The 117,525-nt window shown below is 36.7% G+C and overlaps 2 protein-coding genes across 3 annotated transcripts; one reads left to right on the forward strand and one right to left on the reverse strand.

Annotated features, from left to right (window-relative positions):
• Positions 1–32,824: 32,824 nt before the first annotated feature.
• Positions 32,825–42,608, reverse strand: mettl4 (methyltransferase 4, N6-adenosine). The gene is made up of 8 exons (XM_007238905.4): positions 42,240–42,608; positions 42,059–42,124; positions 40,323–40,680; positions 40,090–40,159; positions 38,478–38,652; positions 37,131–37,237; positions 35,765–35,847; positions 32,825–33,133 (listed from the first exon to the last, which is right to left on the reverse strand). Exons 1-8 carry the CDS (start codon positions 42,471–42,473, stop codon positions 32,925–32,927), a joined length of 1,302 nt encoding a protein of 433 aa, XP_007238967.3. The 5' UTR covers positions 42,474–42,608; the 3' UTR covers positions 32,825–32,924.
• Positions 42,609–43,867: 1,259 nt separating this feature from the next.
• On the forward strand, positions 43,868–111,302 carry smchd1 (structural maintenance of chromosomes flexible hinge domain containing 1). Of its 2 annotated transcripts, XM_022677622.2 has the most exons (50): positions 43,868–44,474; positions 47,232–47,307; positions 47,546–47,704; positions 47,825–47,907; positions 49,189–49,322; positions 53,002–53,100; positions 54,796–54,910; positions 62,226–62,345; positions 62,473–62,639; positions 62,764–62,854; positions 64,862–65,078; positions 65,963–66,077; positions 66,855–67,038; positions 68,615–68,686; positions 69,634–69,759; positions 70,321–70,434; positions 72,143–72,249; positions 73,366–73,448; positions 74,019–74,129; positions 74,246–74,323; positions 74,819–74,941; positions 77,572–77,716; positions 78,863–78,962; positions 79,085–79,157; positions 80,725–80,861; positions 81,402–81,536; positions 82,649–82,876; positions 83,661–83,806; positions 83,904–83,989; positions 85,252–85,370; positions 85,479–85,640; positions 87,531–87,659; positions 91,824–91,903; positions 92,000–92,157; positions 92,854–92,969; positions 93,059–93,108; positions 93,882–93,969; positions 95,013–95,141; positions 96,832–96,987; positions 97,264–97,396; positions 98,244–98,363; positions 98,456–98,541; positions 101,761–101,883; positions 101,980–102,161; positions 104,110–104,219; positions 105,004–105,074; positions 106,481–106,655; positions 107,725–107,883; positions 108,229–108,339; positions 110,738–111,302. In XM_022677622.2, exons 1-50 carry the CDS (start codon positions 44,199–44,201, stop codon positions 110,743–110,745), a joined length of 6,165 nt encoding a protein of 2,054 aa, XP_022533343.2. In that variant the 5' UTR covers positions 43,868–44,198; the 3' UTR covers positions 110,746–111,302. The 2 variants fall into 2 exon arrangements, with proteins under 2 accessions (XP_022533343.2, XP_022533344.2); XM_022677623.2 differs by lacking the exon at positions 53,002–53,100 and having other exon boundaries at positions 43,869–44,474.
• Positions 111,303–117,525: the final 6,223 nt, after the last annotated feature.

The following is a 117,525-nucleotide window of genomic DNA, read 5'->3' on the forward strand; positions in this document are numbered from 1 at the left end:
TTAGTAGCTAATGCTAATGCTACTCCAACCCAGTTGCTGGAGAACTAAACTGAAACTCCTTTATCACACTGCACTACAGTGGAGTGGCTTTACTGCTCCTTACAACCTGACTGGTAGAAATCTGGATTTCTCTTTGAAATAAAAAAAAACTAATGATATTTTCATATATCTTGGATGTCAGAGATCAGCAACAAAAAATAAACCCACAGAACAGTTCTAAGTGGACCTAAACAGAAAACAGCAAGACAGCAGACTTTTAACAAACAAAATAAATCTCTGTTTTAGACACAGCATCTTTCTAAATCTTTATAATGGTGTCTTCTGAAATGTTATAGTTTTAAGTTCAGCTTCTACTTGGGTTCTGGGTTTTAGCAGTTTACAAGAAGAAGAAAGCAAACACAACTATAGGATTTCTGTTCGAAACACATAAAAAGTGTTCAAACATTTTCAATACATTCATTTTTATAACAACAACAGTTGTGATGCTAGGCCATTGAGAACATGTATTTCATGGCTTATCAGGTCAAACAATTCTTTGATATTCCAGTGAAATCCGGTAATGAAGGCTAAAGTTTTGGGGGTTATTTTGCTGCAGAGAAAAAGATCTTAGAGCTCCAAAGGCAGTTGTTGATATTCCTGTAGTGTGCTATTGTTTACTTATTGATCATCTTGGCTTATTGCATCAAAGCTGGAAGCTGGACAGAAAATCGAATTTATGTGGGGGGAAAATCCAAAAATAGAAGCAGATAGGCTTTGAGTGTAGGGACTCATAGGGAATTAGCTTCAGTTACTGCTCTCTCTTTCTCTCTATCATAGCATTTGCCAATTTAATATTTTCACTGGCGTTCTCACCAAGGAAATGAAGGCCTATTTTTAATGATGAGAAATCAATAAATCAATTTCATCATATTTCTAGCGTGTCATTGGTAAACAGGATTAAACATTATTTAGAACTCTCGACTGAGGACAAAATTAACAAATCTTTTTGAAATGTGACCAACCAATTGATCGCCCATTCGGTTTAGTGGAGTAATCAAGCATTATGACGGCAAGAACACTGATTTAATGAAAACAAAAATAGGCATCAGTAATATAAACTTGAGCATATAGTGCAATTAACTGTGGGGTCATTGAACCTACTAGCACTCCAAATTCACGTGTACAAATAAATGCAATTTTTTGCTCCACTAGCTTCCTGTAGCTGCCTATAACAGGTTAAAAACCCTGACACTGGCCTACAAAGCCAAGAGTGGACCTGTCTTGCCTTTTATACTTGATAGCAACATACCATGTACTTCTCAGTTCCACTTACCATACTTCAAGGCCCATGGAAGACAGACATCCAGACTTTTTTCTGTGGGGCGAACTTCCACTGAATCTGCAAACACAGTCTAAAGACCCCATCTATTCACTAAAAGATGTTTCTATATTAGCAATATTTTTTGAGACAAATTTTTTTGGGGTCCCAAATTTTTTTTGGGTCCCAAATTTGTTTGGGTGCCAAAAAGTTTTGAGCCAAAATGTTTCCGGGTCCAAAATAAAATTTATAAATAAACATTTAATAAAATTTTTTTGGATGAGGAAGTTTTTTCGGGTCCCAAAATTTTTTGAGCCAAAATTTTTCCGGGTCCAAAATTTTTTTGGTGACAAAGTTTTTTCAGGTCCCAAAATTTTTTTGATAACGAAGATATTTCGGGTCCCAACATTTTTTTTGGGTCCAAAATTTTTTGGGTGACAAATTTTTTTCGAGTCCCAAATTTTTTTGAGCCAAAATTTTCTTCCACTATATCTGCAAACACAGTCTAAAGACCCCATCTATTCACTAAAAGATGTTTCTATATTAGCAATATTCTTCTAGGTATCCATATGTTCTTTTATCTAGCAGCAGCTACAGTAGTTTGATGTAGACCTTCCTTTGATTATAGCCTTTACAAATGAGCTAATGATATTTCCAAAGTCAATAAAAGCCCAATCTGGACGGGATTAGTTTCTCCGAGTATTTCACACTTCTACTCAGTGATAAAACTCTTGCATCCAGAATGCAATTGAAAGAACAGGAGGACCAGTGAGATTTTAGGCTTTCTCAGTCACATGACATCACGTTCAGTAGCTCCTTCATGTCCACTCGCTGTTGTGTTTACGTGGATAGCTATTTTATTAAACTCTAGGTGACATATCTCAGAGATGTGCATCCGGACGGGAATAAAATTACCGGGGGACCATAGAGTTCAGCACAAAACAGTATTTAATTCAATCTGTAATTTTCTCAGAGGACGTCTGAGAAAAACACATACATGGTCTTTCCGGACGGGAATAAAATCACAGATGACCCCCGTAAATGAGAAAATTGCCCCAGGACCCCCTGAGAAACTAATCCCATCTGGATAAGGCTATAGAAGCACTTTTTCTAAGTTGCTCTTAAGAAAGGTTTCTGCTAAGTGCATAAAATGTAAACAAAATTTTTCTTAATGTTTTTATCTTATGTCTTTGCAAAAATATAGAGCAGTTGCTACTGATTTGTATAAATCATTTAAGACTTACTACATTGTATAACTGTGGAATGACTTTAAATGTAGCCTTCCAATTAAACTTGCTGTGGATTTCTAAACCCATTTTTAATACACACTTCTTCAGAAATCTGAATGTGAGTCCTGTATGATCTCATGATGAGATGCAATTAAGAAAACGTACACTCACCAATCAATTTACAGAACACAGTATAGGACTATGGGACCGCGGCTAATGTTTGTTTTTAACATAAAATATTTGTTGAGATATTTCTTTAGTATTTTTTTTGCTGCCACAGATTAATTTTGTCAATTCTTATTTACTTATTTACTTACTTATTTACTTATCTACCAAGAAGACAAGAGGCAAGCATGCAATAATATCAGCTTTATTTTGATAGTATTAAAATTGTATTAGATAAGAACTCACGTAAAGTTAGTCTTTGGCATAGGCCCCATGGTCGGTCCAGGTATGCAGCATCTGGACCCTCGCAGATCCTGCCTTATGTAGGCGGCAGGGGCGGAGCCAACCCCCGGACAGCCAGAGGGAACAAACTTGAGGCGGTGGGGAGGAAGGAGGAAAAAGGAAACAGCACCTGCAAGCAGAGAAGGGTGTGTAAGGGGAGGTCTTATAAAGACAGGTGGAAGCTGGTGATTGTGAAACGAGTGACGAGCACAGGAGTTTCCTGCTAGAACTAGCGCTGAAACGTATAGTTCTACATAATAAATATCACCAATATGAAACACATTTGACACATAAGTAAAAATGTCACTAGCTGTTATTATTTGGAGAGTGGTTACACTGGGATTAATTATACATAGCTCTGAAAAAGAGAACATAAAGTAGTGTTTTGAAAGTATAAGTTGATGTTGATACTGGTTTTTGTGTTGTGAGAACAAAATGTGCTTTTGTGCAGAAAAAAATAGTATCTAAACTACAGGTGAACACTTTATAGCAGTTAATTGATGATTAGTGTTCAATATACCACATCTACATACAGAATGAATAAGGACAATTATTTTATAATTTAAACAGTACTGAGTATAAGTAAGCCATTAGCAAGTGTAAGATGTAATATTAAGATTAGCTCAAGCTCTTTTTTTTTCTTTCTTTTACCGAACTCATACCAAACTTTGATGTCAAAACACTTGTGTGAACCTGATCGTGACTTCTGTATACCACTACACCCCTAGTGTCAACACATTGTGGTGCAGACCAGAGAAACACAGAGAACATCGTGTGTTTTGGGGGATTGCTGCCTAAGTGACCTGTCAGAGTGTGACAAACACCCAGAGGGAAGTCATGACTGAATGAAGTGGTTTCTGCACAAAAGCTGACAACTCTTACTCATGCTGCGTGTGTGTGTGTGTGTGTGTGTGTGTGTGTGTGCGTGTGTGTTTAAAGTGATGTGTTTTAGCTGCAGGCTGTGGGCTCTTTGTCAATACACCAGAGATGTGAGTTCCTCTGTGCACAGTGCCCTCTGTAAGAATACACTCTGGCAGAGAATTTAAGGCATCCACAATCAGTGGTGAGCTGTGACTGTTAGGCCTAGGCCTTCAATTCAACTGGTTTTACTGCTGCGTTTACAGAATTAAAGTTAGCCTTGAAATCTTTGGTTCATATGCAAACAACCAGGCCCTTAACCCTTACTGCTCCCTGGGCACTGCAGTGATTGCACACACACTATATCACATACTATATTAATCCATGGATGGGTTAAAGGTGGAGGCATGTGTGCTTTTAACACAGGTTTGATTAAATTAATTGACTTCTCTGGTCTGGTCTTGATATGTTTGTCTGGTCTAGTCTGGTCTGGTCTTGTCTTCTTTTGCCTTTTCTTATCTTGTCTTAACTTGTTTGTCTTGTCTGGTCTTGTCTGGTCTGGTCTTGTCTTGCCTTGTCTAGTCTTAACTTGTTTGTCTTGTCTGGTCCTAACTTGTTTGTCTGGTCTTGTCTGGTGTTTGTTTTAGTACTTGTCTGTACTTAAGTACTTAGTACTTTGTATTGGTACTTGTCTGGTCTTGATTTGTTTGTCTGGTCTTGACTGGCTTAGTCTGATCTGGTCTTGTCTTGTCTTGTCTTGTCCGGTCTTGACTTGTTTGTCTGGTCTTGTCTGGTATTTGTTTGATCTTGTCTTGTCTAAGTACTTGTTTGGGACTGACCACAGCTCACATCGTAATCAACTTTTGCAATCCAAAAAGTCTGGGCCTAATTTTTTAACTATTTCACAGCAACTGCTCTTGATCGGTTGATAAATAATTTTCATTAATAAATAAGGGTTAAAATGGTTCAGTTTCTGGACGAAGGACACTCAATATACAATTAAAATGTACATTTCATTGAAAAGTTACTTTATTTTAGTAATTCAGTTAAAAATGTGAAACTTATATATTATATAGTTGTATTACACACAGAGTGATCTATTTTAAGTGGAACCCAAAAATCAGTGTCTCAGAAAATTGGAATATTATATAAAACTAACTGGTACATTTGGCAGTGTGCCAAGTCCTGCTGGAAAATGAAATCCGCATCACCACAAAAATTGTCAGCAGAGGGAAGCATGAATTGCTGTAGGATTTTGTGGGAAAACACTGCACTGACTTTGGACAACACCAGCAAATTACATGGCTCTCTCAACACTTTTCATACTACCAGATATGGTGTTGCTGACAGTTATTAAACCTGCTAGTTATTTGTTGAGGAATTGTGCAGAGTCTGAGGCACTCAGCGTTTCTTGAATTGTGTAATTCAGCAGTTCACACATAGTGACTAAACAGCGCTGAGCAATCATCTGACCTGAGCTTCTGAACTGTGGCTTTTGTCACCTTTGATTAAAGCCCTTGTAGAGTTCTCGTACCGTGTGTTAAATCTGTGACTAAACACCAAGTTAAATGTAGCCAATAAAATAAGAGTCGTAGTAAGATGGTTTTATATTTACAGGTGAAAACTGTAAATAAACAATAGAAACAGACATTCGTTGTCTTATTTATACATTGCATTGCACATAGTTGAAAACATTAGTGTGCACACAAAGGCATCTTGCACTCAGAGCAGCAGTTACCTTAACGGCTGATAGATCAACTTTAATGCAACTTTTTTGTCAGATGAACTTACAGCATTGCCTCAATGATGTTTCATAATTATGGAGGTGGAAGTGGTCGACAAGCTTACTAATAAATAGGACAACAGTTAATGAAATCCTTAGGAAGTGCCCCAAAAAGGAAGTGACATCACATGCTGTGACCAGATAAATAATACTTAGAAGTAAAGGTAGTGATCTAGTACACATTCTGTGCCTTTAACATAAAAAATAAACATTATTTTACATAAAAAGCCAAAGAAATTAGAAAATTAACTTGAAGCATTAAGCAAAACACAGTCTACCTAAGGCTCACTTATGCTTTTGGTAAAGATTGCCGCACACTATTGCAGTCTTTCGCCCTCACAGGCTCAACTGTGTTATAGGCAAGGGTGATGTTTACACTCACAATACACAGATCAGTCAATCAATTATATTGCCTTCCTGGTGACACCTTACCATCTGCATCTTACTGTCATCGGAGGTACATTGCTCAGCCCAATCTGCTTTCCTCTGCCCCACCCCTAAACCCATACATCACCCAGTCTCCCTCCCAAACTACCCCCCCCCCCTCCATTTTTTAGCATTTTTCAGAATTAAGCTGTCAGCTTAAATCAGGGGGTTTAGTTACCCTTTAAACCTAGCTTTTACCTCTCTGCTATGGGTCATCATAGCAAGACTGAAAGTCCACTTCTGATGTTTTTTTTTACTGCATATTGTCTCTAAATAGAATAGAACAACTAATAGCAGTCTTTACAGACTGAACACAAAAGCACTTTCACTTTTTTCTAGTTATAATGACTTAATATCCTCTAAAACAGAAAAAAACATAACACACCAATAAAGCAAAACACATTTGGATGCAGTTATTCAAAATGCAGGACATGATAAAATGATCTACGTGCACTTGGCTTCCACAAATCACCCCTTGTGTGTGTGTGTGTGTGTGTGTGCATGTGAAAGAATTGATTGATTTAAGAGAGGCAGGTCTCATCACTTAAGCCTCATCTACCATCTGTTCCATATCAGCAGTTTTGGCTTCGATATTGTCCACTTATCCTCTAAATAACCTCAACATTTTACCCTGTCTTTCTTTCTCCTTCATTCATTTTCTCAGCTTTAATACTGTGTATACAAGTATCTCTCTTCCTGAATACCTGATAAAGTCAATAAAGTCTCTCAGAGCAGGTGTAGTTCTTCCTCCTGAGCTCATAATTAGGAACCTCATCCCTCCAAGCACTGTCACTGTGAAGACGTTTTGAATTACCTTCATTTATTAAACTCAGACTTCAACTAGACATTGCAACTGATACTTTGCTCTCTCTCTCTTTCTCTCTGAGTGTTGTATGTTGTGTTGGGCCAAGAATCCATGAAGTCACTGGTCTGTTGCATGATACCGTGTGTTAATTTTTTTAGACTCTTTAAGGTTTAATGCATTAAAAACTATGTTTACATGCACAGTAATTATTTGATGCTAGTCTGAACAAGACTGCTGTGCAAACAGTATGGTCTGACTGTCACTGTCTCACTAAGGATGCATTACATCTACTTTTATTTTGGTCCATTTAGAATTTGGTCTGAACCAAAATATCAGGTGTGCAATAGTCGGTTCTTTTGCAGTGATGCAATTTCTTCTTCTGGTGAATGAAAAGTCAGCTTAACAAAAAATATTGAATTTTGCCATAACTAACATAGGTTTCTTGTTAAAAGTTGGTCTATCTAAATAAGTTGAACCCTAGTTGAGGCCAGACTAACTACTTTGCACATGCACATTTTGTTCATAGTTGTATGGGGTCTACTAAGCAATTCTGCAGGGGTTTTCACGTGATGATTGTTACATTATTTGCATATTGGGCATGTCCTCCCACCCCTCACTCACCGTCAGGGTTGTCTTCTCTTGGGATTTATATGTGTTATATAATAGTTACCTGCCTGGTCTTTGTATTGAAGGTTATACGAGCAAGTTAGATTGTAAGAGGCCAAACCAGAGAATAATGGAATCCAAGTGCAGGTTTATTAAAATACCTCCGGCAATAATAACAGGCAAACAAGGCAAAAACTGGGTATTCCAAAAATCATAGTGAAAAAAAAAACGTTCAGAAACCAAAACAGACGATAATTTAAGAAATAACGCTCGAAAAAGTTTACAAAAACAAGACCTTGCATAGATCTAACAGACCAGCCATCTTAAATACACTAGATAATTAGCAGATGAAAAACAGTTGTGTCTCATATAAACAGAAATAAAAGGAATCTGCTGGGGGGTGCATGTGTACGCGAAAGGGAGCCAGATTCTAACAGAAAGCTAAAATTCATCACAACAACTCACCGAACACATAACTAACATTCAACAAACCAATATTGGTATATTGGAGGGGAAATTAAAACCGGTATGCATTTTTTTACATACTGCCACACCACTCGAGGTGCTGTGGAGCGCTGCAGAGAACTGCACCAGCAAAGAAGCAGAAACAGCTTTCTAGCTAACGCTAGCCAGTTAGCATAACAAGCACAGGAGTTACAGTAGCTCAGCTCTGTGGAGTCAAAACGCTCTGTCCTGCCTGAAGAAAAATAAGAACAGAATTTTATTCTGTACAGTGAGGAGCTCCTGTTGCTGTATGAGTGTGTTTAAACAGTAAACAGCATTTTTTTTACTCAGAAAAAGAGGAATGGAATTACGCCATCAGTCCACAGCTCAGAGAAAAGTTCCTCTCATCTCTCAGATGAGACCAGAATCAGTCCTGAGTGCAGAATCATGTATTCAGCACAGGATATAAAATTCCCTAAAACTCTGGATACGAGGTGCAAAACAGCCCTGTTTAAATATATAAATACTGGAACTTGAAGGAAAATATTAATGCACACTGAATTGAATTTATTTATTAACTGGAGAAAGAAAGGATACTGAAGGGATACTTTTTAATACTTCTAATAGCTTCAAGTATATTATTATTTATATATAATTTTAACATGTGCAATAAAGCTTTTGAGAAATATCTCTCTTTTGAATACTTATAATTAAAGTATGTTAGGACTATTCATAGTGTTTATGGAACGATTTAAAATATATTTAGTTTCGTAAAGGAAGTCGTGTTATAGCTGTTAATGTAACTCTTTTTATGGTCTATTGTTTAAATTCTTCAGCTGTTTTTTTCTGCTAATAAAGTTTGATTTCTTTATATATTCTGTAATTTTGTTGGACAAAGTAAAAACCCAACAGTAATCAATGCCTTAAATAAAAGCCTTAGTGTTTTATAATATATGTACTCCTAAGAGTACAGTAAATCACAAACCTATATAAAAGCCCAGTCATGCAAAAAACAAACAATAATAATAAGAATAATAACAAAAATAATAATAATAAAAATAAAATTATTGTGATATACCATGAAACTGTCAGAATCAGGAAAAATACTGTGATACACATTTTTGGTCATACTACCCAGCACTAGTGTGACCCATATTATATCTACCCCATCTTGACTTTGTATTAAGTACAGCACATTTCTATTCAAAAATGATTGTACAATAGTTACTTTCAGACATTTATTTCACACTTTTATACTTTTTTATTCACATAACCTACTACTGCTGTGAAGCTAAGAGTCTGGTAAACCCATTTCTACCAGCAAAACAATTCGTCCAGATGAGTAAAGATAAATGTAGAGGATATATGAAGAATCTCTAAAATACGACTTAATAAGATTTTTCAGGTTTAGTTTCTAGACACATGAGACCTCATTATTACGAGAGCTAAGCTTGTTCTTTACATTTTCTTATAAACACATGGGTGTTATGGTATAAGCAAGTGCCTTTAAATTGGGCAAATGCCCTCGGAACCCAGAGAATTGATGCATGTGTGGTAAATAAAAGTTAATTACTGAGAAAACACATCAACAAAACTGCAATTCCCAACCATACATCCTAAACATTTACATCTCAAGCTGGGAAAAGTATGACTCTGGTTAATTAGTCTTTACCTGTCACAGTGCTGTCAGATGTTTAATAGGAATGCGGTGAAGTGAAAGGTCAGAGTGAGTGTTGGGTTTATAATATATATATATAGATATTTTTTCCTCTTTCTGGTTACGGAAGTAAGCTGTTTTCACCACATTGGTGACAGACGATTTCCAATACAGCAGTGCCTCTGAGTCATAATGCTTCCTGGCTGGACTTATTTGTGGTTTTTTTAACATTAGGTGAGGATTTCATGATGAATGGGCCGCCTGAAATAAACGTACCGTTTACCTGCTGCTCTTCTCTTCTCTTATCTAACTTTTCATTGTGATAACGAGCAGTGGCATGTGCACGAAATTATGTTTTGTGTAATTCAAGGCTCTTACTTCAGTAGAATTCCCTTCAGTGCTTTTAAATGAACTATATATTTAGAAATGAATGTTAAGAATTAAAAGCTTCCGGACCCAAACAGTTGTCCGAGACAGCCTGCCAGCGTTGATTGCTCGTTCCAGCAGCATTTTAACCTGCCAAGTTCTGTCTCAGTAGCATTAGGAAGGAAGTGAGATGGATGTTTGTGTGTGAGTCAGTAAGAGAGAAGGAGAAGAGGAGGACAGTACATTTAATCTGAATGATATTTTTTTTACAGGATGGCTATATTTATACTGAGACTACATTACACACAGCTGGACTCTATTTGCTAATTAAGTGACTTCTGAAAGTAACTGATTGCATTTGATTTTATTTAGGAGTTTCAGACTTTTGCACGTCATACTTTTCTGAGTTTTTTTATTTGATTGAAATTTTGAAAACCATCTATAACTTTTATTCCACTTCATAATTATGTGCTACTTTGTTTTGGTCATTTAAGTTTGTGGATTAAAAAATCCTTCTCAGTGTAAGAAAAATGTATTCCAAGTAAGATCATTTATACTGATCCACTAACTACTATTAACAAGAATAGCTGAGGGGTTTAATAGACAACTGGAATCCAGCTGAAAGCAGCTGGATTTCAGACTGCCTAAACCGGACATGAATTTGGCTGTCAGGATTAAATGAATGTGGTAGAAGTTTTATCACAATGTAATCCAGACACTAAGCATATGATGTGCCCATGGGTTAATGAGGTCTTAATCTCTACTTTTCTTTGTTGGCACACTCTGCCTGATACACTCATACATACACTCAAAGGAACACAAAGAAAACTGAAGAAATTGTGTTTAGCTCAGAACCAATAGCTGCAAACCCCACCATTATTAATAATGATATAATAATAATGAATAAGGAAACAACCCTGCCACCACTTCTCACCTGTCAACCTCCACTAGAGCCCGAACCACTAGATCAGTTGTAGATCTGCCATTTCAGTGTGCTGGTTTTACGAGCATCATGCTTCGTCTGAAGGAGGGATCTATACCTACTCTCCATGGCAATTCAGCAGATAAGAAAGAATTAAGTTATTTCAATTCATGATTTTTGTGTTTCTATTGCAGTTGAGCATGAACTAGCTTGTTTGCGTTTTGCCACTTGCACAAGCTAACACTAACCTGTGATAAACGCTAACGCAAACATGAGGCGTGGCCAGCAACAGCTTACAGTATTTGCATAAAAGTGACAGATCCCTTAAACTTTGTGAGAGTCTAGTGTGCGCTAGTAGTTTATTTATTTACTTTTTTTTTTTTAGAAAAACATTCAGAGAACCAAAAAAAGGTTCTCTTGGGAAAACAGCAGGGCTGCATGATATATCATTTGAGTCAGTTCTTGACACAAGAAGTAGATACACAGCGTTGTCTCTGTGTCTGTGTGAGTGACAGGCTCCTGCTGCCTGTGTGAGAAGCGCGAGGGGGAGGGGAGTGCAAGGGGGGGCAGGAGTAAACATGAGGTAGCCTCATGGCCTCCATTCACATGTTTGGGCACATGCTTGTCGAAAGCTGTGCACCTCACTCCAGTGCAGTTTTTGCGTAGATATTTCCAGTTACCGCTGAATTCACGCTTTTAATCCCAGAAAAACACTCTTATTTACCTTTTAACTAGTCATTTAAATGCCTGATTAAAGGGCCAATTACTGTTGTTTTGCTGTTTTCCTCAGGTTTTGAGTGCTCAGCGCTGACTCAGCTCTTGATCAGTCTGTACATGAGACAGCGTGCAGACTATTTTTTTTCCCAAAATCGTGCAGCCCTAGAAAACAGTGTGTTTTAGGATGCTCTGAGTGAGACACCAAAACTTGCCACCAGAGACTGACTATCGGCAAGCATGTGTGAGGTCTCGAGTGAACATTGGAATGACTGACGTGACGCGACTGTCCTAAAGTCAGTATAGCATCTGGAATTCCACACAGGAAGCTGTCGAGACTGCAGCAGCCCTGAACGAATGACCTGCAAATTAGGCCCATGGGTAACACGAGGAGGGGAGGACTAGGTGGAGATGAAATGGAATCAGTGACAGGAGACAATGGAACAGGTCTTGGTGATGAATAATGGATGTGAGAATAAAGCGCGGTGGAATTGCTGAAATACTGTGGAAGTGAGTAGGGGGTTCACAATGACTCAGGAGAACTTTTAGTTTAAAAAGATAAAGTAGAGTATTTAAAGCAGTCTGTCTGGCTAATTTAGAGGGCGAATGGTAGAGGTCATTCGTTTATAAACCCATCAACTGTGCACCTCAATCCAAGCAGCACTAAAATATTTTTTTATCTTATTATTATTTTTTATTCTGTTATCAGAGAACCAAGAAAATAAGGCAGGAACTTGGGAATAATCTGTACAAAAAAAGGTTGTGTTTATAATAAATACACTGGTGGGCTTCCGAGTGGCACTGCCATCTAACCCTGAGTACAACCCAGCAGGTGATGGAGTCAGAGTGACAAGCGGCCAGTCATTCCTATGGGAATATGTGATTAATTGTAGACCAGGGGTGTCCAAACTATGGCCCGCGGGCCATTTGCAGCCAGTTTCCTTTTTTGAAGTGGCTCCTGAGGTATTTTAGAAATAAAATGAAAGTTAACCCCCTATTAAGCAGGTTTTTATAATGTGAGATTCAAAGTTTGAACGCTAGGTGTCGCTATCACAGAATTTCAATCCAATTTAAAACTCTCCTCATCTCCTTTCTTTCCTTCATTCCACCTACATTAATTTTCCTGAGCTTTTGGGAGAACATGGCAACTCCAAAGAAACAGAAAATGAAGAAAAATTCAGGCACGTTAGGAGGGAAGTGGGAAGTGTGTATGTTTAATATGTCAGTAATCAGTATCAGCCATAATGAAGGAATATAATAAGATAGATAGATAGATAGATAGATAGATAGATAGATAGATAGATAGATAGATAGATAGATAGATAGATAGATAGATAGATAGATACTTTATTGATCCCTGAGGGGAAATTCTAGATATATTGTAGACATAATGAAACGAAACATCAATTTGAAAAATCTTTGTTTACACAACACTGTCAAAGACAGATAAAGATAATAACAATAAAATGGTGTGTAAACGATAGTATCAATAAAAGGTATTATTATAAGTTATTTTAGAATAATACCTTATCATTATTGATGTTTTGACCATTGCACACATACAGGGACAATCCAGTGAAAAATGAAGCACGGAAGAAAGTAGCAGATACTACTGGAGAGACTGTAGGGCTCTTGCTTAAAAAGGCAAAAATGTTAAAAGTATTCACAGTATTCACAATCACATTTAAGTATCAACTCAAGTAAAAGTGTAAAACTTCTGGTTTAAAGCTACTTAAAGGGCCACTAATCCCCCTAAGTTTATTTATTCCACCCTCAGCTCAAATTTTAAAAATGATAAAAAAATGGGAGGAGTAGTTTGGGAGGGGCACCGGGTGATGTATGGGTTTAGAGGCAGGACAGGAGGGAGAGCTGATTGGTTGCAGCAGCGTGCCTCTGATACGGGTGAGAGGCTGATGGTTAGACAATAGCACGGGGCTGGTATTATTGATTGATCTGCATATTGTATCGAACGGACATATCAACCACGCCTATAGCACAGCTGAACCTGTGAGGTCCTGCACAGGTGAAAATGACCACAATAAAAGTGCTTTTTAAAGGTTAGAAAAATATTTAGGGTTTAGTGGCTCTTTAAAGTATAAAAGTAAACGTAATGTAAGGGAGAGCCTATGTGCACTACAATAGGCTCCGCAGTAGCTCTGCAGTTTAAACTGCGAAGGTAGGAAGGTGTGGGCGGGAACAACAAGGCTTGGAGGACCAATCTGTCCGTGTCTTGCAACAAGTAGTTACATTCCTGGGGAGGTGCGTGTCTGGTCTATGGCATTAGTTTTAACTCAGAGGTGTAAACTCTTATGCTATTGCTGATTAATTCAGTTTTATTCAGCATATATTTGCTTAATAAGCTTATACTTTCCGTTACTGCACCCTTGTATAATGCATTTAATAATACTATAAAATAAAGTCATTAATAGTATACAAACATCTGTAAACTATTATCACAATATTTAGTTTTTCTAAATTTTTTAAAACCTTTTTGCCTTTAAAACTAATGATGTTAAAAATTTTATTTACTAACTTAAGTTATTATAAGACTTCATCATGTAAACAGTGCAGACTTAGCAAATATTCAGACACTTTGATTCAAGCTAAACACCTCTGACTAGGCTCTGCAATAGATTATAAATTGCATTGTCATTTTCAAAGGTCACAAGTGTTTGACATAGAGTAAACCCAAACTTCATATCTCCACAACAAAGGAAAACTATCATTATGTCATACCCAACTATCATTACTAAATTTTACGCACTCCTTCATTTAGTTAGACTTTTATGACAAAATGGTTATTTTTGTGTGTAAATAAGTTAAACAGAAAGCAGATCAAAAGTGAAATAGTGCTCTTCCAGCCTCCAGCTGCTAATGGCACACAGCATGAAAAAGCCTTCAAACCAGTGGTCCTCAGACCATATTCAGTGGCATCCCCTGGTCCTTTAGACCTTCTCGTTCATTATTCCTTCATCTCTGTTACAGGGTTCTTCATTAAAATCCTACACAGATTACACTGTTCAAAAACAAAGCTGCATAGAATATTTCCAGAAGTATCAACCTCTGTGTGAGACATGCGAATCCATAGAGGCTACCTTATCACATAGCTACGCCCAAGAGTAAGAGAAATTACAAGAGTTCTGGTGCCACATATTCCACTTTTTTCCAAGATAATGGAGGTCCAGATAACCTGTTTTAATAATTCTAGGAGTATCTGAAGAACGTATGAAACTTAATGTAGTTGTTACTTATTGTAATGTAATTGGGAAAAAGAACGAGGCGCCCTCCTTTAAACACTGGTTGACTAAATTGACAGTTACTCCAAGGGCATAGGAGCGGGCTTGATATTGGGGGGGACACATTTGCCAATATGAACCCAAGCCCACCCTATAGTTTCCTAGAACAACATTTGTGGAAATTACTTTAAATTAAAAGTAAATTATTATTATAAGGTGATTTTACAGGTCACGTTACAGCAGTATTTCTCAACCCTGTTCTTACATATTCTACTGCATATTAACACTGTTCTGCATGTTCTTGAGCTTCCTCTGCTTTAAAGGCATTTAATAAAGTGGTGGTATGATGTGTCTAATACACTGCTGGATATACATGATTAATTTAGGCTCCATAGGGGGCTAAAGGATTTTAACAGGTAAACTCAGTAAATGACTGTTTATTAGCTGATCAGGTGGATCAGGTGGATCAGGTGGAAAACACAGATTTAGGGCAGTGATCAGGGTTAAGAAACTGCTTTAAACTACAAACATAAAGTACTGTACTAAATCCTGGCTATCCACTACATGCAGCTTCTAGTTAACTAGTTAGTTAAATTCATTTTCGTTCATTATAGCTCACACTAAGTCCTGCAATCCTAAATTAATAAACAGTTTGAAAATGAAATAGTGATTAGCTGATCAGGTACAGGTCAAGTTGAACATTACATATATATTTTTTTTTCTTTAACCCTGACTCCCTATCTAATTAATTTAAGTTAAACTAACTCACTAACACAGCTGCAGTTTATTAATCACAGTGGGTTTAAACTGTGTGTTTTGATTCAGAGACGTGTATTTTTAACCAGTTATCAGAAACATATCATCACAGTTGAAGTGGTTAGCCTATCGTTACCTTTCTGTTAGAAAAATCTCCGTATATCCAGATCTGTTTTAAAATCAGCTGAAGCGGCTGCAGCCCGATCCCGCTGCTAAATCTCACAGCGAGGGGGCGGGGCTTCCCCAACAGCAAACTGACTCTCCTCCTCCGATTGGTCCGGTCTGTCTCCTCATTAATATTACGGCTGATGTGAGCGAACTGATTTCATTTTGGGGGGGACAAATCCACCTATTTCATCCCCCCGGTTCCTACACCTATGAGTTACTCTCCACTTGGAGAGACTTAGATTTATCCTAAAAGACAAGCTGAGGGAAAAATCTGAGAAAATCTGGCAACCTTTGGTCTCTTATCTTGATAGGGACACCAATCAAGCAGTCATGTAGCAAGGCACTTCAGGGAATGAAGGCTAGACAAGGGTATTGGTTCTAGGAAACAAGGGGTGTGTTAAAGGGAGGCTTTTTTGTAATGTGTTTTTTTTTGTCTTCTTCTTTTGCCTTGTTTTGTCTTTTGTCTTCTTCCAGAAACATTTAAAGCCACAAAAAGTGGCGTGTTGAATGTTTATTTTTTTATTATACATTAAACATATTTAAAACAAACATGGTTCTTCATTAAACCAAACGTGGTTCTTCTATCGCATCACTTATAGAACGTCTGTAGCACTGCATTGTAGTTAAACTGTGGCAGGTGCCATAGTTAAATATTGTACTTATTTCCTAAATCCTGATTAACAAACATGCTTTTCATACAAATGCCCGTACAGTAAGTGAGTAAGTGTGGGCTGTATGACGTTTTGGGTGAAAATTATTGACGGTATTTTCCTCTTCGGCTCGAGTGCATCCCCTCCTTCTTTGTTAGCATTAAAACGTCTCAGCCAATCGACAGTGGTCCAACCGAGAGCAAGTGAAGGAGATTGAAAAGGCTTTAGAAAAGCAGCCTGAATGTGTGCCGTCTCTGTGAAGGTCAACCTACAGAGCCCCACAGGAGCACATTGTGGAGAGTTTGTAAAGAAAGAAAGGAAGAAGAGGCTTCATATTTAGAAATATGCATTATTTTGCTGCTGCTGTTTTTTTTTAGCCAACTGATGAATTTTTCATCATTATTGTAATGACATACTGTACAATGTAATATCCCATGGGACATGTTGAAAAAAAAAACCTTTATCATAGAGTAATAGGCAGGGTGGCTGGTTTTAACTTTTTGGAGGCCTCAGACGGGATTTTTCTGAGTGGCCCCATTCGCCACAACAACAACAACAACAACAAAATAATAATAAATAATGAATAATTAAGTATAAAGATGATAAACCATTCTAAAATGGTATATTCTATTTTGTTTTAAACCAGTAAAATAGTAGAAGAAACACCATGCAACATTTGCAAGCACCCTGCTTTCTGACCCAAAAATGTACAGAACTAGAATAAAAAAAGGGTAAAAATCTGCTAAACATAAACCAATATACTATTATTATTTTAGGAACTATGAAATGGAGGCACCCATTTTTTAAGGCTTTAAAAAGGGTTATTGCTCCATAATACCATCCACCAAATCCAAATGACCTCCAGAAAATTATGCTACCACCACCACTCTTAACAGTTTGTACAGTGTTTTTGAACACTCCTCTATACACCTTTGTGTCATTGATTGTTTTGGGGGGCCTATCTGCCTAAGCACTTGTCTCTTTTAGCAAACAAATACAAATAACAAAAAATAAAGAATTAACAAATAAGAAAGATGAAGTAGAAGATGAAGTGACACAAAATTAAAGACATAAACAATTAAAAATGAACCATTTAAAGACGGTAAATTTTGTTTTTGACAGTTTTACAGTGAAACACCATGTAGAACCACAATGCTCTTAGATGCTACAAAACAATATTAAGTACTGACTAGGCAGAGTGCTATCTATCTTCTTTCTATTTTTTATCTATTATTTATTATAGGAACTGTTAATGATGTAAATAAATTGTTCAATCTGTAATGTTGATGTGGAAAATAGCAACTAGCTGTGTAAAAACAATGCATTTTATTCTTTCATTATTTAAACATTTCAACCTGGAATTCCAAAGATTTTCTTTTGATTTCATAAGTGAATCTTATCCAGAATCAGGTTTATTTCACATTACTCTGCTACTGACTGGCAGTGTGTGGGTGTTGGTGGGTGTGTGGGAAACTTCTCCTCATTAGCTAGTCTGCATTATCATGTATTAATGTTCCACCCACACACTCTCAGCAGAGGAAATGCTGGTCACACTTCCTAACAGAAGTAGCCTGGGGCAGAGTGGATAGTACATATATTTTAATAAATACTGACAGGAATTTCCTACTGCTCTATTTGGCCTGTTTTCAAAAGTTCTACTCACATTAGCATTGCTTATTGTTTATTTTTGTGACCTAGCATGATAAGCAGATAATTTGCTTTATTTATGTTCATCAGTATTTTGTGAAACACACAAGAAGGCTTACAGTATGTCAGCTTCCCAGCACCAGAAATATCTGATCCATTAGCTCCACTGAACTGAACAGCAGCCTCTAGCAGCAGCACAAGTGAAGTAAAAGAGCACAGATTTATGCGACTTGTGCACTCCTAGAGGCAGGAGTAAGTACTGTGATGAGTGATGAGAAAGCCTTCAAGATTCAGTGCAGGCAGAATTCTGGTTGGATATTTAAGAACTCCTGTAGCTTCCAGTTCCTGGCAGGCCTGTGCCTTGGTGATTATTGGGTTAATTTTGAACATCTAAACCAGTTTTCTCTCAGCTAAGTATTACAGTCAATGTCTCTTTTCTGGCTATGGCAAAGTGACACCAGTTTTGAATACATTGTACTTTTTTTTTTTGCATTGCAATGACTGTGAACCAATAATCCTAGAACATGCAGCTGTTTAGAAATGACCCCAAAAAATATTCCTGATATGTGCAAATTTAAAACCATTCTTTTTAGTTTCTGCACGGTTGAGAATGGTTGGTGTGGATAATGGTTGTGCAGTGGATAACACCACTCTCTGCCTGTAAGCTACCATATTATGTGGGGGACTGGGGTTCAATTTCCAGCCTGGGTGACTATGCTGCACTACACCAGTAAGAGTCCTTTGGCAGGACTCCCAACAGTACAGTAGCCCAATGTCAATAATAATTTGTTTACAGATTAGACACGGAACTTCCTGGACTTTGCAACTGTACTGTGTGTTGGTCAATCGAAGGAATGTTGCCAAACACACCCTTTTATATAGGTACAGTGATGATACCAACTAAAGTCAATCATGATTACTAACCAAAAGTTTAGAGACCTTGGCATAGTAAAAAAACATGTTAGAACTTTCAGCAATGAACATACTGAATACTTGTGCACCAAATTCTTGTTTTTTTGTCACTCATTCTGCCTTAGACAAAAACTGCTCCAAGAAATCATTAAAAGTATATTTAAACTACAGGACTGTAAACAATTTTTTGTTAGTTTTCACATCTTTATCTTACACTGACATTTGATTATTTATATATTACATTTGGAACATTCTGGTTTACAACATGGCAACGATTTTCAAGTAATCTTGCAGATTTTGCTTTCTAGTTTCTAGTTAGTTATAGTTTGTTGCTTACAAAAATAAAAAAAAAATTACTGAAAAATGTAAATGGTTCGTTTTGTATGTAGTGAAAATCTGAACTACGATACTGTTTGATGAAAGCTGTAAACAGAAGCATCAGACTGTGAGTGAGTCAGCTAGTCAGATTTTGCCTCCTGTCGCTCATTTTGTCAGTGAGTTTATGGCCGTATTATAAATTATATCACGTTGTCATGTCCACCTGTCTCCTGACATCTGACAGAAGCTCACATCTGACAGAAACACTTACACACACACACACACGCACACACAAATCGTAAATTCTCATATCCAAATGGATTCAGACATGAACAGTGTGATATGAATTTGATATTAACGGTGTGATTTGAGAATTTTATAAGGTTGTGTTCCTTTGTTAATAAAAACACCAGCAGAAGTGAATTGTTTTTAGCCTTTAGTAGAATGAAATGGCTGACTGTTTTGAAATGAGGTTTATTCAGGATGAATAAAACAAAACAAAAAAATAAATCACAATTATTCTGCATTCATTTATCCTGGATAAATGGACACACACAGAAAGGTTTGGGGAATTCAATGTTGTTTATTATATGGTTTGAACATCCACTCATATGAGATTCAGTAGGCTACAAAAGCTGTGTTTTAGACCTTAGTCTGTAGCTACGGTCGGCTGCATTTTTTGACCAATATGTCATGCGAAGCTGTTACAGCCAAGACAATGCATACAATGTTTCGAAGACGCAGCTGATGTATCCTTCAGGGTGCTCAATTACCCACAATTCTCTGTGCACAGTTAAGTTAATTAAACAAAACTGTTATTCTTAAAAAAATTAATATTTTAAATCAAACGAACGCTGGTTAATAATCAACACAGATTTCTCTCCTGAAAACTGTTAATTTGGGTAAGTAAAACACTTCCATTTATTTAAAGTAAGCTTAGATTTTCAGATTTCAGACATTAGCATTAGCAGCTAATCAGTATCGGTAGTGGTTAGCAGCTAATGCCACCTGATGGCGCTACTCTGAGGAATCCTAAGTGTTCCAGTAAGCTAGGGCAATATCAGCTAGTGGTTCGTCTAATGTAGCTTTCTTCAACACGGTAAACATAGAGGCTATAGTCCGATATACTTACCTCTGAACAGCGAAAGAGTTAGCGCGGTTAGCGGCTAATGCCAATACTGCTCCAGTAATGCTAGCCAGAGTTAGAAGCAGGCTACATGCTGATAATACTCACCTCTAAACAGCAAAAGAGCTAGAGCTAAGGGTGGTTAGTGCCTAATGCGAATACTGCTCCTGCAGTGCTAGCTAAGTTTAGCAGCAGGCTACAGGCCGAGTGGCTTTACTGCTCCTTACAACCTAACTGTTAAAAGTCATACATAAGGTGCACTGGATTATAAGGCGGATTTTTGGAAAAATTAAAGGCACCTTATAGTTCAAAAAATATGGTAAATGGCAGAAAACAAAGCCTTTGTTTTTTTAAGTTGGTTTTAAAATGTTAGTTTTTTATGATTCTAATTAATTTAGATAAAGAAAAAACACAAACTTTGTGTGACCACTACAGACATCCCCTTTCTCAGGGGGTTTTGGGGTACGTTTCTTTTTTATGTAGGGGTCCTCTGTCATTTTATTCCCGTCCGGACAACTATGTATGTGTTTTTCTCAGACGCCTTCTGAGAAAATTACTGGAAGAATTACCTACAATTCTTGCTGAACTCTGTGGTCCTCCGGTAATTTTAGTCTCGTCCGGACGCACATGTCTGATTTTCGTCACCTTGCGCTTAATAAAATAGCTATTTGTCCACTGTCACACACCGTAATTACACTTTGGGTATTTTTTTCCACGGAGATTCACATAAACGCAACAGCGAGTGGAAATGGAGGAGCTACTGAACCAATTCCTTACATGACAATGCAATGTCATGTAAATGAGAAAAGCCAAAAAACTCACTGGTCCTCCTGTTTTTTCAACTGACATTATAAAAACTGTTTATTTGAAAACTTTTTTATTGCCTTTTTATATATCTTGATTGTTCTCTGTTGTCTCTTTTATTGAACCTACAATAATGGGTATGCTGGCTCCAATCTCCAAGTAATTTTCCATGTCACATAACCCGGACACAGTGGCATTTTCACACTGAGGGTTATGTGGACAATCCCCGCTGTGGTTGTGAAGCAGCCGTCAGAAGAGAGACATGGAGATTGATTCTGCTTGGAAACAAAATATGAAATGGCCTGACACCTGTCTCCAGTGCAGTTTTAATTCCACACATCTCATTTAGACTGACACAGCGAAGAGTAAAGAGTGTTCAATCAAATCCTGCTGCTGCTACTGACGTCCAGCTCCTCGTGTGCATGTCTTTCTTTCTGTATCTTACTGAAAGCAGTCTCTTGATATTTGAGTCCATTTATTTCATAGCCATCACACACAATGCACAAGAACTGAATACACAGAGGGAAGAGAGTTGCAATACCCTGATGAGGTGCAGATGTACGTTTAATCAATGAGCATTTATGGCAGCTTTTATTGTGATTTCACAACGCACACACATACATAAAAGTATGGAAACCCTACTGGGATTGATCTCTCGATTTATTGCATCCATTTATTCTTTTCTTCTCGTGCTTTGGGAGTTTGGAGATGCCTGTCATATGTTTCATGGGCTGTTATTAATATCTCATTCCTCTGCTCTTCTAGGTGACACCAATAACTTCATAACTCTGTCAGTTTAGACGCTGCTTCAGTAGTCCCTTCACAGACTTTCAAATGATCTACTGTGTCTCAAATCTTGACGAGTTTTAGTTGTTTGTTTTTTGAGATTTAGTGTCAAGAAGTTGTCATTTCCCTATTGCTTTCTTCCGCTGTTAGTCATTGTTACATGTAGGCACTTTGTCTCTGTCTCTCTCTCTGTCAGGTGAGCCATGGGAGAGAATTGTGGGTGGAGACTACAAAAGGACCTGAACCAAGATGGCCGACAGAGAGAAAGAGAGGACCATGCGGCAGGCTTAAAGGCCAACGCGCCCTTGTAGCCTATTGTTATGTATCATATCTCTGAATTGGTTAATTTTTTTAAGCACTGTCCATAGTTTGCATTTCACAGATAGTACTTTATGTTATGGTGTTTTATACAACATATGTAAATAATGTAAATACTGCCATGGTTTGTGGTATGTGCAAGTGAGTGGTGGGAAGCTAAAAATTAATCAGATTTTTGTACTGCTATTTGCTGATTGTTCTCCTCTTCCTTACATATACTCTGCTGGCTTGTTGACTTAGAACAACCATGTGTTATGTTCTCCATAGTTTCCCTAGACATGTGTGGAGAAATGTATCAGTCATAAATTGATAGCCACCAGTTTAAGAAACTATATAAACCCAGATAGCATCTCTATGTAGGGCTTGTATGGATAGCCCAACTGGGAAACAGAAAGATTTGTCCATGGGTTTCATGTTGGCCCCACATATAGATGTCATTGATGAGCCCTATCAGGGTCAGTGATGAGACCAGGAGGGGTTAAACATGAGCCTTATCTGGGCTGTACACTGATAATGGGGCCTAGATGGGACCTGTGTGAGATTATGATGGGCTGTAATAATGGGCCCATTTGTGTCCAGCACAACAAGCCCATTCCACCCATGCCCATAAGCACCACATGAGAATAAATATATACAGGGTTGGGCAATGAAACTGAAACACCTGTCATTTTAGTGTGGCAGGTTTCATGGCTAAATTGGACCAGCCAGGTGGCCAACCTTCATTAATTGCACAAATAATATTGCAATGCACACAACATTATGGGTGACATACCATAGTTCAAAAGAGGACAAATTGTTGGTCTTTGTGATTTATCAAGATCCACGGTATTCAGGGTAATGTCAGCATACCACCAAGAAGGACGAAACACATCCAACAGGATTAACTGTGGACGCTGTATAAGGAAGCTGTCTGAAAGAGATGTTCGGGTGCTAACCCGGATTGTATCCAAAAAACATAAAACCACGGCTGCCCAAATCACGGCAGAATTCAATGTGCACCTCAACTCTCCTGTTTCCTACAGAACTGTCTGTCGGGACAATAAATTATTGTGGTCTAAAACCAGATGTTTCAGTTTCATTGTCCAACCCTTGTATATATAAACATTCACGGCTAAAAGTGTTGGCACCCCTGAATTGTGTTCAGAAAACTATTGCAATTACACGTTAGGTTTCTTTAAAATTGGTATATTTTAACTCAAAATGGGCCAAAACTTACTTTTTGGAACTCATTACTACACACTTTAGAGTTCTCCAGCACTACTTTATGTTGGTATATCACTTAAAATCTAAATAAAATATATTTAAGTTGGTGTTTGTAAGGTGACAAAATGTGAAAAGTTCAAGGGGTATGAACACTTTTCTTATAGGAGTTAAAGGTTGGTATTTATAGGGGTGACATTTAAAGGGGTGTGTCTATGAGGTGATTGACATCGGTGTGTAAGTTGACTGACTGGCAGCCTGATTTTGTGAATGCACAACACTTTTGAGGCTCATTAGCAGCTTTACACACGTACATATACACACAATGGGCCTCGGCTTATGTGAGACATTTGGTGTTAATTAAGTTTAGTGTTTTAATTGTCATTCATGAAGCAATGTGTTGTTCTAACAGACCCACAGGCACAAGTTCTTTACAGGTTTTTCAGTAAGTGCTCCTTTTCTGTACATTACTTTATTATGTTCTTTTCCCTAATTTTAGCAACTTTCAAAATAAAACAGCTCACAGTAGCAGCAGCTAAATAGAATATCACATATTGAATAAATAATATGGATATTATGCTCTAATTGGCTATTAAGGGCGTATCATTTAATATCACACCTCACAGAACTGAATTGGCAAGCTGTGGTTTAGAGGCTTCATAAAAGGTGTTCTTTTCTTTTAGCTAAAGTTAGAGCTAAAGTTAGTCACACCGTGTTAGCTACTTGCTAACCAGTTATCAGCTGATGTTGTCCAGCGATAGTTATGAACCAGCTTAATATGTATTCCTATAAAGTAATGAGTAAAGTGTCAACAGGAATGTTTGTCTAGATCATTACCTAGATGATCTACATTTAGCCGAATACCAACGCTAAACTTTTTTTTTTGTTAGTATTTATTTATTTTCGTAATAAAAAATAAAATCACAGATATTTTCATTTCTCAAACAAAATATCTGTAATAGGTTCTGCAGACCAGTTTAAAAATGTAAACTTCACCTTTAAATCTGGTCAGATTTAGTAGTAAGTATATCCTGTATAGAGACATAGGGGCTTATCATGGCCAGAATACAACTCATATTTAAGGCCTGCTCATTAAGAGAAAAGATGGAAGCAATGGGTATTACTTCATTATGTCTTATGGTGCAAAATGATGATTTCAAATTTAAATTTAATTTGAAGAAGCAAGATTTACAGATCAGGAACAAAGTTAGAAAGAAAGATAAGGATGTATGACCTTTAGCAGATTTGTTTAGAAAATCTTAACAGAATACACTACATGGGTCTATATTTCTATCCAAGAACATTCATGTCATCATTTCACAGTTGGCGCCATGTTGCTTTTGCCCATATTAGGTGTTCTGTCTCTAAGCTAAATTTATCAATGGACTCAAAAATCTTCCCTATCACATTATGTGGTAAATAAATAGCATGATCATCTTTACATTATTTTTACATTATATAGGTATATATTACACTTCAAAGAAAGGTGTAAAAATGATGATAAAATAATTTATCGCAATATTTTTTGGGACAATATATTGTCCATTAAAACAGTTATCATGACAGATCTGGGGTCACTTTTGTGTATGGTTTAGTCAGTTTTGGATTGTATGGTTGTATGGATGAAAGGAAAGCTATCGGTGGTATATAAATATGTTTAGAACCCCATATGTTTCATTATGTGTACATTTTTTTACTGAACATTACTGGATCATCTGAATTATGAGACTGTTTAAGAGTCGTAATAAGAATAATGCTACTATTAAGCTAATGCTGCTTCACACTGAACTCACATCACAGGACAATAGCACAGAACGGAAGCAAAATAAATGTGCAAATAGGTTTTGCAGACTGATTTACAAGGCCAAATAAAAAGATACTGTTAGAAGTATCTTTAGAAAGTAAGTTAGAAAGCAAGATAATGATGTATTACTATTGGTAGACATTTTGTTGATGTTTATTAAAATGATGATGATCTTTAAATTTCTTTAAACTTTATTGGTCTTTATTACTCTTCAAGACAAAACTATGATTAAAATTATGATAAAAATATTTATTACAATAATATTTGGGCAATATATATGAGCTGGGGCCAGTTTTATGTATAGTTATGTGATGAAATAAAAGCTGTTTTTTAAACAGCTAACAAAACAGGTTTTCTGAGTACATTTTAAATTGTAAGACGTCAATCTTGTTTGATATGATCTTGCTTGTATTGAAAGCAATAAAAATAAAGAGATTAAGATCCAGTTAGGTGATGATTGTCACCACTGATTGATGTATTAGATTCTCCTATATTAGTTTCTTTGGTTTGTGTTTGGATCCAGTAATATGGATTGTCACCGCACTTCCCATCAGTATATTGGAGGTTTTGTTTGTTTGGCGAATGGAAATGTAGTTTTTTACTAAGCAACTTATTGCTCTGAGCCACTGTACAAAATCGAATCCAGCTAGACAGTATAGGACAACAACAGGGTCAATATGGTGAGTCACTGTATGTGTGTGGATGTGTGTAAAGCCCACCTGGAAATGTCAAGCCCTAACTGAGGATATTTGTATAGGCATTTCCTAAGAAACACACAAAAGCTAAGTGAGTGTCTGTCTAAGAAGACTTCAACAGCTACTCGCCATCAGAGACTCAGGAGTACACACGCTCAATCTAATCAATAACTCTTCCTGAGTTTGTGAATGTGTGTTTTTCTTTCAGATATCAGGAGCCAGGTGGATTTAAATATAAGTAATAATAAGGCCATAAACTCACTTACAAAAAAAAAGGGACAGGAAAAGAAATATGTCCTTCCCATAAGAATATTTCATCAGTTTAAAAAGCGCCCGAATACGTCAAAGGAATATATTGGACTGCGTGTTTACTGCGTTAAAACAAGCTACTTTGGACGAACCACTAGCTGATAGTGCCCTGGTTTACCAGAACACTCAAGCTTCCTTAGTCTACTGCTATCGGGCGACATTTACTAGCACTGCTAACCAGGGGTTGGCTAGCGCTGCTAACCAGAGCTGGTTAGTGCTGCTAACCAAGATTGGCTAAGCACTGCTAACCGGGGCAGACAAAGCGCTGCTAACTAGGGCTGGCTAGTGCTACTAGCCATGACTGGCTAGCACTGCTAACCGGGGGTTGGCTAGCACTGCTAACCGGAGTTGGGGTGTTGAGGGGTGGAGCGTTATGTGTGTGCTCTTACGGTAAGACTGCACTGGAAGGGGGGGAGGGACGGTGAGACTGCACCGGAAGGGGGGGAGGGACGATGAGACTGCACCGGAAGAAGGGGGAGGGAGGGCTCCACGCTGACAGTCACACTGTCTACTGCTCTCTGGTCCAATGAAGGTAATTTAAAAAACAGGACATTTCCTCACTTTCTGAAAAAAAAAAACCCAGGACGCCCGGGACAGGACGTGAAATACGGACATGTCCTAGGAAATACGGACGTTTGATCACCCTAGCTTTACTCACCCAAATAAAATATAAATATAAAATATATATGATCTTTCAGGTCTTTATTGAACACACTCATTAAACAATCAAAGTAAGTGAACCATTTGAAACAGTTGCCAGTTGACATCATTGATGAATCTCTGTTGTGCTCGTGGGATCATTTTGATTGGGTGCGCACTTCTCGGCAAAGTAGCTGCAGAGTAGACAAATCGTGTCCATTTGTAGATTATTTGTAGACGGGTGAATTTCTCGAGTCTTTGAAATCAGTTCATAACCCTTTCTAGCTTTTTGTAAATCGACAATTTTTAATAAAAGATTCTCTGAAAGCACTTTTTGGTGCGGCATGGCTCACATGCGCGTATCCTTCTTGTGTGAAACAAAAAGTTTGAGTGTTTTTTTTATCAGTCAAATTAACTCTAGTGCACACCTCCAAGCTTGCAAGACTCCTATGATAACATGTTACTCTAATTAGCTTTTTTGAGGTTATTGTTGGAGGTTATTTCCACTAGCATTATGTTTTTTATGGTTGTTCTCAATGAAGATATGAATTGTCCTGAAGTATTAAATGTTTTTTTTTTTTCACATTTTATTTGTCAATACCCTTGATTTGGATGGAGATCAGATGAAGATCACCCTTCAAATTTATAGAGAAAACCATGAACCATTGTAATAAACAATAAACCATTGTGTTTATTGTATACGTCGTAGTTCATTTTCAAACTTTTGAATATTCAGCTCGTCTGTTATTTCTGCATGGGATCTCTGTAAATCATCAGTAGTTCATCACTACTCACCAGCAGATGGCGCCAAACTCCAGCAAGTTAAACCTATTCCCGCTTTCCCCACAACTCTGAGCTTTCTATATACAGAAAAAAGCAACTTTCAACTCAAGTATATAAAATAAAAAAATCCTAACTAAGAAATAATTATTTTCCATAAAATTACCTGCTCCACAATTATTTGCACCCTTAACAATGTCTTGCAAATAAATGTATTTGAACTATTAATGTCATTTCTACTGTAGTATATAAAGTGGATCAAAGTATCTAGGAACTTTTAATTAGTAATTTATCACTTCCTGTTTCCCTGGGGTATAAATATGGCGTTACACAGAGGCCTATTTTTCTATTCACTCTTAAACATGGGAAAGAAAAGAGACAATATTCAAGTATTGAAGATGATCCAGAACGCAGCAGCACGTCTGGTCTTCAACCAGGCAAAACGGGCACATGTCACCCCGCTGCTCATTGAGCTCCACTGGCTACCAGTTGCTGCTCGCATCAAATTCAAAGCTCTTACAATCGCCTACAAGGTGATGACAGAACAGGCTCCTTCCTACCTGCACTCGCTCCTGAAGGCTTACGCTACCTCCCGGCCGCTGCGCTCCTCCAATGAACGTCGCCTCGCTTTGCCGAACATTCACACAAAGCAATCCAGACTGTTCTCATACAGAGTTCCCCAATGGTGGAACAAACTACCTTCCACTACCAGATCAGGAGAATCTCTCGCTATCTTTAAGAAACTCCTGAAGACAGAGCTCTTCAAAGAGCACTTACTCTCTTAACACCTCTAACACACTAACTACTTCTAACCTCATCTCCTTCTTCCCCTCCTTCACTCCTCTATCCTATTATTCCCCTTTGACCTCCTTTTATCCCTATCCAAAGATGTTTTACCTTTAAACTTATTTTACATTGTACTTGACTATTGTAAGTCGCTTTGGACAAAAGCATCTGCCAAATGTAATGTAATAGTAATAATAATAATAATAAAGTAAGGCATTGTTGTCATATATCATATTTACAAAATGATAATTTATATGTAGACGGTGGGCACTAGGACCTGGGAGGGTTGAGGGCTAATGGACAACCTGCCCCTTTAAGAATAAAAAGACGGTGAAGAGGGGAGCTGCAGGTGAGCTCATTAGTGGGGAGAGTACCTGGCCTCCATTACGTGCTTCAGCAGCAGCAGCAGCAAGAGAAGGTGCTGCTGGATAGTGCAGTTTTTAATGATTTAGCTGCTGTTGGTGTGCATGTGGGAGAGGAGTGGAGACAGATTTTTGTGTTATATTTAATTAGTTTATTTTAATTTTTTTTTTCATTGGTTTCAGTAACTTTGTGGGTTGTTTTTTTTTTTTTCAATTAATACTCTGCCACACTTGTGAGTTTCTTTTCACCTAGTGTGTTTTTGTTGAACATTAGTTACCAAAGAAAGATTTCAAGCTAGTCCTCCCCGTTATGTTTTTTTTTTTGGTGTGGTGTGCAGTGTAGTAGTGTTAAGCTGTGGGGTTTGTGGATCCTTTATTTTAGGTTTGCTTTATTCCATCAAAAACTGGTGTTCATCTGCTAAAGCCCAAGAATTGTCAGTGTCAACCAATTCAGTGGAGATTCATTGTGTTTTATATATGTTTGTGTTTTGATGATTGTGAATAAAAGTATTTTTGATATCAAACTCTGCCTCTATAGACCGTTTTAGTACAGTCGGGATCTGTGAAGGGGAAGGGCTTCACATTCCTTTTGGGTTTCTCCCACCTTTTAACAGGAGTGGCGTAGTCAGTATATAAGTGCATGGGTGAAAATGGCTAACTAATAGAATCCACCACTCGTAAGTGTCACATATAAGTAACCAAACAACACTTCTGTAACAGGGGTGCCAATAAATATGGAGGGCGCTGTACATATAAAACAAAAAACTTAACACATTATGTAATATCTGAAATCATTTAATTGTACAAACCACTGGCGGAGGAACCGGGGGGGATGACCCTATGTGAATGGAAAATCTCTTAACGCCAATCACGGAGCCGGTTCAGGAATTAAGTTCCGCCTCTCAGTAGAAACAGCCATTCAGCTCGCTGGTTTTGCAACGCGCGAAGGAGAGTCAGTGTGCTCGCTGTGAGATTTAGCAGCGGGGTCCAGCAGCAGCTGATTTTAAAATGCCGATTTTTCTAAAAACAAAAAAAGGTAACGGTAGCTAACAAATTATCTAGAAGCAGGATTTAGTACAATACTTTATATTGTTAGTTTAAAGCAGTTTCTTAAAAATCCTAAAATTGTGTGTTTTCCAGCAGATCCAACTGATTAGCGATAAACAATCCTTTATTGAGTTTACCTGTTAAAATCTGTTACCACCATGGAGCCTAAATTAAATATTATATATCCTGCAGTGTATTAGACACATCATACCACCACTTACTTTATTAGGTGCATTTAAAGCAAAAAAAGCTAGAATATAATATCTAGAATATGCAGAACAGTGGGAATATTCAGTAGAATATGTAAGAACAGGGTTGAGAAACACTGCTGTAACCCGACTTCTGTTTATTTGTAGTTCACAGTAGGACCACGTCCTGACGCCTAGTTTATATTAACTTCTGCCAAAAACCTCTATGAAACTTAGTTACATTCTTGTGCTCTTACCAGAAGTGCTTTCAGAGTTTCTGAACATTACTTCAAGGATTCAGAAGTTATTCTGAACTTTGTTTATATTAATCTATTTCAAATTGCCACTAACTCTACCCCTTTGCTTTTAATGCCCTTAACACTAGGCGAGCAAAGCATAGCACATGCCACCACCTCTTTAAAACTGCAACTGATGCAGCATCACCAAAAAGCCAGCACAGCCATTCAGCTTTGATACATTTGACACCTTGCTTTGGGTGTAATATGTGGAGAAAGTGCCATCTAAACTCCCAGAGAGAGCAAGTGCCAATGCCTTAGTCCACTTATCCCTGAAAGCTCTACAGCTCTGGAAAAAATAAGAGACCACTTAAAAATGATGAGTTTCTTTGATTTTACCAAATTGAAAACTTCTGGAATATAATCAGAAAGAAGATGGATGATCACAAGCCATCAAATCAAGCTGAGCAGCTTATATTTTTGCCCCAGGAGTAGCATAAAGTTATCCAAAAGCAATGTGTAAGACTGATGCATGAAACAATATTTATTCCACTAAATATTGATTTCTGAACTCTTAAATCTTTATGAATATGAACATGTTTTCTTTGCATTACTTAAGCTCTTAAAGTTCTGCATCTTTTTATTATTTCAGCCATTTCCCATTTTCTGCAAATAAATGCTCTAAATGACAAAACCTTTATTTGGAATTTGAAAGAAATGGTGTCTGTTTATAGAATAAAATAGCTAAATAGAAAAAATAATACAAATTTCAGGATTTTACCAGTAGTGACTGGCCTACTGAAATTACTCCATAAGGTCATGGACAACTAATCCAGAAGATCTCAAAAGAACCCAAAACACCATCCAAAGAACTGCAGGTCTTACATACCTCAGTTAAAGTCAGTGTTTCAATAATATGTTTCAATAATATGAAAAAGACTGGGTGAAAATGGTATGCATGAAAGAGTTCCAAGGCAAAAACACAGTGCTGACCAAAATACTGTATATATAGTTGCAAGAAAAAGTATGTGAACCCTATGGGTTTACTTGGATTTCTGCATTTCTCTTAACACTGACCTTAAGCGAGACCTTTAATTCTTTAGATGTTGTTCTGGGTTCTTTTTTTGACCTCCTGGATGAGTAGTGCATGCCCTTTTGGAATAATTTTAGTTGGCCGGCCACTCTTGGGAGGGTTCACCAGTGTTCCATGTTTGCTCTGTTTGTGTAATAGCTCTCACTGGTTTGCTGGAGTCCAAAAGCCTTAGAAATAACTTTATAACCTTTTTTATACTGACAGATGTCAATGACTTTGTTTTTGAATTTCAGCACAATGTGTTGCTTTTTTAATCTTTTATCTGCTTCATGTTGTCAGACAGAATCTATTAAGTAATTTCTTGATTCTACATGTCTGGCAGTAATTAGGCCTGGTTGTGGTTAGTAGTGATATTGAACAAAAAGTGTGATTAATCACAGTTCATTTATGGGGAGGCAAACACTTTTTCACAAAGGGCTAGATTGGTTTGGATAGTTTTTCCCTTAATAAATGAAATCATCATTTAAAAGTGCTTTTTTATTTTTACTTAGGTTATATACGCCTGATATAAAAGTTTGTTTGATAATCTATTAAAATGTAAGTATGACTAAAATGCAAAAACAAAAGAAACCTGTAAGGGGTGTGGGACCCTAAATTAGGATATTAGGGATCAATATATGTTATATTACTCATATATTAGTACATTTGGCCATATATGAACGAGTTTATTGAGTTCAGTTAAAACTCTGTCTGCTCTTCCTCAGCAAGGCCCAGTCTGTACCAGGCACGCTGGGAACTGAGGGGGAGACAGATAAGAAATCATACCAGGTGTCTCAAGAGGCCCAAGCTCCCACGGGAAAAGCTGGGCAGGAGAAGGAAAGGTGGAACCAAAAGCCCCCACCTTTGTTCACCCAAATACTGTATAAAAGTGTGTGTATTCCTCTGTATTATCAGGAGACTGAATTCTCCTGACTGAAGAACAATAAAGAATCAACTTAGAACATCAGAAAGAAGTCTTCTCCTTTCTTTAAACCTGGGGCACTCGTCTGTTTTTATCTTCTTTCTTTTGAATTTAGAACTTTACATCGATGCATGACTAGATAATTTTTTAGAGCTCATTTAAGCTAGCCAGGTTAGAGCTCATTTTAGCTAGCCCAGGCTTCCCTTTCTGGGAGGCCTAGAAGAGTCGTGAAATAACGCACGACAGGGGCCAAATACTTTATCACACCACTGTATATACCAGGGTTGTGGGTTCGATATATTGGTTTGGCAAGCTGCCAGTGTTCGCCCCTTGACAAGCCGCACTCTGCTCTGTGCTTGTTTCTTTGTATTACTGCGGTGTGTGTGTGTGTTTACTGCAGAGATGGGTAAAAGGCAGTGGACACAGTGTGTGTGGGCTTCCAGTACACGTATTGTTAATGGGACCTTTTAATCAATGGTTCTGTATGTTAGAATTTACAACAGTAACAATTAAAAGAAGAAATTAAAACTGTTTATTACAAAAGATGAATTTGTGCAATAAGCAAAAATAAAAATTGTATTTTGTTATTAAAAACAACTGAAAGTCAGTTTAATGTTGGGCAGAAGTGTCTGTAACCCCAGCAGCCACCTGCAGATCTGTAGCATTGTTACATGTACTGTCTAAGCTTTCTGTAGTGAAGTAGCTGTGGTGCTGAAACTTTAGGACTTCGTTCCCCCAGCTCGTCCAATCAGGCTGTAGACTTCGAGCGAACATCTCTAGACACCTGGCATTAGGGCTAATGTAGGGCCTCAGCACAGCTGGAACACAAAAAAAAAATGTGGTGAAGCATTGTGTTGAGTGAGCATGTTGTGGTAATATACATATATATATATATATGTATATTACCACATTATATTGTGGTATATTGTGGTAATATATATATATATATATATATATATATATATATATATATATATACGTATATATATATATATATATATATATATATATATATATATATATATATATATATATATATATATATATATATATATATACATATATATATATATACATGCACACAAAAATTATATCAATAGCTGAGACCAAACCCCAAGAACGTTGGCAAAAACTAGACATAATCTATGGAAATTGAAAACTATATGCAAATCTGCCAGTAGGGTAAGTAAGCAATTGCAATAGCTCAAAATTAGTGAATTTGGCCTTAAACCAAGCATAATAAATCTGGATACAAGAATCTGACTGGTGCCTTTGACACTGGTGACTTTGTTCACATTTTGAGTTTAAATTACTTAAAAAAAAAGGCAAATTTCTAAATAAGACTGATTAAGATCATTCCTAAAATAAGCCAAAAAATATTACACAATGCTTAGTAAGACAAAACATCTTATCAGAGATCAAAATAAGAGTTATTGCCTTGAAATGAGAAAATTTCACTTGCTAAGATTTAATTTTTGCAGTGTAAGCATGGTGGTGGTAGCATCATGCCCTGGGGCTGCTTGCTGGCAGTGAAACTGGTTCATTGCACAAAGTGGATAGAATTTTGAAAAGGGTGGACAACCTCCAAAACTCACGCTTTTTGAAAATACGTGAATTGTGCTTAATATCCCATCACAATTCTGCTAGAAGCTTGTTGATTGCTACCAAAAGGGTGTAACTCATTAAGAGACATTTAACAAAATATTACGTGTGCTGTACTTATATTTTTGACACTGTTTATGTATTGTTTGACCCCATGATGTTTTCAGACACCTCAAAAAAAATGTGCAGCAATTTTTAGTTTTTGTATTGCATATTTATTGTGCAATTGACTTTATACTCATCATGGGCATGAATGTAATGGCAATATGGGATAGAATTTCAATGATGATGTCTTTAACTGATAGTATGCTCTATTAAAATTCTTAATAATATACTGACAGTTATTTAACTGGGGAACTGTCTCATATTGTATTTTGTAGCTGATTTTTAAAATAATTTGAAATTTCTAACATTACCCATAAAATGTACATGGATACAGAAAGTCAGGGAACAGGAACTAATACTGTGTCTCTTGACCTTTCCGTGTTAAATTGAAGCTAAATAACAATGCACTGATTTGTATGATTCACCTGTTTGCATGGACATTTCTAGCCAGACACTGCTGGTCATCATTACCAGCCTCTGCACTGTCCACTGTGGGGGTTACGGTCCGATTTACGTAAAAGCATGCAGAATACACGGTACAGGCAGTCTATAGGAGACTTGTGGAACCAATGAACGCAACCCGGAAAGTCGTAGCTGTAGCACTGTTGCTATTAGCAACTTGCTACTGACTTTAGCTCTGAGTAGAAGTTGGAGCGCATAGGCAGAAAACGCTCAAAAACAAAGATCATTCAGACTGTCCACACACCGTTGCTGCGCTGACATAGGAATCTAATGGTCGCCTGTCGCTTTCTAGTGTGCACACAGGGTTAGGCACTCGTACTGTCTCTCTCTATCTCTCTTTCTCTCTCTCTCTCTCTCTCTCTCTCACCATCGCTATCTCTCTCTCGCTCTCTGTCTATCTCTGAGATATAATACAGTAAAAAAAGCTCCAGTCTGCCAGACCTAAACCACACTACACTATTATTACTGTCCCCTTACAATAAAACTGAGAAATTCAAGCATTTAAATCATTAAGTGACTGACACTACTAATATAATTATTTTAGAATTAAATTATAATATATTTAAAAAAATTTAATGCTAATATTTCTTAAAAAGAACTCAAACACTGAAACGCATCCAGTAATATGCTTAAGAAAAATATCTGTAGTTTAAGCAGTTAAAGCAATGCTGTTGTTTTAGTTTATCAACCGTACCGAAAACATACCGAACCGTGGGTTTATACAGAGGTGTGAACTGAACTGAGATTTTTTTTTGTACCATTACAGCCCTATGCAACACTGAAGAAGACTTATTGTTTAAGAAAAATGTTTATTAAGAACAAATCTCTGAAATTATTAAACAAACAATGCAAACAATGATCCACAGGCCTGAACATCTGCCTTAACCTGGACCAAGCGCAGTGGTGGGAAATCTCTTGGTTCGGGTCTGATTCAGGCAGAGAATCTGAGCTTTTCTCTCAGGTACCATTTTATATCAATTTACATACTGCTTTCAGATAACTTGTTAACTTTCAGATAACAGAGAGCATTTTAGTGCTGTAAACTCATTTCAATGCCCAGCCTCGAGTGGCTTATTGCCTAATGTTACCCCAGTTTGAGACTAAAGCACTGGCCTGTCAATCAAAGGCATCCTTATGCAATTCTGCCTCTGCTCTCGAATGTTAATAGACACCAAATGAGAATGGAGATTAATGCATTGCTGCTGTGAAAGCTAAAATAGCACACTGTGACGCCAACAGCGCCTGATCAACGTGACAAGAATGTGTGGTTTTGTGTGTACCTGACAGTGAAGGCTTATGAGAGTGCAGCGCTGAGGGAATGCTAATTATGAGCCGCTGATCTGGGATCTCGCACTCCTCCGGCCTGTAACAAACAGGAAGACAGAAGAATGAATAATTCTGTATAAATGAACGAGGGGTAAAAAAAAAAATTAAATTTACCAGTGTATACATGAGCCGATCTGCTTGCATATAGTACTACAGTTTTAATGAGCACTTTCACAGATGGCATGTCTCTCTGGATCATTTGTGTTGCAGCATACAAACTACAGGCCCACAAATGTTGATTCTTCAAGGGTATTAGATAACTACTTGCTAATTGTGCAACGCGCGAAATGAACAGGAAGCCAGCATCATGGGTAACTCAAAGAAAAGAGAATTCTACAAACATGTATTAAGGTTTTTACATTTCCTGCACAAGCCACATCTGTGATTTCTCATTTAAACTACACACTCATTGAGCACCATATCATGCCTTCCTCTCAAAAACCATCCTCAATTTGTCATGGTATTGATTCCAAAGGTTGTTTAAGAAAAGCTGTTGAAATATTATTGCATTTTTGAGGAGCAAAAATGTTTTTTGCTGTAAATCTCCCATTCAACCACATCCAAGAGGTGTTCTACTGGATTGGTGAAAAATCTGATTTCAGCCCCTTTTAATTTGCTGTGTGAATGTTGACCAATATTTTTCTAGTCTTCAGCTATTCAGTTTTGGTGAGAGTTTATCTAAGCAGCTTCTTCTTTCAATTCTTGACTGTGGAAACATGAAAATACTAGAAATGCTAGAAATACTAGAATTAAACCAGCCTGTCTGACACAAACATTCATGACACATGAACCCCAGGTCAAAAATTTTGATGGTTTGGAGAGATACAGAGATACAGGTTTGGGCCTGTATCTGCATGATTGATAAACTGCACTGCTGCCACATGATTGGCTAATAAGATAACTGCATGAATGTATTTGTGCATAGGTGTTCCTAAGGAAGTTCTCATTGGGTGTATTTAGACCAGTCATACTTCTACTATATAAATAAACAGTTCATAAATGAAGATAAAAATCAATCCAACCAACAAAACAAGCATATTGTCGCTGTACAAAGAAAAACTTGTATCTCCAAAACAGCAACTTTACAGGATAGAGAAAAAAACCTTCTTAACTTTTAAAGGAAGTCAATGTAAAAAGAGTTTATTTCAGGTAATTTTTTACAGAAGATTTCTCTTTGCCCATTCATCAAGACATCTTGACTCAGTGTAAGGGGCTGTTTGCATTCAAATTATTATGTAGTAAAATAAAAAATCGTCAGAAATAGAGATTCATGTGCTTCACTGAATAGTGATGATATTAGGTCATTGTACAAGAAGTTACCTAGTTGTGCTGGTGCTGTCAGTGCAGATTCTGCCAAGTAGCAGCACCTCATAAGGCTTTTTGTGTGGCGAGTCAAGAGGAAAAACAAACTCTCCTGTCTGGGTTACCTGCAAATAAAAATATACAAATTATTGTAAGTACAGTAATGCCCTGCTTTACCGTCACCCAATATAAAATGTACACTATGTACACTATGTACAGCACACAACACACATATGTATACACATGTTGGGAAATACATATATTAAGACCTGACCAATGTATTGTTTGGATTGTTACAGTAGCTGCATTCTAAAGTCTAGGCTGAAGCTGAGGTAGAACAGGCCCTCAGTAGGAGGGCCCAGGTCTGACCCAGGATCTGCACAGTCATGCTTGTGAAAAGGAAGTCAACTTAAGAGCATTAAAAGTAAGTTCAAATTGTGTAAAGAATTTTTTTAATTACGCATTAAATATGCTTTCTCTGTATTTCAATGAAATGTATTTTTGGCATAAAATACTGCTTAAAGTGCACTTTAGTGTATTTTTTTCCACGGTCATTAAGTTAATAATATGGCATTAATAATAATATTTGCATCAATACGTAAAGTAGTACATTTACAATATACTTCAAGTGTATTAAAAAAGTGTGTAAAAAGAAACGGATACTTAAATCTACTGAAGTTTGCAGAAAAGCACTCAAAGGCACAATCTAATTATTTTATGTTGCATTTAAATATAGCTTAATTACAAGTAAAATATACTTAAGTTGCCATAAATTGTTCCAAAACAGCGCATTTTGTTTGTATTTAAGTACAAATTTCAATTGTAAAAAAGTATTTACTTTTCTGTGGTAAGTATACTTAATATACTTAAATATATATTTAATACACTTTACTTTTACAAGGGTAGTCATACACACATTCACACACATACAAACCTATAACCACACACACAGCAGGGCAATTTAGAGTATCCAATTTTTCTGAGCAATTTAGAGTATCCAGTTAACTTGATTGACGTGTTTTTTTTATATTATTCCTTCCATCTTAAAATTAGGCATCTTTATAATTTTTATTTTTGTTTTGAACTGTTTTATATACGTCAATTATTATTGCTCAATTCATCAGCGACTAAATAACTTGGTATCAAACTGAAACCACAGTTTTTCTAGATCTTCTCCTAATTTTAACTTTATTTTTGACAACATTTATACAGATCAGTTTAACTGATCTAAACTATTGTAACAATTGTATATTGGTTGGCCTTTAATATGAACTCACTGAGTCATGCACAATGTTCGGCTGTTTCTGTTTGTGTGTGTGTGTGTGTGTGTGTGTGTGTGTGTGCGCGTGCGCGCTTTTCCTTCACCTTAACCCACAGCCACTCCGCCAGCAGCTTCACTCCCCAGTGGGGGTAAAGCTCCTCTCTGACAAACCGAATGTGCCGAGGACGGTTGGTTACCCAAGTAACCACCACACACCCTGCAGCGCTCACCGCAGGGACAGGAAGTTGTTTGAGCTGAGATGATGGCAGGAAACTGTACCTGTCATTCAGAGAAAATAAAAAGGAGACCACAAACACAGATGCAAGGGAAAAAAAAGAAAATGTGTTTTTTTTGAGACACAGACTTGGGAGTCCTCAACTGTGGCTGGTTTAGATATAAAAAATATAAATTACAATGCCTTTTAATGGAATTTAATGACAAAATTAATCTATAATAATCTATCAAAACAAGAAAGCAGCAGTATGACAGAATTGGTATCTCTTGTTCAGGGGCTCCCCTTACAGTAAGGAAGTGTAATTTGTCCCTCCAGCCAGATACCAATATTTAAAATGAAGAAAGAATTAAATCTAGAACTTGACACAAATAAGACTTTTCTGCCTGCTTCATTAGTTACACACTGCAGTTCTGGTTGCCTGAGATACTATTCTCTTTATTGCTTTAATGAAGCATCACAAGGAGTTTAATGTAAAAATTCCAGAGTTCACCTTGGTATGAAAATTGATGCTTATTATACGGTTTATATTTTATTGGGGGTACATAAATTCCAATCAATCAATACATTAGTGGATAAATTATAATGAAAAGCAACCACCGTATTTTACGGATTATAAGGCGCATTTATAATCAAAAATTAAATATAAAAAAATATATATATAATTTCAAAGTCAATTGAGTGCTGAATGTTAATCTACACAGATTTCTCTCCTGAAAACTGTTTATTTGGGTGAGCTTTATTTTATTTACAGTAAGCTTCGATTTCCAGTATTTTAGCATGGTTAGCAGCAGCGCTAGATGCAGTTAGCGGCTAATGCTAATACTGCTCCAGTCTCACTGCTGGAGAATCTGAAACTCCAGTATAATGCTGCTCTTTAGTAAAGTGGCTTCACTGCTCCTTACAACCTGATTGGAAAAATTTATAAGGCACACCAGATTATAAGGCGCACTGTCAATTATTGGGAAAATGTAAGGATTTTAAGGGTGCCTTATAGTGCGACAAATACAGTTTAAAAGACCTACATTTAATCCACTTATTTTTTATTATATGATTATATATTACTTAAGTTATAATTACTCATATCTTTAAACATCAGTGTATAAGAATAATAAGAAAAAGAACACCAACAATAAGAGGAAAAACTGTGAAATAACAAATATAGCAATACTGTAAAGTCATGTTTTTTAAAAGGTGTTATCCAATTGCAAAACCCTCATAGCCAATCAGAGACCATAAAAGAAAAATATCAGTGTCGTAACTAGTACAACCATAGTATAACTATACATGTTCTACTGTTAATAGTACAATTGTTAATGATTGTCCCTTAACCAGTAAATCATATCTACTTCCATACATAACTCAATAAATAAATTCTATAGCCGCTTTAAAAGTGGAAATATGAGAATATGTGAAATATTATTAAATAACAAAATTTATTTTTTTTAAGTAAAAGGGGAGGGGGGCAGGGTAAACCTACCTACCTACTGCTCCTTTTCACAGACTTATTTTCCCATGGTGGATCAAGGACTATTAAGTCAAATTTCTTCCCACCTATAGAAACATATAAACAAATGATAAACATACACAATTTAACACGCACATACTAAACTATCTCTGCTTTCTCAGGCACACCAGATTCAAATTAACAGTAAATAGAGCAGAATAACAAACACACTAAGTGTGCTAACTCTTCCCCATATTACAGTAAACTCACTGTGGACCAGCGGCTGTATGCGTGTGAAATCAGACAACAGGAAGCGACTTCGGGGAGGCAAAAAATACTTCTGCCCCATTAGTGTGACCTCCCGAGCAAAGTCGTTGGGGTTTTCCGTGAGGCATGAAAACAGATTGAGGTGTGAATCCACATCTGCATGTCCCTGAACAGCCTGTATCCGTGGTGCAGAGTTCTCCACTGCAAGCAGCTGCTTGGCCATGTCACACAGAGCAGCCAGTTGGCACTCAGGAACTGGAGTTTGTTCACTCTGTTCTGCAGGTAAATCTTTGATCAGGTAACCGCAGTGGTGTCCAGCTTCCACCAAAGACTTACTGCCCTCCAGAACCAACAGCCTGACCTGTTCAACAGACAGAGAAAACTTTATTTTTCAATTCTGAGGTTATCTTAAGTAAAAAATCTGAATATTTTAGTTTCATTTTTGGTTAATTGTTAATTTTTACTGTCATGCTAAAACTGTTATGCTTGTTTCTGCAACATGAGAAAAATAAACCTTCTTAAATTTCAATGGAAGTCAATATAAGAAAGGTTTATTACATTATTGGAGCATTTCTATTGGTGCATTTACTATCTTGGACACAACATCCAATGATGTGCCCCTCTCAAACTCTGTCAACTGGGCTAAATGTGGTCTTGCGATAAACAAGCCAGGCAAATTGTGCTTTTCGGGGCTCCGGCAGTTGATGGCGAGCTGCACGAGCAGGATTCAAACCAGAAATCTCCTAATCATAGTGGCAGTGCCTTAGTCTGCTGGACCACTCGATGCACTAGTATCATTTATTGTACTCCAGTCCTTCATATGGGGAGTGCGGTATTAGTATCATGACATGTTGGATCACTGATATGGTACACAATATTATTAGCAAAAATTAACTCCATATCATGATAATGTGATACTGTTGAAAACAAGAATATTTACTTTTACATTTTTGTTTGTACTCTATAGGCATGCACTAAATATGACACACTTTAGCTGTAGTTGCATTTCTTTATCGTTGTGGAATTTTTATTTCATACAAAATCAGGGTCTTGGAGAGTTACACTTTACGAAAAGTTTACGACAATTTTTTTTTTCTTGGTCATGTGTGATACTCTTATTATATTGCATTTAATGCATGGAATAAATGACTAAATACCATAATATTATTTTAGGGCCAAATTCTAGTCTATATACAGCTCTGGAAAAAAATTAAGACCACTTCAGTTTCTGAATTAGTTTCTCTGATTTTACTATTTAGAGGTTTATGTTTCAGTAAAACAAACATTGTTGTTTTATTCTATAAACTATGGACAACATTTAAGGACAAAAAAACATTGCAGTCATTTAGAGCATTTATTTGCAGAAAATTAGAAATGGCTGAAACAACAAAAAATATGCAGCGATGTCTAACATCAAATAATGCAACGAAAACAAATTCACACTTATAAAGTTTTAAGAGTTCAGAAATCAACATTTTGTGAAACAAGCCTGTTTTTTTTTTATCACAGTCTTCATGCATCTTGGCATGTTCTCCTCCACCAGTCTTACACACTTTTGGACAGCTTGATGTCACTCCTGATGAAAAAATTAAGCAGTTCAGCTTGGTTTGATGGCTTGCTTCCTCTGGATTACATTCCAGAGGTTTTCAATTTAGTAAAATCAAAGAAACTCATAATTTTTAAGTGGTCTCTTTTTTTCAGTGCTATATATAGGGTACAGATTAATTTATAACTTTTACCTTTCCATGGAACACTTCAGCATCTACCTCCCCCTGATTAAGATCACTCCGTTTTCTCTTCCTTTTCTGCAAGAAAAGATTGAGTTAAAATTAGCTAAATATTCTATATACTAAATATAGTAACCTGTAAGCCAGTGAACACAGTAGTTCGTCCAAAGCGTGAAAAACACATATTTATTACCTTTCGTGTTTTTAGGTCTATCGTGGCGGGAAGTGTGGGGGTATTTATTGACGGGCTGTTGGTGGTCTGCTCCTTATCCACTATATGAGGCTTCAGTAGATTAAAGTACTGCTTGTTAAAGCGGCTCCTGAAGAAGAGACCCGTGTTTCCACTGAAACAGCGCTCAAAACCCGCATTTATAAGAGAGCAGGGATCCAGGAGCCACCCCTGATCATTAGCGAACAGGACAGACATCTGAGCCGCGCTGGAGTGAAATGTGGAGTTTAATTAGATAAACAGTAAAACAGCTGTGAATTAAACTACACCGCTCTGCTGCGGCTCGACTCTGCGCAGCGCCATGACACAACACCGCTGCTCAGCTTTACAGCGGCCAGGCTGCGCTCAGAAAACGCAGCTCCTGCGCATTTCAGTCAGACCCTCACCTCTAACAGCTAATATGTTTCTGCAACTAAAAAAACACTAAAGTATAAAAAAATATGAAACATAGAATAAATAATTTAGATTATGTATTTTTAATAGTATGCTGTCTTCATCTACTATTCGGTTATTTAAATTAACTTTTTTATGTTTAAATAGATTGTTGTAAGAAAGAGCCTTGGTATACATTCCATTCAAGTAATAAATAACTTAAACTTTAATGTTTATTTTGGTGCAGTAGTATATTCTTGAAAAAAAAAAAGTTTTGTAAAAAAAAAAAAAAAACAACAACTCTGTAATATCACGATGGGTCATTTATTGGGTTTATTTAGTGGGAAGTTTATTAGACCTCATACAAAACTAGCACTGAAATGTTTGAAGAAAAATAGTCGGCTAGAAAGCAAATCAGAATATCTGTGCTGCTTTTATTATTTGTACTCTCCTGTTAATTGACAGACGTTATTTACGCATATTGTTGTACCCAACACATTTTATTTATCTTATACTGCAGTATTAGTAACATATAGAAACGCAATAACTGTAAAAAAAAAAATTGAATTATCAAATTGAAAAGCCCTGGAATATAGTCGATAGTTGGATCGGAAGCCGTGAAACCAAGCTGAACTGCTTGAATTTTGACATAAAGTTATCCAAAAGCAGCATATGAACGTATTTTCTTTGCATTATTTGAGGTCTGAAAGCTCTACATCTTTTTTTGTTTTTTCAGCTATTTTTCATTTTCTGCAAATAAATGCTCTAAATGACAATATTTTTATTTGAAAATTGGGAGAAATGTTGTCAGTAGTTTATAGAATAAAACAATGTTCCTTTTACTCAAACATACATATAAATAGCAAAATCAGAGATCTTATTTTTTTCCAGAGCTGTATACTATCTATAAATGAAAAGAAAGAAAAATGTTGCAGTATGAGGACTTTTATTTTGATAGTTGTATTTGCAAGGCGTTGTTAATAAATCTTCCTTTATTCTTATTTTTAAAAGTCTTTCCTCAATAAATATTTAGAGTGACAGTAAAACTGTGCCTCAATAATTTGTTGTTGTTTTTCTAATTTTGTCTCTTTAATTTTTACGCGGTTTATAGCTAATAAACAAGGACATGCGCAGGAATGTTTGGCGCCAGAAAAAGGTTGCCATGTGTTGCTAATTTTTAATCTTAGAGTCGTAGCTAAACGTTTCGTTTGTTGTCTTATCATCTCAGCTTATTTTAGTACTCGTGTAGTTGATATGGCTAGGTTGAACAAGAGACACATTTGCTTTTTATTTTATTAGTTTTATTCTTATATATGCCCCTAACGTTGTTGTCAGTGCAAGTAGTTAGAGACTCCAGATGAGAATCTGGCAACCCTACCACTAGCAAACTAGCGCGTGGAGACTGACAACACTGTAGCTCCAGTGTATCACATGGTTCAGAGGTGTGGGAGGTGTAGGAAGCCTCCAGTACTCAACGCTGGGCACTGGATGTTCAGCTAGCTAAGCTAAGCCAGTCAATAACAGCCCGGATAAGCGCCGCTGTCCGCTTGTATGCCTGAGCGAGCATGTCGGAAGCGGAGCGGTGACGCGTTTCTCTCTCAGTTTCGCTTTGGTGGAGCGGAGACAGATATCAGACCTGAGACAGAGGCAGCAGAAACAGCAGGGCAGAGGAACATGGCGGACCTGGGGGCTCCCCGAGCTGAGCCCGAGCCTGACAACCGCTCGGTTTACATCTACGACTGTCGCCCGGAGAGCAGAGAGTCCTCTGAGAGGGAGATAGAGATCAGCGGTAAAGACTTTACTCAGTTCCTTCAGGCTGTCCGCAAGGTGGGTCAACCTCTCTACTAGCTACAGTCCACAGGTTCACACTTGTTACTCAGTGAGCAGCGATCATTAACCCTCTTTGGCATATATAACTAGTGTAACAACTCATTTTTTGGTTATTATCACACCTTTTCATCCCATGCATTGTTTACTTAATACGATTAATATAATGTTACATGGCGTATCTTGGTTATGCCCAATACAATGAGAAAGAAGTACAAATAGGTCATACATAAATATAAGTTATAACTGTTAAGTTACATTGAAAAAAAAACAACAACTGGAATATAATCAAGAGGAAGATGGATAATCACAAGCCATTATATCAAGCTGAACTGTTTAAATTTTGCACCAGGAGTGGCATAAAGTTATCCAAAAGCAGTGTGTAAGACTGATGGAGAAGGAGAACATGACAAAATGCATAAAAAAACTATGATTAAAAAAACTGGGTTATTCCACCAAATGTTGATTTCTGAACTTTTTAAACTTTATGAATAGGATTAGAGGTCTGAAAGCTCTGCATCGTTTTTGTGCAAATAAATGCTCTAAATGACAATATTTGTATTTGGAATTTGGGAATGTTGTCCGTAGTTTATAGAATAAAACATGTTAATTTTACTCAAACATATACCTATAAATAGCAACATTAGGGAAACTAGAGCTGTATTTATATGCGCAGGTAAACCACTTTTGTTAATAGATTAATTAACAAAAGTGGTCTTTATATATTAATTAGCTCTCTGGCCCTAGTGGTTGCTATGATTTCTATGAAACACCTGATTCAAATGATCAGCTTGTTATCAAAAGTGCTAGCTAACTATTTCCACAGGGACCCCACAGCTTCATATATATATATATATATATATATATATATACATATATATATATATATATATAATACATGCCATAGAAGGTTAAACGCTTGGCTAACCTAGCTTAGGTTAGCTAGGTTAAGTAAGTAAGCTAACGCAGTTCGCTGGACTGTCTGAACCTGTGGTTTTAGTAAAGGCGATGTTACTGCTGATAAAAATGTAAAAAAAAAAACTCTTCTTATGTTTCCTCTCTGAGTCTCACAGACCTGCTTCACACACGCGGGTGTTCTCCCTTTTTCCACTTCATTATTTCAATAGTTAGGTTGACTGGTTAGCTAGGTTGACCAGCTGACTAGATAACTAGTTCTCTGTTACAGTCTAGCTTATAGATTATAGTTTAGCTACCTGTGTGAGTAATGTATTGTAACAGTATTTCACTCAATGTTGACTAACAGTACATGACAGTACAATAATTGTTGTTATGGTAATTTAGCAGTGCATCCCATCATGTTACTGTAATTTTACAGTATCTTCCCACTTTCATGTCAGCTGCAATGAAAGGGTGGGCTTCACTGAGAGTCAACAACTCTCCTATCAGTGTTTTACAATCCCCCATAAAACAATTATAAGATAATTATCCTACAGGGTTCATACGGTAGTGAAATACGTGGAAAATGCATGACATTTGAACATAGCCATTTCCAGGCCTGGATAAGTTTTGGGGGAAAAAAACAATGAAGTTTAGGAAAAGTCATGGAAATTTGGTCTACAAATTTTTGTGTTTCAGTTTATTGATGGAGAAAATGTATTTTGAGCTAACAAAAACGTCAGCTCAGAGTTAATTTAGTAATTTATCCCTACACAATGGAGCTCTCAGGATCTGGCCCATTTTATTATTAAAGATTGTGTAAAAATAACAGCAAATATGATTACAGTTATGTTCAAAAACAGTTTGAACATATTATTCGTCAAGAGGTGAAATTAATTTCTATATGATGGTAAGTGAATACATTTCTATACTTAAATATAGAAAGATAGATAGATAGATAGATACTTACATACATACACACTTTATTGATCCCAGAGGAAAATTCTGGACATCAAGTAGCAGGTATACATAGTACATAGAAGCTACAAAAGAAGGATAAGATATAATGATACATATAAAATTTCATAAAATATAAAGTATAAAAGTAGAGGGTTTTTTTTGTGGGTGTGTAAAGAATGTAGTGCAGTTAAACACAGTAAAATAACAATAAACTCCAGTAGCTGTGAATATTATGAGGATAACTGATGTCAGCCAATCAGAAAGTGCAAGTACACAGTTATATAATAATTTAATTTAGCAGTACATATTAGTTACATATTTTTCAAATCTAGGCGTGGGCAATGATGTAAAAATATATCACCGGATATGATACACAATATATTCTTCACAAAATTTATCATAATATTTTGACACACTGACAGAATGCACAGTTACCTCCATCAGTGTTAAAATACTTTAGTGAATGTGCTGCCCTTTTTTTGTAATCTGGGGAACTTCCTCTGCTTTTCTAAATAATGCAAATACTTCAAATCATATACCTCTAACAAACTAACTACTTCTACCTCATCTCCTTCTTCCCTTCCTTTCCTTCCTTATTCCACTATTTCACTTTGGCCTCCTTTAGGCCCTGTCTTAAATGTTCTTTGTCTTGAACTTTTGTGTCTTATACTACTAAATGTACATCATTATTGTAACTTGCTTTGTACAAAAGTGTTTGCCTAATGTAATGTAATGTAATGTAATGCAATGTATGTTTTTTACAAAAGCTCTTAATATAAGCAAATGTAATAGCACTACTGGAGCTGTGTGTTCTGCCGATGATTTGGAAGTTGGCCAAGGGAGGCATGTCTGTATGGGAGGAGACCACATTTTTCTGACTCTAGTTTGTGTTTGTTTTAGGAGTTTTCTATCACTCGAAAAGATGCTTTTGTACTCACTACCACAGATCGCAGGGAGATCAATAAAGACATTTATGGTGAGTAGTAATTCAGTCCTTGACCCACTCACTCACTCACTCACTCACGCACTCATAAGGGTATGATATTATTTATTTAATAATAAAGATATGGACACAGAAAAAAAAAGTTTTTTTTTTTTTTTATATTTTCTGTTGCAATAAATATTGTAATTGAATGATTGTCCAGCCCCAAATTCACTTCTTGTCCTATAGTACCGGTAACCTAAAATCTGATTTTTACATTGCGATCGATTAGGAGAACTTGCGAATGGCAAAACATTACACCTTCTACAGTCTGTGGATCAAGAGCTGACCAAGGCAACTCAAGAGCGAATTAATTATCTTCCACATTACCACACCATCGTGCAGAGTGGACAGTATGAGTACTATGCAAGTGAAGGACAGAAAGCACTACGTGAGTTTATCTTCTTTCTCTTTTCTCCCACAAACCCAAAAACAAATGTGCATGTTTTTGTAATCTGTAATAATTAGTTTTATTAGTTTATTAGTAGTGCTTGTTTTTATTTTATTTTAGCCTACGCTTTTGCTGAGCTCATTGATAATGCACTTTCCGCCACTTCACGTAATCCTGGAGTCAGGAGGATTGACATCAGACTGGTGAGAATGCAGAACAATATTTATCTATTTATTTATTTTATTTATTTTTAAGTTATGGAGGGTAACACTACTCCTCTGACACTGCAGCCTCCATTCATCAGCTAATTGTTAAAATGAGTAAACCTTTATGGCTTAATCTGGAGAAATCCCATGTGAAATAGACTTGGGTTGTAGTGAAACATGATAACAAGAACAAACCTTTGTCAAATAGCCCACGCCCATTCACCCATAGCAATTCGTAATACATCACTTTTAGCCAATGCTCCCAACAGACTTACAATGCTAGTGAAAGGGGCATAGCGTTGCCCATGCAAAGAAATCTCTATTTTTACACCATTAATAAGCTCAAAGTTGAATTCTGAGGGCCCAGACATTTAAAACGATGGTAAACAGATTGCAAAAATAATTCTGTTCAAATGCATGAATTCCAGCTGTTACTAAAAATACAGCTCTGGGAAAAAGGTGATTCTTTGCACCAGGAGTGGCATAAAGTTATCCAAAAGCAGTGTGTAAGACTAGTGGAGGAGAACGTGCAAAGATGCATGAAAACTGTGATTAAAAAACAGGGTTATTCCACCAAATATTGATTTCTGAATTCTTTTTTCTTTGCATTATTTGGAGTCTGAAAGCTCTGCTTCTGTTTTATTATTTCAGCTATTTCTCATTTTCCGCAAATAAATGTTCTAAAAGACAATATTATTTGGAATTTGGTAGAAATGCTGTATGTAGTTTATAGAATAAAACAACAATGTTAATTTTACTCAAACATATACCTATAAATAGCAAAATCAGAGAAACAGGTTTAGAAACTGAAGTGATCCCTTAATTTTTACAGAGTGGAGTACGAAGCAACTTTGAGCTTGTTAATGGTGTAAAAATAGACATTTCTTTACATGGGTAATACTATGTCTCTAACCCCTTTGGGAGTATTGACTAAAAGTGCTGTTTTTTGGTATGCTGGGGGTGAACACATTTCTCTTTTAAGTGTTTTAAAGCAAAAAAAAAAAAAAAAAAAACTAAGCTGGTGCTGTTGGCCTCCATGGGCTAGATATGAAGTGTTTCAATACTTATAATTACTGCAGGTGTTTGTAATGGCTGCCTGGTAGACCTAAAAATTAAACTCCATTTTAAAATAAAATAATAAAATATCAATGCCTTATGTAATAACATAACTTGATTTATTTTTTGTGTTTGACTTTCCCTATTCTCTTAGATGTTTATCACTCATTATTTTTTTTGTGTGTGCGTCTTCTTCTGTGTCTCTCTCTTCCCGTCTTCTAGTTGTTTGATGAGTCTCAAGGTGGTCCAGCTGTAGTGGTGATGGATAATGGTCGTGGGATGACCTCTAAAGAGTTAAACAACTGGGCTGTTTATCGCCTTTCTAAATTCAATCGAGAAAACAGCACTTTTCAGAGGTAAACTAAGACCTAGATTGTGGTGTAAAGTGGTAAAGCAAATTTGGTAACTATATGTAAGTTGATGTAAGAAAAGGTACTTTGGGCTTTTATTAATTTGATTTAAGTAATTTTAAAGACAAGACAGGATACATGGCACATGATGCACGGTTTGTTATATATTTTTTACCAGTGAATATATATTTACCAGTGATTTTCTTTAAAGAGTATCCCAAAAAAATAGTTTGCAGTGTATTTAGCAAAAAATTATATTAAAAGGTTAAGTTTAAACTTACTGGCAGACCCAGGGAGCGTTACATTAGTCTACATCATTTATTACATTTTGTTAACTAATTGCATAATTGTAATTACGTACCTAATGATTATATTTGCATTATATGTTGATACTTTTAAGCTTGCACTTTCTTTTTTTTATGCAGTTCAAATGTGCACTTGATGTGACAAGTTCCTAATTTCAGTAATAACTTTATATACATTCAGATAATCTGCTATTGATCTGAAAATGTAGGAAGAGTGTGGTTGTGAGATTAAAGTGCTGGAGTCGGTGGCTTAAGGTTCTTTTTAAACAAAGATACCGAACAGTACAGCATTAAAAGGATATTAAATGAATAGCATGCTTGTGCTCAGTGCACATTGTTTTTTTGCATTCTGAAATTTCTGCTTGTTCATATGAGAAGTCAAACACTGATTTAAAACCCCAACATGAGCAAACAAGTCCAGTCGGAGGCATTTACACCTCACAGCACGCATGACAAACAACCTCAATTAAAAAAAAAAAAAACACAGAAAAAGGACATGCAGTAGATGTTTTTGATCGATAATAGATTGCTCTGGTGATGACATTGTCTCAAAATCACACTAGAGCTGATCAGGCCCTAAAAATCCACCTGACCCTACGCAAGCCTGTGCATATTCTGTCTGAGCCAGACCAGGACCTCTCTAAAAAACAATCATTATGAGCCTGATTAAAACCTGAATTTTTTTTAAGTAGAGCTAAAGTTTAAACTGAGCTTTTTCGATGTCCCAGTGTGATTGGTTGCTTTGCTATTTTATGATCATCACACCATAACTTTAAATAAAAAAAATTGCCAAAAAAACGTAGGCCTGTTAAGTGCCATTTTCTTCAGCCAACCCCAAAAGGTCCGAGGAAAATGGTGGGAAATCTTGGCCCCGCCTAAATTCAGGTTGGGCATTGGGTCAGGCTCGGGCTTAGGCAGACAATCTTGACTTTAAATCACACCCATTGATCAAGCAGAAAACAAAAAATTTTGTAAGTTGTTTGTCATATTTTTCGCATTACAAGGCGCACCGAATTTTAAGGCACATTATGCGTCATGTTTTCCTTCAAATTCAGAAGTTGAAACCTGAAAAGCTATGCTAAGTTAAGTAAACAAAACTGCAATTCTTAAAAAAAGTGCTTCTGTTTATTTACAGTAAGCTTTGCAGACTTGCAGATTTCCACCAAAGCTAGCTGTGAGTAGTGGCTAATGCTGCCCGACAGCGCTACACTGAGCTTGTTTTAACACAGTAATTATGCAGACTACAGTCCAATATGCTCTCCTCTGAACAGCGAAGAGCTAGCGAGGTTAGTGGCTGGTAATGCTAATTAGGGCTGTCCCTAACGATTATTTTTTAAACGATTATTCTAACGATTATTTTTTTCGATTAGTCGACTAATCTATTCATTGAGAAACATATTTAAATAATTATTTTACGTTTTAAAGCAAACGATAAATTACTATATTTATATATAATAACAACAACAACAACAACAACACAAGCCTACTAAACCAAACCCCACACTTATAATCACTTACATGTACAGCACGTTGTTTAGATCTATAACGCTAAAAATGGATAAGCTCCCATACACCACAACCGTGTGTTGCACTGTTTTCTGTGACCGCTAGATTTTGTGACCACTGGCAAGTAGTTCTCAGCAGACCGGTGCACTGGCCGATTCGAAACGTGTTTGTTTCTAATGTTTACCCCGACTGGCCAAAACGGTTCAGTTTAGGGCTGAGGGTAAGGTGTAGGTATAGAAAGCTTCCGTTTTGCCAATGAACGCTCATAACCGTGAGCACTGGTCACAAAATTCCGACGGTGACAGAAAACGGTGTGACACCGCAGCGCCGACGGCGCTAGCTAAAATAACTTAAGGCAGCTAGCTTAGCTAAACACCTGAACTTATGAATAATGCTACTGTTTCTGGAAACTGCGAAATGCCATGCACAAATATAAACCAAAAATGTATAATTTCTGCCTGTGGCAGGTTTAAAACCTTTGGTAGACAGCCTTAAGTCTTTTTAAGGACACCCGCGGAGACCCTGATGTAAACGGTAACTTACTGTGTGACCCTGTTGACATATGCTCCTGGATGTTTGCGCTTCAAGTGCTCCTTTTGCACATATGGCAGAGGACCACATTGTTGCCCTTTTGCGTGAAATGCTCCTAAACTTTAGATGCCCGCTGGCGTTTTTTTGTAGCTGGAGATCGCTCTCCGGAGTCCATGCTCTCTAGAGCTTAGATTCTCTGCCCGAACCCGACATGACCCGAGGCCCGCCCGTAAATCCGACCCGGGCTCCAGAAAATAGTCCGAGATGTAGGTGTCTGTTTTTTAATTATATTTTTATTTAAAAAAAAAATAACGAAAACTGAAAGTGAAACTAAACTAATTTATTTATAAGCGCTGTTTTCACTACCGCAGTTCTACAGCGGGGGTGTTGTGCCGATTCTGTCCGCGAAGCGGGAGTCAGATTCAGCAGAGAGTCGGATTCGGCACAAACGCGGCGGCACCTCGCGGTCCGCGGTGTCAGTTGTAAGCGCTCGCGCTAGCCGCAAAATACGGCAGAAAACACTGAGGGAGCTGCAGAATTATGAATGGGACTAGAATATGAGCACGAGGAGATCAAAGAGAACCTTCACCTGTGAGTAGCTCTCTCTCTCTCTCTCTCGCACGTGAACTCCTCCGCGTTTGACTTGCAGAACTGTGTTTAGCTGTTCTTAAAAATCATTTTAATTAAATAATAGTTCTATGCTTCTATGTTACCGTGTTAATTAACATAATTCTGATCATATTTCGCTCATTAAAACAGCCCGAAAACAGCCAGTTGGAATTTTTGGGCCCGATCTAACCTCTAATGCTCTCCACAGGCGCCGCCATGTTTACGACGCGCCGACGCACGTTATGCAAATCGATGTATTTTTGTAATCGATGACGTCGATTATGTCGACGCGTCGCCCCAGCCCTAATGCTAATGCTGTTCCAGCGGTGCTAGCCTGGGTTAGCAGTAGGCTATAGGCCGATAATACTCACCTCTAAACTGCAAAAGAGCTAGCGCTTAGAGCAGGTTAGCATCTAAAGCTGATACAGCTTGAGTCTCGGTGCTGGAGAACGAAACTGAAACTCCTGTATACATCGAAGTGGCTTTACTGCTCCTTATAACCTGTATGTAAAATGGATCCATAAGGTACACTGGATTATAAGGTATGTGTTGTGTTGCCTTATTGTGCAAAAAATAGAGTAGTTGTGTATTCAGATTGCACTAGGTAACAGTGGTAAAGGTAAAGTCCATGTGAACATCTAGATGTGCTGGAGGTGATGGGGGATATGATGGGGGTCCACCCAACTAATTGCAGTTCTGATGAAAGTGAAAGTGAAAGACTGTTTATTCTTCAGGTGCTTCTTCAGGTCAAGTCCAAAGGAAACTTTGAATCCTGAGCCTCTGGCACAACCAGGATGTGAGGAGTATGGTGATAGCGTGAAAGAGAACAGGAGGTTAGACACTGGTGTTCAGCACTGAGAGCTATAGATCTATAGATGATTGAAATGTAATAAATCATGATATTTTGAGTTTTATTTAGAACATTTAGGGCCCTATCTTATACCCTGCACAAGGTGCGTTACAATCTTACACAGCGGCAGCAGTCTATTTTCATGCCTTATTTAAATATCAATGGTGCTTGTAAATATATCTACGCTAATGGGCATCGTGGTCTTGAAATTAACTGAAGTGTGTTCAGTTACATTTCTGACGTATTGCTATCTTGGCAGCAGAAAACACAGGTACGTCACTGACTGATTAGAACCTAGACAGGCCCCCAGCTTTTCCCTTCCAAAACGTGCCACCCGAAGTGTGCTGCTGAGGAATGAGAGGACCATTTGAGCAAAGCTATCCATTCACTTCCATTCATTTCGGGGTGTCTTTGAACCAATAATAAATGTATTTCCAAGCCGTTTTCGATTATGACACAGCCCATGTTCTTTTCTACAAAGAATGGATTTTCTGCCATTTGATCCATAAGATTAATAATCTGTTCATAGCTTTAGAAAATAACATTTTTATACAACTATGCTAACGATGACGTAAAAAGACAGCGACCCAAAATACCGTGCTGTAATGTTTGGAGAAGTTGCTCCTCTTATTTAAAAGTACAGAGCTGATTGAATTAGAGCAGGGTCAAAGTAACCTCTTATTATGCAAATATAATACTACTACTAACAGTTATAATACATTGTAGATAGTAAGATAGTAGTAAATAGAAGTAAGATAGACTATGAGAATTATAATGTATAGATAGAACTATAATTTATATTACACATTTATTATTATCATTACTGAGTTTCTAAATGCTTGTTATATAGACAAACTATGAATATTCTTCAGTAAATCCGTGGACTAATATTGGCTATCAGTAATTCTAGTTTATATCTGCTGTTTATTCAATAAAAGCCCCATTATGGGACGGAATGAACTTTTCTCACTGTGGAGTAAATAGTTCTGTGCAGCTCCTATAAACAGTACGGTTGTTTGCACGGCACGCGGAAGATTCGCGTCATGCTGGCGCCTGCGCAATCTCTCACTTTCCCGGTTAACGCCCCACGAGAAGCCGACCAGGAAGTGACACGATTGGCCTCACCTGGCTCCGTTGAAATCAGCGGGATGGCTTGGTCCAGTTAATATATACTGTCAATGAACCTAGACAACAGTCAACCATCAGACATTCATTCTTATTATTGCAATGCAGGTATGCTGTGCACACTCAGTGCTCACACACACGACATGCAATAAACAGAATACAGAATTAAAAAACATTGCTGTTCCCGTAAATGACCTGCTCGCGCACCTTCACAGCCTGAATGTGCAGGTCAGTTTTCTCTGCTGAGAAGCACAGAAGCGCTGCGCTGTTAAAATACCAATCCGCCAAAGTCAGAGCGCACATGCCCTTTATATGTTTTGAGCTGCGTGATGCGTGGTTGAAGGCTCAGCTTTAGATTGCAAAAATAGGGCTCTTAATGTGTATGCAGAAGTTTCTTGGTGAATGAATAAGTATAATGATGATGTACACTGATGAAGACAGAAATGTTCAGATGATATGAATATTTTAACTACAATATTAAGTACTCTAGCAGTAGAATATAGAATAAACTGATATCATGATCTGCATGTGTTGCTTTGTTTTTTTCTGATAGTGATCATTCTGGATATGTGCGTCCCACTCCAGTACCACGCAGTCTCAACAGCGACATCTCCTACTTTGGCGTCGGAGGCAAACAGGCCGTGTTTTATATCGGCCAGTCTGTACGGGTAGGTACTGATTCCCAGTCCATTATACATTTGTATTGTGTGTAATTTAATAATTTGTGGAAAAATTTAGCTGTGTTAAACTTACAGTTGTTACATTTAAACTGTTAAATGTAATTCCTATTTATATGTTTTTGCCGATTATGTAGGTATAATATACGTGGTACGCCATCGCAAAAATCCTAGGATTAAACAAATCCACATAATTGCTGAGAGAGGCATTCAGGAGAAATCTTCAATCACAAATCTTTAAAATCTTCTTCAAACTAGCTCTAATGATCTTAACTACTTTCATCAATATGAGAAATTATTAATTTTACTGTATTTATGTTCAAGATCTTTTATTTTAATGTGATCTAAAACTTTTACAAGTAGAATAGTTTTTCTTTAAAACCAATAATCCCAGCAATAATTACACCAATGACTGTATAGAGGTTTACACATGACTGAATTTCAAATCCTGCTCTCCCTCGCTTATTACTTTATAGGATGAAAAAATATTGAGATATAGAGCTCTGGAAAAACATAAGAGTCCACTTCAGTTTCTGAATCACTTTTCTCTGATTTTGCTATTTATAGATATATGTTTGAGCAAAATGAACATTGTTGTTTTATTCAATGAACGACGGACAGCCTTTCTCCCAAATCTAAAATAAATATATTGTCATTTAGAGGATATATTGCAGAAAATGAGAAATGTCTCAAAAAAAAGTTCTTTCAGACCTCAAATAATGCAAAGAAAACAAGTTCATATTCATAAAGTTATAAGAGTTTGAAAAACAATATTTGGATAAATAGCCTTGGTTTTTAATCACAGTTTTAATTAATCTTGGCATGTTCTCCTCAACCAGTTTTACACACTGCTTTTGCCTTAAATTTTTGGTGCAAAAATTTAAGCAGTTCAGCTTGGTTTGATGGCTTGTGATCATCCATCTTCCTCTTGGTTATATTCCAGAGGTTTTCACAGTCCCACATACTCTGTTTTATGTTTTAATGTGAATTAAATATGGGACTACAAAGTTTGACAATTAGTGTATTTTGTTTTTATTAACATTCATTTAATTTTACACAGCGTCCTAATTTAGAAAAAGGAGGGGGGGGGGGGTTGTATATAGCCTCTATACATATCCACCTACATAAAAAGATGACTGTATACAGCCACCAACAATTCTATTGTTGTTCTATTCTAGAGTTCTACTTCAGTGACCTTTAACCCTTTAAAATGCCTTGACCAAAATATTTTTCTGCAGTAAAATAACTAATTAACATTCTGAAAATTTGAGGGATTTGAAATTCACTAAAGGACATTTGGAGAAGCTGCCTGTTTCCCCTCTACTCCGCTTAATAATTTTAGATCAGTAACAGGAATCAAGCCAAATTCTGCTGGTTTGAAAAAAGATGTAAAAATTGTACAAACATAACAAAACTAGAGGGTTGGAGGACATGAACTGTTTGGTTTGTATTCAGAAAAAAAAAATAACAAAGTTCAGGAGAGAGACAGATTTATTATTTGATTCGTTATATTGTGACATTAGCATATTTACTTACATATATTTTTTTATATTTGTTGTTACAACTACAATTATGCTTTTCAGTAATGTTCTTTTATATTAAATATCTGTAATGGTAGTTCTTCTGGTGTCGCATTATATAGCACTGTGGTTAAAATGCGTCCTGAGGTAACTACTGCTGCTGCCACAAAGCAGCATTCATCTTGGATCAGTGTCACTCCTGCTCCATGTGCTTCTGCTCAGGTGAACCGAGCTTGCTCGCCACCAATAGGTAGCAATACATGGATCTTACCTAAAAAAAAGAAAACTAGTAGAAGTTCCTTTTCTACAGCCCATTCTTTCCCTCAACCTAACTTCAGTGATAGTAATCCTTTTACTGTATTGGAGGAGCTGGAAGGTAATACAGTTTGTATTGAGCCTTATCCACCCACCCTTATTGTTGGTGACTCCATCGTTAGGAACGTTCAAGTTAAGAATACGGTTGTAGAGTGCTTTCCTTGTGCACGAGTATCTGACATTAATTCTCAGATACCTACTCTATTAGATAAACATGATGCTGATACTATTATTGTTCATGTAGGCACTAACGATATTTCATTAAGAGAAACTGAAACTCTAAAGCAAGATTTTAACATTTTATTAAGTACACTGAGGTCTTTTGGTAAAAAGATAATGTTCTCTGGTCCAATCCCTCGCTTCAGAAAATGAATTGAGTCTTTTAGTAGATTAACTGCTTTAAATTTGTGGCTTAAAGCATGGTGTAAAACCTTTGATCTAGTTTTTATTGACAACTTTGACACCTTTTGGCAACGGCCAAGTTTTTTTAGGAAGGATGGTATACACCCAAATGGTGTAGGTTCAGCAATGTTATCTGGCAACATTAGTTGTGTTCTTAATGCATGACTGAGGTCACCTAGATTAAAGGGTCATAGGCATACTGATAATGATGTCCCCCATTTTGTTCATGTTTCTCATTTTCCAATCAAGTCTATTTGGTCATTCAGGAACTTAAAGCGCCATAGTGCTTTTAGAGGTGTCAATAGATCCAATCTGCTTTATCCACCAGTTGTTCGCCCTCTTAATCGCTCATCCCCTGATATGGTAAAAGTAGCACACCTTAATGTTCGTTCCCTCAATAATAAAAGTGCTCTTTTGAGTGATGTCATACTTGATAGACACTTGGATATAATTTGTGTTTCGGAAACATGGCTTCATTCTAATGATTATTTAGCCCTTAACTTGAGCACTCCATCTGGCTTTTCATATTTTAATAAACCACGTCTTACTGGCCAAGGAGGTGGCCTTGCAGTCATTTACAGAGCTGGTTTGCCAGTAGTCGAAGTCCCTACTCCTTCTGTAACATCTTTTGAGTGTTTAGTTTTTAAAATTGGTAGTGCTCCCTCGGTTCTGGTTGTTGCTCTTTATCGCCCTCCAAAATATAATCCTGATTTTTTCTCAGAGCTGGCTGAGTTTTTAACTCTTTTAAGTCCTATATGTTCAGCAATCCTATTGATTGGTGATGTCAATATTCATGTTGACAGTCCTTCCTGTCACATTTCTTCACGTTTTATTGAAATTATTGATTGTTTTAACCTTACTCAACACGTTAACTTTGCCACCCATAATAAGGGCCATACTTTGGATTTGGTCTGTACATCAGGTATTATTATTGGTGATTTGGAAGGTACTTATATGAGCTTTTCTGATCATAAACTTATCACTTTTAGTGTTCATTTGCCTCATCCCCCTTCAGCGTGTAAAAGAGTTTTCAATTATAGAAATATTAAAGCTATTGATATGAAACACTTTTCTCGTTCTGTTGCTGAATTGAGTCCTTTCAACTGTGTCAGTACATATAACAGTGAATTAACAAGCTTGTTGGATAAGTTTGCTCCCCTAAGAGAGCGTGTTATTTCTTTTAGAAAGCCCTGTCCCTGGTATTCTCCAGAACTTCGTTTGCTTAAAGTGAAGGGGCGACAACTTGAGCGTCAGTATAAAAAAACGGGACTCATTGTCCATAAACAATTATATGACCAACATCAGTTGGATTATCATTCTGCTTGTAAGTCTGCTAGGGCGTTTTACTATTCGCAGCTAATTAATGAAGACTCAGGTAATCCAAGAAGGCTTTTTAGTACAATCAATAAATTGCTCAATCCAAGAAACTCCCCAGTCTTCTCAACTGTAGATCACTGTAATGAATTTCTTACCTACTTTACTAGTAAACTGTCACACATTAATGACTCTATTCGTTCTGCTTCTCCAACTGATCCTATTGTTATTAATCCTGTTTGTTCTCCGCTATCAACTTTTAATAGTTTTAGTTCTGTTACTACGTGTTATGTTCTTAAAGTCATTTCTAAAATGAGTTCCTCTACCTGCATTCTTGATCCTATTCCTACTCATCTGATTAAGGAATGTCTGGATGCTTTTAGTCCTCTTATCAGTAACCTGGTAAACTTATCTCTCACCACTGGCCTTGTCCCTTCTGAGCTGAAACTAGCTGCTGTCTTTCCTGTTCTTAAAAAACCTGGCAGTGCAGCTGAGGACCTTTCTAACTACCGCCCTGTCTCGAACCTTCCATTTTTAGCCAAGGTTTTAGAACGTGTTGTTTCTGCTCAGGTTCAAGAGCACGTTTTGCAGTCTAAACTTCTTGAACCGTTTCAGTCGGGATTTAGAGCAGGACATAGTACTGAAACTGCACTGGTGAGGGTTGTCAATGACCTTCTTGTTTCAGCGGATGCAGGTTATATTAATATCCTTATTTTGTTGGACCTTACTGCGGCCTTTGATACAGTATGCCACTCGATTTTGTTGGATCGGATGGAAACGTGGCTGGGTATATCGGGTACTGTGCTCTCCTGGTTTCAGTCATATCTCTCTGGTAGAAATCAGTTTGTGACGTTAGGTAGGAATAAATCTCACATTGTTCAGGTTGGTCAAGGGGTTCCTCAGGGCTCCATTCTTGGGCCTTTACTTTTTAGTATTTATTTGTTGCCACTTGGGCACATTTTTAGGAAATACGGTTTGAATTTTCATCTTTATGCTGATGATGCTCAGGTTTATTTTAGCTGCAAGAGTGATTTGGCACCTGCATGTGAGTTGCTCTCAGTGTGTCTACATGAGATAAAAATTTGGATGCAACAGAATTTCCTCCAGTTAAATTGCTCTAAGACTGAGGTTATTTTAATTGGTAGTCCATCTGCTTTGCTTAAGATCAGGAATTTTAATATTATTATTGATGGTATTCGGATATTGCCCACTTCACAGGTGCGTAATTTAGGCATTATTTTTGATAGTGAGTTAAATTTTGAGACTCACATCAAGAACATTTGTAAAGTTTCCTTTTATTATCTTAGAAATATTGCTAGGCTCAGACCTTTTCTTTCCCCATCTGATGCCGAAAAACTGGTACATGCGTTTATTACATGTAGACTGGACTACTGCAACTCGCTTTACTCTGCTTTACCAAGGAAATCTCTCCAGAAGCTGCAGTATGTTCAGAATTGTGCTGCCAGAATGTTGACCAATACCTCACTACGGGAACACATCACTCCTGTACTAAAGAAACTTCACTGGCTCCCTGTCCGAGTACGAATTGATTTTAAGACTCTTATTCTAACTTTTAAGGTGGTACATGGGACTGCTCCGGTCTATCTTTGTGATCTGGTGAAGTTTTACACTCCCTCACGCAATCTTCGCTCTGTTAGCCCTTGGACATTACAGGAGCCTATCTGTAAGCTCAAAAGGATGGGAGAGAGAGCATTTTCTTTTAGAGCGCCACGATTGTGGAATGCTCTCCCTGAGGTCATTAAAAGTGCTCCTACCTTGGACTGTTTTAAAAAATTACTTAAAACTCATCTTTTTTCTTTAACATTTAAGAGTGGTTAAGTGTTTTTGTTTATTTTGTTCTTGTTTATTTTACTAATTTTATGTAGCGCTTTGGGTCTTTAGAAAAGCGCATTATAAATGTAAAGTTATTATTATTATTATTATTATATAATGCTTGAATAGAAATCCTATTATATCAGGCAGACAATTGACAAAAATCCTGGCCTGTGAAGGGGTTAATTGGTTGTGTATCTTGACGTCTAATGTTAAATGAGTGATTTTTTTTAAACATCACTACAGAAATGACTGTGTTTCAGGCTCAGTAAAATCTAGAAACAAATGTGTAAGTTTGGAAATCCCCATAACCTCAACCATTAACTGTTTTAAAGTGGCTTATTTGTTGTATAATATAGCCATAGTCCCTGATTAATGATGAATAAATGCACTGTAAAGTTACTTACTGCACTCCAGTTTAGATATAGAGTTTAGATATGGAGGCCAACTTAGACTCAAAGTTTTCAAATATTAGGTCTCACAACTTAAAAATTCACTGTTTTATGTTGGCCTAATTTAAGTTCTATAAAAATGTATATTGTAAGTTCTGCTGACTGTCAAATGCATGTATTAATTTTTTTTTAGCAACTGTAAAACTTATCACTATAACATATATGTCTTATTGTCAGTCATATATGTTTGTGGTAAAATAAATGCAACATATAAGCTATGTACACTCAGCAACACAAAACACAGCTACTTGCTCTTATAGTCTTCAGCACTGAGACCAGGCATTTATTTATTATATAACAAATACGTTATATTAATCCCTAGTGAAGGCAGCAGCCTGTGGGGAATGACTACACACTAGGGGTGTGACGAGACACTAATATCACGAGACGAGACACGATTTTGGGTTCACAAGAACGAGACGAGTCTGGACGAGATTTAAAAATAACATTTTAAACAAAACGTCAAAAATGAAAAATGGCTTGAAAACTAGAGTTTTATTTGACAATCATATAACGCAAAGCTAACAGACTGGTTTCTCTCACACATTGATTCTATGAGAAATAAGAATAAAAAATATATATATATTTTTTTCTAGGTTTATAGTGCAAACAATAAGTGCAAACCACAACCAGTCATATTAAGACTATGGTTTGTGTTTTTTTTCTCCTAAATCTCTTGTAATTTAACTATGCATAACCATAACCAGTCATATTAAGAGTATGCTTAAAGTGCAAACAGAGACAGAACATTTTTTTAATACAGTACAGAGCTAAGGGATTAGTACAACTGCCTATGAAACAGTCACGTGTAGGATTTACTTACAGTATTTACATATGGTTTGTTTCTTGTTGGTCACTCTGTTACCGTTTATTGTTTCCACTGGAGCTAAAATGCAGCCAGACATACAACTTAAAAGTAGCAGAAGCATCTTCTATACAAATGCCTGAATTTTCCTCTTCTGCTGAGAGCTGCTCTCACTGCTCAGCCACCACACACGCTGCTATCGCTACTGTGTTGCCAGATCGTTCTTAAAAAGTCCACACTAAACTGTGAATCAGGTTTAAGCAAGAGATCTCGTTCCACCCCTACTACACACTGATGGTGAGTGGGAGGACACGCCCCCATATGCAAATAGTGAAGGGTGAAAACACCTGCTGAACCGATCAGTAAACCACTTTCAACTAAATATTCAGAACTAGCATTATTAAGTTTATTGTTAAAAGTTGATCTAAAAAATTACATTCAGTTGAGGCAATTAGTTTGCTATAGTCTACAGTCTAATTCAATGTTTTTGATCAGCTGACTTAAAAAACACATTTGTACAAGTTTGGTAGTTCATTTTCCACCTGTAATCATGAACTCTTTCTCGTCTAATATTATTGTTTTAATATTATACTCATCGTTAGTGTAACATGTTTCACTGCTATGGTGTTGCTTTTATTAACAGATTGTATTTATTTTATTAATAGATCATCAGTAAGCCGGTCGGCTCTCCAGACGTACACGAGTTTGTCATGTCTAAAGAAGACTTTGAGCGGAAAGAGAAAAACAAAGAGGAGATTTATTCAGGGATAATCCGCAACCGGAAGGTAAAATGAGTGTGCACGAGCCACAACACTTCAACAGAGCTGCATCCTGTCTGCATTAGTTTTATAGAAATGTATATATATATTTTTTATCTAACATCTCTCTTTGCTCTCTCTGTCGCTTGCTCAGCCTGGGGACTGTTCTCATGTGAAAGTAGATGAAGAGCGGTTTTTGCAGTCTCTCATTCTGGAGGAGGAAGGCAAGGACAGCTTCACCGCAATAGTCATAAACAGAATCCAGCCAGAACATGTTACCTACCTCAGAAATGACTTCATCTTGTGGACAAGAGAGTTGGCGTAAGTGTCTCATAAAAACACAGCATGAGTTTAACCACAGATTCAAAACTCTCACACAGAGAGATTGTTATCTGTAACTGATTTAAATATATACTGATTTTATTTTATTTTTTTCTTACTTAAGGCACATCTATCATTACTACGTTCATGGTATCCATGGAAATGACTTAAAAAATGAGAAGAAGGCAGATTCTCCATCAAACATCGACATACAGGTTAGTATATCTATAGAATTTGTACTCTAGACAGAAATAAATCCACCCCTTTTTCCCCCTTATGTAAATTGCAGCAGAAATTAGCTAGCTCTTGTTCATATATTTACACTTATTCACCTTAAAGGAAAACCCTGTTGGAAAATGTATTTTTGGTGTAGTAAAACATAATGATAAAGAGTACTAACCTTTGTTGAATAGCCCACCTCTGCTCTCCTACAGCTTTCTGAAACCCACTAATTTTGGCTTTTTGCCCAGCACTCACAATGTACAGTGGCCGCTTAAATCGCTTTTTACACCGTTATCCAGGTTCAAAGTAGCTCCACACCTCATTGGTAGAATCCGGAGAGACCTGACATTTAAAACAAGGCATTAATAACTTAAAAAAGCTTATTAAAAACCACTGTTTACAACCGGTAGTGTTAGCTTCAGGTCTGGAATCCGGAGCTTATTCAGTCCCCCATTGTGAATTCCCCTGTCTTGAAGTACAGCCAACAGAATAGGATTCTCTGGAGAAGATTAACATGAACAAATTGGCACCACCATGTAATTCCAGAGGAGTATTTTATTCATTTATTCATTTATTTATTTAGTTAGTTAGTTAGTTAGTTAGTTGGGCAAGCAAGCTTTAATTTAACCAGGCAAGTAATTAATAAAATACTCTTATTTACAACAACAGCCTGAAAAGTAAAAAAAAAAAAAAAACGGTTAAAAAAAAAGTTGTGCTGCATTTGAACCATTCAATACGTTTTAGAAGAAATTAGAAGTTGACCTTCTGACCTTCTAACTACTGCCCGTGTTTGTTGAATGCGATCAGTTTCTCACAGCTCCAAAGTTATAAGGAATGACTTCCCTCTGCAGTAGAGAAAGTTTCTCCAGCAAAAACTTTTAATTACTTCATATTTAAGTCAATTATTTCTAGTGGAATTACACTTCTCACTGAAAGTTCTTTCATTAGGGTAAAACTTCCTCAAACAAGGATAAATTATGAATCATTTATAACCTAAAAGACTGTAACTACTGCTGAATTTAAAGTAGAAAATTATAATAAGCCTTTTTTATTTAAAGACAGTGTAATGCATAAATATTAATGTAGAAAACTTAATTTCTAACTTTTAAGTTTAAACATTAACATAATTAATGTTTGCGTATTTCAGTTTGAGCGGTATCTGAACTTTCCAGGGTTACAGAAACTTAATATAGCATTTTTTTTTCTTTCCCTTAATTATCACATCGGGGTACTACTTTTTTGCTGTTTTTAGCAAAAGAAAAATTCACACTGTTCTCATTTTCCATTATATATGTACTAGAGACAGATTATATTTGTCCAGTATCATTTATTTTACTTTAATCCTGGATATATGTAGATATTTGGAGTGCATCATTAGTATCATGACATGCTGGATAATTAACTTCTGTTACAAATCTAATAAAATTCTTGTATTTTTTTTATCTCAGTTAGGGGTTTGCCATATCATATCTTATGCAATAATACAATTTAATTTTCATTTTGTTGCAGTAGTGTATTCTTAAAATAATATTTTTTTTAATTCAGTGTTGTGTCATATCGCTTATCGCGAAAACACCATGAGAATCATGATATTATTTTAGGACCATATCGCCTACCCCTATGCTGTAGTCGCTATAAAAATAACTAATAGCACAGCTATTGATTCTACTGTACAAAAATTGCATTTTTACTTGTTTAGTTATCCATTTAGCATCTGTTAAGAAATCTGATATACATTGTAAATTTAATAGATACTTTAAATCATATGAAGACACACACATTAAAAAGATTCTTCATACTAGTCTTGGGGGGAAAAAGGAATTCTTCTGTAGTGTCACACAAAAAACAAAATCACCTTTTTAGTAGTGTGATGTTGTTTGGAAAGTTTAGGTAATATCCTAATGAATGTAAGATTACAGAATATCTGAAATCTACCCTCTACCGTGCTACAGCATTTGAGCCATCAAAAATATTAACAATATCTCTCTCTCCCTTTTCAGATCTGTCTGCTCGAGCGTTCCCCTCGGTTACCAAAACTGATCAATCTGAGGGAAATCGATAAAGACATGCAGACTCTTTATATAAACTCCAGTGTGGCAGAGTTTGAGTTTAAAGCCAGTAAAGGGAGCGACGCCAGAGTAGAGGGACTGATCAGATATCATCCATTCCTGTATGACAAAGAAACCTACCCAGAGGACCCATACAACTCAACACCAGGTATTTAATAAATACTGCCTTAATATTTATACAGATATCTACTCGTATATATACAGCTCTGGAAAAAAATAAGAGACCACTTCAGTTTCTGAATCAGTTTCTCTGATTTTGCTATTTATAGGTTTATGTCTGAGTAAAATGAACATTGTTGTTTTATTCTATAAACTACAGACAGCATTTCTCCCAAATTCCAAATAAAAACATTGTCCATAAGAGCATTTATTTACAGAAATTGGAAATGGCTGAAATATCAAAAAGTTCATATTCATAAAGTTTTAAGAGTTCAGAAATGAATATTTGGTGGAATAACCCTGGTTTTTAATCACAGTTTTCATGCATCTTGCCATGTTCTCCTCCACCAGTCTTACACACTGCTTTTAGATAACTTTATGCCGCTCCTGGTGCAAAAATTCAAGCAGTTCAGCTTGGTTTGATGGCTTGTGATCATCCATCTTCCTCTTGATTACATTCTAGAGGTTTTCAATTGGGTAAAATAAAAAAAAAAAACTCATAATTTTTAAGTGGTCTCTTCATTTTTCCAGAGCTGTATATAAAATACCAATGCATGGAAGAAGCATGGACACTGTGATTTCGTTCCATTTTTCCACAAATTCTGAAAAGATAAGCCAGTTTCTTCACAAGTTTGTCATTTTTTCTATTTGGGGAAAATGCCACAGCCTTCCATTTTTTCAGAATGTTAAATTCCAGTGTTTTACCTCTGATCATCCTTTTTTTGTTTGACTGTAACAAATATACAAACCCAGAATACAAGCTTTATTTAAATAATAAAAGTCCTGATTAAAATCTCAGGTCTCAGAAATGCAGGAAATGTTGATTGTCTGTTTCAAATTGTAATTATGTGTGCATGTGTGTGTGTTTTACAGTTGCAGAAAATGACGACGATGACTGTTTTATTTTTCAAGCTGAGGGACGAGGAAAAAGACCCATTTTTGAGTGCTTCTGGAATGGACGATTAATTCCTTATTCTTCTGTCAATGAGTAATTGTAATACTTTTAATCTAAACCTTCCACCACTTTGTAAGCAACAGGTTTAACATGATTAATAGTTTTAAAATGCTTGATAGACAAGAAAACTAAAAGAACATTCATTGACAATTCAGTAAAAATGTAATAGATGCTTTAAATGGATTAGATTCATAGTCTTAAAGGAGAACTCTGGTGTGAGATGGACTAGGTGTAAACTGAAACATGATAAAAAGTACAAACATTTGTTGAATAGCCAAACTCCTTCTCCCACAGGATTCTGAAATACATCGCTTTTAGCCAGTGCTCCCAACAGGCTTACAGTGCTAGTGATGGGGGCATAGCATTTCCCATGCTAAGAAATGGGGGCACTAAGAACTTTGAAAGTGGAGAGATATTTAAAAACACTATTTATACACACAGTACCTGAAGTCATTTTCTGGGCACTGCCATCTTGAAATCTTGAAGTTTCTACCAATGAAGTGTGAAGTTACTTTAAGCATGTTAATGTGGGGTAAAAAAAATAGTGATTTTTTTTTTTTTTTGCTTTATGCCCCTATCGCTAACATTGTAAGCCTGTTGGGAGCATCAGTGAGTTATTCAGGCGAGTTATTTAACAAATGTTTGTATTTGTTATCATATTTCATTACACCCCAAGTCCATTTTACACCAGAGTTCTCCTTTAAATTCGTGATGTTATAATGACCAGGTTTCTAGCTTATTTTTTTGTATTTCTGACCAGATTTTCTTTCTCTCTCTCTGTGTCTGTGTGTGTGTGTCTGTGTGTGTCAGGTTTGAGTGGTGTGCAAAACCCAAGAAAATGTGTACAGTGCCTTTAGAATGCTACAACAGAATCTCAGGTGTTCTCTTCGCTAACGACTGTTTTCAAGTCAGCACCAATAAACTCACATTTATGGATCTGGAACTGCAGCTACGAGACAAAGAAACCATCTTTACCAGAGTCCTTAACAGCCAGGTAATGCAAACATGCACCTTGTGTTACATGCTAATGTCCTGGTGGTATCTGACAGTAGATCCTTTAAGTTATTTCGGATTATAAGGTGCACTATCAATAAACGTGTATTTTCATATGCATTACGCATTATGTGACACTAGTAAGGAACAGGGTTGTCGCCATGTTTACCTTCTAATTCAGCAGGTCTCCCTGCTGGTTTGTGAGACCTGTAAAGCTAAGCTAAGTTAAGTAAACAAAACTGTAATTAAAAAAAAAAAAAAAAGATATTAATCTACACAGATTTCTCTTGGTTGAGTAAAGTGCTTTCTTTTATTTACAGCAATCTTAGATTTAAGGAAGCCAGGGAAATACTCGCTTGTGGTTTGTCCCACATAGTTTGTTTTTACACGGTAAACATGCAGGCAACATGCCGATAATACTTACCTCTGAATGGCAAAAGAGCTAGCGCTTAGCGAGATTAGCGGCTAATGCTAAAATGCTGGGGAACTAAACTAAAACTCCTGTGTAACTCAGCACTAGTGCAAAAAATACAGTTTATTTGAAGTGTAAATTATGAATTTTGTTAATCAGAATAATAATAATAAGATCTAAAAATAATTGGAACTTGTGGATAATATGAAACATGAATTCAGTCACCAATCTGAGCTCTAAATATTGAACATTCTAAATTGGATTCTATAAAAAAAAATATATATAGTGACAAGTTTCCATTGTTTTTTAATGATGCTTAAACCCTCATGGCCAAATAAGCTCTTATCATTTAAATTGCATGTTACACAACTATCTGCTCTATCAGACACGACTTATTAAGGCCCTGATATGGTTGATCTATGAACAAGCTTGAGAACACAAGAAAACAAGTTGAACCATCGAAAAATGCCAATAAATTTGTTTGAATTAATGAAGCCTAGAATATTTCATAATAGTGTAATTCTGTTATAAGGAAAAAAGCAACTTAAACCATAAAACTCTCTGTTAAATATTTGTTTTAAAATATATTTTATGGATCTTTTGATTCTTTAGAATTCAATTCTAGAAACACTTTTCATTCCTGTATTTCCTGTATTGGCACTAAAAGGTGCACTTAAAATCTTTAAATTTCCCCAAAAATCACCAGTAGGCCTTATAATCCAGAGCGCCTTATGTATTAATTTTACCAATCAGCTTGTAAAAGGCAGTAAAGCCATTTTGCTGAAATAGAGTTATACAGGAGTTTCAGTTTAGTTCTCCAGCACCGGGGCTGGAGCAGTATTAGCATTAGCTGCTAACAGTGCTAAGTGCTAGCTCTGTCGCTGTTCAGCGGTGAGTATTATCTGACTGTACCCTGTGCATTTACTGAATTAAAACAAGCTACGTGAGCTAATATCACCCTGGCTTACCGAAACACTCAGGGTTCCTCAATGTAGCGCTGGCAGTGTATCACTAGCGGTTAGCGGCGAATGCTAAAGCTCTAGCGCTGGTGCTGGAGAAATTTGGAAATCTAAGCTTACTTTAAATAATCAGAACCGCTATAATCTGGTGTGCCTAATAGTGCATTTTTTTAACTATTTATTTATTTATTTATATTTTTTTACAGGAGCAGAGAGTGAAGATCAGTCGAGAATTCACGATTTGGTTAAAAGAATGTCATGAACGATTTGACAAACAGGTTTGTGTGTGTGTGTGTGTGTGTGTGTGTGTATGTGTGTGTGTTCTCTGTAAGCTACCTATACAGCCATATTAATTTACTGCTTTAATTTCCTCCAAACTGTTGGAACAATCATTGGCACTGTGCTGAAGACTCTGAGGCTCTCTCTCACTCCATCTGTCGTTCTCTTTCTCTCTCTTTCTCTCTCTCTCTCTCTCTCTCTCTCTCTCTCTTTCTTTCATGGTCCATATCCAGTAGCACTTAAGCCTCGACACACCCTATTCATTTTAATGGAGAGAGCCGCCCCATGCCGTTGTGCATGCTGGGTTGCGCTGAACGCGGCCCCGCCCTCCAGCAAAAAAGTTTAACAGGGCTTAACTTCATTCAGATGTTAATCATTTTCATTATTATTACATATACTTTACTTTAAAAGTACCAAATAGTCATGCAATGAGTAAAAAGAAACCCTATAGAAAAGAAAAAGATGCATCAATAATCGTTTCATAATTGCATCACAGATCTCTGAAACCTAATCAAATTTAATTCTAAGAGTTTCCCATCCCCAACTTTTGCTTAATTGTGTGCCAAGCTTGAGCTCCCTTCCTCAAACACTGTCACAGGAAAAGTCACAACCAGTGACATGTATTCTTGTAAGTAGTAGAGTCTAAAGGTGATGTGCTGCTCTCCAGTATCAGCAACAGCACGTTTTCCCAAAGTCACCCTCACATTTTACTGTTTTGCCATTTTTTTTTACTAGATGGCTGGGTTTATGTAAAGTTGGTGATGTAAATAGAAACGGTCAAGACGGTTTTGCAACAATTTTGTGGGATTTTACCTGTATTACATCTCTATTTTTGTGTTTAGTTTAAATTCTCATTATTCGGCTTTGCCAAGAAAACACAAATCCACATTCTGTAGATGAGTATCATCTTAGAGCCTTACATTTTCTATTCATTTTTGTGTTGCAGGTGAAGTTCATTGGTTACCATGGTACAACAACTCGCACAGATGTCTCATCTAAGCGGCAGCAGTCGCCATGGGCTCGGTTCAAAGGCATCCATTGGGACGGCAAAGTCTACAAGGCTGGACAGCAAGTGAGCATTTGATATATATATATATAAACAAGCATTCAAAGAAAACAAGTTAGTATTTATAAAGTTTTAAATGTTTAGAAATTAATATTTGGTGGAAAAACCCTGTTTTTTATTTGCAGTTTTCATGCATCTTGGCATGTTCTCCTCCACCAGTCTTACACACTGCTTTTGGATAACATTATGACACTTCTGGTGCAAAAAATTTAGTTTTTTTAACTAAAGTAATTTAAGTTCAGCCTGGTTTGATGGTTTGTGATCATCTATCTGCATGAAAACTGTGATTAAAAACCAGAGTTATTCCACCAAATCTTGATTTCTGAACATTTAAAATAAAAATAAAAAGTTTTTGCATTACTGTAATGTACAGCAGTGTCCCTTTATTCTGGTATATGTAATTCCGTGCAAACCTAGTAAACAGCAGAAAAGCCTGAAAGTTCTTTTAAGGTGGTATTTGCTATGCATCAAGCATTTAATTTGCTCAGTGTACGAACATCTGTTCATGCTCTAGCTGCATAAAGCAGGACTGCAATGCTTAATAGAGTCTTTTTCCCCCTCTTTCAGGTGAAATCAGTGAAAACTCAACCTATTCTGTTTGGCTCCATAGTTCAGTTTCTGCTCTATGGAGACCATGAGGGGGACGTCTACGCCACTGGGGGACATGTTCAGATTGCACTGGTAAGACAGAGCTGGTCTGTGTCTGTATGCTTACTTGTGAGTGACTGTATTTCCAGTGTTTTAACATTGGTCTACTTGTCTTCCATAATGAAACATTCTCTACAGATATTAACATAAAAAGTATAAAATTATAATTAGGGTAGAATAATTTAAAATAAATCATATACCATACAAAATACAGCATTATACTTCCCATGCACTATATTAGAAGCACAATACTAACACTGGGTAGGGCCTCCCTTTGCTCTAATCATGTCAAGGGTTTTTATTGAGACTTCATCTTGATTTGATTTTATTTCACAATTCCTGCTTTCTGTTCTTGGCTGTGAGCTGTGGAACTTAAAGGAGAACTCCGGTGTGAAAAGGATTTGTATTGTACTGGAACATGAAAACGAGTACAAACTTTTGTCAAATATTTCACCTCTGTTAACCCCCAGTATTTCAAAATACAGCGCGTTTAGCCAATGCTCCCAACAGCATTACCCATGCAAAGAAATTGCTATTTTTACCCCAATAACAAGCTCAAAGTAGATTTACACTTTATTGGTTTATTTAAAAAGATTTTAATGTTTTTTTTTATAAACGCAGTACCTTCAGGAAGTTCTCTGGTCTCTATTTTTATCTATTTTAAAATAAGCCACAATAATTAAGTCGATAAGCTGTGGAAATGTGTGAGTTTGAGATGTTGCTAAAAAAATTCTATAATATTCAGTATTTCCACAGAATTCATTTTGCAATCTGTTCCTCTAGCCTCCCTTTCTTTAATTGGGCAATGCTATGTCCCTATTAGTTGCATTGTAAACCTGTTGGGAGCATCGGCTAAAAGTACTTTTGCTGTTGCAACTGTGTCAGAAAATAGTTTCTTTTTGTGTTGTTTACTAGGTGACAGTGTTATACTCTGTTTGCATAACCTTCTGTTCTGAGTTCATAAAAAGTTGAAAACATTTCTTTTACTGTATTTTTTGTACTATAAAGTGCACTTAAAATCCTTTCATTTTCCCCAAAATTGTCAGTTTTATTACCAGTCTTATTACCAATCTGGTGCACCTTATGTATGAATTTTACCAGTCAGGTTATAAGAAACAGTAAAGCCACTCTGCTGAAGTACAGCTTTATACAGGAGTTTCAGTTTAGTTCTCCAGCAGTATTAGCATAAGCATTAGCCACTAATCGTGCTAAGTGCTAGTTCTTTTGATGTTTATTATTGGCCTGTAGCCTTCTGCCAAACCCAACTAGCACTTCTGGAGCAGCATTAGCATTAAGCGCTTTACTCACCCAAATTAACAGTTTTCAGGTGAGAAATTTGTGTAGATTAACATCCAGCACTTTAACTTTGACTTTAAAAGAAAACATTTTTTGTTTACTTAACTTTAGCTTTACCACCATTCAGCAGCGAAACTTATGTATGAAAATGGACCAGAAAATAGATACATTAATTGATAGTGCGTCTTATAATCCGGTGCCCCTTATAATAAGAAACTTAAGTCTTATGCATATGATTGTGTACTTTTGTTATATTATACATAAAATTTGATTCAAATAAATCTCGTTTTCTGTACAGTATCACAATACATTGCTTTATTGAATTGTAACTTTTGTGTCTTATTACATATTGTAATGCAAGGTTCTTGTCAGCACACAGCCATCATGTTTGCGAATGATCCATTCAAATTTCCAGAAGTAAGTTGGTCCTGTTCTGTGTCCACAGGAACCGCAGGAACTGTATAATGAGGTTCGAATTATTCCAATATCCAAGATCGACAGACAGGCAACAGATTCTGCCATCAAGAAAAGCATTGCTGAAGAACTGGCCAAGTAAGTAATAATGCAGCGCCAATCAGGATGACATTTCCCCATTTAAAAAAAAAAAGAGGCTAGACTCAGCCACCCCTTTGTATCAATATCATAAATACACAATCTTAAAACACCTTTTTTAAACACTTAATCTGCATGTTCAAATGTTTTGTAGACCCCTTTTTTTAAATAGAACCATTTAGCTACAGTACATTTGTCCATATAGTGTAAAGATCATAACCTTTGTTGTAGAGAAGTAAATATTTATTATTATCATAAACTGATAGTAATTATAGATTTTGATTATTAGAATTATAATATGAACTGGACTGAACATTTACAATGTATACCTAAAGTTAATCACAGTTCAAACTATAACTATTTATTTTGGACATTTAATTATTTTTTTATTCGTTCTGTTTAATTCATTTGTATTTCATTTATTCTTGTATCGTTATTTTTCCCTTCCTTTTTCTTTCTTGGTTTTGTCTATAAATCAGTTTTCTCTCATTTTATTTTATTTATTTAACCTTTTTTTTTCATTATTTTATTTGTTTGCTCTACCTGTCTTTTTTTGGTTTGTTTTATTCATTATTTATTTTTCTATTTGATTAATGTGTTCTTTAATACATTCTTTTTTTTTGTTTTTCTGTCTTTTTCATGTGATTTTTTCATTCATGCTTGCCTTCATCATTTTGTCTTTCGTTTGTCTGTATTTCTTTTATTGATTATTTTTTGTTTGCTTTTTTTGTTTCTTTAATTGATTATTTCATTCTTTCAACTTTTTCATTCAACTTCTTTTTTTCTTTCTTCTGTTTTATTCGTACTTCATTCGTTCCTGTATATTTATTTTTTCACTAAATTTGTTCATCATTCATTCTTCTCTCATTTTATTTCTTTTTTTACTTCTTTATTGCTATATTGCTCATTCTCTCTTTTACTATTTTTTCTTCTTTTCTTTTAGTTAATACTTTTTTATTTTGATTTTGCCTTTTTATTCGTTTTTTTTTCTATCATTAATTTTCCATAAAAATCCTTCTGTCGTTCGTTTATCTGCATTCTTTAATTTTTTTTTTTTTTGCTTTTATTATTATTTATTTATTTGTTTAATTGTTTATTTGTTTACTTCTTTTACAGGCTTCCTGATCAGTTGAAGGTTTCATGGCCAGAAGGAAACCCGTGGCCTGACAAGGCTGTTCGTCCAGCTGGCACTCCTTTAGGTATACACAAACATATTTTAATTATGTCAAAGTCAAAGTCAAAGTGTTTTTTATTGTCATTTCAGCTATATACAGAGTACACAGTGAAACGAAACAACGTTCCTCCAGGGACCATGGTGCACATAAACACAGTGTAGACAGAACAATAGTGCAACAGTACAAAAGTGCAGACAGACAATACAACACAATACAGACAAAGAATAATAAATATTAAAAAAAAGACCAGTGAGGTAGTAATTACCTCTATTACGCAGTGTGCAATAGAGACCAGTGAGGTAGTAGGGTTTTTTAGTGCTTTCCATTTTCTGGGGTAAGTGGGGTAAGAGTGACAGTGTGTGTATGTACAGAAAAACCATCAGTTCAGTCTCTGCAGTTGAGGAGTCTGATGGCTTGGGGGTAGAAGCTGTTGCAGAATCTGGTCGTGCTGGACCATGTTAAACACAGTCACAACACACATATCCATACAAATCCTTCCATCTTCAGCACTTCAGCACCATCCTGCAAACCATCATCTATATATTTTCTCACAGTGAGACCTGTGCTTTTGTCTCCCCTCCTGTTCTGTTTCAGGTCCAATCCAAGTGCATATTCTGAATAAGAAAGGAGAGACGATGTCCCGGCTGCCGGTCTCCAACATCAACGCCAAAAAACTCCTGATGGAGCTGAAAGTCATCTGGCACTGTAAGATTTTTACTGAGCTTAAGTGTTTTTGCATAATTATAAAGCATTTTTATGTAAGTGTGGGTATGTATTTGAGTATTTATTGTATGTTGTGTTTTTTTTTTTTTTACTTTCAGCTCCTAAAGGGGATGTCCAGACAAACTCTCACATTTGCATGCACTCCACCAAGTGGGAGTTCTGGTTCAAAGTAATGGGTAAAGACCTAATCACACCGTCCTACATTTTGTAAATTTATAACATAACATACTTTTAGCAAATGTGTTTCTACAACAATCTTCTACAAGAAACTGTTTAGAAAATTATTTCTGTTCAACCTTAGTTATGTTTCTTTAAGTCATCTGCACTTTTACCCAGTCAAGCTGAAGATGTTTCATGTGGTGATACTTTATATAAACAGCTCTGACCAATAAGAGGAGATAACGTGCTCACAGGGTTTGTTGTGACACATTTTGTTGCACTTGTGGTTTTCCTCGTGTGAAACCAAACTAAACTGAGGGGGAAAACGTTCTAAGTTAACAATCTCTCTGGTTGTGATACTTTATATATATTTAGTTCTGCCTTATATTAAAGAAAACATTTATAATAATTCTAAAAACTGACAGAAGCAAACATTGCTACTTTTGTTTGTTCAGAGTTTTTTTTCCTATATGTCCTTTTATTGACATTTTTAATTGTGTGTGTGTTTTCAGAAAACTTGAATAAATTGGGAAAGTACACACTTTGCTTGCAGACTTTGCTGAGTGATAGTGAGTCAGCTAGTGAGTGGGCTGGGAAACGTCTGCCTCAGTATGTGCTTCACTTCACTATTAAAGGTAACTTGAGCTTCTTCATGAAATTAAAGTTTTTTCGCGTCATTTTTGTTTTGACTTATGTCTGAGCCTAATGTGCAAATTTGGACATATTTAATAACCCCTCACAAAAAATGGCATCACAGATCTCTAAGGCTGCTTTTATACATGCACTTTTTAGTCTGATTAAAACAGACTCTGGTTAGCTTGCACCCTTGGTGCGGTTTATTTTAGCAGGTGTGAAAACCCAGTAGGTGAGGTGATAAATTAAAGATCATTTGTAAATAACAGTGGCTACTAGGGCTGCACTATATTGGAAAAAAAATGACATTGCAAATATTTTTTTTGCAACAGTATATATCACAATATTAAACAATGCAGGGCCCATGACGTCACCGGCTCCGCCCCCACCCGTGCTCTGTTTTGCGTCTGGACCTATCAAGAGCTGACTCAGTGCCGAGCGCTCAAAACCCGAGAAAAACAACAAAAACAGTAATCGACCCTTTAATCAGGCATTTAAGTATCGTTTTTTAAAAGGTAAATAAGAGCGTTTTTCTGGGATTAAAAGCGTGAAATCTGTAAGTCTGTAAATATCTGCGCAAAACTGCGCTGGACTGAGGTGCACAGCTTTCAACTAGTGTCTTTACAAGCATTTGCCCAACTATGTGAATGGAGGTCATGCAGTTACCTCATGTTTACTCCTTCCCCCTCTCGCACTCCCCTCCCTCTGGCACTAGTGTCTTTACAAGCATTTGCCCAACTATGTGAATGGAGGTCATGCAGTTACCTCATGTTTACTCCTTCCCCCTCTCGCACTCCCCTCCCTCTGGCACTTCTCAGGCAGCAGCAGCCTGTCACTCACACAGACACAGAGACAACTCTGTTTATCTACTTTTTGTGACAAGATTATATAAAAGACATATTTGTAGCCCTAGTGGCTACGTTTACATGCAGCCTAATAATCCGTTAATAATCTGACTAATAGCTTAATCAGAAAAGTGCATGTCCATGTTAACTCCTCAATACGAATAGAGTAGTCCAGAATTTCCCTCTGGGATCGCTGAAGTATCTGTCTATCCATGTATCTACCTAGTCCGATTGAGGCCATTCCAAATACAATTTCTATCCGATCGAGCGAGGTGCATAATCCTTTAAATAATCCATTAAATAATAAGAATAAGAATAATAATAGCCTTGTAAACACCTGTACCCGATTAGATTCTCAGTCGGAAAGTTACGTATCGTGCGTATACAGCATGTGTACAAAGCTGAACATAACTCCTCACTCTCATCCAATGGTTCCTGGTCATGGGCGGTGGGACTGGCACCTAGCTCACTTTCCTCGAAATGTTTGAAGACATGAAGGACTGAGCTCTTCATCTCGCTCTTCTTTAACAAGAAAATGTGAATTAGGTTGCCCTGAGTTCACCATAAATTTAAGAAACAAACATAACAAATGCAAACTCTGAAAAATAGCTATTTATCCAGTTGCTGTTGCTCCTCTCATGCTGGCTGGCATCATGTGATGCTTGTGGTTATTGTCATGGTAACGTGTACACTAAGCCAGTGGTTCCCAACCTATGGGTCGCGACCCAACCTATGGGTCGCCAAAGATCCACGATGGGTCGCGAAGCCCTCTTGATTTTAAGGGGTTTCATTTTAATACTAAATATAGTCTAGGGTAAGCAAAATTCGCCGCGCTGCGCTGCGCTCTCTCTGTCTCTCTCTCTCTCTCTGGCGCGCGCGCGGGCGCTCTCTCCGGCAGCGCGGAGCTGAATTCAGCGCGAGGCTGAATATAATAATATAATAATATAAGAATATAAAACTCAGTTTAGTTAAATAAATGAAAATGAGTGAGGGCCTGTAAAGTTAATCAATTATTGTCCAATATTTGGACAGGTTGAGGTTGAGGTGAGCTGTTTTACTGATTTGAAACTGAAACTGATATTATTCTTTTTTTGTTTGTTTGTTTTTATTTTATATAAATTATTTTTTATTCATTTTAAATAGTTGTATTATTTTATTGATCTAATTATTTTTTTCTTCATAAGATAAAAATTCCTTATGTTTTATGTATCAATTTTTCCTTTTTTACGTGTTTATTTTATTCATCTATAGTAAATGTCAGTTTTTATTTGTCATTTCTAACCCCCCCACCCCAACCCAATTATACACTTACATCTTTTACATTTGGGGGGGGGGTTATGTTGGGTCACCAAAGCTTACAATGGTAAAAATATGGGTCCCTGAAGAAAAAGGTTGGGAACCACTGCACTAAGCGATACTACACATGCGCGTCATGTTTGATCGGATTACTTGTAGCGTGCATCTAAACGGAGAGTTTACTCAGACTATTGGGGAAAGTGTACATATGAACACTTTAGTCAGATTCTAGAATCAAATTAATTTCATTCGGATTGAAGGAAAGATTTGCATGTAAACACAGCCAATGACGACACTTATCTCAACAGATCTGTTTTGCCTGCTGTCTGTGCATAGTCTAAACATTCTAGGAGTAGTTCAAATTCCAGTAGTATTTTGGGGACAGTTAATTGGGTATCCTAGATTCACTTTGAAACCAGTTCAGATATTTAAATATGATCAAAAAGAATATTTTGTATTTTTCATGCTTTTTTCCCCCTTTTTTCTTTCAGAAAGCAGTGCAGCATGCTTTGTATTGCGCTCAGTTCCCACGTCAGTGCAGGTGGGCGTGCCCTTCTCTCTGAACCTGGAATTTAAGGATGAATTTGATCATGTGACTCAGCCCCCATCTGACATCAAACCCCAGCTAGAGTGCAGGTGAGCTGCAGACAAAATAGACCCTTTATGTAGTACTGTCATTCTGTTTTATACACAGTATATTTCAGTAATGTTTCTGTTAAAAAATGAAGTGTTACATAAGCATGACCACAAGATGGCATCAAAAGTGTGCAAATAATCTAGGTTCCAACATGCATCTATATTTAAATCTGTCAGATAATCCTTTCAGATATGTAATATTGGGCTGATATACCCTTATATTAATTAAAGGGTGATTGTGATTGAAGCATAAGGGTTAAAATGTGTTTTTAAGGAGCATGATTTTTCTTCATGGTCCCTACTCTGGATTATAAGGCAAATTGGAAACAATATTGTTCTAAGTATGGATGATTTGTCCTCACTGTAAGCATACTTTCTCAGTTTTTATTTGATTTAATGCAACAAATTAAAATAAGCACATGTCAATAATAGTACTTTAATTACTAAAAGCCTTGTCCACAGATATCTGGATATTTAGAAATGTGTTGGTTTTCTCTGTATTAAAACGTTTTTATATTAATTTAATTGTTTGTTGTTTTGGGGAGTAATTATTCTGTGAATTTTGTTGATAAGGACCAAAATAAATCACTACAGATTTAAAGAAACTCAATTAAATGGCTGTACTCTTTTTCGCACTGTATTTAGGTCTATTTTTTTGGGCATTACATTTTTAAAATAATCTGGGTATGTGTGGGCGGGGCCTTGTGCATATTAATTTAAATTTGAGTAAAGCTTGTATTTAATGCTACAATATGATGGAAAAAATATTGCATATCATTGTATGCAATAATAAAATTTCAGGGTTCGTACAGTCATGAAAAATCTGGAAAAGTCATGGAATTTGATAATAGCAATTTCCAGGCCTGAGTATTATTTAAAAAAAAAAAAAATACCCAGAAAGTTTTGGAGAAGTCATGGAAATTTGGTCTAGAAATCTTGTGCTTATCGATGGAGAAAATATATTTAGAGCTACAAATACATCAGCTCAGAGTTAATTAAGTAATTTAGCCCTATACAATGGAGCTCTCACCCATAGTTGCAACTTAAAGTATCTGAATGCAATATGGAATTGCTATATTTACTAAATAACTTTTTTCTCTTGTTCTCTTCTTTCTTCTGCACATGCACATTCAAACACACACACAGTTCACTGCAGCTAAATTACGAGCAGACAGCTTTGAATGGAACTACATTTACCGTACAAGACCTGAGAGCCAAGGGGAAAGTAACAAACCAGCTGGAGAAGGTCAGTGTGTGTCTGTGTGAAGATAAAACATTAAACACTTTAAAGCTTTATTGTCATCACTGGTCAGAGTATTTTATTTTGTCTTGGGGAGTTCATTAATATTTTGCTCATACTGTTAACAGGTTCACACGGTGAAAGTCATCGTCCCAGGCCTCAAACAGGACTTCCAGTCTTTCCAGTTTAGTGTTCGTCCAGGTAGGAAGATCACAAGTTTTCAGAAATCATATCCAGTTCATTAAAGCAGCTTTTATAATATGTTAAGAGCATCCCTCAGTGTTTTTGCAGACATGGGGCATTAGTTATTTACAGTAATTCACTATAATATAAAGGCTGAAACTTCTATCCCATGAAGAATTTTGGCCATTCTAGAATTTATTTCTGAAACTTTAAGTGCCCTATCTCACACCCTGCACTCAGTGCTATCTTACACCCCGCCAACAGTGTGTTTTCACAACCTGCACCTGCGTCGTTTAAATAGCAACAGAGCTTGTGAATGTAACTACTCCATTGGCTGATGTGTGTTCAGGTGAACTTCTGGCATATTGCTATCTTGGCAATGGAAAACACTGATGCGCCACTGGTTGAAGAAGACCTAGGCAGACGTCAACAGTCAGATGTTTATTTCTACCTTGGGAACACAGACGCGTGTACACTCCTGCTTGTAAAACACAGAAGGACATGAAGCACTGTGCCTTTAAAATACCAATACGCCAAAATCTGAGCACACCTTGTTCTCAAAGGGAATGGAAAGAGACATGCAGATTGGTTTATTTCATGTTACTCCCAAAACACACTTATGATTAGTTAAGAATTAGTACATAGCTTTTAGTACACCTTGCAAGGCATACTTTTCCCGTTGTTACATTAAAAATGACACACTGACTCTAAATCATATTTCACAGTAGTGCTGGGCGATTTTCATGATTAATTCTGTTAATTTGAATTTCAGCTTTAATGCGATTTAAAATTGGAGTAAACACGATTTTACATAGAGACATTTTATCTTTTTAATCTAAAATATCCGAAAACACTCCTCATTTCTGAAGTGTTTATCCATCTTACCTTGATTACCAGCGCCTCCCACAGTTTAACGTGTATATTTTCTAACCATTCCGCTCAGTCCGAGGACTGATCTCCTACTGAAAAATGTTCCAGCCCTGTTTCAGCACTTTCCACACAAACACACAAAGCATATATTTAGCTAGAAATAAATCCTACCGTTTTTAAAAACTGCAGCGTCATCGCTCTCCGGTGAGGATATGTGATTTATAATTGTGGAAAACAATAATAATTTCTTCTTCAAAGTTTTTTCTGTGACTCTTTAATGCATTATTTCTGTATTTTCAGTCACAAACCCACATACGCGATTTGAACGCATGGACTTGTAAACGATGTTTAAATCATTGATTCACTCAATAAGTCGACTCAACCCTTTTTTTTTTTTTTTTTATACACAGGTATACCTAATTTTGAACCATTTCATTGTCACCTGTAGTTTGATTTTAAGAAGGGGGGAAAATAATCAATTATAATAGAAAATCAGATTTTTTTGTGAAAAAATGTAAGATTATTTTTTAAGACATAATCGCGCACAACTACTTCACAGTGCACAGTTGACTGCTTACCTATAGAGCGCTAAAATAGGGCCCCCTAATGTTGTTATTAGAAGTTTAAAATTTGCCAATTTCTGATTGTGATTTAAAGTGAGCCTAAAGTGAGCTTAAAGCTTACAGTGATAAAATGTTCCCTTTTGTACCCTCAGGTCCTCCACAACAACTGGTGGTTTTTCCTGAGAACGACATCTCTATAGAAAACGGATCACCAGCAGGATTTAAAGTGGAGGTTCACGATGAGTTTCAGAACATCACAACACATTCCAAACTCATCGTCCGCTGCCAGGTAACTCATCACCCAGAGAACTCAGACAGTGAGAGATTTTACCTTTATTACACACACACACACACACACAGAGACGCACACACACAGACAGTAATAGAAATAATTATTTGATCCCTTGCTAAGTTTGCCCACTGAAAGTCTATAATTTTAAGGGTAGGTTCATTTTTATTAAAAAAAAGATATTTAAAAGGAAATCAGTTTTATGGCTATTTTGTACTTTTATTTTTTGTGCTAAACATGGTAATATGTGATATTGATGTTTTACTAATAATAAACAATTATTTGAAAAAAAAAATCTTAATGGACAACTTGGATGTGTTCTTTCTTTATTTTTACTGTATGCCTTAAGTTGTGTCATTGCACCTGACCACAGATAGACAGATATGTCTATATAATACAGACAAGTATTTATATCAGGACTATAGCAGATACTCTAAACCCTCTGACTCGGGGTTACAAAAATTTGATGAGGACATAACTAGTTTTAAATGTATTATTTCTGATGATTTTGTTGTTGTTGTGTGTTTCTAATTCTTACAGTTATTAGGAGCCCCTGATTTACCTGTGGATACTGTTGACTGCAGTAATACCGGCGCAGGGGTGCTGCTCGCAAAACCAGTTCAGCTGAAGAATGTCACCACTGAGCAAGTCCTCACTGCCAAGTTTGGCATTCCTGTAAGACACACTGTTCTTATCTCAATACTTTATAAATATATGGACAAATGGTCATCTTTAAGTCCTTAGGTGGATTTATAATAGATGTGATCAAAATAGATTTTTAGCTTTGGTTAAACATTGCAATACATTGCATTAGCAGTTTAGGAATTTAGGAGCCATTTTTACACATTTCCCCCATTTTTAAAGCCTTAAGGTAATCTCTCTCTTGGGGTCTGGAGTTGATGAAATCATTTGAATTCGATTTTGCATCAAAACGGCCATCATTAAGCAAAACATGAAAGATTTGAAAAATAGGAGAAACTTTGAGTGGACATCTCATCAACTTGACACAGTCATAATAAAAAGAATGCACCTGATCTGACTTTGTAATTACTGCACAAGAACTTAGAATATAGAATATATTTGTATTAATTGACCAAAAAACTATATATAGATTTTGCTGTAGATTAAAGGGGAACTTCTGTGTAAAATGGACTTGGATTATAGTTAAACATGATAACAAGCATTAACTTTTTTGTCGAATATCCCACCTCCGTTCACCACCACATTTAGAAACACAGCACTTTTGGCCAACACACCCAAGTATCTCCAAAAGTGCCCAATCACAACTAATTTCACATTAACTCACTAAATATCAGCACCTTCCACATTTAATGGACAGTGTTCTAGACATATGAAGGGCATTTAAATCCCACGATCAGCTTTTTCCATCACTTTGAACTAATAGTGAAAGCTAGATACAGGAGCTGTACCCACAGCAAGCAGAGAGTGAGGGCATGGCAGATATAATCGTTGACTAAACGATTAATCGATAAAATAATCGGCAGATTAGTCGACTACTTCATTCTTTAGTTGCAGCCCTAAAAAAATGGCCCCATCACTAGCATTGTAAGCCTCCTGGGAGCATCAGCTAAAAGCGCTGTATTTCGAAATGCTGGACGAGAAACGAAGTGGCCAATTTTACAAAAGTTCCTACTCATTATCATGTTTCACTACACCCAATTTCAATTTCACACCAGACTTCTCCTTTAAGGTAAATGTTTTTTTTATTTTGTGTTTTCTGCTGAATAAAGTTGTTCAGTTCTTCAGTGTTCACTCATTTCTCACAGAACCAGAAGGGAATATCTTGTGTGGAGCGGAGTCTGCGCGTGCTGCCCAGCACACGTGTCTTCCGTGTGGAGATTTACAGGCAGGATTCGGATGATGTCATGTTGATTCAGAATCTGGAACGAATCAACTGGACAGCAGGAGACACACTCGGGAGTCTGCGCTTCAGACTGTATGATGAAGGAGGCAGGCTGGTGCCTTTAACACACAAACTTGCACATAATGTAAAGGTAATTATTTGTGTAATTCTTCAGTTTCAGTCCATCAGTGTTATGCCAGGGCCACAAATAATTCATATTCATAAAGAGATCAGAAATCAATATTTGATTGATTAACCCTGGTTTTAATGCATCTTGGCATGTTCTCCTCCACCAGTCTTACACACTGCTTTTAAAAAAACTTTATGCCTGCACTCTTGGGGCAAAAATTCAAGCAGTTCAGCTTGGTTAAATGGCTTGTGATCATCCATCTTGCTCTTGATTATATTCCAGAGGTTTTAAATTTGGTAAAATCAAAGAAACTCATAATTTTTAAGTGGTCTCTTATTTTTTTTCTAGAGCTGTATATGAGCATGATCACAGAAAAAGAGTGTATCTTTTTCACTTTTTATAAGGAAGGAACCAATAGAAATGCTCCAAATTGACTTGGAATAGAATCTTTTTACAGTTACTTAAAAACACTTTACTTTTTATATGTAAATTACTTTTTGTTTTGTTTTTTGGAAGATTTTAGAGGATTTCTGTTTGTTTATTTCAGCCAAAATAAGTTTCAGATGTACTCCCACCTCCTCAACCGACAACAATCTTTCTGTTAATAGTTCCTGCTGTCCCTTTATATATATATATATATATATATATATATATATATATATATATATATATATATATATATATATATATATATATATATATATATATATATATATATATATATGTATGTATATATATATATACAGTCTGCACTGTACTCTTACATGTGTGTATTCAGTCCTGTGTGGCTGTGTGTGTGATTCAGGTGAACTGGACTGCAGGCGTAAGGACAGCAGAACTGGCTAAGGGAAGACTTCCAAATGTTTCTGTTCCAACGAAAGTACAGAGAGAGCACTTCTATCAGGTGTCTTTTACGGATCAGCAGTCAGTTGAGACGTCCTTTTTCATAATGTAAGACAGATCACATTTACATGCACCCTACTGTGCACCAATAATGTGGCACATCTAATTAATGTAACATGTTAATAATTTTTTTTTCTGCTTGAAGCCCACGTCCAGATGAACCTGACAAACTGAGGGTCACTCTCAGAGAGAACACTGTGAAAATGGGAGAAACTCTATCAGAAAATATCTGTAAGTGCTTTGCTTTCTTAACTGATCTTTTCATTAAAAGTACTTGAACAAAAATAGGTATATATATATTTTGGGTTTCATCTACAGTATTTGTTGCAAATGTTTCAGTCTTACTTTTATATTTACCGTATTTTTTGCACTATAAGAATCCCAAAAATCAACAGTGCGCCTTTTAATCCGGTGAGCCTTATGTATAAATTTTACCAGTCAGGTTGTAAGGAGCAGTAAAGCCACTCCACTAAAGAACAGCGAAATACAGGAGTTTTAGTTTAGTTCTCCAGCACTGAGACTGGAGTAGCATTAGCATTAGCCGCTAACCGATATTTCCCTGTTGAGAGGTTAAAGTATCCTGCTCCTAACCCATCTAGCACTGCTGGAGCAGAATTAGCATTAGACACTATCCCCGCTAGCTCTTTCGCCGTTCAGTTGTATTATCGGCCTGTAGCCTGCTCCTAAACCCGGCTAGCATTGCCGGAGCAGCATTAGCATTACCTGCTAACAGTTAGCCGCTAATTATCCATTTTTAGTGCAGAAATCTAGGCTTACTGTAAATAAACAGTAGTGCTTTACTCCCCCAAATAAAAAAGAAAAATCTGTGTAGATGTACATCCAGCGCTTGTTTGCCTTTTTTGTTGCAGTTTTTCTTTACTTATCTACCCCCATCAACAACCACAACCCAACGGCGAGACCTGCTCAATATGAAGTTTCTTATAGTGTCTCTTAAAATGCACCTTATGTATGAAAAAAGACCAGAAAATAGACGTTCATTGATAGTTCGCCTTATAATACAATGTGCCTTATAGTGCGAAAAATACAGTAATGGAGAACTCGTTTCCTGTACAGAACTACACTGTGGAGAAGTGTGTCTGTGTATCTATAGTGATGTTTGTAAGGTCTGCTGTGTTGTGTTACTGAGCTCAGTGATGGTCTCTCAAGAGGGGAATCCAGTTAGTGATGTTAAAAATTATTACACTGCTTCCTCAATGCGGCATGTTAGTTTTACACATTCTACAAATATGAGAGTTTGAGTCAGAAATAGTTAAAAGAAACATTCTGTCCACAAAATTAGGTAAACCATTTGGAGTTTTAAAATCTCCAATTTCAGCTACTTTTTGCAAAATAACAATTTACGCAATACATTTTTTTGTGACTTTACTTTCATTTTCTTATACATTTGATTTTGGTCATAGTTAATTTGACATTTTTGTATGTTCTGGCCTTTTTTATCTGATATTCACAAATGTCTTTTCTTTCTATGGTAGCCGTTGAGGTGGTTGATCAGTATGGTAATAAGACAGACACTCTGAATGCTGAGAACATGAAGACAGTCAGTGTTCACGCAGATGACCTGGATGTGTCCACCCTCAGTGTCGATTGGCAGGTAGGTAAATCCAGTCTGTCTTGAGGTTTTTAGGTAACAGTTCATGTGTTAATTGTATTATACGTGATCTGTGTGTGTGTGTGTATCTGTGTGTGTGTGTGAATGTAGGAAAGCTCAGGCACTGTGTTGGTGAGTGGTGTGCGCTTCACTGGAGGCTCACCGGGTTCCAGGGAGTTGTGCTTCAAGTACCAAGAATTTGAGGAGTTTGCCAGAGTAAAGGTCACTGCTGGACCCCCTGCTAAAATCACGCTGGTGGAAGCTCCAGAAATGGTAAAAGGCAACATGATGAAGGGATTTACATGCAAGCATCTTTAATCTGCCCTAGAAATGGAAATTGTACTTAGCTTGGCTTAGTTGGTTGATGAGACTTCAGTACATGGAAGTAACATCCTGAGAAGCTTAACTCACACCTGTCTCTATATTCAAAAGGAATTCGAGCATAACCAATTGCAACTTTAAACTATACCGGTTTTAAAATCCCCCAAATTTTACATAACAATTCTGAGATAATTTATGGCACTAAATTTACATATATCCAGCCAATCAACCAACCAAAGCCATTTGAACTGAAGCTGTGATGCAGCCAAACATATTTTATTTTGGTGATCTATAGTGCACTGGTCAGTTGCGTTTTGTGCTGGTTGATTTAGGGGCGTGTCCTGTGTCTTTGGTATCGCGAGGGCGCAAAAAATACACCTTGCGAAGCTCCAAACACGCAAAAGGTGTGTACTAATTCTCTAAATTATTCATGGGTGTGTTTTGGACGTAATGTGAAATAAACCAGTCAGTGTGCCAGTAGTCATTCCCAGAGCCAGGCGCACTGTGATCTTGGCGCATTTGTATCTTAACAGCATGATGCTTTGTGCATCTCAGCAGACACTACAGAACAGCAATGTTATTTTATTTTGTATTGTGTTTATTGCTTATGTAAAAGCTGGGTTTTTTAACACTGACTTACTGACATTATTTTCACTTTCAAATCTTGGAAACATCTCACCAAAACCTCAACCTCTCCTTTCTGATATATTTATAAAAAAAATTACAATATTTTATTAATTTACAGGTCCTTACTCATCTTAAGTTTATTTAACTGAACTGGGTTTTATCTCTGTTGACTACAGAGGCAATGTTGTGTGCTCTGCCGTGCGTCTCCAGCAGCTTTTTCAATTGCTGGACGAGATTTTAATTCATAAATTAATATATTTAATATTTTAATAAATGTGACCTGGTAAAAAGAAACCAACGGTAACATATAGCTTTTTTTTTTTTTTTAGATCTGTGGATTTCACAATTTTTTAAAAGTTTTGAATAATTGATGGACAGCACGAGATGCGAGAGTGCGGTGGCAATGTGCTTTGATATTTTTTAAATATAAAAAAATATAAGCAATTTTCTGTTAAATAATAGCTTTTTATTTTATGTCCAAGACTGCCCGATTTCAGGAGGAAAGAATGAGAATGAGCATCTGTCTAATTCTCAAACAGCTGAATGCCTATATCTACTATATTAAGATACAGTTATTAAGTCTGTGTACTGAACATAAATATAAATCTAACTAAATGTCAGTAAATATATATAAATAATAATAACCAATAGTTACTGTGCACCTTTTTGAGTATATTTTATTTTATAATTGATTGCTGAAGGATTTTTTTTTTACTAAGGTAAAGTCGTGATGGCATGTGGTATTGTGCTTGGGGTGCGCAGTGCGCACGGTGATCCAGTCATGTTTGTGCGGCTGACTATTGACTGTTGTCATGGTTTTAATCAGTCAGTGGCGCAGCTGTGTTTCCCGCTATTCCAGCGCTATTTTAATGATGCTTGCGCACGGCGTGAAAATAGACTGTTGACAGGGTGTAAGATAACATGTTAGTACATATAGCTGAGGAAACTAAAGCCATGAAAGTGAATGGCTAGCCACTCTAGGCTAAAAGCTAATCTCCCTTAAGCTTATTAACCACACAGCTGTGAAATTATTTAAAATATATATATAATTACAGTATTCTTGTCATAATCAAGCTAAAATACCAATTAAATGCATTCCATGCAATTTTGATGTCAGCATGTAACAAAAGTTAAATTAGTATTTGTTTGCTAAATTAACTGCAAAAGGGATTTGAATTTTTACCTGATTATTTTTTCGTGTGTGTTTCATTGCAGCCGTTACATGTGTTAAACGGACGAGGTCTGGACACTCCGTTCCTGCTACAGTTATGTGACAAGTGGGAAAACCCTGTTCCAGATCAGCGAGTTGTCATAGCGATCAAAACGCTTTCAACACAGCTCAAGGTATCAGCTAAGCACTGTGATTCATTTCCTTAAAATCTGAGGAGTATTGGTGGAACAGATTGAATGGAAGAACAGTTTTAATGGGGGTAAAAACATGTTTAAACACTGCCAGTGGTGCTAAGAGCAGTATAGAATGGTGTTGTTGAGGCTGAGAACATTGTGGAACATTGTAAGAATGTGGAACAGCATTAATGGGAGTAAGAACGTTATAGAAATGTGCACATGGGGAAGAAGATTATAGAACATTTTAGAATGGTGTAAATGGGAGTAAGAGCATTATAGAAAAGTATTAATTATAAACATTGTAGAACGGTATTAATACATAGTTCCTGTGGGTCCTTAAAAAAATCCTAAAATTCATAAAAAATGTCTTAAATTAAAATCTTGATAATTAAGGCCTTAAATTGTCTTAAATGTACTGTAAATTAACTGTAAGTATTATATTTTTAGATGGTGTGTTTTATGTCGGTGGGAAAGCACATACTAACATTAATGGCGAGTTACTGTCACATTAGCATCAAGCTAGCTAACCATACTGGGGAGAGAACTAAGGTTAGCATAGAGCTAGCTAACGTTAACAAGGAGAGATGTAGCAGAGTTATTATTAGCGGCGAGCTAGCTAACATTAGCGGTGAGCTAGCGAACATGCTAACATGTTCGGCATCACAATGAAACAAAATTGAAAAAAGCAAATTGATAACAAATGGGAAATGGTAAGTTTTAATTCGTAATATAATAATTTTATTTCTACTTAAGTAACCACATTTTTTGGCCTTAAATTCTATTTATTGAGGTCTTAAAAACCTCAAATGGGTGTATATACATTGTAGAACACTTGTATTGAAAGTAAGAACATATTAGAACAGTGTTTATAAAGGTTAAGATATTGTAGAACAGTGTTAGATGTTAGATGTGTTAAAACATTGTTAATGGAGTAAGAACTTCAGTATATGAACATTACCATTACTGTTGCCACTTACAAATTGACCCTTGCATCAGCAACAATCAGACACAGAAAGCAGACTGTGGTAGTTTAAGATGTTTTTTTAAGGCTAGTAAGTGGTTCCATAAAATATTGTATATATACTGCCTGTCTATATATATATACATATCTCAAGCTATAATGATAATTAAAAGGGAAAATATTATTATTTATATTATTGTAAAAGTATTATTATGGTATGATTAATATTATTTGACCGTTCACATTCATGTCCATGGATTGGATACGTGTCCGACCACCAGTGTTGGGAAGTAACGGATTACATGTAACGGCGTTACGTAATCAGATTACAAATTATGAGTAACTGTAATCCGTTACAGGTACTGCTTCAGTAAGTGGTAATCAGATTACAGTTACTCTGCTAAAATAAAAGGATTACATTGCGGTACTTTCCTGTTTTTGCTCTTCCAATCCAACACTGACAAAACGCAAATAACATTTTGCGGTGAAATCGCTCTGATATGACAGGAAACTGTCTGCCCCTCCTCCCGTCTCGCTGCACACACACACACAGGGAGGAGGGGCAGACAGCGGCTCCGCACACACGACGAGACGAAATTAACTGACATTTTCGTAGACGAATAAAAACGAGACGAAAATGTTTAGCAGGGACGAAATCCAATCAGACTGATTTAGTTCTGTGAAAGGTAGGGACCAGTTAGGAAGAGATCCAATCACTGCTACTTTAGCGAAGGTGGAGAGGCGGGATAAGCGGGGTAGTCATCCAATCAGTACCTGTTTTTCCTGCAGTAGCGCCGCGCGCTCAGTTACAAACCCGGGAATTAACCTGTCGTTACTTACGGAGCTCGACTGGAAGTTAACTCGACAGTGTTCAGCAGGGAGAGAGAGAGAGAGAGAGAGAGAGAGAGAGATATTTGACATATTTCTCCTTTGACGTCGCAAAAAAACAAGATAACATGTAAACCGCGTGGAGCGACTTCATCTCCGGTAAAAACACCACTAATCTTTCAGCTTCTGCAGACCAGAGTCACACAGGTCTCCATGCAGAGATCCGCGTTTTAATGCTGATGTTATTTCATGAGCTGATGTGTTTAACTCAGCAGTGCACTAAAACACAGAACTGGTTTGAACTGGGTTAGTGCTGGAGATAAAACTAGATCATTTAAAAGCTGTTTTTGCATCTACAACGCTGTTCAAACTATAATTTAACTATTCAGATGTTTTATGACCTGATTTCTAGAGCAAAATTTTAAATGTAAATTAGTCACACACCTACAATAATAATATACATTAAATCATATATAAATATATTTCACTTTCAAACATTAACAATATTACTCAAGTGGTTATTAAACGTTTCATTTCGTATAAGTGTATAGTTAATAATTCAAGGGAACTGATGAAAAAGCATTTACATCCCTTTACATTTTAGTCGACTAAATCAACTGTAATTTTAGTTGACTATATTCTTATGACATTAAGTCGACTAAAACTAAAAACATTTCAGATGACTAAATTGTGACTAAAACTAAATGCTATTTTCGTCACAAGACTATGACTAAGACTAAATCAAAATTTGTTGTCAAAATTAACACTGGTGGCAAACCTGCAAATAGAGAGCTTACAGTTGTTGTTACATTGTTTGGTTTTAAATGGTTTTATCATCAATTTATAGAAGTGTTTCATAAAATTGTTTGATGAAATGGTTTCATAAGTATTTTTATAGAGTGATTGAAAAGGCTGTTTTATTTGTTTATCTATTTGTTAACTGGAAAGAAAAATAAAATAATAATATGCAATATGTGGTTGCTACATTCATTCAGGCTTAAAAATGACAATATTTAAAGTAATCCAAAGTAATCAGATTACGTTACTCACTTGAAGTAATGTAACTGATTACGTTACAAATTACATTTTGAGTGATGTAATCAGTAATCTGTAAGGGATTACATTTTAAAAGTAACCTTCCCAACACTGCCGACCACATATGAAAGTGACTTAAATCTGATTTAAAAAAACAAAACAAAAAAAAAACGATTTGGCATGTTCACACTAGGGGTGGGCGATATGGCCCTAAAATAATATCACGATATTTCAGGGAAATATCGCGATAACGATATTTTTGACGATATAACAAAGATATTTTATTAATTTCAAGAAAACAGTATTGCAGAAAAAAAAATTATGTCTAAGCTTTATTTAGTATAAATGCATTTCACACTTAAATATTACTTTTTTTTGCCTTTTCAAGACTCTAATGTAACAAATATCACAAACTCCTTAAAAAAAAATTGCATGATTAAAAATTTTACCTGCAACAAATTATACTAAAATATTCTAAAGCTTCAAAGTCAACAGAAGAACAAATATAAACTAAACATACAGATGACAAATATATATATATATATATATATATATATATATATATATATATATATATATATATATATATGCAAGAAATTTTGAACATTTAACTCCACGGATATAGGGAATTATCATGTGATCTGTTTGATTTTCAGACGCTTTGGGTTGAGTGAGGAGTCGACTCACTGAGTGAATCTATTCACAAGTCAATGATCCGTGATTCAAAACATTGTTTACAAGCTCAAGCGTTGATAGCCGCAGAGCCACGGAGAAACTCAGACAGTGGATTAAACTTAAACGCGAGTTTCTGACTGAAATAAGGACTCTAAAGTTAAAACGTGAAGGAAACAGAAGCGCACATTATTGTTTAACAATATATCTAACCGCACAGCGATGACTCTGCAGTTTTTAGAAACGGTAGGATTACGAATTTCACATCGCTGAAGTAATATGTCCACTATTTTTCATTACTTGCTCGGTACCTTTGTGTTTGGCTGCGTTTGGTAAAGCCTTTCTTTACATACGTAAACAACGCAGAATACCGCTAATATCGCGATATTTATTTTTTTGTACCGTTTTAAAAATTATACCGGTATTATCGTGAACGATACGGTATAGTACACCCCTAGTTCACACATCCATGAAAAAATGAGATCTGCCGCATTGAGCAAAAAATCTGATTGAAGTCACTTCATCCAGGTAATGTGAACATAGCCATTATGATCAACCTAGTAGGAATGTTTCAGTTTCTTGGTGTGCATTTCTATTGAATCTAGTCTGTTTTATTTATTTGTGACGTTATTTTATGTGACTGTGTGTATTCCTGTTTACTGTAGGTTAAATCATCAGTGATGTCCCGGCCGGTGGATCCAGACGGAAAGGCTTGCTTCAAATTGGAGATGGTGACGGCACCAAAGTGAGTGAAAAACAGCACAATACTGAAATCTGTTCTACATGCTCTGTGACTTTTCTCTACACAAAACTAATTCTACCTTCTTCTTTTTAACTGTAGAGGAGAGCATGAGCTGGAGTTCCGCGGATCCTTCAGTAGAAACAGTATTCCTGGTCCGGTGGTGAAGCTGAACGTGATGCCTGATCCCAACAACCCCGTCAAACTTACTGTGGAATATGATAATGAGGCCATCTTAATAGCAGGAGACTTTTTGCCAGGTGTGTTTGCATTTAAAGATGTGTGTTTTGTGATTCACAGTTGTAGAATTCCTTCTTTGTGTCTGTGTGATTCTTGACTGTGTAAAATTAAGAGACCACATCAGTTTCTGGATCACTTTCTTGGATTTTGCTAGGATGAATTTTGGAAAAATAAAAATACCTAGAAAATTTGGGAAAAGTCATGGAAATTTGGTGTACAAATTTCTTTGTTTCAGTTTAACAAGTTAATTCAGTAAATCAGCCCTACACAGTGGAGCTCTCAGGATCTGACACACTTTTTTATTAAAGATTGTGTGTCAGATTCATATTAAGCCTAATATAATCAATTTCAATGATAGTTTTAGTTGATTTTTGGTTTTATTGTCCATGAAAATTTGCCCTGAAGGCATGTAAAAGTCATGAACAAATCCTGGAAATGTATTGGTTAAAAAAGTGTATGAACCCTGTCCTCCACCAGTCTTACACACTGCTTTTGGATAACTTTATGCCACTCTGGGTGCAAAAATTCAAGCAGTTCATCTTGGTTTGATGGCTTGAGATTATCTATCTTCCTCTTGATTCATCGAATCAAAGATTCTCATCATTTTTTAAGTGGTCTTTTATTTTTTTCCAGAGCTGTATGGTTGAAGACGTCTTCAGTAAAGTCTAAGAAACGAATGCTCTTAAGTTAATAAGTGGATTTGGGTTTATGTGCAGAGTTTAAAGTGATGGTGGTCTCTGAAGAAGGTGGTCCGGTGAAGAATGTGAATCCAGCCAGTCTGACCATGCTGCTGTGGCAGGGTTTAGCCGCAGGAACCCGCCCTCCTCCTGAGGTGATTCACATTTGCAGGGATCTAAACCTACTGCTGTTAAAATGGGTTAAATGGGTTAATTTGAATTTAAATGGCTTTGTTCATTTCAGGCAACAAATTTTAAGTGCAGTCAACAGGATTCGGACATCTTTTACTTCAGGTAACTGTGAATTATAAAATTCAATAAATGTGAACTTATAATTGCATAACTGTATTTTTTTATTTGTATTCAGAAGGGACTCTCGATAGTTTTTAAAAATATGTACTTTTGCTTATGTGTAGGAATTTCATTAGTTATGTTAATACATCATTGCAGAGTATAAACACCAAAAATGTTATAGCAACCACCTAGCAACACACTACCAAAAAAGTTATGATTTTTTTTTCCTTTTTCACTGTGTCTAAATATTTAATCACCTAGGAACACCCCAGCAAATCCTAAGATTTTTTTTTTTTAATTCTACATCAATCTTGTTTAAATACCGTATTTTATGCACTATAAGATGCATTTAAAATTCCGCAATTTTTTCCAAAAATTGTCAGTGCAGCTTATAGTCCTGTGCACCTAATGTATGAATTTTACCAGTCAGGTTGTAAGGAGCTGTAAAACCACTCCACTGAAGTACAGAGTTATACAGGGGTGTGAGTTTAGTTCTCCAGCACAGACTGGAGAGACTGGAGCAGTATTAGCTGCTAACTGCACTGAGTGCTAGATCTTTGGCTGTCCAAAGGTGAGTATTATTAGCCTGTGGCCTGCTGCTGACCCCAGATAGCACTGCTGGAGCAGCATTAGCATTAGTCATTGGCATTAGTGGAGATTTTTGCTATTAATGCTGTGTATGGACCATCCATGTATCTGTGTTTTGCTTGAATAGAATAGACTTAAACACAACACTTCTGAAATATACATAATTTATTATCTTTTTTTTATAGAGACAAGGAGATTCCAGAACAAGTAGGAAAATACATTGTGCAGTTTGTCTTCGTTGGAGAAAAAGTCAAGTTCCTCTGGAGCAGTCAGGTAAGAGACTCGCCCTCAAGGACAGACAGCGCATTTTTACAAACTAGTCTCTGGATGTTGTGATATGTGATATGCTTTTACTATCTAGTGATGCTTTCTATGGCATCTACTATTCAGTTCTAAAAAATATGTAACAAATTACAGTGATATAAAGACAGGTTGAGAAATACTGAAATCAGAAAAGACCAGTAGACATTAAATTATACATGAGGTAGGTTCAGCACAATAGTTAAGTGCAGCTTTGTTGAGGTCCTTGCTATTGACATTTAACATCTTATAAACAAAGCTTATTAATCATTATAATCACAATTTATACTGCATAATTCACATGGCTATAATTTTTATGAATATGTATAACCATGCTTAGGGGTGGGCAATATGGCCCTAAAATAATATTACAATATTGTATAGTATTTTTACAATAACGATACTCTTGGCAGTATTAAAAAACGTTGAATTACAAAAAAAATTCAAGAATACACTACTGCAACAAAATAAAAATATTTTCATATATATTACACATCCCTAACTGAGATATTAAAAATACAAGCATTTTATCAGATTTATAACAGAAGTCAAGGTACTGTCATGATACTAATAATGCACTCCAAATATCTCCATATATTCAGGATTAAAGTAAAAATGAATGATACTGGACAGATATAATCTGTTTCTGAGTGTGAATTTTTCTTTTGCTAAAAACAGCAAAAAAAGTAGTACCCTGGTGTGATAATATTACATAATTCAGGGTATAATATCATTGGCGATTTTATTGCATATGATACAATGTTGCACACGCCTAGCCATGTTTATAATGCCTTATGATGTGTTATGTACTGTATATAGAGTGTAAAAGACATGTCTTTCTTAGTAAGTGTTACCATTATTGATTACAAAATCACACAATGACCTTAAAGTTACGAGGTTCTGATATTACTATGGCAATATGTTTAACATTAAATGATATGAGATAAGTGTGAATTGAAATGAATTCTAGTGCGCACCATTTCTGATAAGTATTTCTCCTCATCTCCTCATGTCAGATTGCTCTGAAGGTAGTTCATGATAAGCCAGTGAGGCTTGTTCCAGAGTCTTCTCCTGCAACCCCCGTGGTCTCTAACAGCGATGCTGGTAATCGCACACTTCTGGACAGTTTATGTCTGAAGATTATGGTGAGTTTCTTGGAAGTTTGTATTTGTCTTGCACTGCGTGTTTGTGGTAATAATTCAGATGGATGATCATTCAAATAGTCAACACACTGCCACTGTGCTGAAATCTCAGATAATAATAATAATACTTTATTTTTATATAGCGCTTTTCTAAAACCCAAAGATGCTTACAGTCATCATTTGTGGAAACAAATAGAAACATTACACAACAAGTGGTGACAGACAATCAACACAGTATGAGAACAGACAGCAGGGATAAGTGGTATAGCACATTAAACAGAGGGAAGGCCGTAGGCAAGAGTAAAGAGGTTAGTCTTGAGTGGAGATTTGAACAAGGAAAGAGAGGAGGATTGTTTGACCGCAGATGGGAGAGAATTCCATAGTTGAGGAGCAAGTCTGGAAAAAGCCCGATCACCAAAGCCACGGAGTTTAGAGGCTGGGACTTTAAGAAGTCCAGCAGTAGCAGACCTAAGGGATCGAGATGGTCTGTAAGGAAGAAGGAGGTTTGACAGATAAGGAGGTGCAAGATTATTCAATGCCTTATAGGTAAGTAAGAGAATCTTGAATTGAATCCTGTATTTAACAGGGAGCCAGTGAAGATTTTGGAGATCAGGTGTAATGTGTTCATGGGTGCGAGTGTGAGTGAGTAAACGGGCAGCTGCGTTTTGTACCATCTGGAGTTTATGGATAGAGGAAGAACTAATGCCAGCGAGCAAGGAGTTACAGTAATCTAGTCTGCTGGAAATGAAAGCATGAAGGAGGATAAACAGATACTCACTCTCTCTCTCTTCTGTCTCTTTCTAACTCATGCTGTCTTTCTCTCACCACGCTGTCTTTCTCTCACTCAAGCTGCTTTTCTCTCACCCGCGTTCTCTCTCTCTCTCAATAACGCTCTCTCTCGCTAACTTGCAATGCCTTTCTTTCACTCATGCTGTCTTTCTCTTACTCACCCTGTCTTTCTCTCACTCGAGCTGCTTTTCTCTCACCCGCGTTCTCTCTCTCTCTCTCTCTCTTTGTCTCTCACTCTCTCTCTCATTAACTCTCTCGCTAACTTGCGAGTCTTTCTTTCACTCATGCTGTCTTTCTCCTACTCGCCCTGTCTTTCTTTCACTCAAACTGCTTTTATGTCACCCACATTCTCTCTCTCTCTTTCTCTCTCTCTTATTAACTCTGTCTCTTTTGAACTTGCGCTGTCTTTCTCTCACTTGCGCTGCTTTTCTCTCACCCGCGTTTTCTGTCTCTCTCTTTCTCTTATTAACTCTGTCTCTCGCTAACTTGCGCTGTCGTTCTTTCACTTATGCTGTCTTTCTCTCACTCGTGCTGCTTTTGTCTCACCCGTGTTCTCTCTCTCTCTCTCTTTCTCTCTTATTAACTCTGTCTCTCGCTAACTTGTGCTATCTTTCTTTTACTTATGCTGTCTTTCTCTCACTCGTGCTGCTTTTGTCTCACCCGCGTTGTATCTCTCTCTCTCTCTCTCTCTCATTAACTCTGTCTCTCGCTAACTTGGGCTGTATTTCTTTCACTCATGCTCTCTTTTTCTCACCCGCGCTGTCTCTCCCTCTTTCTCATTAACTCAGAGAGACCTGTAGTAAAAGTAGATTTTAGCAGAAGGAGACATTTAAAAGTCACATACTTTACATACTGTAATGCTCAGTTAAATAAATGTGTGTTAATTGTTTATTTCACCCCACAGGACAAGTACAACAACCCTGCTGGTACGGGGAAAAATGGGCAGGTGGTTGTAACAGTGATCGGTGCTGCAGGAAGTAAAGCAAAAGATCTTCCTCTGTTTGAGAAGAAGGCCAAAAGTGTATCCTACAAACTCACAGAAGGAGAAGCCACCATCACTGTGAGTGTTTTTGCATGTGTAACATGTGATCAGATTTACTTTTTGTTTGAAATTGCTTTAGTTAAAAAAATGTATGTGCCCTATATTAAGCCATTGCCTTTTGAATTTTCCTAATATATTGTTTTACTAATTATTCACCCATAATCATTTGTATTTATTTATCTGCACATTAGACATGAATCCAGGTCAGTTATTTGAGTGGTGGTGTTTGTGTGTGTGTGTGTGTGTGTGTGTGTGTGTGTGTGTGTGTGTGTGTGTGTGTGTGTGTGTGTGTAGGGCTTGGCACTGATGGAGAACAGTCCTGGATGTGATGGAGCTGAGTACACACTGCAGTTCCAGCCGGTGATCGAGGGACCTGGACCCAGTCCTACCATCACACCGTTTACATTACCTTTCAGGTTCTACAATGGTTAGTTCATCTAAACAGTCTGATTAACATTGGGTTCAGTGTAAAAAATGTAGGTGCTTGCAATGGTTATTTGAGAGGGACATTGTTTTACTCTATACAGCTCCGGAAAAAATTTAGAGACCACTTTAGTTTCTGAATCAGTTTATCTGATTTTGCTATTTATAGATTTATATTTAAGTAAAATTAACATTGTTCTTTTATTCTATAAACTACAGACAACATTTCTCCCAAATTCCAAATAACAATATTGTTATTTACAGCATTTATTTGCAGAAAATGTGAAATAATAAAAAAGATGCAGAACTACAAGACCTCAAGTAATGCAAAGAAAACGTTCATATGCATAAAATTGTAAGAGTTAATAAATATTTGGTGGAATAACCCTTTTTTTAATCACAGTTTTCATTAATCTTGGCGTATTCTCCTCTACCAGTCTTACACTCTGCTTTTGGATAACTTTATGCCACTCCAAACAGTTCAGCTTGGTTTGATGACTTGTGATCATCCATTTTCATCTTGATTATATTCCAGAAGTTTTCAATTTGGTAAAATCAAAGAAACCTTAAAACATCTAAAGAACCTTAACTTGTTGTAATTTCAAGATTCTATACATGATTCTTTTGTTGCAAATCATATTTATATTCAAACAACCACTGAAGTACCTATATTTTAATGGCATTCCCATAGTTCAAATAAATACGATAACAGTGAAAACATTTTAGTTTATACCCAAAACATGTAACATAATATTTAATAAATAAATGAAGTAAAATAACTGATTTAACCCTGCTGGGGTGTGCATATTAATCCCATTTTTTTTACACTTTTGTTTTATGCTTTCTTTTAGATGCAGAGAACCAGAAAGTCATGGCTGAGATGAGTAAAAAGAAAGATCAGCTCTCTCACTCTATTGTTCTGTACAAAGGCATATTAGACACCCACACGCAGCTGGCTTCTGAACTAGAAAGTAGGTGCTATAAGTAAACTTTTCCTCTATTTATTTTACCTTTTCTTTTCTTTTTGTCTGGTTATAATTTATTTGAGTTTATTTCTGTTCAGGTCAGGTGCGCGATGCATCAAGCAGAGAGACTCAGTGCAAATCAGAACTGAGCAAAAGTGGTATAGATGTTTCCAAATTGCGAACTGTAAGTATATTTTACTTTTTTTTTTTTTTACTAGTTTTTATTTTTTATTCACTACATAAATGCATTGAGGTGTAAATACAGAGCATTAGGGGAGTTATGTAATTCTTTAATGTAGACTTTGGTGTTTTAGAATCAAGACAATTAAAATAAATAAAATTGATCAAAAGTACTATTTGCGTAACATAGCAACAGATATCTAAATAGTCAATAGCTAATAAAAATCACTATTTTCTGAACACTGTTTAATCAGTTTCTGATCCATCTTACAGGCTGTGTGCAATACTAATTTAATACATTTTTTGGAGCTCAGTGCTTTTAGACCTTTTATATTTTCGTTTTCAGTTGGTTCCATCAAGATAAAACCACAAGATTTTTTTGTGGGGAAAAAATGGCTTATTTCCTTTTGCATTTACCATATTTTTCGCATTGTACACCAGATTATATCAATAAATATTTTCTGGAGTATTTTCATACACAAGGCGCATTTTATGCGACACTATGACTAGTAGTAAGAACAGAGGTTTCATCATGTTTTACTTCCAAATTCAGCAGGTCTCGCCACTTAAGCTAAGCTAAGTAAAAAAAAAAACTGTAATTCTTTAAAAAACAAAAACATATCAAACGAGTCAGACAAGTCAAACAGGCACTGGATGTTAATCTACACAGATTTCACTCCTGAAAACATATTTATTTGGGTGAGTAAAGCGCTTCCTTTTATTTACGGTAAGCTTAGATTTCCAGATTTTCATTAAAGCATTAGCATCAGCTAGTGGTTAGCCACTAATGCCAGCAGACAGTGCTATACTGAGGAACCCTGAGTGTTCCGGTAATCCAGGGTTATATTAGCTAGCGGTTCGTCCAACATAGCTTGTTTTAACACGCTAAAAACACACAGACTACAGGCCGATATATAATCACGTCTGGATGCCAAAAGAGCTAGCACTGTGGTTAGCGACTAATGCTAATGCTGCTCCAGCAGTGACAGCCGGGGTTAGCTGCAGACTACAGGAGAATAATACTCACATCTGGACGACCAAAGAGCTAGCGATTTGCACGGTTAGCAGCTAATGCTAATGCTGCTGGAGAAATAACTGTTGTATATGGCTGTACTTTAGCAGAGTGGCTTTACTGCTCCTTACAACCTGACTGGTCAATTTCATATATACGATTTTTGGGAAAATTAAAGAATTTTAAGTGCACCTAATAGTGTGAAAAATACGACATGCATTTTTAGACTGTGGTCATTTGGTTGTAAAGTAAAGTAATTTGACCAGTAGTTGATGTAGATGCAGATACATGTACAGTGAAAGCCCACTTGTAGCAACAAGAAGACATGATTTAAAAAAAGATGTGTTTAAAGCTCTGAAAATTAATATTCAGAATGTAAAGCAAACATTAACATGAAATCAATGCAAAATCTCAGATATTTTATGCAATTTAAAACACTTTCATGCTCAGTTTACATACTGCTATAAGACTTTTGCCAAGTAAGTTTAATAAGATAAAAGGAATATAAACTATGTAATGTTTAGCTTTTCTATTTAAGTGAGATTTAGCACTGCTTGATTTTTGGGTAAATGTCTTTGGGTGTGCACTAGACACAGAAGACGTATGTCCATTCCCATGGATCACAAATCAGAATACAGATGAGTTTACCGCATACATATGTCAAAGAATATTAAAGTCATGCAGGGTTTACATGTAATTTTATAGCCACGAATGTTACAGCACCACATTTTTCTTGCTCCTGTAATCGTCTCAATCCCCCATGTGCTCTTTACAATCAGTCATATATTCATATATATTTCCCTCTGTGACCTTGACTGGTGAAACCGTTCTATTGCTTAGTTATAAAGACTGAATGAAAACTTTTTACAGGGCCTTTTTCTCACTGTAACTAATAAGGCTGGATGATATGACGACTAAAACTCATTTTTTTATGTTTAAGAGAAACTGTAATACACTGCCTGGCCAAAAAATTAAAAATCGCCACCAAATATTTCATTGGACCACCTTAAGCTTTGGTTGCTGCATGTATTTACTGTGGCATTGTGTCAATAAGCTTCTGCAATGTTAGAGATTTATTTCATTACAGTGTTGAATTAATTTTTCACCAAGATCTTGCAGCATTAATGATGGTAGAGTCTGACTGCTGCACATAGTCTTTTCCAGCACATCCCAAAGATTCTCAATGAGGTTAAGGTCTGGACTCTGTAGTGAACTCTCTCAATCCATGTGTGAAAATGATGTGAAATGATCCATGAATCCTGACATTGTCAACTTGAAATATTCCTGTGTCATCAGGAAAGAAAAAAATCCATTGATGGAATAACCTGGTCTATATTCAGTATATTCAGGTAGTCAGCTGACCTCATTCTTTCAGCACATACTGTTGCTGAACTTAGACCTGACCAACTGCAGCATCAACCCCACATTTTTTACGTAGTTAAATCCAGGTGAATACTTTTCTTTTCTTTTTTTTTTTTTTTTTTTTTTTACTTTTTTTGGCCAGGCAGTGTATTTACATTATGTTGCAATGTTGTTAAACATTAACAAAGTATGATGGTAAAGTATCATTACATTAATATTTACATACACTGTTTAAAAACACTTTAATTACGCATTGGATTTCAATAAGCAAACTATTCTAATTGAAAATGTACAGGTTACATGATTTATTTTAATACAAATACTGGGCAATTTAGAGAAAATAAAGCATGGAAGAAAGTAGTGGATAGCTCAATACGTAGCATGCTAGCATGCTAACCATCCCACAAGAGACAAACTGTGTGAACAGAGGGTAACTGGGCTGATTTTCTGTTTCTGTTTTTTAGCAGAGTAGTAAATAGCTAACATTGTATCTTTAGCAAGTTTGTCACTGCAGTGGACTATGCTGTTTGAGAAGCTGAAGTAAATGTTTGAAGCTGCTCCTTTAATCCTGATATTTCTACCTCATCATTTGCACAATACTGTACTTTATTGAATGATGTGTTTGAAAACTATTTCCACACCCACCCATGTATAGTCTATGATGGTAATTGCATTTAGAAAGTAACCAGCCACAATTTTACGATATAATCTTTTTTTGTTGTTATATCTTGTATCAATGGTTGTGAATACATTAGTTTTGAAACTATATTGCCCAGTGTTAGGAAAAAAAACATATTTATTATTTTCTGGTTATTTATTACATTACTGTTAATCTGTGTTTGAATATAGGTGTCAGCAGTTGACAGTTTGATTGCTGAAAAGAAAGCAGATATGGAGAAGATACAGAATGCACCTCGCCGAAAATGCACCATGCCTGATTCATTTAAAGGCAGTCCAGATGTGCTGGGAAAGGTGTGTGTGTTTTCACACTTTTTCAGTGTTTCTGTGTGTGTTTCTGTTTTTGTGCCTCATTGATTTAAGCGTTTTGTATATGTGTGTATTGTACAGATAGCACACCTGGCACAGGTGGAGGATGATGATGCAGCAAAGGTCATCTCCTGGCATATTCTTGGTGACATGGACTGTGTGGTTACAGTAACAACAGCTGCAGCAAAGAAAATCTATGATGACACGCAAGGACGACAACAAGTCATGCCCTTAGAGACAGTTTTCTGGAGACCAAATACCAGGTAACTGTGTATTTTATGTATATCAAATATATAAAATATTTCGGTGCTCGTCCACTGGCACTTAAGCCCCAACGCATCCCGTTCATTTCAGTGGAGGGAGCTGCCGCATGTCGCGGCGCATGCTGGGTTGCATTGTGTTGAGCGTAGCCCCGCCCTCCAGCAAGAAAGTTGAGCAGATCTTAACTTTATTCAAATGAATTTGACCGCCGCACTGCATCCAGCCAATCGGGGAACAGCAGGCTGCCACGCCTCACACATACAAGTCTTTCAAACACAGTTGGGATGCTAAAATTGGCAGAATATGGATTTATACAACTATATATCACAGTGAGGTTTACTAAAAATGTAAATAGTCAATAGGATTGACTACATCTGTTGCTTCATTTGAATTCAAAAACATCACGGACACGCCCACACGCGGCGAGCCGAGAGATCCGAAAAGTGCCAGTGGACGCGCACCGTTAAGAGAAGCAAATGGTCTACAGTCTATAATTATAGAACTTAGAGCTGAATGTAAGTGAAGCTGATCAAGTGGACAGAAGGAGCGATTGAATATTTTAGCAATCGATTATATTACTAAAAATTCCTTCGATAATTGGATACATTTGTGCTTTTTTCAAGAGCATTTTCTAAATACACAAGAGAAAATAAGACATTTCACATTTCAAAATTAAGACTTTTAATACGATACCTTTCTAAATATCTCAATACCGATATTAAAACAATACAACAGCAAAAACATTAAAACATCAGAAATAACTGTAATAATAGAAGATCAAACATGGAACAATTTTTGTAAATAAAAATATTAACATAAATTATTAATAGAAAATATTAACAATCAAGTTAGAACATGGAATTTCTGTGAGAGTTAACTTTGTCTGAGAGGAGAGCCCCTTCTAACCAAAAAATATCTGGAAAAGTAGAATGTCATCAGTTCCGCTTTAACTGGAGTTTCAGTAAGGTTAGTACTGGAGAAATTTATGAATCTAAGCTTACAGTAAATAAACAGAAGCGCTTTACTCACCCAAAGAGAGACAAATCTGTATAGATTAACGTCCAGTGCTTGTTTGAGTTTAAAAGAAAGTTTTTTGTTTTTTTTTATCATATCATCACAGTTTTGTTTTATTAGCTTAAACTTTACCTTACTTAGTTAACTTAACCCCCCACCACCACCACCCAGCGGTGAGACCTGCTGAATTAGAAGTTTCTTAAAGTGTCTCTTAAAGTGCGCTTCATGATCCAGTACGCCTTATGTATGAAAATAGACTGGAAAGTATGTTCGTTCATAGTGTGCTCTATAATTCAGTGCACCTTACAGTGCGAAAAATACAGTTGTTGTTTTTTTTTTTTGTTTTTGTTTTGTTTTTGTTTTTGTCATATTATATAGTATTTCACAGTTGCAAGAAAAAGTATGAAAACCATTACTTGGATTTCTGCATATATTGGTCACAACAATAGACAAACACATTCTGCCTAAACTACAACCGATCAACAACTGTATAGTTTCAACAGAACAGAATACGCCTTCTGGAGAGTCCTGAACTCAACCCAGATGAGAAGCTGAGGCATCATGACTTCAAGAGAGCGATTCACACAAGATATCCCAAAAATATTATAGCTGAACTGAAAGGTTTTTGCTGCCAAAAGAGCATCAACCAGTTATTAAATCCAAAGGTTCACATATTTTTCCCTCTTGCACTGTAAATGTTAACATGTTTTGTTCAATAAAAACATGCAAACATATATAATTTTTTATGTGGTATTAGTTTAAGCAGACTGTGTTTGTCTATTGTTGTGACTTAGATGAAGATCAGAACCAATTTAATCACTAAAGTAATCCCAAAGATTTCACATACTTTCTTCCATTTTTAAGCGTATTGTATCAAATAGCCCAGCAATAATTTAAACATATGTCTTTTTCTGTATGTGAATGTGCTTGTTTTAGGCCTCTGCCTCACATCAGGAATGAAGAACCTTTATTTAAGCCGTTAGGAAACCCTGTGTTTGTCCGAGATCTGCTCATTTTTCCTGAGCATGAAGAGAACTGCAACAAGGGTGAGTTCATAGAGGACCTCACTCACCCACGTACAGTCAGTCGCTCTCATTCTCAGCCACTTCATAAGTGTTTTTGATAGACAGATTGGAGTGGGAGCTGTGTCATTGTTTCCTATTTGAGGTGGTTAGGTTGGGGTAAATGCTGTAGTTAGCTTTGGTTGTGTAGCGGTGGCTGGAGCAGTGAGTTAGAGCTCGACTCTCCGGTTTCTCTCTAAGTGTTTCCAGATGATGCCCCCAGCAGAACACTCTGTGATGGGGAGGATGGGTGGGGGAGGCCGTTTACTGTTATGGTTGAGTTGTTTGTATGTTGATGAATGTAGGGAAATAGCTATAACTACAAAATAGCACATGCATGTTCCCCCCGGAGTCTGGATTCTGTACTGAATCGTGCTCTTTGTCCGTCAGTTTGTTTCTTCATTTTCTGTTCTCACTGTGAGTTATGTTTCAGTAGTTCCAGATGCTTCTTTGTTTGCTAGAATTCAGCATTCGCATGGCTCCCCCAGTTATGCCTTTGTGTGTGTAGAAGACTGCCTTCAGTGCCCCCCCCTCCTTTCACCCCCCCACTGATTGTCTTCCTTCTGTCTCGTAATGAGGTAATGCATATCCTGAAGCAGCGCAGGGATCTTCACAAATATTCTTCAGCCTCCAAACTCAGGCATCAGGGATTACTAGACCTTCCAAAAACGAGGGCAGCTGTGTGTGTGTGTGTGTGTGTGTGTGTGTGTGTGTGTGTGTAAGTGTGTGGAGTTCTAGTAATCATGCCTGTGTGTGTTTGTTTCACCAGTTTTTTCAACTGTTGTTGGAGACACAATATTGGTGGATGATCTGGACTCTGCTAATCATTACCGTAAGGGGGTGAGTAAATGAGAGTTTGATGGTACAGACAGCTCGAAATGTATGATTAGAATAGCACTACTAAAGAAAAGTATGGTGAAAAGAACATTTCCTAAGTAAATTAATGATTAAAATAGCACTACTGGGCCAAATTTATGACTAAAATTACTTAACTTACTTTTCTCTTTTTCTTTCTCTCTCTCTTTTTGTCTCTCTTTCTTTCTCTCTACTTCTTGCTCTCTTTCTCACCCTACTTGTCTCTATTTCTCTCTACTTTTTGCTGTCTTTTCCTCTCTCTACATCTCTTTATTTCTGTCTCTCTGCTTCTCACTCTCTCTTTCTCTCTACTTATCTCTACTTCTTTCTTTCTCTCTATTTCTCTCTTTCTTTCTCTATTCTTGTCTTTCTTTCTCTTTACTTCTTGCTCTCTCTCTCTCTCCCTACTTTTCTCTTTTTCTCTCTACTTCTTGTTGTCTTTTTATCTCAACATTTATTTATTTATTTCTCTCTGCTTCTTACTCACTCTCTCTGTCTCTCTTTCTTTCTCTCTGTCTCTCTTTCTCTTTATTTGTCTCTCTACTTATCTCAACACCTTTTTTGTTATTTCTCTCTGCTTCTCATCTTTCTTTCTGTCTCTCTTTCTCTACATCTCTCACTTTCTTGCTTTCTGCTTCTGTTTCCCACTGTATGTCTCTTTCTACTTTTCTCTTTATACTTGTCACTCTTTCTATATTTATTTCTCTCTTTCTCTTCCTACTTTTCTCTTTCTGTTTACTTGTCCTCCTTTTATTCTACTTGTGTCTCCCTCTACTTCTCTCTATTTCTCTCTCTGTGTTTGTCACTGTTTCTATTTCTCTCTCTCTTTTCTTTCACTCATTTCTCTTTCTCTCAGCTGGCACTCTTGCTATTTCTCTCTTTTACTCTCTTTACTTGTTATAATTGTATTTTTGTAAATTTATTATTAAATTGTGAGAAAAGGCAAAAAGTTAAATTTTGGTAGGTTTTGATTTTTGCCAAAAAATGATTTCAGTTTATTTTTTTAAGTTGTTTAACATGTTTATTTTTTTAAATTATTATAATACACGCTAAGGTGGCAAAGAGTGCAGTTAGTGAAGTTTTAAAGATGTTTTCAGGTTTTTTTGTTGCTGGACTCGGTTGCACTTTATCTGCGAGTGTCCACTTGGCTTAAAGAAAAAATTTATGATTTTTTTTTTTTACAGCCGTGAAGCAGTTGTTGTGTTAAGCCCTTACATGGCTTTTGCTACTGAGCTGGATTTATGTAGATTTTGTAATAGATTTGTCTCAGTTTGAGCTTTCGAGTATTCCTAAGTCAGCTGATTCTTCATAAGAATAATAGGGATATAAGAAGTGTGATAACATCTCACTAGGACACTGTGTGAGTTTGTGTGTGTTTGTGTGATTCACAGGTGGTGCAGAATAAGGTGCAGTGTCCCACGCTGCTGACGCGTCAGGGTGAGCGGATTCGTGGTAATGGAAAGTTTGGGGGTCTGCAGAATAAAGCTCCTCCAATAGAGAAGTTGAGAGGACAGGTGTTTGGAGCACCTCTGCCTGAAGAATATCACACCATATCCAAACAGATAGGTAAGTAACTCCCACTGCTCACATGTCTCTTACGTCTCTTAATGTCTGACTGACACTGGGTTCACAGAAACAGATTGTTAAGAATAAACCAGCATACAGTTTCTCTCAGACTTCTCTCCTCAGACATGCATGTTACTCAGAAGTATGGGCACAACAGATTATGCTGGTGATTCTTGTATCTACTGTAAGTGTAGATTGTTCCTTTTTTACAAACAGTAATAAAAAGAATCCGATCTGCACTTATTCTGCTGCAAGATGTTCCTGCGCTCAAAGGATTTCCAAGTCTGGCAGGGACGCAGAATTTGGCGCAACACCTGGAAAGGCAAATCAACGAACTGACAACATCCTATAAGACAATCTTTAAAGCACCTGTGTTGTTAGCAATTGCAGCTATTCGTCAGACCTTAATATTATCAAAATTATTACCTGTGTGGAACATTGTTAAGAAGAAAGAATGCAACAGTGAGCTCATTAATCATAAAGGGACTGGTAATCCTAGAAATACCTCAGCTGCTGATGGCAGAACAATCCCTGCTCATTTCAGAAAGTTCCTAATTATCTGTCTGACCAATCAAAAAGAGCCTTGAGAAGGTGGGTGTGTTTGTCATAGGCTACTAAACACAAAGGATTTTATGAACAGAAAAAAGAGGCTATGGAATGCTCTGGAATGGGTACTTTTGTACGTTACATCTTTATGGTTTAATCTCAAATGCAATTTTACACTCTGATGCAGAGCTGCATTACAAGGACGACTATTACGACTATACATATTGCAATATTAAACAATGCAGGGCTTGTGACGTCACCATCTCCATTTATAATTTGAAGGCCAGGGGAGCATACTCCTCCACTTTAACCTGATAATGATAATCAGGGTTATACACAGACAGTTTATATATATTAGGGGTTGGGGCCCAACAAGTTATGTATTAAACGTGTATCACATACATAGCACCCCACCTCAGTTTAGGTTTAGGATTTTTTTTTTGTTCCACTAATAGCCCTGTTGGGTATCTGTTGGGTGCTAGTATATTATTTGAACACTGAGTGTGTGTGTTTGTGTGTGCAGAGCTGCTGCAGCAGTACTCTGTGGCGGTACAGAAAGCGTCAGAGGTCCGAGCTGATTTTGACGGTCACATGCTTTACCTGAAGAGTCCGGAGATGAAGCAGAAACAGCGGGAGCTTCAGGATCAGGAGAAGACTCTAAAGGACATCGAGAAGAAACTAGGTGGGTGGGTGTATGGGAGTGTGAATTTGAGTGTCTGAGAGAGAAGGAAATGTTTGTGTGTGTGTGTGTGTGTGTGTAGGTATAGTGTACATACTATTTCTTTTTCTTTTTCTTTGTACACAGACTTGTACAGCAGCTGCTGTTGTGTGTTGTGAGGTGGCCGTGTAATAAGAACTGCTTTGTTTCAGTAATTAAACTCTTCTGACAAACACAACTGTTTGCTTGCCCCTGGGGTTAGCTGAGTCAAGACAGCGGGGCATTTAGAGGAGTTTATGGTGTGTGTGTCTGTGTGTGTCTGTGTGTGTGTGTGTACACACTCATCTGTGTACTCTTGTGTGTTCACAGCCAGCACTCCTGTACGCAGTTCTCCTGTTTCAGTAGCCAAACGAAACCTCCTAGAGGAGCCTGATGAGACCCTTCCTGCTAAAAGGATTCGCCGTAAAAAAAGAATCCTGGGTACGTGTCTTTCCTCCATTAGCAGTTAAATACATTCTTAATAGAATTGCAAAAGTGTAAGAAAAACCTTTAAAAGTAGCTAATTTTTGCTTTTATTACTAATGAATTTTGATCTTATCGTTATCTAAGTCAGTTACAGACAGTAAACAAAAACAAAAAAATCTAACTACATTAATAACATAAAAACTTTAATTTTTTTAAAGGTGTTTTCACACCTGTAGTTTCTATGGTCTGAATTAGTTGATGAGTTTGTTATATTTGAAGTGTTTCCTCCCTCTAAATGGTTTAGTCTGGTTTGGCTTGGTTTCACACAGGCATAAACCTAAACGCACCAAAATACGAGACCAATAAACCACGTGAGCACACTGTCTCCTCTGATTGATCAGAGCTGTCTGATGCAAGATTAAGAAAGTTAATATAGCGAGAAGATTCTGTGTTCCAGCACATATATAGCTGCGCTTTCTAACACAGTGCTTTCAATAGTATGTGCGGCGCAGATGTAAACATAGTAAACAGAGTCACGCAGCTATGAGCAGTGAACGCAGCACACACAGCACGTGTAAACAGCATGGAGCAGCAGAGACAGCGTTTGTTCATAGCTGTGGTAATTACATCAGATTAAACTGCGCGTTATCAGCAGTTTAGCTCAAGTAAAAGGAGTAAATTGGATATCTTGGTCAGATTTTAACCGGATCACCTTCTCACCAAAAGCAAATCGCCCCAGAGTAAAAGAGTAAAAATCCAGGTTGCGGGCTAGAAAAAATAAGTGAACCTACTCACCAAGAGCTAATTATTAAAAAGTAAAATTGTTAAGTGATGATCGGAAGATCGCTGGTTTGAATCCTGGTCATGTAGCCTGCCATTATCTGTCAGAGCCCTGAGAAAGCCCTTGCTCTCTCTCTCTGGGTGGGTCAATTCAGCACAAGGCGTTTATTAGCTGATGTATCAGAACCGAGTCGATGCGCTTTCCTCCGTCATTTTAAAATAAAACTTTTCATGTTTCATTACAGTTGTCTATTTTTATGCCTATATGTCTTCAAATCCTTTAATTTTCACAAAAATCGTCAGTGCACCTTATAATCTAGTGTGCCTTATGTATGAATTTTACCTGTCAGGTTGTAAAGAGCAGTAACGCCACTCTGCTGAACTACAGCGTTATACAGGAGTTTCAGTTTAGTTGTCCAGCACCGAGGTTGGAGCAGGATTAGCCTTAGCTGCTAACTAATTGCTAGCTCTTTTACAGTATTATTGTATTATTGGCCTGTAGCCTGCTGCTAACCCCGGCTAGCACTGCTGCAGCAGTATTAGCTTTAGCTGCTAACCGTGCTAAGAGCTAGCTCTTTTGCCTTTCAGAGGCGAGTATTATCGACCTGTAGCCTGCATTATTCCCGTGCTAAAACAAGCTATGTGGGACAAACCACTAGCTAAAATTGCCCTGACTTACCTGAACACTTAGGGTTCCTCAGTGTAGCTCTGTCGGGTGAGATTTAGTAACGCTAGCTGTTAGTCGCTAATGCTAATGCTGCTACACCCAGTTTTAGTGGAAATTTGGAAATCTGTAAATTACTGTAAATAAATGGAAGTGTTTTACTCACCCAAATAAACAGTTTTCGGGAGAGAAATCTGTGTAGATTAACATCCAGCACTCATTTGACTCATTTTAATTTGTTTTTTAAGAATTACAGTTTTGTTTACTTAGCTTAGCTTTACTTAACTTAGTTACACCACCTGCTGAATTAGAAGGAAAACATGGCGACACCCCTCTTTTTTTACTATTGTCAAAAAATGTGCCCTAAAATCCAGTGCGCTTTATGTAAAAATGTAAAAAATAGACCAGAAAATATGCATTCATTAAAAGTGCGCCTTGTAAACTAGTTTGCCTCACAGGGCAAAAAATATAGGTAAAAAAATTAAACAATAACTTAAGTACTTCATATATCATTCCTATAGTCTTTCTGACAAAGCAAAATGCAAAAACATTTACAGGTAATTTTAGAGTTTAGTGAGTTAGCTCAGAGGGCATTAAATGAGTAGCTGTTCCTCTTTTATCCAGCCCTGAACAAAGTTGGTTTAGCACACAGAGATCAGAACTATCAGATCAGGAAGATAAGAGCACAGAAACCCCTTCAGACCTTCAGACTTGTGGTGTTTGGAGCAAAACAGCTACTGCTGAAGATACTGAGAGCAATGGGAACAGTTGCCCTCAGCAAATTCCTTACCTCGGGGGAAAGGGAATAATTACTTTTGCTAATAAGTAAATAATTGCACAGTCCACCAAACTAAAATTAGCACATCAAAGAAGCTCTAATTCTCCATTAGCTTGTGTATTTAAAAAATGTAGAGATAACTTCCATTTATTTTTTCCGTTAACGATTTTCTATCTGTTTTCTTTTTACAGATTCTTAGACAATCGTCTCAGACCAGCCTGCAAAATCATCTCTATGAAGTGTTTATCTGAACAGCTGCAAAAAAAACTTCTTGTTTGGATTTTGGAACAAAAGACTTTTTTTCTTGTATGTTAAAAAGGGATCACCAATTTTTTAAAAGACTGTGAGGATTTTCTGTCCCACTAATACTACATACAGTAGTTGCTTAATTTCTAGCTTTTTTATTTTATTTTTTATTATTGCTTGCCTTTTATAAAGATAACTATTATCACAGATTTCTAACGTAAAACATTTTCTGTTTGTATTTAATAGAAAAGGCAGCTCAAAAGTTATGGACTATGTCCAGAATGTGATTTCTATGTTTCTGTTAAAAAATATAATGTGTTTGTTTTCTATAATTGTTATCTCACAGCACTGTTTTTTATTTTTTAAATATATATTTGTTATCTTACAGCACTGTCTTTTTATTCTTCAAATATATAATTGTTATTTTACAGCACTCTCTTTTTATCATTTGAATATATAATTGTTATTTTGCAGCTTTTTTATCTCTGAATAAGATTTTTCTTATATCTGCTTTATGTGTTTGTGTGTGCTTTCATAATCAGCCTCAGGTTCTGGTTTCAACAAAAAAAAAAGTCAAAAATGCAATTTTATTCAGCCTCCCTATATTACATAGTAGATACATAATAGAGGCACCATTTGCTGCAATTACAGCTGCAAGTCTTTTGAGGTTTGTCTCTACCAGCTTTGCTCATCTAGAGACTTAAGATTTTTGCACATTCTTCTTTATAAAATAGCTCAAGCTCATTCAGCTTGGATGGAGAGCGTCTGTGATTAGTAAATTTCATGTCTTGCCACAGAAGCTCAATGGGATTTAGGTCAGAACACTCACTGGGTCATTCTAACACATGATTATTTTTTTATCTAAATCATTCCACTGTATCTCTGGCTGTATGTTTAGAGTCATTGTCTTGCTGGAAAGTAAATCTCCTTTCCAGTCTCAAGTCTTTTGCAGAATCCAACAGGTTTCCTTTCAGGATTGCCCTGTTTTTAGCTCCATCCATCTTCACATCAACTCTGACCAGCTTCCCTGTCCCTGCTGAAGAAAAGCATCACCACAGCATGATGCTGCCACCACCATGTTTCACAGTGACTATAGCACCTTCTTCCACATATTTGCTGTATCCCCTACATGACTTGTGGCAAACTGCAAACGGCACTTCTTATGTCTTTCTTTCAACAACGGTTTTCTTCTTGCAACTCTTCCACAAAGACCAGAGATTCTCACACCTGAACTGTGGATTTCTGCAGTCCCTCCAGAGTGACCATGGGCCTCTTGGCTGATCTCTAACCAGTGCTCTCCTTGCATGATCTGTCAATTTGAGTGAACGACCATGTATTGGTAGGTTTGCAGTTGTAGAATACGTTTTCTGTTTTTGGATAATTGATTGAACAGTGCTCCTTGGGATGCTTAAAGCTTGGGATATGTTTTTATAATAACTTAACCCTGTTTAAACTTCTCCACAGCTTTATCTCTGACCTGTCTGGTGAGTTCCTTGGTTCCTTTGTTCACTAGTGTTCTCTAACAAACCTCTGAGCCCTTCACAGAACAGGTGTATTAATACTGAGACTAAATTACACATAGTTGACTCTATTACCCATTTAAATGATTGCACTGCATTTTATTTAGGGATTTCAGAGTAAACAGGGCTGTTTTGGTCTATCACTTAAAATCTCAATAAAATACATTCAAGTTTGTGGTTGTAAAGTGACAAAACATGAAAAAGTTTAAGGGGTATGAACCTTTTTGCAAGCCACTGTAATTTCATGACTGGAATAGTAAACTACACAGGCAGTTGGTTGACATTTCTGAATAAACCTCAAGGTTTCTTCTTTCTTTGTGGTGTTTTTACGTCTCTTGGTGAGGTACTGTCATTCCATACAGGGCTAGTAGACTCATGCTCTGTGTAAACCAAAAATTACTCTTTAAAAAAATGGAAGGCTGGTAATATTTGAATACGCCGCAGCAAGTCGTCCAATATTAAAAACATATATTTGCTTGAAGTAAAACAAGGCCATAACTGTGAACAAAGGCATAACTGTCATCAATACAGGCTTTCTGGAAGTCATAAGTTTTTCTCTGTAACACTCAAAACAGAAGTCAGATGTTACTAGCAAATATTTTCTCCTAACATATATATATATATATATATACAGGTGCTGGTCAACGAATTAGAATAATCTGAAATAGTGCAATCATGAAATTCTTTGAATGCTTTTTTTGTGCAGAAAGCAAATCAGGTGTTCACCGCACCTGTCCTACTCGTTAGACTAATCAGAGAACTCGTTACCTGGAAAAAAAATTGCTCAGCTGAGCTTTCCAAAAGGCCCATTTATGCCATTTAACTGTGACACTGTTGTTTTATTGAATTAGAATAATGGAGAAACTGTTTCATTGAATTAGAATAATTTTTATTATAATTACAATCATCACTTTCTCAGTATTTTGTGGCTGCCCCCTTGGCTTGTATGACTGCCTGAAGTCTCCGCGGCATCGATTTGACCAGCTTGTCGCAAGTTTCCGCACTCACAGCTTCCCAGGCAGTGGCGATGTTCTGCTTCAGTTGGTCCAGCGTAGTAGGCTTTCTGTTGCGAATTTTCCGCTTGACGATGGCCCAAAGGTTTTCAATGACATTGAGGTCAGGCGAGTTGGCCGGCCATGCCAAAACTTCAAGCTGTTTTTTAGTGAACCAATCTTTGGTCGACTTTGCCGCATGAGCCGGTGCAAGATCCTGTTGAAATATGAAGTCTTCTTCGCCGAACTGTTCCTCAACAGTCGGAATCAGGAACGTTTCCAGAACATCTTGATATACGGCAGCATTGACAGTCTTCTTGAGGAAGCAGAGTTTCCCTACACCTCGAGCGGACATTCATCCCCATACCATAATGCTCTGGGGAAACTTGACGGATCTTTTCACGCACTCGTGGTTGTAGGTTTCGCCACCACGACGCCAGACACAAGGACCTTGGTCACCGAAGGAGATGCAGAAGCGTGATTCGTCACTGAAGACCACTTTCTGCCAGTCTTCAGCAGTCCACTCGCCGTGTTCTTTGGCCCACTTCAGCCGTTTCTCCATTTGTTTCTTGTTCAGCATCGGTTTTACTGCTGGAACGCGAGATTTGAAGCCGAGTTCGCGCAGACGACGGTAAGTGGTTGATCTGGAGACGTCAGCGCCGGTCTGCTTGTTCCACAAGTCGGTGAGCTCGGAAGTGGACTTGAACCAGTTGCTGACTGCGATCTTTCTCAGCTGCTTGTTGACGCGAGCAGAAGTTTTTCGGACGCCGGAACAGTTGGTGCGCTTGCTGCAGTTTTTCTTGAGAGCTTTGCAGACGGAAGACTGGCTGATGCCGAGCTGCTCAGCAATTTTAGTTTGGGTCAAGCCTTGTTGGCGAAGGGCTTGAATTTGAGCCACTATTCCGGTTGAGAGGTCGCGCTGCTTACCCATGATTGATTTTACAACTTAGAAATTCTACTCAACCCTGACTTTATACTGCACAGTGAACACTCTTCACAGAAAACAAAAATTCGAGCATTTATTCTAATTCAATGAAACGGTTTCTCCATTATTCTAATTCAATAAAACAACAGTGTCACAGTTAAATGGCCTAAATGGGCCTGTTGGAAAGCTCAGCTGAGCAAATTTTTTTCCAGGTAACGAGTTCTGTGATTAGTCTAACGAGTAGGACAGGTGCGGTGAACACCTGATTTGCTTTCTGCACAAAAAATGCATTCAAAGAATTTCATGATTGCACTATTTCAAATTATTCTAATTCGTTGACCAGCACCTGTATATATATATAAACGCAGAAGAAAAAGTTAATTAAACCCCTCGGTAGTCTGTAGTTTCTTTGCAACATGATACACACTACTATTGTCAACCAGATGAGTATTTGCTATCTGAAAATGTCTGGCTTGCTTATTTTGGCTCATTTTGGCTCTAACTGCGTACAGTAAAATCAGTCCAGCTCTATACATTCTGTTCATTCAGTAAGAACCCAGCTGGTATGATGAATTCTGGAAGGACATATTTCTCTGGCCCGTGATGATCACACTTCATAACTGATGTTTCTCCATGATTTACAAAGGCAGCTGCTGTCCATTTCAACTAATGGCCCGTGACCCGCTTTCTGCTCTGTTCTTCTGGTTTTAAATTTATGAGAGCTGTCGTATTTGCAATTGAGGAATATTGTGGTTGTTACTATATTTTAAATAGTTGAAACATTCAAATGTGAAAAATACGAACCCTCCAGCACAGTCTAAAGGGAGGATCTAGATGTACTCTGGAGGTGGGGAAAAAACGACTACAATGCAACAAAATTACATCAGGTAAGCTAACTTTGGCCAAATGGCAAGTGAAGTGGTGTAATAATTTCCCCTCCGGTTTAACTTATATGCGGTATGACGCAACATTTCTTCATTTTAGAGCTATATTATGAATACTTATTTCACACGCTTTGAACACTACGGCCGGGGTGGGACCAATGACTGTATGGCCGGGACCATAGACTGTGTGTATAGCTCTGTGGAGGCAGCCCTCAGGGGCGGGGTTATATGAGTAGGCGGCCTCTCCACAGTCTTTCTCCCTCCTCTGATCTCTACTGCACAGACTCAGGTTTCAGGATTTGAAAATAATTTGAGAGAAATTATTTAATTTAATTTAATTTAAATAACAGGTGTGCCGAATTTTGACTCCCGGGCAGAATCTGACTCTCCTTCGCGTGAACACAGAACACAGCAATATATTCAAGATTAAAGTTGTAATAATAAGTAGAAAAAGGAAGGTAACTGTCTGGGCGGCCAGTTAAATAAGATCATGACCTGTTACAGAGCTGCTGGGATTCTTATCAGTTAACGTTATTTACATTTATAACTTGCTGCTTATTAATGCTCTAGTGTTACAGTTAAATGGTACCGTGTCCTGATTTTACCATGTCGGCATAGCTACCGGTACAACCTAGCCTTCGGCACCCCAATTATCGCGGTTGCGGTGGTTAAATCCCATACACTGCGATTTTCTCATCAATAGCGCGATATTGCGATAGCCCTTGTGGATAGTAACAACACGCGTGTCTGCTTACTTTATTTTCTTAGACATTCTTTATTATATTAGAGTAGACTGAGAGATTGGTTCTAAATAAACCTTTTTCTTAAATAACAGGTCTTTGCTTCTTCAGTGCTGCAGTGTTAATTAACATAATTCTGAACGGATTTTGCTCATTCAAACAGCCCGAAAATGATTTTAAAAAGCTCTGTTTTAATACTTAATTCGAGTTTGGGCTCATAATGACAGTTTATGGGTTGGGTCGGCTCGGGCAGAATGTGCACGGGCTTGGGCCGGGTCGGGATGGATTTTTTTGCATGGCATGTCTTTTTTTTCTCATTGCTGTTTGGGCTGATTGGCATCTGATTAGTGTAAAAACAAAGAATTCTCTTTTTACATGCTGTAGTTTTTGAGAAAAATAATGTCCACATATGAGGACTTCAGTTTTATATTTCGAACACAGTCGCTATTAAAAATGATGTGAACACAGCAGCAAAACAAAAGTAGAAACAACAATTGTGCCCTTTTACGCAATATGGCTTATTTGAAGGGCTGCTTTAACACAAAGACATAACAAATAAAAAACAAACATTTACTGTATTTACTGTTCATTTAAATTTCTAAACAAAATCAAAACTGTAACATGATAAACTATTATACTGCAACCACTAGGTGACAGTATAATGGCCTCATAAGAGGACACCAGGCCCTTGTAGAGCAAAATGGGATTCAAACATGTGGACACCAGGTACTAGGAGGTTAAGTACACACTAGCAAGGACAAAGGGTTCTATATAATGCTAAAAAAAACTTTTGTTCACAACCATAGAAGACTGTTTCCTTGGAACAAACATCCTTTCATTTGTCCTGTTTATTCACTGTTCTTTGAGGTGCATAATTTCCAGGTGTTGCAGAAAATATCTCTAGAATATTTAGCAATCTGTTTCTCTATCCTACCTATTTGTACCTGCTCATCAGTACACATAGTGTCACTGTGCAGAGAACTAGCTGAAGATACTGTGTGTATAAACATGTTTTTTAATAAACTATCTGTGCACTATCAAGTTCTCAGTGCCTCATTTTAAATGTCAGGGCCCTCAGAATTCTACCAGTGAAGTGTGGATCTACTTTGAGTTTGTTATTAATGATTTCTTTGCATGGGAAATGCTATACGCCAGGGGCATCGCCTGGCTTGGGTTTCTGGGGCTACAGCCCCGAATGATTATCCAGTAGTTCTGAATTGTTTTGCTCAGCTCAGCTGTATTATTAATGAGGAGACAGGCTACTGCCTGCTGTGTTAATGTGAAATCTCTTAACGCCAATCATGGTGCCAATTCAAGGATCAAGTTTTGCTTTTCTGGAGAAACAGCCAATCAGCTTGCTGGTTTTGCGGAGTGCCTAGGAGAGCCAGTGTGCAAGTGGGGATCCCTCCCCTTGCTTTGGAGGAAGGCACAAGTTTTTTTTAATCAGATTTTATTAGTGATTTAAAATTTGTTTCTAAAATGGTAATCCAACGTTTGGTTTCCAGTATTTGGTCTTGCATGACTGGAAATAGGCACCCAGTCGCGTTGCAACTTCAAGGCAAGGGGAGATCTACGCAAGCACTGTATTTAGAAATGCTGTGGGTGAGCAGAGGTGGCCTATTTGACTAAAGTTTGTACTTGTTATCATGTTTTACTACAACCCAATTCCATT

This window comes from Astyanax mexicanus, chromosome 8 (assembly GCF_023375975.1).
Source record: "Astyanax mexicanus isolate ESR-SI-001 chromosome 8, AstMex3_surface, whole genome shotgun sequence".
In the NCBI taxonomy this organism is placed as follows: Eukaryota; Metazoa; Chordata; class Actinopteri; order Characiformes; family Acestrorhamphidae; genus Astyanax; species Astyanax mexicanus.

What these genes read in the sequence shown, in the direction of transcription:
- smchd1 (XM_022677622.2), top strand. Translation starts at nt 44,199, where the DNA reads ATGCCTGAGCGAGCATGTCGGAAGCGGAGCGGTGACGCGTTTCTCTCT. An exon ending in TCGGACATCTTTTACTTCAG is followed by an intron (nt 93,109 to 93,881) that starts GTAACTGTGAAT and finishes TTTTTTTTATAG; the next exon opens with AGACAAGGAGATTCCAGAAC. An exon ending in AGTTCCTCTGGAGCAGTCAG is followed by an intron (nt 93,970 to 95,012) that starts GTAAGAGACTCG and finishes TCCTCATGTCAG; the next exon opens with ATTGCTCTGAAGGTAGTTCA.
- mettl4 (XM_007238905.4), bottom strand. Translation starts at nt 42,473, where the DNA reads ATGTCTGTCCTGTTCGCTAATGATCAGGGGTGGCTCCTGGATCCCTGC. An exon ending in CATACAGCCGCTGGTCCACA is followed by an intron (nt 40,160 to 40,322) that starts GTGAGTTTACTG and finishes ATGTTTCTATAG; the next exon opens with GTGGGAAGAAATTTGACTTA. An exon ending in GACAGCACCAGCACAACTAG is followed by an intron (nt 35,848 to 37,130) that starts GTAACTTCTTGT and finishes TGTTTGTTACAG; the next exon opens with GCCGGAGGAGTGCGAGATCC.